The sequence below is a fragment of the Thunnus thynnus genome, chromosome 4 (genome assembly GCF_963924715.1).
Source record: "Thunnus thynnus chromosome 4, fThuThy2.1, whole genome shotgun sequence".
Classification (NCBI taxonomy): domain Eukaryota; kingdom Metazoa; phylum Chordata; class Actinopteri; order Scombriformes; family Scombridae; genus Thunnus; species Thunnus thynnus.
The window spans coordinates 22,408,566-22,536,063 of record NC_089520.1 but is presented as its reverse complement, the minus strand read 5'-3'; the positions used below and the strand labels follow the sequence as shown (position 1 = coordinate 22,536,063).

Genomic DNA, 127,498 nt, shown 5'->3' with positions numbered 1-127,498 from the left:
ACATTTTAAATGAAGATGCTAAACATTTGCACAAATTTATAAAGTAATTGAAAAAACAAAGCATGCAGCTCATTCAGGTAATTAAACTTACAGTTCAGTCATTTAAAAAGTAAATACTTAAACAAGTAGTGAAGTCTGTCTGAACATTGTACACAAATAAAGAAATAAAACATTATAAATATATTAACAGGCTCCTCTAATGCAAGCTGTAACTGTCCAAGTTGAGTGTGTATTTATAAGGGTTTGTGGTGAGTGAATGACTGAGAAAGTAAATGAGTGAATGACAGCCACTATGAGTTGTTCAGTGAATATCAGTGAGTGGGTGAGTGAGAATGACTCAGTGAGTAAATGAAAAGTGTGACTAAGAGACCGATTGTGTGGGTGGGTGAGAGGGTTCACTGACTTATACGAAGTCCCACTCAAAGGTTCATTAGTTTCTTTAGTAGACTCAATACACAAAGGTTGAATGATGTCATCTTTTTCTGGGTGACTTTCTCTGTCGTCCGTGTCATCCTGCCAGAGTGCCTTTCTCAGTGTTGCATCCCTGTATGGATGCAACACTGAGAGACAACAACAAATATAATATGTTTTTCTTTCTAAGTTATAAGTTTATAAAAGTTTATATAATTTTTTTTTCTAAGTTAAGGATATTGCTGTATATTGCTGATGTGATTCATATAGGCCACTATAGTACTAAATCCACTAGTACTGAGGCATGAAAGAAAACAATTTACAAGTCCAGCTCCACTCTCTGAACTGTTGACTTGCCACTGAAATGATTTTATTTTAGCAGCAGTACAGATGTCACTCGTTAGCAAGACTCTTATCTCAAAACTTAATTCAAGTCCAGTGCTGGACTGGAATAAAATTTGGAATAAAATTCACTTCAAGAAAACAATTTGAGCAAAAACTGACTGAAGAAGTCGGAAAGAATCTCAAAGAATAGATCTCAGGCTTAATGAAAAAATATATACTAGTAAAATTGTATTGACAAATATGTAATAATAATAATAATAATTTAATACCAATAAAGCTCATTGAACTGGTAATTGGTAATTATTTTGTTGTATGTTGTAATCAGATGGTAAAATACCAAATCATTATCATGACAGTAGTAAGGGTAAATAGCGCAATTCAGATGAACTGGACATGTAGCAAATGTATTTTGCCTGTGATACCAAGCAAAGCAAAAAGAGTGAACAATCATCCTCCACTGTCCAGGCAGACATGTGCTAACTCTCTACTGTTGTTTGTGTTCCCAAAATGCAATTTCAAAGTACTGTTTTCTTTCCTCCAAGCAATCAATACTGTAAAATACTGTTATCTTTCGTCTGAGCCATTTCATCAACCCAAATGAACAGTAATGTACTGCATTTAAAGATAACAAGATTATACTGTTGACATTTTGATGAAAAATAACAGCAGTTTCTAACAGCGTGGGTTGGGTGGGATTATCTAGACTCTCTGTTCCCTTTTCTCCTTTTTTCCTTTCTTATTCCTTCTCAGTTTATTTTACTGTTTTGGCTTTTTTGTTTTTCATTTAGTCATTTTTTATTATGTACTGACTGAATGTCAAGTACCTGTATAACACAGCCTTTGGCTTTATAATTGTTATTAAGAGCAACAACTGAGTCATTGTCATCTGTATATGAACCAAACTTCTCCATAAAAATATCTTTGAAAATAAATGCTGAGCAAATACTGATCTGAAACATTGGTTGATTGATCTAATTGGTCTACAGTATATGTTTAAAGCACAGTGAGACTATGGTGGGTGGTACACAGTAAATAATAACTTAATATACAGTATATCCTACCTTCCTCTGTACAAACACTTGATCAGTGTCTCATGCAGAAACACCTGTGTTAACATTTCTTACAGTGCTATAAAGGATCTCATTAAAATAGTTCAGCCTAAAGGTGGGAAATGCTTTTATAAGTGCACAGGAAGATATCATGTCCTATTAGAAGAGGCCGATGTATGGCAGTAATCAGAGAGTTATATATAGTAGTAAGAGGAGATATCAGTCAGAGTGAAGTCACCAGAGCTGCAGGAGAAGACACTGTGCTGGCTGGAAAAATTGGCTCAATGATAGTAATCTCAGGTTTGTCACAGCTGAATACAGATTGTAGAGCCGGAGCGGGTGGTGTACGATGTCATCATCTGTATGATAAGGGAGGGTCCAAGGCTATCAGCGGGTTGTGGTAAACAATACAGAGCTACAGGCATTTTCTATGTTCAAAGAACTGATGAAGATGTCATGTAATTTATCATTTAGGCATCATGAGTCAATTTAAAGGAGGATATAAATAAACACACTGTAGTTATTATACAAAGATTATTTAAATCAGAGATGTAGTTATGTACGTTGATCATTATTTGACCTATGGCCACCTGCACTGTATCAACATGTAAAACCTCCTGTACTTATAATGAAAAGAATGAAAAGAAATGCCAGCAGGAAGATTTTCAGCCAATAATATTTAGTCCTAAAACTATAAACTAGTCAACACATCTGCAGTCATCAAACAGCTGAAACAAATTTTTAGCCGAATTATTTGATATTCTGTAGAAGAGAAAATATGATTTCTAGGAAGTTTCAGCTGAAAATGTGGTTAAAATATGAAACAATATGATATTTTTAAGAATATTATGTTTTCTTTTTATTGTTGCTCTGCATCCTTCTAAATGTTCTCATTAACTTTGTAATTTTAACTCTTTTTCAGGGTGATTTGTAACATCTGTACAGAGACTACAGATGAAAAATAGCCTCTTGGCTAACTCTGGCGAATTTATAGCAATGAATGTATAGCAATGAATGTGCACTGTCCATGTTAAATAAACCAGTAAATAAATAAATGATGCAATAAAATAAACAAACTATAAATCGAAAACAAAAACATTCTCAACATGATATGAAAATTAAATTAATCACAATGTTTGCTTTTAGCCCAAACTGCAACATGTTCACTGTCTTGATTTCACACATGATTATGCACATGTATAATATGTGATGTGGGTGGTTTGAGGATTTGTTTGTACAAGTATATACAGTATTGAATTTACATGAGTAAAAATGTATGTAAATGTGCTTTTAATTGTTTTGTTTTTTCATTTTAAATGTATTATGTCCTTTACAATTATTGTAATTTTTTGTGATCAAATTCTTCTATTTCTTCATCACTGATCACATTTTATTGTTTTATATTTTCAGTTTCTTTTATACATGATAATTCCTGTAAAAACAAAACACATTGTCATGTTCAGCGTACACTCTACTGCAAAAACAAAAGTACTTCAAATGCCTGGAAATCTTTCCCTCAGAATCATTGTACGTGTTTCAGTTCTTCTTGTAGGGCAGAAAGTCCCGCAGCAACTTAAAATGTTTAGAGAAGTAATGCCTTGTTTTAGACTTTTGTCCCATGCAGTCACTGTACTGCACCCTCAGATACTGACAGCGTCTATTCTCTTCCCCTCTGACATCCAGCAAGAACACAAATGTAGGAGCAGTGGCTGGAAGGAATACTGTAAAAGCTCTGAAAGACTGTATCCAAAATGCATCTGTTTCAACATATAAGTAACCAACTGGAGTTTTATTTATAGACAAACACAACTCAACCATGAATGTTTTTCTTGTGATCACACGCTGTTTTCCAAGCAGCCAAACATTGAGCAGTTTGTTTGTAACCAATGAACATCCATGAAGGAACAGAAATTAACCTTTAATGAGTCATTGACTTTAAGGTGCAGCCTTATTGCACATTATTAGTGCTGTGTCACAAATGCCGAATCCCATTCAGTCCATTTGTACGTTCTGTTCCTCTTTACCGGTAAACAATTAAGTGTGTTTATTATCAGCAAACAACTGAGTTTAAACATTCTTGCTGCAGATCAGGAGCCTCTACTGCAGAACTGCCTGAACGTACGGCTGGATGTTTTAAGGTGGACTGACTATTCAGATTATTGTGACTGACTTCAACACTTGTTTAAGTACTCACAAACAAATAATTACACTACAGCTTGTGTAGTATATCCAAGTAGCTAAATATTTTTTCTTTAAAATATCAGTTAATATCAGTTTATTATAAAGTTATAATACAGAAGGGCATTTTCTGTACTGTATTTATATTTTAAGATTAATCCCAGCAGCCATCAGTGTAGCCATCATACTGATGACTGAACACCGTTTTTATTTCAATAACTGATTCCCACATGCAAAATAAATCATTTCATCATCGAAACACGCTGTGTAGCTATTACATTATTATACATATATTTACATTTTTTTTTATTGCAGCATGTCCCTGATAACAAGTAAAGTTAGTGAAGTCTAACTGGCTTCAGACACTTTCACCAACAAAAACATATATGAGCTCAGGGAAAACGAGTCTTTGTGTTCTTTACATATTCTTTCATCCAAATTACTTTTAAAAAAGTATTTCATGTTTTTCACTATAAATGTCAACAGCAGCTATGTGAAATGATGTCAAGTTTGAAATATGATTATATTATTAGATATTTATTTTATTTAACCTTTATTTAACCAAAAAGTCTCGCTGAGATTAAAAATCTCTTTTACAAGAGTGTCCCGGCCAAGATAGGCAGCAGCACAATTAAAAGGGCTGCAGACATGAAAAAAACATAAAAATGTACAATGAAAATAAAGAATAAATTACAGAATCATAAAATATTAAAAATACTCATCAGTATTCGTTCCAAGTCATCAACAGGGATCATCAGGGATCAAACAGGGGCAATATGAGTCAGTCAAAACATCAACAGCCAGATGTTTCTGACTTCAAGTCATTTAGAAATACTTTAAATGCATCCAGTGAGACTCCTGAAGATTCGGGTAATTTTGCAACTGATTCCAAGCAGAGGAAGCAGCAAAGGCCCTTTTTTCAGTTCATTATGGGCTTTAGGGACATAGTGGAGATATAATGGGAACTCTGCAAATTCTGTGTTTTTCATTCAGTTCAATGTGCAAAGGTAGCTGTAGATGGATGTATGTGTGTATATGTATTGTATGAGCATGGGTAGTACATCTGTTCAAGTATAAGTACAAGTACACATATTTCTCCTGATGTATTAACTAATAATTACTGAGTCTTTTCTCTATTCAGGAAACATTTCCCCCCATTTCCTGTCTTTCAATAGTCTTCACTTCACTTGTTTCATTTTATTACAATTATTATGATATTTTGTAATTAGAGTTTGCTTTGTTACACCCACAACTGTAAAATAAATATGATGAATTTGTTATGAGCAGAACAATCACAGGATTGATGTAGTAAACTGATGTCAAAAAAATAAATTATATTAAAAATCTGTCACAGATGTAATTTTTACTCAGGTGCACAAAATTCAGACTTGATTCAACCTTTACCAAGAAATTTAAAATACATACTTAAAGCTTATTTGATGAATCAAACCTTTATCTCCTACTGCAGCATCTTTCCCAGCAGTCATGCCTACAATATCTTATTTATGATTAATTATTTTATTATCAGCACATGTAATCGAGTTGTCTTCTTTCCTTCTGTTTTTTCTTTCTTCATCGATAAACTTTAATTGTAGATATTATTGTTGTTGTTGTTTTAAATCTCATCAGCACAATCATTTTTACTCCTGAGCGTTTTATGTTTTTTGTGTCTGTTTTATTCCTTAAGAAAACAAATAAACTTTACTAAACTAAGAAAACATCTTCGTGGCATGCTGAAATAACAAGTGTGGTTTAAATTTTTAGCATCTGAAATAAACAAACTCTCTCCAGAAAACATTTTTACAACCGCAGACTAAAATCCTCCTGCATGTCAGGATTAAAACTGTCACTTAAAAGTTTGGATGCCACATAACATGATGTGCAGCTGAAGATTGAAGCTCCGCCTCCGACTAGAGTTGCTTGAAGCAACAGGAAGCGACAACCCTAAAAGAGTGTAGACTGGAAGAAAAAGGCCGAAATCATATCGGTCGATTGGCTTCTTGTCCTCATCAGACCCGGTGTCAGGGCTGGAAAACCTCAGCTCAAACCCGACCTGCCACTTCTGACCCATTTCTGCAGGAGTTATACGTGGCAGATCAATTAGCATGTCCTCCTCATAAAGCTAAAGCCAAAGCTTACCTGCCACAGCAAAGAGCAGCCGAGGTGAGTGGGCTTACATGTCTTTTACATGCTTGTGATCCATGTGTGTGAGTGTGTTGATGTGTGTGTATGTGTGTGTGTGACACTTGGGCAGCGGACATGAGACGTTTATGTAATGTGGCACAGATAATGTGGAAATGGAAGTTATTGCAGGCGGAGATCATCAAGCTCCAGCTATGTCTGTGTTTGTGTGTGTGTGTGTTTTTTTTTTGTTTGTTTTTTTTTTTTACTGTTTTTCCTTCTCCGCCACGTCAGTGAACATGTAGGTGAGGAGAGAAAGTCTGTGTGGCCTGTTTGTTGCTGCACTTTTCTTTGCCTGTTTAATTAACAAAGGAGCGCCATGGAGGAGCACCACGTGTCGGGCCTGTTTCTCTCTGCCTCCGCCCACAAGCTGGCCTTCAATGTCCGGCTTAATGTGAGTTTTTATCAAGCCAGATCGATGGATTAAATGAGACAGAGAAATGGCAACTTCCGTTTGTCTGGTAATCAATAATGACAGGCTTTCCTCCTGGTAATCAATAGCTGCCATTACAGGCGGTCAGATGAATGACCTCCACTGTTGGGAGACACATGTGAAACTTCCAGATGTTGTGTGCAAAGTCTTCTCCCTCTATCCCCTGCTGGTGTTGTTACTAAACAAGGAAATAAGGGGAGGGATGGGGGGGGGGAAGAGCAGATGTTTCTAGGGTGACAAGTCATGTACAGCCTGACCACTTCCTGCCCACAGGAGGTTTGACAAATGATCAAACGCCTGATGATTCATTGTGAGACAGTAAGTACTTCTAACAAGATAGATCAGTAATCCAGTAATCAATCAATTAGTTGTGTTTTACCCTGCAGTGAAACTCAGGTGAGGACACCGCAGGGATCGGACAGATAAAAGTGGCCCGGAAGGTATTATCCGCCAGTATTAGCTTATCCCAGATTGATCAGTATCGGTGCGTGTATAAGTAACAAGAAAAGATGTTTGAGGTAGTATAGAAGCAGTGATGGTCTCATATAGTTTGTTTTAGAGGTGATTAGAATACATGTAGGAACAAATCTTTTACCCCTGAACTGACTGCAATGAAAAACCATCATCACTGACCGAATCAGCTGCTTTGGAGTCGCAGTTGAGCTCCTCACTGGTGACTTGAGCGAGCTGTGTCAACTCAGCTGTCAATACTTGCTACTTAAAAGTTTTCTGAAAGGCAGCAAAAGCCACAAACTATCACAATGAGATAACTGTGTCGCAAACACGTGGCTGCTTGGCTATTAAACTTATAAACTGTGCTTCTACGGATCTAGTTTTGTGCTGAACTGAATGTAACTGCGACTACGTACTGACGTGTGTACCAAAGTGTATTTTGAATGTTGGTGTGATCACTTAGTTCAGGGAAAAAGTGGACGAACTATGTAACAATTAACTGAGATTATTTGAATTGGCAAAGTGGTTCATGATTTCCACTGTTATTTTGTTCTCCACAGATGGAGCACTGAAATGTTTCTTCTCATGAAAAATATTTAAGTTTTGTGTTTTAACTAAAAAAGAATGAGAAGAAAATCATCCTATATATCGTTACCAGAATTTCAAACTATAAAAAATCACTCGGACTCTCACTTTACTGTTTTTTCAGATATGTTCTCTGTTTCTTGGCCTTTCTGTGACAGTCTGCCTACTGGCATCAGTGGTGGATGATAAAAATCAGCTTAATGGCTTTTATAATACAACCAACATCTGGACAACCTGTGCACTCATATGTTCCAAACATCAGAGGAGCTTTTTGTTGGTGCACCGTCAGGTCACTTTTAGCACGCGATATACAAAATATGTTGGCATTATGTTTTACATTGATTGCATTGTCATACTAAGAAGTTTTGTGAATTTTTATTGTCAAACTAAGACAAAATGCACCCGTGTAGCCTTTCAAATGGAAAAAAAAAATTTGATTGTTTAAAATATTAATTCTTAGTTGTTAGTTGCCTGAAAATTGTTACACATTTGATTCTATATAAATGTATCATAAATAATAATTGAAAGCATTCTGTATTATTGTGTTTGTAATATTTATATATTTTTAATATAAAAAGATACATATTCCTCATTATGAGTGTTGTAATAACTTTATTAGAAAATAGATGAATGAGGCCAGAATTTTGGAAATATAGATGATTTATCATTTTGTTTATGCGCTTAAAAAACGTATTTAATTATTTAAACAAGTTCAATAATTAAAAACTATGAGTAATGAATTTTGATTTCTGCAAGATTGTAACAAAAAAACACTAAACAAAAACTAAAAACAATCTTTATGTGATTAATTTATGTGATTAGTTTCATTAGTTAAGTGATTGTTTACTGGTTGTCTGTAGATGTATGTAGCAATACAAATAATGTTTAACCCGTGTAGTTGAGTTTTTTGCTTTTTGATTATGTAGTTATGCAAATCTTTATAAATTAAGATTGACAGTTTTAGAGAAGAGTCATTAAGTTACAGTTTGTTCATGAGGGGGGAAAAAAAAATCAACACAAGTTTCTTTGGTTTTATTGGTGATATAATTTTTCCTGTATTGCTGAATGGAGTCAGCAGAAAAGAAAATGTTGTTGACAGTCTAATCCTCATCTCAGTGATGACATGGATAACAGGAATTTGGATTTTTTTGCAGACACACGGCATGCAGGCAGAGTCTTATCCGCAGACACTGACTCAACATTTTGTTTGCATAATCGGAAGAAATGTGGTGTGTTCGACATGAATAATGCAACATCACTTCCTTCTTATTAACTACGGTGCACTTTGAATTATACTGACCACTTCATTAATTGTGGTTTGGCAGCTTATGTGAATATTCAAATCTTTGGCTACAAACGTTCAAGCCCGATGTTGGCTAAGGTCATGTTTATTTTTAGCAGTGTTTTAACCCGATCGATTATCACTTCACTGAATACCCTAAGATATAATGAACCCTTATTATAGGTACATCTTAGGTTGAAAATCATGTGTACAAAATTGCATTTCAAAAAAAGCTGTCTCATGCTGTAAACAAAAATTTTGACAGCTATTTAGAGCATTCGATTTTGGAGTACTAACCTTGGAAAATTAAAGTGGTGTACAACAAAAGAGTGAATTCCTTTTTGAAGTGTTTGGCTTTCAGCAGAGTGTGTTTCTGGTCTTTTTTTGTTGCTGTACTTTTTTTTTTTTTTTCACTCCCCTACGCAGAAACATTTTTCTGCCTTTTAACAAGTCCAAGGTGTTCAGAGCTTATACACAGTCTGACACAGCAGCAGGGCTCTAAAGAAGTTTAGCTTTTTACTCTTAACGTCAAAGTCACACACACTTCTCTGAGTACAGCATTAGTTGACTGAATCCAAACTATCAAATTAGTTATATATATATTTACATAATCCTGGATTTAAGATGGACTCTCTAAAATGTATAAAATCACACAAAAAACAGTGTAATATGTATTAGATTATGAAAATTGTGGTAAAATTAAGTCAAGACTCAGCTTTCCAAGAAAAGATGCAAATTTACTATTTAACCTGTAACATTTATACACAAGAACTGAATAAAATATAGGAGAATAATATTTTTTTTCACTGGCAGGAGGTGATCTAGATAGTGACAGTGCTTTGGTAGGTAATAAATAAATGGTGTTGAAACTGAACTACACATAGGAGTAGGTGAAAATAGCTGACCACTGAACTGCCACCAGTGAATAGGTGAGCCAAAACTGTACTGTAGGAAGAACAGGAGCAGCAGAGAGATGTGTGCTGGGTGTAAAGGTGACAGGTATGATTATGGAGTTGGTGGAGGTGGGGGAAAGCACAGATGGAAACGGAGTAGGTGAGGCTTCCTCCCACTCCAGGGGAATAGTATCATACTGGTTTGACAGATTAAAGGCTTTGACTTGGAACAAAAGGAGGGGAAGAAGTGAGACGAGGCTGTTTACTGTTTGTATGCCTGCTGCCTGGCAGGAGGCCACAGGGGTGGAGTTGATGGAAAAGCCGGAGGAACATGTGGAGCAGTGGGACAGAAAAGCAGTTTGGTTAGAGGTGCTTCCTGTGCTGGCAGAGCGGTGACCAAAAGTCCTGCGTTAAGTGTATTTGCTTTAAAATGGCATTCCATTCAGTGAGTCATTTGACTTCTCTCAGGTCAGGTACTTTGTCCTGCGTTCATGGATTGTAAAACATTTGGTGATTGTAGAAGCAGGGTTCTCATGGTCATGGAAAACCTGGAAAAATCATGGAATTTTAAAATCTCATTTTCCTAGCCTGGAAAAGTCATGAAATTCAGTAAAATCATCAAAAGTTTTGGAAAAGTCATGGAAATGAATTGTGCTGTCTGTAATGAAATTAATTACACTATGTTACAGTAATCTTCTGTGGATAATCTTCCACGTATAGTTTTGATGTGCAAGTCCAAATTTCTGTAGCTTTTGGCCTAATGTAACATTCTGTGACTATGTTATGACCCTTCAATTTCACACCACTGTCCGGTAGTTTATATTTCACGGCTCTCTAACGACTGATATAAACTTTGGTTAGAAGCAGAAAAAGATGCTGGAGTGCTACATGAAAGCTTTGCCTAAAGAGCTTTGATATTAGAAACATGGGGGAGGCAGTCCTCACAAGTCATGTTAAAGGAATGAAGCACATCCAACATGAGAAGACTTTGCGAGATGGCCCCCCAATCTTGACATTTTTCAACTTGGTGAAAAAGCACAGCAAAGCCAGCAAGTGGACCACGGTCTGCTTCCGACCAGAGTACGTTGGGTGCTACACCAATGAAGCAAAGCACTTAAACACCAGCACCAGTTGCTAACAGGACTTTGACTGTCCTGTTTGACTGTTACTGAAAGTAACAATCTTGAAGATCTTTTGTTTTGTTCTCTTTGGCGACACCTTTGGCAATAAGTGGTACATGCAATCACAACTGTAATTTGGCAATAGATAGCAACTTAACAAACATTTATTTAAATGAAAATCTTTGAGATCATTACTTTAAAGTGGCAGTTTCGCACTGTTCATACTATTCATGTAGTGATGTTTGGGCCCTGTTTTCGAAGATGTTCCCAGACACCAAGATCGCTGGACGGTTTACATGTGGGAGCACTAAAGCCGCCTACCTCAACACATTCGTTGCTGCATCTTACTTGTCTTTGCTGTAAGGGCTTATGGAGCAGTTTATAAAGGACAGCGTCCTGAAACAAGCCACTAACATGCAGAAGCTTCTCCTGATCAGCACTGACGATTGTTCCCTCCACAAGGATGCTGGCAAAATTGATGTTGGATTTGTGGCAGAAACATTCATCAAACAGCTCAGAGGCACAAGCAAAATCACAGAGAGGCAGGTGCTAGAAATAGGAATGGAGACCAGGGCCTTTCTTACAACTCTCTTAACTAAACTCCTGCTTTAGGCATCAGTGAACCACCTGCTGGTAAGAAATATGCAGTGTCTTGACCCCAGACTGATGGTTTCCAAGAAGGACCCGTGTGTGCGGAGAAGATGAAAGGAGTCCTTCATACACTGGTTGCTGCAAACCAAGTGGGTGCATAATAAACTGTGACCAAGTCTTAGAAGAATTCAGAGAATTCCTTGTTGCTGCGTCATCTTCTGCTTTTGCTCATTTTCATCCCAAGTTTGACGGTCTTGATGTGCTACTCCACAAGACCACTGCTGCACAGTCTGGCTGGAGAAGTTGTGATCCAAAATCTTTCCCATGGACAAGCCAGTGTGGAGTGAGGGGTTTTCGGTGAATAAGCAAGTCATGGTGGAGAATATGAAGGAAGATTGAATAGTTGATAGCATCTGGGCAGCTTGTGGCCTTGAGAAAGTCACCATCACCAAGAAGCTTCAGATATCTGCTTCAAGCGCTAGAAAAAAGGTGTGTGGCATACCTTGACAACAAGAGAAAAGAAAAAGAAAGCAAATTAAAAGCTGACAAAAGGAAGAGCATAGCAGATGAACTTCAGGAAATGAAGCTAAAAAAGAAAACAGCCCGAGTCAGGCATTCAACATTTTGAGCAGTCTGCTGATGAATTTGCAGAGAAGGCAGAGGCGACTCGAAATGACATTTATCATTAAGTCAGATAGCCTGCAGCACACAGCGAAAAACAAGAGAGCAAGCCTGTCAGATTTAGACAAGGACATTGAATAGAAATTACACAAAAAATGGGAGGAGTAGACCTGAATGTTGAATTCAAACTTAAAACACAAACCATGATGGATGAATGTTAGTTATTTGCTTGATGTAGCATCATACTGCTTTGTTTTCTTATGGCTGTCATATGAAGGGCATATCTGTAATTGTTCAAGAATACATTGTGTACATTTGTGTATGCAGTGTGCACAGGCTTGTTGTGCCAAACAGTTCATAATAACTTCAAAGGAAAGCCATGCTAGAGCAGCTAATAATTGAATATAGCATGTTTGAGTAGTTGTATCACATCTTGTGGGGCAAGAGGTGTTTTTTGTTAAAGCCTTTTTTTGAGTTGATAATACAATTTTAATCGTGTATTAGTCAGTTCAGTTTTCCCTGACGCTTGAATGCCAGTGCCAGGCTTTGTTATTCTAAGTGCCTGTAAAGCTATTTCTGTAATAAAGGGCAATGTAATGACAGTGCCTGTAGCCTGGAGTATTTGAAGTGGATGAAAATAACCGACTATTAGAGGAAAAAAAAGAAAAAGGTTGCTGTTTAATTTTAATACAATGATTAAGTAAAGTACCCTCCTGTTCATGTGTTTAAAGGTTGTGAATGGTCATGGAAATTATATTATGGGTCCTTGAAAAGTCATGAAAAAGTTTTGAAATTTTGTCTGTGGGTATGTGTGGGAAGCCTGTAGAAGCAGCATTGGTAAATTCCTCTTTAGATCTGACTAAAAATGTCACACATTTCAGCGCTTTGCACCCAAAGTACCTGGAGAGCTCTTATGAGGCATCACTTTAATAGATGTCGGCACTGAGAGCTGGATAGCAAAAAAAAAAAAAAAAAAAAGGCGTGCACAAGTTAGCTCCAAGCATAGTTCACACCTGCTGCCAGGATGATTGAAACATACTGAGAATTATTTATGAACTACTCTACTACTGCACTGAGAAGGGGAACCGTGTGGGTGAAGCCTTTATCACTTCTATCTATTGTTAAAGCTGCACCAATCAATATTTTAATATGATGGGTCAAACGACTACTTGTATTTTAAAGGGGGTCGTCTTTAGTGACAAACCCACAGAGAATCATCACCCAACTTTGTGGTTCCTCTCAACTCTACAGAGTGTTGTAGCTCATTGTCTCTCAGCTCATTGTTTTCCAGCCTACAACTTTACTGTTTCAGTTCACTCATCTGCGTCATTTCTAGTCACAGTGGGCGGCTGTTTTCCAGCAAACAAGCTCTAAAATCTACAGACAAACAAAGATAGACAGACAAGGTTAGAAACTAGCTAGTGAACAGTTGACAGGAGAGTGAATGTTGGACTTACATTTGTCCAGAATCACGACTCCAATGACTTAATGCAGTTTAATAAGGTGATAATGTGTCAGTGTTGTGTTTACAGCTTGTTCTACTCGCCACTCTAATAATGCATGTTTAGAGTTTGTATATATTTTAATGGTAGGTTGGTAATGTTCATAGCAGCCTGATTGTGTTTAAACTTTTTCACCTTTTTGGTGTTTAATAAATATAGCTGATTAGGGCTGCAATGATTAGTCAATTACAAAAATTAATCAGAAACTATTTTGATGATTGACTCCTCATTTTGAGTCATTTTTTTTCAAAGAAAAAATGATCTGGCTCCAACTTCTTGAATGGGAATATTTTCAGTTTCTTTACTCTTCTATGATTGAAAACTGAATATCTTTGGGTTGCTGTTGATCGGGACAAAACACGACATTTTAGGCTGCATCTTTGGCTTTGTGAAACAGTGATCAACATTTTTCACTATTTTCTGACAGACCAAAAAATTACTCAATAATGAAATAATCATAAAATTCATTAGTTGCAGGCCTCTAGCTGATTGTTTTGTATAATATGAGACAATAGAAATGTATCCAGTGTGAGATATTTAGCTTTAGCTTGTATACCAAGGTAACTGTACTTTAATATCTCCGGTTGTGTTAGGTCATTGTGAGTAATGTTGCAAATCAGTGACCATATCTTCTTTATGATGTAATTGAATTACAGAATATATCGGTATCATTGTAATGAAGTATCATAATGGGTTTTTTTTCTTTAGATATTTAATACAAAACACTCTTTCATTCAGATTTCCACTTATTCATTTATACGTTTTTTTTCAGTCGTGTTTTGTTTTTAAAAATGTGCTATTCAACTCATTAATGTTTATTTATATAGATAAAGGTTTTAGTCACATTGCTAACTCTCCTCTACTAGCTGATATTTTCACAGCCACACTACAGGTTCATACAGCGCAGAACCAGAAGAGCTCAGCTAACTCTTGGTGCTTCTTCTCATCAGGAGGTTGGGTTGTACAGCATCCTTCTCTTTGATGCTGCCGCCTCTGTATTCAGCTGCCCTCTCACCACACTACACTGGCAGACAGTGTGAAGCAGTCTGTTTTACAAGTGGAATAACATAAGCAGAAAAACAGCCCTTGTCCTGGTTTGTAGAGTGCGTTGTTACACCAGCTCAGTTTGTTGGGTTATACTGTCAGTGAGAACAGACAAGACTGCTCCACTTCCCCTGTCTGGACACTGATGATGAGGGCCGGTTGGTTTACTGCTTCATACGTTGCCAGCTGCTGTGACTTATTCCTAAATGAAGCTCTCCTCCACACCGCTGCGTTCCTCCTCCTCCTCCTCCTCCTCGCGCTGATGCATCCGGCAGCTGTGGAGTCACTGGAGAACGCCTGGAATAACAACTCTCTCCTAACAAGCTGAGGTCATCTGGCTGCAAAAGCTTGAATCACATTAAACAAGTAAAACAAAGGGTGGTGCTGCTACAGGTGAAATGAAACAGTATTTGAAGGAATTTTCAGAGCTCAAGAAAACACAAACACAGTAGACTTTCCTATAAAGAGAGGTCTGAACATGAAAGTGTCTTCTGTTGACACTTGAAAGTGGTTGAAAAGTTATTTCTGAGACAGACTGCTGGCAATGTGACTGAAAATATTGTACTCATTCAGAAATGGATATTCAAGCACAAGAGCTGTTGAGGAGCATCTGTTAATTTTGATTGTAAAAGGTTTGGTGGGAATTGAGTTTCAATTTCTGCAGTGTGTTATTTCTTAGCCTCAAGCACAGTTCTGTCTTTTATTGCTGGGGATTCACCAGCTTCTCACAGCCAGAATATGAGAGAGTTCATTACTTGTCCAGTACAGAGAGTTCATGGAGAGTTCATTAAACTGTTATGTTAATGTCAGATGTTCATTGTCGTTTTTAGCTACGCTAGTGGCGTCTCTATGGATCATAACGATGGTCGGTCCAACACTTTGGTTCAGACTGAAATACTTAACCAATATTGGATGGATAAATTTTCATCTATTATTTGGTTAAAATGTTAATTTGTTGAGTCTTTGGTTTTTAAAATAGACATTTTCATCAGTCTCAGTTGTACTTTATGCCAGTTAGCAGATGTTAGCATGCTAACTGGCTACTCCATGTTCGCTATTGGTGAAATAATGGTAAATAATTGTAAACAATAAATCTGCCAAGCATCCACCTGTTAATATTGTCATTCACTTTAGCATTTAGCTCAAAGCCCCACTGTGCCTAAGTTTAGTCTCACAGCTCTGCTAACTGTCTGTAGACTCATAGTCTTATTATAATTTACAACATTTAGAGATACAAACTTCTATTGTATTTGGATATAGACTATAATACTATAATAATAAGAAATGACAAATATGAAGAGACGTTTGAAGAAAAGGAAACAAAGAAGAAACTAAAATAAAGATAATAAATAATAATAATATCAATTAACAATTCATTACTTATCCCAGATCTGTGGGATTTATTTCAGGGATTGTTGGTTGTTGGATGTTTTTTTGTGTCTCGCCTTCGTCGGCATGCCTGTTTTCATTAAGTCTACAAGCTGTATCTCCTTCAAGTATCTTTATGGTATTACATCAGATTTCTGATGCAACCATACTTCCTATTTTCATTCATAAGCTGTGGACCGGATGGGGTTGGGTCGAGGGGTGTTTTGGTTGACAGTGAGACCCAAGAGGAAGGGTAATGGGGAGAGACTATGTTGTTTTCTATTATATAGTGATGTGTATAAAGTAAAGTTAAGATTTCCTAGTTTGTTCCTGTTCACTTTCAGGAGATCAGCTTCAGGCTGCATGTTGGCGCGATGTTACAAAATCTCTGTTTCCTACTTGTTTGGGGAGGAGTTCACACTTTCAGAACAGACTGTTGTGGTGGAATAAGTGATAAGTGAATAAGTGAATTGAAGTGATTGTTGTTGTTTTTTTCCAATGTTGTGCTTGTCAAAGTCCATAGAAGTAAGATGTCCCTCAATAGACGGCAATTGGGGTGATGGAGGCTACTGACAATAAGACATGTCTTATATTTTATTCAGATAAAACAGTGTACTCTCCATGTAACATTATCACCTTTCATCGTCTCATTAAGTAAAGATTTTGTCACTTTTGCATCTCTTATGTCTGTCATATTTTGTCTTTCAGTCTGTTTGAACCTGGTCATGGCCCACGGCTCCAGCATCCAGTATGAGCCAGTGGCAGAGATCGGAGGGGGCGCTTATGGGACAGTTTATAAGGCCCGGGACACGGAGAGCGGGCAGTTTGTGGCTCTGAAGAGCGTGCGTGTCCAGACAGACCAAAATGGCCTCCCAGTCTCCACAGTCAGAGAGGTGGCTCTGTTGAGAAGGCTGGAGCAGTTTGACCACCCCAATGTGGTCAGGTAAGACAGTTATCAAAGTGTTGTCTGTTTAGTCTGTGTTGTCTACAATTCACTGTGAACACCTCTCACAGAAGTCACTGTTTTTCTTGTACATGCCAGGCTTATGGATGTATGTGCCACCCAGAGGTCGGACCAGGAGACTAAAGTCACTCTAGTGTTTGAACACGTGGACCAAGACCTCAAGACATACCTAGAGAGAGCTCCAGCTCCAGGATTATCCCCTGACCGCATAAAAGTACGAACTGACTGAAACAACATCTAAACTATGAACTTTTCAGATAGGTCAGAAGGGAGAAAACTGTATTGAAAAGATGGAGCTTTTCGTTATTTAGTCTCTTTTTGAAGCATAATATCTGTTGAAATATTTAGTTTCACTTCAGATATGCTTGTTTTGAAGTGAGTGTGTGTTTTTCGCAGGACCTGATGAGGCAGTTGCTGTGCGGTGTTGCATTCCTTCACTCTAACCGTGTCATGCACAGAGACCTGAAACCAGAGAATATTCTGGTAACCAGCCAGGGCCAGGTGAAGCTGGCCGACTTCGGACTGGCCAGGATCTACAGCTGCCACATGGCCCTCACTCCTGTGGTAAGAACCCGGATGTTACCAGTTGTTTATTGTGTCATGTAAACCGTATTTTCTCACAGCATACCAGCATAAAATACCTCTTAAACAGCTCAAAAAGCATTGTTTTATCACCTTGTTATTTAATGGCTTTTCCTAATTCGATTAGAATTGCTTATAAACATGATGTTGAACTGATGACATGTTTCAGAGGTCCGCTACAGAAAAAGACACATTAGTTCTGGTCAGAAGGAAAAACAAAAAATATATTTTTGAAGGAAAGAAATTGGTTGCTTTCTCAATTAATATTATTTTTACACACACAGCACAGCAGTGCAGGAAGTAATACCAAAGTCAGTACATCACAATAGTTATTTTTTAAGGATTTTAATCATTCAGTCCGCCGGTTTCAGTGACCTTCAGAGATTATTCATGGTAGGTGTGTTCAGTGTCTTGACACACTTGACAGTCTGCTGCCAAACATTAACCTTGTGAATGTAAAACGCTGCTAACTTCACATTACACTTTTGTCAATGTTCATGTTTGCCTATTATTTGACTTCTGAGTTTAATTTCCTGACAAGCATGAACGACTAGCATGAATTTGATGTTTTGACAGTAGCTGTCCTTGAATTCATATTTAAGGGACAGTTTTAAGCTATAGACACACACAAGTACAAATCAGCAAGGCAAAACATGCAAACCCACCAGTATAGTTAACTCCTTAATTTACTATAAATGTTACTGTTTGTTTGTAACACTTATTTATTTTTTTAACTTATATGTATCTCTCAGGTGGTGACACTGTGGTATCGACCCCCTGAGGTTTTGCTACAGTCGAGTTATGCCACACCTGTGGATATCTGGAGCACCGGCTGCATCTTTGCTGAGATGTTCAGACGCAAGTAAGTCAGCAGAATAATGATCAATACTGAAAAAGACACGTCACATTGTTCCTGTGTTATGATGACATGATAAGTCAATACAGCATATGTGTATGTCTGTGTCAGTGTGTTAAGTCCAGGTTGAAATAACTGTGATTGCCTTTCGAAAAGGTAACATGAACGGATTTTGATGTAGTTTGGTGAAAAGAGAGAGTAGCACAACAGTTCATTGGATTTTGCTGGTGATCTGATTCATTTGATTTGATTACATATCCTGAATGTATCTTTGCAAGGCGGAGGTTTATGCTTATAAAGTTAGTTCTAGTTTCTCGTGTATATCCTCAGGCCAGCTCAGAGAAAACATAATTGCTGCCTGGAGTATGTTCACTTGTAGCATTTTTTTCCAGCCTACAGTAACAAACACACTAAAACAGATCTTCAGACACTACACAGTTTTCTCCAACTTTTAGGCTCGTATTTCATTGACTGACGCAGGTACACTCGTTACCTTGTGATGTTGGTATCAGGCTTTTAACTCAAAGCAGTGATGACTTTACCAGCAGTTCAGCAGGGTTCAGATTTTATCTGTAAATGGCTCACATTATGAGGTTATCTGTGGCCTTAGGGAAATCTGGTCTGCAGCTTCAGACTGTCGGGAGGTGAACTGGTGAGAAACAGCTGGGCTTTAGTGTTACACCTTATATTACAGCACATCCAAGTGTTTTATTTCAACCAGATGTACGATAAATTTACTCCAAACATACAAAAATACAGTTTGGGCGCTGACATATAATGCAACTGTTCTTCTTGAACCCAGTTGTCATCAGCATCATGTCTGCTGATACAAACCCACTGACAGATCACACACTCTGACCCGCTTCAACACACCCAAAAATTGACCGGTGTTAACATGTGCACAAACATTTTCTGCAATCAAATGCTATAATCTGTTAGGTCAAGTCATTCTGCTTGGAGACCATATTAAGTATTTTGTGACTGGGTTGTCTATGTATGGCAGAAAGCTTTCCAGTCACTCCAGTGCAGAGACATACACCACAGCTACATCTAGTGGTAAAAATGACACGTTGCATGGAGACAGTCGGCGGCCAACTTTTTTTATAGAGATTCATGCCTTGAATAATTGCTTTGTCAACAGTTAATATAATGATGTTGACAATGTAATGATACATGGACACAGCAGAGATATTGTGTGTTATAATGTTATAACTCATGAACATTAATTAGACACAAATTAGTTGATTTGGGTGAGATGTTGCAAAAAGTTGATCATTTAACTAATCTTTCATAATTCACATGCAAAACTGGTAATCTGTGTCTTAATCTGTTTGCTACTTTGCTGATTCACATGTGAAGGCGAAGTAATGATCAGCAGGCAATAAATCAGCTTCAATCTATTAACTTTTGTGTAAACTTTCTGTTTTAGACCTTTGTTCTGTGGAGACTCAGAAGTGGACCAACTTGGGAAAATTTTTCAGTGAGTATCAAACATTTTCCCTCACTTTTACCAGACTAGGAGATGCACTGGCTGATAATTCATTAAAACTGATGTTTGTTTTCAGAGTTTTTGGCTTGCCACCAGAGGAGGAGTGGCCGACTGATGTTACACTTTCAAGAAAAAACTTCCCCCCTCTCTTCCCTCGACCAATCACTGACTTTGTTCCAGAGATAAATGAGCAGGGGGCGCAACTATTGCTGGTAAGATTTTGCCATGAATTAAACATTAAAGTGGCAGCCCATCCTGCCTGGTAATTGATCAATTTTTCATCTGTATACAGAGTTTAAATCAGGACTAACAGATAAGCAACCTCAGAGGAATTTTCTTTGCTCCAAGTTTGGTGAACAAGCCACAAGAATTTCAATGATGCAAACTTCAAGTTCTTGAAAGTGATGTTACTTATCCAGCTGGTGAAACGAGGGGCGAGATTACACAGTGCTGGTAAAATTGAAAATAAAACTTAACTCAAAACTGATTGGTGTAACGTTTATCAGCAAACCTAAAGAAGGAAACATTGTGATTGAACCAGTGACTAAAACATATCTTAAATAATACTCAAATATGACAGTATATTTTATTCTGCTTCATACATATATTTTATTCTGTTTCTCTCCATATGATTTAGAAAATATAGGTTTAAGTGCAGAATTATAGAAAAAACATTTTAAGCAAGAGTTAGACTATCACTAAATCACTAAATTAAATATCTAAATCCTAATGACCAACGGAAGCTAAAGAGTTCTGTAAGCTAAATTTTTATTGATCTATTTCTTGACTTTTTTTTTTACCAGTAATGTCCTGGAGTCTCTGCTCGTTGCCTAGCAACTGGTCCCGGCCAAGAAATAGTCCAGGACATTACATCCTGCAAAATGGCCAATTGTCATTTTTGCAATATGGATTTTGTACAGATAAACAAGTTATAACATGTTAATTAATAAGCTTTAGAGGTGGTGGTAGGCAGATTTTGTTATTTCTGAACAGTCAGATTAGCTGTTCTCCCCTTGTTTCCATTATAATGCTAAGCTAACCAGCTTCATAATTACCACACAGACATGGAAGTAGCATCAATCTTCTCACCTTACTCTCTCAGCAAGAAAGCAAATAAGTATATTTCTAAAAATGTAGAACTGATACTTTAAGACTTAAAATTTGACGGTGACACAGCTCTAATATTCTGCTATTCTTTCCTCCACAGAAAATGCTAACCTTTGACCCCTTCAAACGAATATCTGCCCTGAATGCACTAGAACATCCATATTTCCGGGACGAGGAGACATTGACTCAGACAAAAAGCTGAAATGATGCAATGAAACATGCAAGGAGAGGTAACCGTGTCTAAGTTTAGACCTGGCCTAACCGTAAAAGATTTCAATTTCAGTCAGTGCCATGCCTTTTCGAGACGTCTGGGTTATGCTTTGGGATATATTTTGTTACTCCTGCATCACAAAGGATTAAAAGAAGCCTGAGAAATGAAGAGGAACGAACCTCCAATGTGTAAATGTCACAATTAATGATGTTAACATGTCATGACTTCAAGGACAGTACCAGTGTTTTTGATGTTGGCTTTCTGTATCAGTCTTGTCAGCAGGGACTCGTACAGAAACATCTGTCATCTACTCTGAAATGTTACTCTTGTTAATTTTGTACAGTGTTTAGACAGAAGGAAGCAGGGATGTCATCTTTTCTTGTTATGGGCTCAAGAAAGTCTGACAGAAGTGACGCCTCAGAGGGTTAGAACAGCTAGTCGTTAGTGATTTTACTGTATTTGTGTTCATATTTATCATACAAAAGGAACAAAAACACCACAAGCCTGTGTCAGAAATAAATCTGTATTATAATTATTAAACATAATTGTATTTAAATCATGATGAGAGGAAACGAGTAGTATAAGAAGAAGAAAAACGCACAAGAAAGACACACATGACACAAAAAAATACTGGTATTGCCCTCAAATACTTTCATGAAGTGAAAGAAATTGTTTTTGTTATTGGAAGATTGAAGGGGTGGACTTCATTCTTATGTTTAACATTTTTTTGTCTGTTGCCAAAACCATCTGAAATCAATCAGCACTGCAACTACAAATAAATTAAAAAAACAGTTTTAATCACATTCAGGCTTCATTTGTGTATTATTACATAGATGGCAGTCCATATAAAATCAATAAATGTGATTCTACGAAACTGAAATGGACTAACAATGTTTTGTTGAAAATATGATGAACTATATTAAATACAAGCAAAAATAAAAAGACCAAGTAGCCTTACCACACCTGCTGTTTGTCCTGTAAAATTGACCAAATAAATGGTTAAGCACTGTTTCCTTTTTTGTTTTTTTGCAGGTGAATTGTTTAAGGGAAGTGTTTCACATAGGAATTAAGGAATATTTTTTTTAAAGGAGTATTCTTTGGGGGACTCACTAAAAGTAAAAAATAATTATCAAAATCGATGCAGCAGAGATACTAATATGCTGCAGGTCAAGCTCCAGAAACACCTCCCACAATGCAACTTAATATTGTCTTTTTGTTTGACTTTTCCTGTTTGGTAAACACACTTGTCTTTCCACAAGTTTCTAACAAAGAGTTTCAATGTGTCCATGATGACATCACAAGGGGTTATTTTCTTGTTTTTCTCAAGTTCCCTCCAGAGCCACAGAAAATATTTATGCAGCTTTCAAACTCAATGTATGCAACTGTTTTTACAGGCTGATTTGTACTCCCCATGACAAGTAAAGATGATGGGAAAATAAGCAGAGTTCCCCTTTAAATTGTTTCAATTTGTCACTGTTGTCTCAAATGAACAATCTGACGAGTTCACTAAGACAAAAAATCTGCAATACTACGCAGTATATGAGAATGTCAAGCTTAACTTCAATAAATTGCCCACTTATTGGCAAATGTTCACACACAGATCAACTTATGACCTTTTCTCAACTTTAAGGTATTAAGTTAAATTGCTCTGAATGGCAAAATATTTCTTTAAGCATTGAAATTATCCATCCAGCAGTACTTCAGCAATTCGCTGGCTCGATTTCATCACAATAACTAAATCCAATAAATTGATATGAAATGTAATAAAAGAAAAATGCAGAGTGCAAAAAGTCTTTGCACTCCTGAACTACACATATGAAACATTATTAGCCACATGTGTTTTGACAGTATTTGCCTAAAGATCAACACCAAACATGTTTTAAGATATATGTAAAAATACTCATGTACTCAATCAATGTATCTGATATGGATTTCCACTAAAAAGTTCAGTTACCTCATTAAAATACTTCAAATTACATCTCCTCCTTCTCCCTCATTGAAAAATCCAGAATCTATGAATATGCAAATCATTTTCATTTCAAAGGTTTAACTGTATGGGCGCCGGAGGTTTCAAGTTTCTACATCACACTTTTGTAAGCTGTGTACTGGACCACGATTGGCTTGAAACCATTTGTGATGTCACAAATCCTGCTCATAGGAAAACGCCTTAAACTAAGATTCAAAGTGAGTACAGAGAAAGTTTCCACTTTCAGCGGATGAATGTGAAAACAGCCTTCGAGTGTCAAGTAAAGTAACAATAAAACACATTTTTGAGTGGAAGGGGACTTTTAACATTGACAGTGTATATTCCAAAGAAAATATTTATGGCAGCAACTTTGCAACATTCAAGCTTGTTTATTTGTAACTGATGGGTTATTGACTGATCCACTTATTCTGTAAGGTTGACAAAATGCTGATTAACTTGATATTTGTGCCATTCTAACCATTTTCTAGATGCCATTGTTAGACTAATGGCTTCCCCCTGAGGAGAGATTGTGTAGTGAACAGAAAAATATTTTTAAGAGCTGTTCTGTGCCATTTTTATTTCCAAGAAACTACTTTTTATGTTTTCCTTCCCTGCTTTCTACATTCCTTCACTGTCCTGCTTCATCCGGGGTTTATTATTCAAACTCTTCAGTCTCATCACTTCCTTCAGGTTCTTCTCCATTTTATCTTCTGTAGTTTAATTAGGTGTTCAGCATTTCATTTTCTTTATTTTTAAGATCTGCCTATTTTCTTTCTATTTTATTTCCTACTGCAATTATCCATCGACTAACATCCTGATTTTTCTCGTGTGCATCATCACTTTCTCCCTCAGAGGGGACAGACTGTGAGGCAGGGAGAGAAAACAGGAGCTGCCCATAAATTGCTTTGGAAAGGAGAGGGGAGAGAAAGAGCTGGAGACAGAGCAGATGCATTGGCAGGAGCAGAGCTGGAGGTTTTTTTTTTTTGTCTCTCTCTCTCTCCCTCCTGTCTCTTTTGTTGTGTCGGCACAGATAAAAATCTGATGAACGTGGGCAAGGACCACCACCTCCACCACCACATCTCTGCAAGCTTGTCATTCCCAGCCTGTTTGCCAGAGCTGAATCTAGTGTGGAGCTGCTTGTGCGGCAAGCTAACGGCGGGCTAGCGGGGGGGCTGCAAGGCAAAGGAGGCGAGGAAAAAAAGAGGAGGAGGGGCTGTGGTGAGCTGGTGGGCTTCCTCTGCCTCACAGACACATTTTATTGACTTGCTAATTGGATGAGGCACTCGGAGGAGAGGATGCGGTGACCGAGAGGAGCTGCTCTCCAGAGGAGGGATACAGGCACAAGGAAGCATCGCTTGGGTTGCTTAAATCTGGCTACTTTATCTCCTTTTTTTAAATGTTCTGGAGACATAACAACAGATGTTTTTCAGCATCTCTCAGTGACCCTCACACCGTGCATACATAATTTTATGCGTGACATTGTCGAATGGAGGCTCCAGCTGCCAGACGCTTCGTGACAAGTGAATGATTTCCATTTTGATGTTTTTTCACCCTGTTCCCTTTCACCTGTTTTTTCTCTTGGGCTGATCATCTGAAGCTCCTTTTTTTTGTCAGCCTTGTTTGATGTGCCATTTGATGTGAATGATAAGCTGATGGCAAGAGAACATCTTCATTTGTGCACAAATAAAATGTACAATGGATATTCTTCAGGGAAAATGAAGGTATGACATGAGCGAAAGCCAAGACACATACTGTATTAAGGTGGCATTATTCAGTCAGCGCTCATTTTAGTCCGAGTCAAGAAATGGATAAACCGAATGTATTGGCTGTTGCATAATTCCAGGCTGAAATCAGAGGCTATAAGTCATCAACACTGTAGAAAGAAATGTCTTCTTATATCTATCCATTTGTCTACATGTCAGATTTGTGCAGAATAAATGAGTTTAAGAGGGAATGCAAAGGAAAGAGAGGAGAGGATTATGAATGAATCAGTGGTAGAGACCAGTAGTAGCTGTGTGCATTGAAGAGGATTAATGGAGGCATTAAAAAATAGTCTAGACTTGTTTTACCGCTGGGTCAGGCTTTTAAATATATTCTGAATTTGCAATTTGCAGAATTCCTCTTTTTTTCTTCCAGACTCTTCATGTCTTTATTAAGGCTGTAAAAGGAAAGGAAGGCAGGATTCCTGTCAACTCCATCTGCCAGATAGATCAGACTGAGACATCATCAGCTACACAAGGTTTGAGCAGGTGTCTGATCCATATTTGATCGTAGATTTTCTTTTTCTTCTGCCTCAGTCTTGTCCTGGTTGCCATGACTGAGGTTTGCAGGTCTGGCTAGGTCAGAGAGCAGGTGCCACTGTGCTCAGGTCTGCTGTCCCAATGAGCAAAGCAGGCAACCCACAGAAACGCACCACCTACCTCATTTCCCTCACTCTGGTGAAGGTTGAGGCTGTGCCAGAGGATGTAGCAGGGAACCAAGTGGAGAAGGAGCCCCTTCCAGAGGGGGAAGGGAGCCCTAAGAGGGAGGAGGAAGAGGAGGTAGGCGATGCCCCTAAAAGGGAAGAAGAACCTGCATGTGTGCAAGTGGTGGAAAAAGAAAGCACACAGGTGGAAGAAGAATTGGAACAGGTGCCGGTCAAGTATGGCAGCCCCAATAAGAACTGGGGAAAACCTGAGAGGAGAGAAACTCATGGACACCAAAAAGACTTTGTATCGGTCGGTAAAAGCAAAGACACTTCTTTTGTGCATCCACCTGTGAAGCAAATGGTGAAAGTGTACGGAGGAACCAGCTTTGAGGGAACTGTGCGCAGAGAGGGGCCTCGCTCAGATGCCATGCGTCCTAAGACGGAGCTCTACAGGGAGCCCCCCATGCTTTTCCTAAAGGGTGAAAATGGAGCCGACCTGAACAGTCGTTCACGTTGCAGCCTCCCTTTTTCCGTCCCGCCGCAGGTCAGCCAGCGCCCTGAAGTCCTGATGAGGTCTCATGCAGGAGGCAACTCTGCATGCTGGAGGGAGCTCAGAGAGGCCAACGCAAGCTTGTATCACTCTGCTAAGACTTTGGACCGGAGGGATAACCGCATCGGGGACCAGTCCCCCTTAATGGCAGCTTCAACTCTGGGGCCTTACAGGGCGTCCTGGGCCGACAGCGATGGTAGGGGCACGCTCATTCGCCCTGGAGCTCCCATCAGTGGAGGATTCACAGGCGTGATGACCAGGGACAGCCCTCAGGGGGAGAGATTTAAGACAGTTTCAGTTTCCTTGCCTGCACCTCCTTCCACTGATGTGCCCAGGCCTCAAAGAAAAGGTACAAGTCGTACCCTGGACAACAGCGACCTACATTCCCTCTCTGAGGACCTGAAGAAGGGGAAGGACGGCCAGGGAGGAACAATCCAGAGAGCTCCCGCCCGTGATCGAAAGATGCTCAAGTTCATTAGTGGGATTTTCACCAAAAGTACAGCTGTGCCACCCAGCGTCAACACTGCACCGCCCCTCTATCCAGCTGTGGAGAGGGGCTCTAGTGAGGAGGAAGGTAGGTTCACCTCATGCATCTACTTCACACACAGAGAACGTTACTGTATGACAGAGAATTATGGCAGCTTATCTGGACTTTTAACATACATTTTAGTTATAATGGGCCCACTATATCAAACCAGCTCACCATTTCATACATTTGGACTCTCCACAGTGCTGCACATGCATAACAAAACAATATTAAAGAGGGCTGTTGGTGACATGAACCAGCTGAATCATTCACACAACTCTATAGACGAGATGAGAAACTACTCTTCCATGAGAAAACCCGTCACATCTGCTGTTTCTACTTCAATCATCAGGGCTCACTTGGGCTGAGATTAAGTGACTAAGAAGACTATTTTGTTTAATGTGATTATACAGGATCATATATTTATTGCCATTTACACTGCCCTCTCTGGAGCTATGTGGACCTAAACCAAAAACCTGCTCCCACTTACAGTCCATGTAATGCTCTAATACGCTTACAGTTCATTAATTTACCTAAACATTTCATTTATTTTGGCACCTGGTAATTGAATGGATTTGAATTTGGCTTTACAGTGTTTACTGTGTTTATTTCAACAAGAATAAGCAGTTTTTCTTTTCCTTTTAAGAAGATCAAAGATTGCTTTGCTTTAAGAAGAATGGATAAGTTAGCATGAACGTGTTAGCTGAAAGCTTAACAGATTAACTGTGTTAGTGTTAGTGACATGCTACTGTAAGTAATGGGTTAATAATATAAAGGGCCAAGAAACAGGTTTAAACCCCAGCTGCTAACCTTTACTGTCTTTGAGGGATTTGATAACACGATTCTGCTGTTTCATTACTGCCCCGAGCTCTCATTGTATCTGAAACTACTTGTAAGAGCTACACAATTGCTTGAAATAACTTTGGTGAAAATACAATCACAATCAGATCTAATGAAATGGGGCTCCTTTGAGATGAAACACAGGTCTAAAGAGAAGAAAAACATACACTGCGCTTCCATTTGGAGCTACAGAAGAGCACAACAGAGCAAACATTTTGCCTGGAAGATATGTACGGGTTTGAAATATGAGTTTTTTAGGTTAATTATGGATGCATTTTTAAATAAACCGCATGTGTGAAACAGTTACATGACATCTATCTTGTTAATTGTCAGGTTTCACTCTGTAATATAATGATCACTAGGTTTACTAAGGCTGCAACTATTATTTTCATTATCGATTAATCTGTCGATTATTTTCTTGATTTATCGATTAGATGTTTGGTCCGTAAAATATCAGAAAATGGTGAAAAATGTCGATCACTGTCTCCCAAAGCCCAAGATGACGTCTTCAAATGTCTTCTTCAGTCCCAAACAGTCCACAATCCAAGACTAAATAAACCAGAAAATATTCATATTTGAGAAGCTTGAATCAGAGAATTTGGATTCTTTTTTTTTTAAGAAAAACAAAATATCAAAATAGTTGGTGATGAATTTAATAGTTGACAACTAATCAATTAATTGACTCATTGTTGCTGCTCTAAGATTTTCTATAAATATGTATCTACATATTAAGAAAAAATCAAAAACAAAAGCTGGGATATGATGCTAGAAATATGTCAATTATAGACTCGTTATATACAGTCTATGGTTAAGATAATTGAATATTAGTTAGCTATGAATAAATAAACTATTTTCCAAACTACAGTGTCTACAAATGTGACTGCATAAATAAAAACAGCTTGAAATAGGAATTTATTTTCATTAATGTTTGAGACAAAGTTTTCAGATTTCCATCAAAGTACATCTTACATGTGTGAGAAGTGCATCCCTTCCTTACAGATTCACTTTATCAGTATGTCACTAGACGGTTTCACTGTAGGCGTTTGAACAGTGGAAAGGGTTAAAAATCTTTAACAGCCTGGTTAAAATGTGATGATCTGACTCTGTAGTGTCACTAATGTGCTCAATGTTTTGGATATCTGTTTTGAGGAATTCCCCACACCCCGGAAAATCAAACAAATAGAAATAACTTCAGTCTTGTCAAAAACTAAGAAAAACACCTCATGAAATATTCAGACTTGTCTATTTGAAATAAAGGAAATGATGCAACTTTATCTATCTTTAATCTTTATTAATATATTCAAAAGAAAATCATCTATGACAGAGAATGTAGGATCGGCGTAAGCTCTGAATAATTTGTCAGGAGTAAGTGGGACATGAATAATTAAGGTTGGGGATACACAGAGCTGTGTTCATCGGACAAGAGAGAAGAGGGGGAATGTAGGAGGAGTGAGGAGAGAGGGAACCTGCTACTTCCTGCTCTGTGCACAGAGTTAATCAGCCTCCAAATGGAGCCTATTCATTCGTCAACGCTATATTTTGTTAGTGTTGTGAGCAGCGTAATCCAAACGGTGTCATGATGAACCTATAATTTCAGCATATTATGTCAGTATTCAGATGAGAGATTAACATTATTTATGAAATTCACTTCAGAAAATATTATTCAGCAATGTCAGAATGTGAGAGACACACTTTCATATGTGTGCAGGTGGACATCATGTTTCTATGCCTCTCACACACGTCGCTGTAGCCATGAGAGACCATTTATTGTATAGAGACCCGGGCTGGAGGCTTCTGGAAAATGGAGTTGCCATGGCAACAGTAAAGCCGTGAGAGATGCTATTTGGTCTGTGGTGTGACGCTGTTGATGGAGGGGAGTGTGGGTGTGGGGATTGCCCAAAGATGGGGATGAGGGAGTGTCACGGGGGTTTAAAGTTAGAATCTGTGTCCCCAGAGAGCTGGCCGACGCCGAGGCTCCGCCCGGTACAACGTGACCCAACAGCTTCAGTGTGTTTGTGTGTGTGTGTGTGTGTGTGTGTGTGTGCAAACTGTATCTGTGTAGTCGTCTGTGACGATGATGATTTCCACATTAATCTTCATCAGTGTTACGCTGAGTGTGTGTTTGTGAATTTGGATGCATGTGTTCACTCTTGCAGGCATTTATCTCTCTCTGTTCAGCCTCACGTCTGCAGATGTGTACGTTGTCCTTCATGGCTGTGTGTGTTTGTTTTATTGAATTTCCTTTCACTAATGCAAGTTTGCTGTCATCCTTCAGAGGATAGAGCTATTGCACTCAAACCAGACTACAAAATATCCTTAAGTCATGTCATGTTGAACTTAAAGAATCCCTCCAGACATATTTTAAGATGGATATAAAATACTCTACTTTAAAGAATAATTGTGTTTAATATAGTATTTCCACAAAAAAGTTCAATGATCTCGTTAAAATCCTTAAAATTACATCTTCCTCTTCTCCCTCATTAAAAATTCTATCAATATGCAAATATATTTCATTTCAGAAGTTTAACCGCTGGACACAGGATGTCTCCTACTTCACTGTAAAGTCAATTCTCATTTCCACATCTTACTTGTGTCAGTTGAATTCTGGACCACAATTGGCTCTGAACTAGTTGTGATATCACAAATCCTGCTCGCAGGTACTCCCCTTAAACTCAGATTTTTAGTGAGCCCAGCGAAACTTTCCCCCTTCAATAGATGAATGTGAAAACATCCTTCCAGTGTCAAACTCTGCACATACATCAATTTGCACAGTATAGCTCAAATATCTACTAACTTAAGTAACAATAAGAAAAACACATTTTTGAATGGATGGGGACTTTAAAAATGTAATTAATAAAATATTGTTCATCTGTTTTATTCCCCCTTTCAAAATATTGACACTTGTTTTTTTACAGCCCTGAAACTAGTGGAGTTATTTCTTTTTAGAAAAACTTTACCACTGAATATGAGAGAGTAAGTGACTCATGATCGATATTTCCTGCAGTGTGAAACAAATATAACAGTAACTGAGAATTAAAGAATGAGCTATGGAGTAATAAAAAGAAATTCTAACAGTTCCTGTAGTGCTGTAACACTTTGACTCCAGTAAGAACTAAAAAAAATGTAACTTACCTTGCTGTCTGTACCTCCGTAATGAGTGTTTATTCTTATCAGTATTAAACCTGATAAAGCATGTGCAAATGTACCAGCACAGCTGCAGGAACATTTCACCAATGAACTAGATATATTTCGCTACAATACAGCTATTATTTATAATCATGAGTTCTGTCATCATGTTGTCACTGCCAAGTGAATGTCCTCATCACTAAAAACAAAGCCTGAAAACAATAAATGGTAATAAATCATTTTTGTACTTCAAGTTATATTGCAATGACAGAAGGTTCACTGGGTTTTCAATGTGTTCATTTACTTTAGAAACGTTACACATCTCTATTTAAATAAAATCATTTTTACAGAATTATTTTATACCCTGTATGAGCTTAGATTTATTATATTTCTGATGCAATTCAAAGATCTCTGGAAATGCTGACGTCTGCCTCAACCTAACACCTCACTTAACAGCAGTTATCTTCTATCATTTCTTAAAGAGCCATTTTGTTTTTGTTTGATTTTAATACATTTCACACAGAACTAACCAAAGTCTCACTATTGGTCATTCAGTATGAAAAACATCCACCTTGACAAGTGATTTGGTCTCATTTTCATCCCTCAAAATGTATTTTTCTTACAAGGAAAAGTCACAATTGCAATAATTCTACTCATTTCCTCTCAGTGCAGTTTCTCCTTTTCATGGAATATTTAATACATGTAGTATAGTACCAAAACAATGATAATTCTCAAGAAATGATCAAAACAAGTCAACTTATACTGCAAATGATCTTAATCCACGTGCTGACTCAATAATAGATAATAACAACTTAAAGCATTTTTGATAAAACTGTACATTTTTATTTCCTGTTATTTGACTCCTCTGTTATTTGAGTCTTTTTGTATCAGGTTTCCTCTTCTCAGTACCACAGAGCACCAACTGGCATATTATGTCTTGTTTCACTGACTTCTATAAATTCATGAAATGAGGGAAACTGCACTGGGAATAAGATGAGTTATCTCACCGTGTTATAAGATGAATAAGTCTTCAAGGCTGAATAAAAGAATAAATGACTTGTTAGGAGGAGTTTTTGCAGAATAACTACAGTACGAGGCAAAAGAGTGATGTGTTTTACAGTGTTGGGATGAACTAAAGATATCTGGCATGCTCCCTAACTCATGCAGACCTGCATGGTTGTACACTTGATTGGATTTTCTGGGTACCTCGCTGGGAGCTGCAGCCTCTCTGCACCCAGATGGGAGGCTTGGACACCCTGACACTCCTCACTGTGCTGTGCCTGCAGGCAGTCAGGCAAAACCTGGCCAGCAGTCAGCCAGGACTTTTTTTTACAGGAATTCACCCCAACATCTTAGGAAGAAGGCGTTTTTATTAACTTTGCCAGAGTTAGATGAGAGGATCAATATCAATTTCTTTGTTTGGTCAGTATAGAAATAGGCCTGGGGAGTGTTTAGCTTAGCTTAGCACAATGACTGGAAAGCAGGGTGTTACGCTCCTACACATTTTCCTGATTCTGGACAAACCACAGGTAACTCATGGATTTGTTGGTGACGAGTTTGGATGTTTACAACGTGTTAATATGACAGTTTGGAGTTGTTAAGAGCTCTTTTCAATGTCAATTGAGGCTAATCTCCTCTTTTTCTTGTTTGCCAGAGGCGTTATGTTTTCAGGTTGTCCGTCTGTCCGTCCATATGTATGTCCATCCCATTCTTGTGAACGCGATATCTCAGGAACACCTTGAGGGAATTTCTTCAAATTTGGCACAAACGTCCACTTGGACTCAAGGATTAAGTGATTAGGTTTTGGTGGTCAAAGGTCAAAGGTCAAGGTCACGGTAACCTCAAAAAACACATTTTTGGCCATAACTCAAGAATTCATACGCTAATTATGACAAAGTTTCACACAAATGTCTAATAGGATAAAATGATGAAGTGATGACATTTTATATCCAAAAGGTCAAAGGTCACCTTCACTGTGACATCACAAGGTTCTGCAAAAACACCTTGATTGAAGGGGAGATTATGACTATATTTCACATTTGGTTGGATACTGAATTGGTGACACTAATCTTGGGTGTCCACCTTGAAACTCTGGTGACTGTGTAGATCTTCTGTGCTGCCGGATTGAAGATATGTGTGAAGCATCCACTTTATAGAATTTATAGCTTCATCCATATCTGAAGCATCGTCTACTGTCATGGCATACTGTCATCTCATGGCATAGAACATATACAAGGAAAATACAGTTAATACTTTTTATTACATTCCTTCGCTACAAATATTATATGAGTCTGGACAGACATGGACGTAAACTACAACTTGACTGGTTGGTGGAGGCGTACAACTGCGAGGCAGTATTTCTAGTCAGAAATTGTTTTCTGTTTTTGAAATTGAGGATGATTTCATATTTGTGGGTATAGAGCAGAGATGGGATTAGCTTCACTTTGTGCCTCCCGTGTTTTACCATTACAGCGAGTCACAGTGCGAGGCATCTTAATCCAAACTAAGATGGTAGCCAGAAATGACATATCTCCTTGCTCAATTTGTGCAATGTGAACCAAAATCAAAAATGTAATTATCAGTCTGTTAGCTCCATAAAAAGTGAAAACACACCTTCCAGCAACTACATCTTTGCCTTTTCTACCCTTTGTAACTGCATCTTCTAACCAAACCACCAGTTAGCAGTACATCAAATCATTGCAGCACTGAGCTTACTTTATACTTTTTTATTAATTACTCCATTTACTTCTTTTGTACTCAGCTGGATGCACCAGCAGTCAAGAATGGACCATCAGCCAAACTGTACAAGAACTTCACCTGGTAAGCATTAAGACACTTCTTTTACAAACCGGTGATCAGGATGAAATACTAAATTAATATCTACCCTCTTTTCATCTGTGTGTTTGTTCATCAGGGTGTTTTGGGAGGTCTGTGCAGCGGGAAGTCTGCTCTGGTCCATAGACACTTGACAGGAAGTTACCTGCCACTGGAGAACGCTGAGGGTTGGTTTCACATGTCCTCATCTACAACATTTCTGTGTGTCTTTCTGTGTCAACGGACAACAGACCTTTTTACCTCTCATACACAGGTGTAACATTTCACTGGGAGTCTTACAGTAAATTACTTGTTTCCTCCTATATTTTTTCTAGGGCGCCAGTACATTAAAGACGTCCTGGTTGACGGACAGAGCCACCTGTTGATAATCAGAGAGGAGACAGAACTCCCTGGTGCTCAGGTGGGTTAGGAACTGACCTGAACTTGGATAATCTGGACAACTAATTAAACTTTGTGGAAGTTAGTCCTTACTATCAGCCTGCTCTTACGTTTTTTTGAGTACCATTCTTTTTCTGCCTTCTCTTCAGTTTGCAAGTTGGGTGGATGCAGTTATCTTGGTCTTCAGTTTGGAAAATGAGGCCAGCTTCCTGGAAGTTTACAAAATCTACCACCAGCTCGCTATCCACCGGCCGGTCACTGAGATACCGTTCGTAGTAGTCGGCACACAGGGTAAGACACTCGCACACAACATGTGCTTTGATTCAGATCTCTGCAGAGGTGAACTCTTGTTGTATTTGTGCTTTCTCCAGATAAGATCAGCAGCAGCAACCCCAGAGTAATAGATGATGCCAGGGCCAGACAGCTTTGCTCAGATGTGCGGCGCTGCACTTACTATGAAACCTGTGCTACGTACGGCCTCAATGTGAACAGAGTCTTCACTGATGGTATGTGTCCCTGTCACACCAAATCATAATGAAGAATGCTGCAGAGTAAACAGATATATGAAGGATATGGCTTTTTTACTGCTTATGTTAAGTTTTTTTGTTCCACAGCTGCTCAGAAGATTATGGCAGCCAAGAAGCAAGCTGCTCTACTGGCTTCCTGTAAATCTCTCCCTAACTCTCCCAGTCACTCTGGAGGCTCCACCCCAGTGTCTGGCATCTTTCCAGGACAGGTAAAACTGTTACGGACCATCTGTCAGAAAACTGGTACAAAGTCATACCATCTAACTGCACCTTTTCTTGCTGAGTCTGTTGCATATTTTAGATTTGCTGTGAGATTTATTTTTAAAGTCAAACTGAAATTTAAATCATTATTGTACAAGGAAATATGATCTAAAATGATAAGGCAACTATTGTGCATCATTTTCCATTTTTTTCAAACTGAGATAAAACTGTTTTTGGACATATTTGTAGAAACAATGTCCAGGTGTCTGGGTGGACATTTGAGGGACAGTGTTGCAAAGAGATTTTCTGTCAGTTACCGTTGTGCACTACCAACTACAGCACGTTATAGCCTTATATAGCCTACCGACATTGATAGAAGACAGTTCACCCTTTTTCAACAAGCTCACATACTGTAGCTCTGATTAGGTACCGTTAGTCTGTCCCTATACAACATGAAACATTTGGGAGGACCCGTCGTGCAATTAAGTTAGCACTTTCTTACGAACATTCCGAGTGAAACGTTAGCACTTATTATTATATGTTATCTTTGCTGTATGTTATTTCAACACCTGCTGGGTCATTGTTTGTCCTGCATTATGCAAAGAAGAGGCTCTTGCTGGCCTTAGCTTTCTGTCTTTAATGGGTCCATTTGTATTAAGCCCATATCACAAATCACAAATTTGCCTCAAGGGCCTTTACAATCTGTACACTGTGTATCAGATTGTGGTGATGGCAAATAACTGTGAAAACTTACAGCAACAGGTAGGCCTGTAACATCAGTACTTCATATGTTACTACGTGATTGGATATAGAGTCCAAGAGTAACGTGAGGAGTGCTCAAATCACAGGTGAGACTAACAGCATAAAGCAACGGCAAACAGATATTGGACCGATCCAATTACAGTACCGACATAATCAGTCACAACAAAAAATTCAGTCCCCCTGGAGAACACTAATGTAGGGGGCACCATCACTGCAGGAAAATAAAAACTTGATTTTTTTTTTTTTTTTGGTAATTACAATTTTACCCAAACTAGTTCACAAGTCAAAACAAACACCAAGGATGTTCTCAGAAAAAAATTTAATTCAAGTTCCACTCATAATAAACTCAATTATCACCCTCTATCTCCCCTCACTCAGGCCAGTAATGGTGGTCAGAGCAGTGACTACTCCTCATCACTTCCCTCCACTCCTGTGATTAGTCATAAAGAGATCGGCAGGACAGTGAGAGGGGAGAAACAGGACAGTGCCACCCCAGGGTCGGTCCGCAGTGCCACCCGAAGACGCACATCCCGATTTGCGGTAAATATACAGACACAAACATCAGCATTTAATTTGGAGTCATGTTTCTGGCCACATGGTGAATGCAAGTCCAATATATATATATATATATATATATATATATATATATATATATATATATATATATATTCACTCTCATTTTATCTCTGTTTTGGTTCTCCATTAACTCCTAAGAGAAATATTTGACTGTTAAGCTGCTAAATTTTCCACTATGTTCACCAGCTAGCTGCTAACTTTGTCTGCCATTTAATGGTGGGCAGGTAGCATACAGTTATTTTTTTATAGGCTTTTTGCTTAAAAACAGTTTCCTGCTGTGTCTGGTATTGAGGTTGATGAGAGTGGTGAGACTGAACCAAAACAGTAAAGGTGCAGGAAGTTAAACCAAAACAATGAGCGGAAAGACGCTAAAATACTTAGTAGAAAAGAGAGGAACTGCAGAGTCTGTTGGTTTGCCACTATGAGTGACCCCCTTTCACATAACACTTAATCATTCGATCCATTGTTAATAGAAAAATATTGATTAGAGCAGCTTTAATTTAAGTCCAAATGGCACCAATAAATCAACAGAAAACCCCATTCACAATTCCAAATACTTTTTTGGCAAGGAGAGATTCCGTATTTATTTTCCAAAATAAAGTTAGAGACATAAATGATATTTATAATCCTAACCAATCACCCCATTCTTGCCTCTGATGCAGTTATTGCTCCTCTTGTCCTTCGTCTAGGGCCGGAGAGGCAGTGACTCAAACAGACGGAGTGCAGACTGTAAGGGAGATCTGGGCAGTGGACGCTCAATTCCCATCAAACAGGTAGGACACAGATTTGCACTTGATGCAGAAACAAATCTGATATATCTAATGACCCTCTGCAGAGGACATCACACCAGCAGTCACTTGAAATTAAATGTGTGACAGCAGTTTCATCGTTTGGAGTGATGTGTGTTGTGATCTTCCATATTGGCCTGATGAATAGATTGTGGGTGTTTTTGGCAGCCAGCAGGCATCATGCTGCCGAAATGTGTGAGATTAACACACGAGACATTAGCAATAAATTCTCACTCTTCTGTTTTGTCACCTCCATCAGGGCATCTTGCTGAAGCGCAGCGGGAACTCGCTCAACAAAGAGTGGAAGAAGAAGTATGTCACGCTGTCCAACGATGGCATACTCTCCTATCACTCCAGTGTCAATGTGAGTCAGAGTGCTGACAGAGCGCTTTAAAGGCTTTTTGCTGCTGAAAGCACCACCAACAGCTGGTGGTTGATGGTAATGGCTGATGTTTGGTTTGGCAGGACTACATGCTAAATTCCCCGGGGAAAGAGATGGATCTGCTGCGGGTGACGGTGAAGGTGCCGGGAAAGCGGCCACCACGCGCTGTACCAACCTGCGGCCCTCCAGTCGGGCTCAATGGGCGAGTCAAAGATGTGCAGGGACCCGAGGGACTCAGCCCAGGTCAAAGAATAAACACATTTTCTGCATTGTACACCATGAGAGGATGTGGAGAATTTCAAAAAGTAAACACAGCTAAACCAATTCTTCTTCCTGACTATCAGAGGAATTATAACAATAAACCTAACTTATATAAAATACCAGGTTCATAGCCTGTTACTGTGGTGTGATGCAGCATTTTGCTGAGGTGTAGCTTCATCAGTTGTTGGTGATTTGGAATCTCCACCCTGGTCCTTTTCTTTGTGGATACTGTGTCTATGTCCTCCACAGTTCAAAAACACGTAAGTTAGATGGAACGGAGAGCCTTGTGACACTGAATGGGAATAAGTAGGTATGGTCATAATTAAAATAAAAAACATGATAAATAGGTGGAGATGGGAGAAAGCAGAAGGCCGACCTTCAGTAAATTCACTGTTCCTTGGATCTTAAAAGACTTTTTTGTGAGGAGGGGGTCAAGCCTTTGTGCCAGGAAGGAAAAAAATTGCAAGAGGATGCAAAGCCTTTGTAAAAGAACAAAAGAGCATCATAAGGGATTTCAAAAGTTTTGCAAGGATGCGTGAAAGATAAAAGTAACCCCCCTCAGTGTCTTTTTGAGGACTTCTTCAGTAATTCTTGTGTATCTTTAACTTTTAACTTTTTCCTGTATTCATACAGAATCATTAATGTATTTTTTAAAATCCCAGTAGTTCAGTTTTACATTACATGTTTGGCTAAATTACTCTATTATTAAGTACATGTTTGCCATCATGTTTTTAGTTCCTGTAAGTACCAGTGGCCTCCTGCAAGTGGAGGAAATGGAAGGGCTGGGTGGTGCACTGTTCCTGAGGAGTAACAGAGGCGTGCAGCGATGTCCTTCCACGTTATCTAACCACGCTCAAAGTGTTGGTGAGAAAAAGAACGTCATTTGTGCATACAGTATTTATCATCACTTATAATCATGCTTGTCTTTGTACCAGATTCATATAATTTGGTACAATTTCCTCTTGCTAGACTCTGCAGTGGAGGGCGTGTCCAGCTCCTCCTCCACCAAAGATGTAGGCTCCGCCTCCCCAGTGACAGACAGGAAGAAGCATCGCAGAAAGAAGAGCATGAACCAGAAGGGAGATGCAACCATCGGCCAAGCAGATGGTAAACATAAAGAACTCCAACTGTGTTTTTACATTCAGCGTTAAGCAAGGCAATAATAATATTCTGACAATTTTGATATGTTGTGAATTATTGAAAAAGTAATAATAATAATTGATAACTAAACATTAAATTGGATAAAGTGTCATTTGTATTATTTCTCTCTTTCTCTCTTCGGTTTTTCTGTGACATTTTCGATTTTCTCATGCAGCCAAGCGCAAAATGTGGAAACTTAAAAGCTTTGGTAGCTTAAGGAACGTAAGCAAGACAGGTAATGCTGATCTGTTGCTTTGCATCTTCTAAACTCTGTCTGGCCCTCTGTACGTCAAGCTCCTGTTGCAGCATGGATAAATTCCTAATATTCGATTGATATTCTTTCATGTACATGTACTGTATGTACATTTTAGCATCTAGGTAAAAGTTTTAGTTTTAATTGGCTAGTGCACTAACATAAAAAAAACTTATTTGTTTCTAATTGTGGTAAAACATGAATGTTTAACACACTGATGCATGCAAACTCAAACAGTCTTTTTCTTTATGTTAATAAATGTTTCTGGATGAAATGTTTTTTTTCTGCATGAAATAACCACAGATTAAAAATCTCTTCGGCCTGTTCATGTTTTCCTGTCAGATGAGGATAATTTTGACTTCCTCATTGTGTCGAGCACTGGTCAGACATGGCACTTTGAAGCCCAGAGTGTGGAGGAGAGGGACTCCTGGGTTCAAGCCATCGAGAGCCAGATCCTGGCTAGCCTACAGCTGTGTGAGAGCAGCAAGAACAAGGTAAAGCACACCAGAAGGCAAAGGCATATAATGCACTCTTGGAGACATATATGCACACTGAGATTTACAGTGAGAAAACATAAGCACATTTGTTTGTATCTTATTCTCAGAAAACATTACATGCATACTATTTTATACAAACGCAAAACTGGCAGAGGAACACAACCACAATGCCCTTTATGCAAGTTGTGCCTTCTTGATGACTTTGTGCTCCCAAATGCACCTGCTTTCATGGAGATGGCCAGAAACGTGTTTATGCAGCTCAATTAGCGCAGTGCTATATTGATGCCCATATTGGTATGAAATTGTGTTTGTGTTTCCAGAGTTATTCTCAAGGCTGCAGTTGGTCGAGTCACACACACTAGAAGACTGTTTTCACATTCATCTGTTGAAGGGGGAAAGTTTCTCTCCACTCATCTGAGTTTAAAGCGTGTATCTAGGAGCATGATTTGTGAAATCACAACTAGTTGTGTCCTGGCCCTCAATTAGGCCAATGTATTAGACCGTTTTATACTGTAGTAGTGGCATCACAGTTTTTACATTCATGGGCGGCTGTGGCTCAGGAGGTAGAGCAGGTCGGTGGTTTGATCTCCAGCTCCTCCAGTCTGCATGTCGAAGTGTCCTTGGGCAAGATAATGAACCCCAAATTGCGCCCAATGGCTGCGCCGGCGGTGTGTGAGTGAGTGAGTGTGTGTGTGAATTAGATTAGATCCCGATGAGAAGGTTGAACCTTGCATGGCAGCCTCTGCCATCAGCGTATGAATGTGTGTGTGAATCGGTGAATGTTGACATGTACTGTAGAGCGCTTTGAATGGTCAGAAGACCAGAAAGGTGCTATATAAATGCAGCCCATTAACCATTTACCATAGTGCACGGGTACAGAAAATGTATCTAAGTAAAGTAAGAAAAATATTGGCCACAGATTGTTATAATGGACACACACTAATGGTACCACAAGGTATAATTTTTATTCTAGGAGAACTTATGTGGGTCATTATGTACAGACAGCATGCAGCGAATTCAGTATCTCCTGACTTGTAAATTCAAATTTGTAAGTTGCATTATCGGCCCCAGGAAGTACATTGGAGTGCCTTATAATCATATTTGTTCGCTGTATATTTGCACCATGGGATTCCAGAAGAAGAGCAGTTTTCTCTCAGGAGAATCTGACATCGACCCATTAGGACACTGTTACTGCTGCTACTTTTAAAAGGGATGAGGGCAGTTAATTTGATTGGCCATTAATGGGTTAACACTAATGGGTTGGGCTGGTTTCTGTTCTTGAGTGGGGAACACATCCTGGTTTGGATTTAGATAGATGATCTCTAAAAATGATAATTGCCACTAATATAATGATAACCACAATCCCATGATGCATTTCCTTTTTAGTGTTATGGCATTGTATTTCCTAGGAGGCCCAAACCCTTAATTTTACAGCTTTAAATGGTTAGTACATAATGATGATTATAGCCATCTTCCACAGCGTTTCCAAAGGGAGATTTGGAAATTATAATCATTAGTAAGGAGAGTAGCTACAACAGGGCTAATATCACAGAGGGAAGTTTGCTGGTGTTTCTTTCATTTTGATCATATACTGCATTTTTCACAGGCTCGCAAGAACAGCCAGAGTGAAGCAGTGGCTCTTCAGGCGATTCGCAATGCAAAGGGCAACAACTTCTGTGTTGACTGTGATGCTCCAAGTTAGTGACTTTATATGACTCATTTACATTTTATATATTTATCCTCTTTGTACCTGTCCATGCATGTCTAGGTTTGGTACTTTACCCATTTCCTCCCAATTCAACCGTATGCATGTGTTATCGTCGCAAAACTCCCCTGATCCTTTGCCCTTATTTTGTCTATTTGAAAGACTGCAACGTTTTTATCAACATGGAAAGTTTACACAAAAACAAAGTATTAGCAATATTGGAACTATCATTGATAGGGCCATGAAACAATTTTTTTTGTTTTTGCGTTTCTTGAATTTTTACCATAGCTCTTGCATGCACAAATTTTGTAAACAAGGAATGAAGTCTTATTGTTTTCATCTCATGTTATTGTGAGTTGACATTTTGCAGGCAAAAAAAACAAACTTGCTAACTTGTTCATTAGAAGATGAGGCTTTAACCTAAACGCTTTACTGAATTAAGTTGTCATCCAGGCTTTGAAATAACTTACTTACTTCAGTAAGGAAAAATACCTGCCAAAACAATGTTAATTGCAAGGTAAACAAGTCAATTAGGAAGGGACATGCAGACATTTTGACATGTGGGGTTTAAGTTCAGCACAGCAGGAGTGAGCTGTAAAGCATAATTTTCAATAAAAATACATTTTATTAATATACCCTATAATTAAAATCTGCGTCGTAGATATTACCAAATACAAACAAAAATAGATCAAATGTTGAATATTCCTCTGATGTTGGAACACTTTTAAAAGTCCATCAGGGGAGTATATAGTCTGGCACACTGGCTGCAGAGTTCATAGCTCTGCTTTAAAATTTGTCCAAACAGGATTTCACACGACTTCAGACACTTGTGGTATGGCATAGCCAAACTGGCACATTTTTCACATGTGAATGCTGCTTGTGGAACAGATTAATATCGGAGAAATCTGTCAACCATATGCATGCAGATCAATTTCAAATGAAGTGGAAGCCTAATTTGTTTGTGTGTACTCTTTCTCTCCAAGATCCAACCTGGGCCAGTCTGAATCTGGGCGCTCTCATTTGCATCGAGTGCTCTGGGATCCACAGAAACTTGGGGACCCACCTATCGCGTGTTCGCTCCCTGGACCTCGATGATCTGCCACGAGAGCTCACGCTGGTTCTCAGCGCCATCGGCAACCACATGGTCAACAGTATATGGGAGGCGCGCACCCTGGGACATCGTAAACCAATGCCTGATGCTACCCGGTAAGCACAGTAGGTCCAAAATCCCAATAATGTTAGATACAATAGGCTGACACTGTTTTACATTATGTAGGTGCAGTATATGCTGCATACTAAGATATTATGTGTCTGAGTTTAGTGGAAAGATATTTTTAACAATGTTTAGCAGCAGAACGACAAAAATCTGTAAATGTATTCCACTGGTAATTCACCCTCTCCTCATCATCTCCCTTTGCTTGTCCAGAGAGGAACGTGAGTCATGGATCAGGGCCAAATATGAGCAGAAACTGTTTGTGGCGCCGTTGCCACCTCCCACCCCTAGCGAGGGCCCAGACATCACACTATCTGGCCGTCTTCTGTTGGCAGTGATGGAGCACAACCTCCCCAAGCTGCTGCTCTTTTTGGCCCACTGCACTAAGGAGGACATTAATGCCCCTCTCAGCCTGGCGCTCTCCTCCAGGTCGCTCTTGGCGCTGCGGCTTCCTGGCTCTGCCCTACATGCTGCCTGTCAGCAGGCCGATGTGGTGATGACGCAGCTTCTGGTTTGGGTGTGTTTCCCTCCTCCTCATTTGCCAGTTGTGATATAGGAGTCGATAAAACCTTTGTACTGAAATTTCATATTACCCCCCCAAAAAAGGCAATGTTGACAAGGTGTGAAATCATTTTAAATGTCTTCTCGGTGTAAAATATATGATCACAGCAAACCATCACTTTGAGTTATGCAAAAATGGCAAATTAATAAATGTTACCCTTCAACAACCTCTAAGTAATACACTCAGCAAGAAACAAAAACTGTTAAAACAGATGACTCAGCAGACCACTCAAGGTGATCTACGTATGTGTGTGAAAAGCACTAAAGCTTACTGAGTCACACCCTGTTGGGATAATTTAAGATAGTCCTGTCAGCTTTTAGTCCCAAGAAGCCATAAAAATGTGGAATAGGGTATAATTACATAACCTAATCCTGTTTTTTTTTTTAAATTTCTTCTCCCTCTCATTGACTTCAGTATGGCTGTGATGTTCGGTATCGGGATGCTCAGGGGCAGACAGCGCTGGCTCTGGCTCGCAGTGCTGGCAGCCAAGAGTGTGTCGACATCTTGCTCCAGTACGGATGCCCAAATGAACCAGCCCCCTCCATTGCCGCGACAGTCGGCTTCGCAGCGGCCGCAACCTCCAGCTTCCCTGTTGCCATGACGCCGAGCCTGACGGTTGCCACGACACTCAAGATCTCGCACAAGAGCGGCGGCGGCACCAGCTTGAGTTACAGCACCTCCAGACGAGCAGTGTCATAATTGAAATGTGGTGTGGTGAAAGTGTGTGTGTGTCAGCTTGTCGCTTTGCCCTCATAGTGTCCTGTACATTCACGCAGGTCAGTGGGATTGATGAACACGTCGCCAGATGTTGCACTCCTGAAGCCAGACGAGGTTTAATAGGGTGTGTTTGTGTTTGTCAGGGATGAAAACACTCACTGGTAATCAACACAGGCACATTCAGTCTGCTAGAATGGTTTAACCAAAACAAAAAGATAAATTTTCCTGACTACACTTTGTACGTAGGCAGTTAGATAAAAAAAAAGACATTTGGATGCCTCTGCATTCAGATTTAATAGGGATGTATTGCACTGTATACCAGCTGGTATGATTCATATGTCACCATCCGGTCAATATTCAACTTTATTCTTCACTCAGTTAAGAATGGAAATTTGCCTTTGGCCTAAAATAGCTTATCATATAAAAAACTGCAATAAGTTTACTGTTTGATAGATGGACGTCTCGGTCTGTCTTTACCCGCTTGAAATACCAATGTTAAACACATCAAGAGTTTTTAACTTTATTGACAACGAATGTTACAAAATCAGATCAGAGAGAGTGCATATGTTATGTTCAACAGAGCCGGGCATTGAGCTGTGCATAAATAATGTTGTGTAAGTTGATTATAAAAAAAACTTTACAGTGGCTGAAAAGTGAGGCTGTTTTAAAGATAATCAAAATAACTGTATAGAGATGAATTGATAAAAATATTATAATTCTAAAAAAAGTGCTTCATTTTCAAGATTGTTATTGTACGATTTGTACAGTTGGTTCTGTGTATAAAACTCAAAGGGTTACTCATAGCTGTTCAGAGATTTACAGCCTCTTGGTTTCCTTTGATAACCACCTGATTAACTCTTTGACACCCAAGACTGAGATTTCTATGTTATGTTTGTATCACTGTGTGTGACATGAACACTGTACATGATGTGTGCATTAATACCTGCAGAGCAAGTGACTCCAGCAGCAGGTCATTGTCAAGGCGAGTGTAATACTGGATGTGTATATGAACAAGTGAAAATGAAATGCCTTGATTTTGATTGAATGTACAAAAACAGATGATTTGAGGTCGTTATTTTAAACACTTAACATGCGTTATCCAGATGATACAGCTGTGGTTCCATCCATGTTTTGGTGGACTGTCGGGGCGTTTTATGTTTTGATTAACTAATATTATTCCTGCTGTGACTAATAGAAATTAAAAGTATGGTTTAATAGATTAAAACTGCTAAGTCTTGACACTTAAAGGTTCTGATCTATAAAACGGGGCCTTCGAATGAACGTGTTTGTAAGTGGCTGAAAATCAACATGAAATAGAGGAATGTTTCCCAAATTGATATTTTAAAAAATGACATAAAAAACAATCCTCCTGCAGTACTGTATGTATTTTTGTGTTGATCTGAAGACTCTTCGCTGAGTGTACATGTCTGTGATGTAAGCATCTCTTTCCATTTGTATTTTTTTACTCATGCAATGATTCATAGAGCATTCATTATCAATACACTAAGGCTACTGCCCAACCTGTGGTGTTTTGTTTAGAGTTGTGTGTGTGTGTGCGTTTGTGTGTGTGTGTGTGTGTGTGTGTGTGTGTGTGTGTGTGTGTGTTTTCTGCTCATAGCAGACCATTTTTCAAAAAGCTGAGTTGATGGATAAGGCTACCAATTTTCTATATTTTTCTTATTGTCAACAAATCTATTGTGTAGAGTTAAACCAACAATGAACTCATCCTACAAGTATTGTGTGTGTATCCAAAGTCTGATATATTGTATTCCTCTGTGCCGTAGACCTCCATTGTTATTCAAAAACTATTAAAAACACTCCAGTGAGCCACACCACTGCATTGGGTCACATGTTCCTTCACCACAAAGGCAATGGTTACTGTAGTTTGTTTAGAAATGTCTCCAAAGACTAGTAAAAGTGATAACATTTTCATTCTCAGGAGAGTAGTTCTTTGTATCGCAGACACCATTGTGCATGTGCTAGCTTGTGCTGCATATCTCAACCTCTTGACTTTGTGCTACATTGTAAAGTTCTCGATGAAATTCAGTACAAAGTCAAGAGGTTGTGATATGTAGCACAACAAGCTAACGCATGCACAGTGGTGTCTGTCATACAAGGAACTACACTCCTGAGACTGAACATGTGATCGCTGTTATTAGTCTTTGGAGGTGTTTCTAAACAAAATACAGTAGCCATTGCCTCCGGGATGAAGGAATATGTAACCCACTACAGCGGTGTGGCTTCATGCTGTGTTTTTCATATTTTTTGGACAACAACAGAGGTTTATGGCACAGACGAATATGATATATCACACTTTGGATACACAGACAATACTCTTAAGTAGGATGAGTTAATTGTTTTGTCTCTGCACGAGATTTGTTGAGAATAAGAAAAATGTAGAAAATCACCAGCCGTATCCTTTAATGTTTATTATGCACAAGAAGTCTGTTCAGATGTGTCTCATTTTTTGGCTGATCTAGACCCAGTAAGATGGATACTACTCCTAGGAGGCTGACGGAGGCCAGTAGATGGGAACATTGCGAAGTACAGTTGCATCACACATGATGGTGTGCAGAGCAGTTCATATTTCAAACCAAGTAGAGAGCAGTTTTCTGGACAGGTGGAGTCCTCCAGCAACCAACGGCCATCACTTAACACTCATCTAGCATTTGAACATGAGATCTTTTAGATCAAACCAGCCCTTGTTAAAGGCCCCTGATGGCTTTGACCTACTTCTTTCTAGGTCGAAGTCCTGGACTCAGTTTTATAGTGTAATACCACCACGCACCGAGCAATCTCATTTCTGTTCTATTGATTTACAGTTGTTTGAATACTTTTGGGAACACATATAAAAATAAAAGTACTGTAACATAGCAAACACAATAACTATAAGGCAGCCTGATAATTTATACCATAAAGGGAACAACTGAGACTTTTGAGATGCCAGTGTCTGAGAACTAAAATGAAACATCAAAAATACTATATGAGGTTAGTCTTCCAAAAACATATAAAGCTTCTTTTTCTCAACGCTATTGGTCCAAACAGAACTCACTGGAATTTACAGAAAAAAGAGAAAAGCAGCAACAAGGTTCCCCCTAACAGGAGATAGACCTCATTATAAACAGTTACCTTGAAAACTCCAGAGGACTGGTGGATTATACTAAGTTACTGAATCATTGTACATGAAGATGTTGCTGTTGAGTTTTCAAATTGTATCTTTTAGATGTAACAGAAGTAAAATGTTTTACAACACTTTAACCTTGATAGGTTTTTTCAAGTTTAGTTGTAGCACTATTTTATCAATCATTTTCAAATGTTGCCACTATAAAACTCTTAACCAAGACTCAGTACATGAATTTCAACAAAATGTTTAACTCCCAGTTTCTCTTCAACATACTGTGAGAAAATAATCTAAAATGGTAAGTAACAGATAATTTTCTTCCCCAAATGGAACAAAATGCCCTCTCAGCTACAGTAAGCTGCATAGTTTCAATATGAATTGACTTGTCATAAAACCAAACAGAGCCATATCTCCATTTGCTTCCTATGCCTGATAGTATTTATGTAGTGTCATATAAATTAATAAACTGCTTCTACAGTTAATCTCACATGCTGCTTGGGCTGTTTCTGTCCCTTCTCTGCCTGTTTGTCCACTCAGCTAAACCTACAAATTAGTCCAAAGTGACGACATCCTCATGACAGTCTCATCAGGAGTTTTAGGAATGTGTGCCAGGAGGCCTGGGACAAGGGAGAGAACTAAATAAGACCAAAAATGAATGTTTTGCCACTGAGAATACAAGTTAAAGGAACCTATACTGTATGTACTGTGTGAGCCTGGATACTACACATCCCTTTCATTTCTACTCATATCGACTTACAACCAGCTGAAATGTGATGAAAGTGAAATAAAAATGATGTTATATGAGACTGGATCCAAGCTGCAACATTTGACTTAAAAACTCTTTGATTAATTTATAATTTAGTATTTGGTGTGCTATAGGGCCTCTCAGATGATGCAAGCTTGTGTGTAACGTAGCTGACACAGCATTGCACTGCAAGCAAAATATGGAGCGATAAATACTGAATGCTGAGCTGAGAGAGTGTTGACCTTCATTTAAAGCTTTTCAGTTTTTCAGCTTTTAAGACACAAACAAAATGAGATTATTTGTACTTAAAGAATAAGTTAACAATAGGCTGAAAAGCAGTATTTTACTGTCTGCTCTGTTGAATGTTTCAAGTCTCTTTCACCTCTGAAAACACCCTGCAGCAGTGATGTCACAAGGTCCTGGAGTATACCTGTCCATCACTGCAGAAAGATGAGAAGTTAAACCACTAGAGGTCAGCAAAAGTTTCAGGGGGTGTTAAGTTACTCTTAAAATCTGCAGCAGCCTAATTTAGTGATGTACAAATGGAGGTAAAATTACAGTACAGTCTTTACTGTGAAGGAAAACTAAATGGTGAAACTTTCATTAGCCATGATAACAGCACACTCAGTGTATGGGTTAGTGTTCAATCTCTGATGAAATCTGATATTTTTGTTTTTGTGAAAATACTTTTAATAGCACATAATCAATATCATTATTCATAATACATTCATCAATAAAGAATGTTTCTAATGGTTTCAACTATTTGTGTTATAATTACATGGTAGTTTTTAAATAGAATTCTATTAATCTTCATTTTAAAATATGTGCTCAGAAATGGAGCCAGTATTTACCAGCTGGTACTTCTTCACACAGTTATGTCTGTGCCGTTTATTTTAAATCTGCACAACATATTAATGTAAAATTATGCATCTTATCAGGTTAAAGTCACATATTGGAGCTGACAAATAGAATTTTATTATCCCTAATTGAAAACCTGCAGATTTGCCCAATTTTGCCAAATTATTATGGTAAGTGTTGTCAACCAACATTTCTAGCAGCAATGACTGAGACTTTGATTGAGAGCAATGATCAATGTGTTGAGAAAACCTTTTTTTCCTCACCATATCCACCCCCACTGGCCACTAAAAAAGAATACATTAATATCTGAGGCATTTACTTTCATCACATTACATGATTTCTTTAAAAAAAAAAACTGTATTCGTGGCTATCACTTTAAAAAACAAAAGACACCCATTCATAACCACAAATTGCCAAGAGCACTTTTCCTCCTGTGTGCAAATTCCAGTTCTTCACTCAGATATAAATGCATCATGTTGCAGTCTGGGATAATATGGAGGGTAAATACTCAAAAACCACATGAATCATTTAGAAATTAATGCAAATTAAATTTTCAGTGCATCTTGATGTTGATTTGGCATGGCTTGCAAGCATTGCATAGTGAAACTCCTCTTGTATTAAATGATTACGGTAGTAGCCTGGACTGAATCCTTGAACTAGGCAAAGATCTTAGTGATGAACTCTCGGAAACGTTTAGCGTACTGCTCTGGATGAACTGTTGAGATTTCTGCTCCTGCCTGCAAAACACACACACACACACACACACACACACAGAGGCAGCATTGATTAAAAATAATAACTGAATGGAAAATGAAAGCAACCCTTTACACTTTACAGGCCAGAGAGAGCCATGCTGATTTTGCTAAACAATCTCTTTAAAGGACCCTGATCTCTCACCCCGTGTTTGACAGCCTTGGCAGCGTGAGCAGCTTTCTTCTTGGTGTCGTACTGCGTCAGCACGTCAATCAGACCCATGAAATACACCTCCCTCTGGGGTGCACCTACATGCGAGTGGCAGCGTTCACAGCATTTGGTGAGTGATATTGATCTGCAGGTATGATCTCCAGCGTGTGATGGGGTTTAGGTGCATTACAGCTCCTATATCTTACATAAATTCTCGGCTGTCAGGACTCACCTACAGTACTTTGAATAGCGTACACATCCACATAAGGGTCGAACTCCCCAGGACCCATGGGTTTGAAGGAGTTCATGTAGCCAGCGATACCCTCCGGTGAGGTGGAGCCTGGAGCAGGAGCAAGGCCGTTTTCATCCTCCTCTTCCTCCTCATAGGACGACTCCATCATCTCCTCCTCCTCTTCCCTCTCAGCCCGCTCGACATCATGGATACCCAGCAGCAGGCTGTAGTCCATGATCCTCATACGAACCAAAAACTGCACAAAGACGACACACATGCTTAAATCATATCCGAGAAAATAATGTCTGCATGCATTTCTTCATTTCTTACCTCAATATCTCTGTTCAGCTTGTCCATGATTTTCTCTTTCTCCTCGTCGCTCACATAAACCTTTTGCATGTTATTCCTGAAGTCTACATCCTTATAAGTGGGCAGTTCTTTTACCTAGAAATACAGATTGAAAATAAACTACATTACGTTTAGCCTAAAAATGCAGAGAAAACACAATATTCATTAGCATTTTTCTCATTAAAATATAATAATTTTCTGCAACATAAAAGTCAAATAATGTTGCCCCAAATATTGTTTTTCAAATCAACACAGTTGGAAAGATCAAAGGTTTCCACAGCTCTGCAGTTATTTTAACTCCATCTATTCAACCAGCTATTTTTCGGTCTTTATATCTAGGTCACAGTCGCTCTAGTTCAACCAGAGGGGTTCTGATGTTATCTAAACAGTCTATTGCTAACTGACTGAATGCAAATCTAATCTTTAAATCACATTTGTCTCACTGCACAAACAAAAAAGACTTGTCACTCATTTCAAAAAGTATATTTCCCATATTTGCAGTTAGAGCTACAACATGTCAGATTGGAGAAAACAGCCTGCTTTCACGCCTCCAGACAGACTGTGACACAGCTGCAACCAGTTCAAGCTTGTTACAGACGTTATGTTGTCCTTGTTAAGCATAAAACAGAGAGTTATAGACTCAATTTTACTTTTCACAACATTCTTACAGTTGTAAGTATATTCATGAATGTGAATCAAAAGCATTCAAATTTCAGCTCGATGTTAAAGGGGCATTCCACCAATTTTAAACATAAAGGCTCGTTTACTCGTCTGGTCGAAAACTAATCAGCCCGTGAAAACAGCTGTACAATGTCTTCTATAGTTTTGGAGGGAGCTTTGTCAAGTCTGAGAGAATAACTCTTGTGATGTCATCAAGGGTTATTTCAGGTTAGGTTTAACGTAGTCTGACTCACTGGACGTAGACTGTAGGTAGAAGCCTGCCATTGGCCGACTATTTCAGTCAGCATTCTCTTCCCCTTCGCTATCTGCGTGTTACCGTTTTCAAAATCCCTGTTGCTACATGAAACAACAACAACAACAGTTATGCTTGTTTTTTTATCAGAAAAAGTTGTATCACATAGACCACATACAGCTTTTACAGGAATTTGGCCATTTTAATGCCAGGGCTCAAACAAGTTTCAGCCTGACACTATTTTGCAAGGACACAGTTGCTGCATCCTTGGCTTAGCACTGCCCAAGACAATTGTGATTGGTTTAAAGAAATACAAAGCGTTTTTTCCCCTATAGCAGAATCGATAGCGGGTGCAGCCAGACCTCCTCCAGCGTTGGCAAAGTGCTGTGGAGATACAACTGGCTATTCCAGACTGCATTGTGGGAAAATGTAGGATTCAGCATGTTTGGAGCTTGACCAACACTAGGAAACATGTTAAGATATTTCAGCCTCTGCTGCCTCAAATTTCTTTTGTTAACCTGTCTCTTGCAAGTCCCAAAACTTTGTACTTGCAGTACTGCATAACTGGAGTCCCCCTTTAAAAAATGTAAACCTAAAACATTTTTACCAGTACAGTATAAAAAATATTAAACCTATCTTTCAGGTTACATAAACCTTTTTTTCCTTTTACAAGTAAGACTATATACAGCACCTGTGCCAAACCTTTTTTACATCCTCCACATATATAATTAAAGGTAAGCAGATCAAAAGATATTCAGCAGCCCTTGCAGGATCTAATTAATCATCTTTGAGTCTGAAACAAATTACATCAAATGGTTCTTACTCTTTCAAGTTTCTTATTAATTGACTATTTCAGAGACTCTCAAACACAACTTTTATGTTTCTTCCTGATAACAAATCTAACCTCATCTCATCAATAAGTTGCCAATAATTAACGCATTTGAAAAACTACCCTTCCCTCCAAAAAATAGTGCATATTTTCATTTGGTATTTTTAAAAATGTTAAAAGACTGAGGTTTAAAAACACCCACACTTCAGGCTGTATTCATTGAATAAAATATCAGGATCTCATTTAGTAATGCTGCAAGCGTTAAATAATGTTGAGTTACAAACACATGCATAAATGTCATGGGTAAAGCAATAAATTCATCATAAAACTGACATATCCCTTAATCTGATCTCACCTTCTCTTTAAAACTTGCTTCACGAGACACCAGGGAACCCTGAGGAAAGAAAACACCCCACAGTATTTCGCTGATATTATTCGTACTTGATATAGCAATTAACTGTTATCCTGGGTTATGTAGGCTTTATTAATTCATGAGCATTAAAGTCCCAACCAGTAGAATGTTTAAGTGGATGTATCATCTTTTAAATTAGGCGGATTAAATTGACATTAAATGTTCTCACATGGCTACCTTCCTTTTGTAAATTTCTGTGAACAATTAGCTATTTAACAAGGCTTAAGAAATTAAATTGGTGAGAAAGCACTGAATGCTATAAAAGTTTGTGACATAAAAGAGTTCTCATAGTTTTTACATCTGTGATAAAATCAGTAAAGCGGGACGCAAAATGAGCTGAGATAAAACTACAAACACAAAGGATGTTTCAACACATTACACATCTGACTGTGTGTGCAGCATTAACAGTATGTTATCTGTACTGATTACACTCTCTGGAACCTCATCTAGCTACATGACTCCGGCAGAATTTACCTTGAGGTCGTACTTCCTGTGTACATGCAGTCTGTGGCTGAACATGTTCCTCATCACTAACAGGTAGGTGTCCTCACTCTCCACAGTGACTCTGTACATCGCCAGGAACTGAGGGAGCAGTGTACTGCCATGGCAGGTGACAATATGCTGGAAGAGAACAGCAGTAAATGGACAATGAATGATGAGGAACAATGAAAGCATCTACTGTACCCAGCAGCATGTGCATAAATGAAAATGCTTCTGTCTCTGTGAACACTCCTCCTGAGGATCCTCCACTGGCCTGTGATCATAACTTGACAGGTTGTATGTCTCTGCTCAAGTCGGCCTGTCTCACTCAAGTTTGCTGCTTTGGTGAAATAATGACACAACAGGAGTGAGTGGACTGCTTGTTCTAGTTAAACAAGAGTCACACTTGCGACTGTGTGAGACTGTATTTAGGCACAGTGGTGCTTTGAGCTAAATGCTATCATGCTTACACTGACAACATGCTGGTGTTTTAGCAGGTATAATGTTTACCATCTTAACTACTCTAGTTTAACGTGTAATGTTCGCTAAAGAGTTCTAAATACAAAGTACAGCTAGGGCTGAATGTCCAACCGCCTAGAGCTGCAATGGTTGATCAATTAATCATTAGTTGCCAACTATTACATTAATCATCAACTTTTTTGATAATCATTTAGTCATTTTGAGTGATTTTTTAAGAAGAACATTTCCAAATTCTCTGATTCCAGCTTCTCAAATGTGTTTACTGTCCTCTATGATAGTAAACTAAATAAAGAATCTTTGGGTTGTGGACTGTTGGTCGGGACAAACGAAGACATTTGAGGACGTCACCTTAGGCTTTGGGGAACAGAGATGAACATTTTTCACCATTTTCTGACATTTAATGGACAAAACGACTAACTGATTAATCGAGAAAATAATCAATGAGATTAATCACTAATGGAAATAATCATTAGTTGCAGCCCTACAATGGTCAGACGTTGCCATCCCTAAAGCCGCGCTGCTAGAACGGCTGACAAGAACATTTCAAAAACAGAATTTGAGAATGAAAGTTCATTCTTAACCATTGTAATAGTAGTTTGAAAAAAATACCCCAAAACTCAAGGTCCACTCACCATCTATTTCCAGAGCTTTGAAAGAGGCAGTGACAGTAAGAAAACTCCCTCCTCTGATGAAGACAGTGAGATGCAGTTGAAAGCTCAGGAAAAAGCTAATAAGTGGATCTCAAGTTAAGATTTTTTGGGGAAATAACAGCTCTTATTCAAAGAATATTATTATTATCTATGAGGTAGGGTTTGTCTTCAAACATTTTTACTTGGCCATAAGGTCCAAACAAATACAAAATTCCAAAATGATGTGTTTATTTTGCCAACAAATTGTTTTCTCTATTTAGTTAAATGTCTTTAAAGAGAGCATTTTGTCCTTAAAGTCTTTTCTTTATAATTTTCTTTAGAGGCAGAAAAAAATATAACATGCTTGCTATTAAGCATTTTTATCAACTCAAATTTAAATGTAGAGCCCTGGTCACGAATCATTACATGTGGGAGAAAAACTCTCATTGAAACACACTCATCTGTCTCTGTCAGCTTTGCTGTGGTAAAACCTTTGCCATGGCAACCAGGGTTATCACCCTTTGTCCTGTGTACAAAAGCTACAGGACAAAATGAGTGGAAAATATGACTAATATAATTAATCTTCAGATTTCCCTCAACGCAAACTAGAAAAACTCACTAAAATGCTGGTTAAAAAAATAATGTTTCTGACTTCCAGCCTGTGTCAGTCCTACCTGGTGATACTCAGAGAGGATGTTGTGCATCTCCTCCACCTCCTCACTAGAGATTTCTTTGACTACCAAAGTGCGGTCGTATGATGTCAGCAGCAGCCTCACGCATTGCCCCTCCTCGTCTTTGAGCGGAGGACTGCGGGCCAGAGACACCTGTTGGTGAGCACCAGTAACACGTGACATCAGCTGCACAATACATCTGTCCAACTGTATGAAGCCTTTTACATCCCTGTATTCCCTTTTGAAATGCAAACCATTTTCACAGAAGCACTGAAAATTTAAGAAATGCAAATCTCTACCATAAACAGGAAATGTACAAAAGATAAGGCCTGTTTGTAGACTCAGCCTACTGCTAGTGTTATGGATCATGCTGGAACAAAAAGCTGTATTTTGCATTGATGTCCACTGTGCATCTCTTGTAATTTGGCTTTAATCAGCACATGCTTTAAAGCACACGTACAGAATGCCTCACATAATTGTAAGCAAATGTGTGCTGAGCAGAGCGGAGGATGACTCTGTGTGCCACCTGCCGCATGCAAATATCACAAAGAAATGCAAATTTAGTAGGGAGAAGATCAACAGATACAAAAAAGTGTCTGTTTTTTTTATAAAAGACAAGAAACACTGAAAAATCTTTTTATGGTCTACATTTGTTCAAATCTATGTCTCTGTCTTCCAAACTTCTTATAATCTGCCTCACACTCTAAAATTATTGTTTTTGGCCCCTTTATTTCTGTTGATTGTACCTGGTAATCTTGATCCTCGATGCCAAAGCGCTCTCGCAGGTTTCTGAACACCTGTGGACAGTACTCTTTGAATTTAAATTGTCCAGGAAGATTCTCTCTGAGGAACAAAGAAGTTTTAATAAATGAAACAAGACTAATGCAGGTTGATTTACAGTGTTGTCACATGACTTTACATACTCTGCATCTAACAAAGCTTCATTAAACAATATTAAAGAATGTCAGAGATAATAACCCTAAATTTAACATGAGGTAGCCCTCACTAAATGATTGTTTTCACTTTCTCTCTTCTTCTTTAAATACAGCACAAATATAATATTTCACTGCACAATAGTAACATGTTCAAATCATGTGATTAACAAGATTAAACGTCCACACTTTTGTGCTGATGTTTCTGTACAGATATCCTCATTCAAAATGTTGAAAATCTTTGCAGAAATAAATGTGTTTGAATCAGAACTATATCTATTCCTGTGTATTTAAGAATGCTACTGAAACATGAACTCCATAAAAGCATCAAGTCTGTTGTTTTTATATATATGTATCACTTATGTTTAATCTACTTTCTACTACTACATCCTGCTAATTCACTTAAACAGTTTCCACATCAAGCAACATGAAAACCATTTGAGTAAAATCTTGTCAAAGTAACAACACTTCTACTTGAGAAAAACATGTTTTATTGTTCCCTCCTAACCTCTGTTTAGAAGTCTTTATGCGACCTGGATTCCTGAATGGATTAAAGGATTATTGAAAGCCACTCAGTTTTGGAGACTTCAGCCGTATAGAAAGTGAACTTCACAGCAGACATAGTTTACAGCACAGTTTTTCATAAATAATTAAAAACTGTGAGCCCCTGAACACCTTCAGATGAATTCATCAACTTGGCTCTTTTCTTGTTTGTGTGACACTGGTGTGACGAAGCCTCTGGCTACTACTCACTTAGTGGAAATTATGATGCATTTCTAACTTTAGAATACATTATTGTTGTTTTACATAATTGCATACTGTAGACTATAGTCCAAACGAGATCAATTATTATTTCTGTCCTCTTTTTGACTGCTTTATTGTTATTATAGCTGTAGCTGTGGTTCTGTTAATAGCACTGTTGTTCTCATGAGGGGGTCTGCAATTTGTGATAAGCGCAGGCAGACAAATAAATCATAAGAGCAACAAAAATCTGTGCAAATCACAGGAAACACCAGGATGAAGGTAACAATCAGGCAAAGTTGAGTGGAGCACTGTACTTGTTGAAGAGATGGTTGTTGACTTTGATCTTGGTGCTGGCTTTAAAGTCGTCTGGGAGCAGCATGACAGGTACAGGCACCTGGCTCAGGTCATTGATCTGCGCATGATCCATATACAGACAGTTGGTCAACATACATATTTACACTTGTGCTGATATAAACACATATTAGACACATTAGGCAGCGCACATACCCACCGAATGATTGACTCCCCACATCAATACGCTCAACACGGGGTCACTGGCTCGGAAAACCTCCACTTTCTGCTGCACAAAGTGCTTCTTCTTCGTCTTCCTCTTGGGCGCCAGAGCGGTCAGAGGGCTGGAGGAGGCAGCGGGAGAAGACATCTCACTTTCGCAGGTAAGAGAGGCGTGTGTGAGGTTTTGTCTTTGGAAGAGAGATGCTCAGTCTCCGGCTCTGAACAGGCTTTTAGTTGTCATCTGTGGCGTCCTGTCTATGTAAAGCAGCCGTGTGCAGGCTCTGCAGCAGCTGCTGGGAAACAGCTCCTCCTGGTCTGGAGACGTCTGGTCGTTTTGCGTCGATTCAGTCCAACAACAATGAAGCCAAACAGGTGCAGAGCATCATATACTGTAAATCTGTTAGCTCACCCCTAACTTTAGATAATAGGATTCGTTTAACAAAAGTTTGTATTATAATAACAACACTTTTCTAGTAGCTTAAAATGCAATCTACAACATGCATGTAATAAATTATAACTGTGAAACATAACTTTTGTTGTTGACACTGAGGTTCATTCAAAACTACTATAACTGTTTAAGCTGTTGGTTTGTGTTAAATTGCATCATAATGAAGTTTGCTTTATTTTGGAGTTTTATTAGACATTTGGAGAGGTGAAAAAATATATTTCACAAGAAGAAAAGAAAAAGAATAAATGAGAGAAAACAAAGAAAAATACAATTTTGAAGTGTTTTTTTCTTTCCTCCGTAACTTTGATCATCACGTGACCCCTTAGATTTTAGGTAAGGATCCACTGTTGATGAATGAGGTGGACAAAATATTACAAACACCTTTCAATGTAATGCAGTCCAATACAAGTAGCAGTCTCAACAAAAACTGAATGTTTAGTTATTACTGGGTTAATATATTGAATTGTATTGCAGAATACAGTAACTATAACTCAGTGTAGTCAATGCCTTAACCCTTACATACTGTACAGCTCAGGTCAAATTTGACCCATATTTACATTTTGGGAGCCTGAACACCATTCCTCTAGCCTGAGATTGTATGACTCTTCCTAAAGTGATATTCAAAAAGATTTCAACTTTTTTGTGTTTGTGCAGCTGATAAACATTCATGTATATACTGCAGAGGGTGCCCTGGGTTCAATTTGACCCATACTTATTCAAAAATTCAAAAATCAGCATTCAAATGTTATTGTATTCTTCACATTAAATAATACTCATTGAAATCGTGATGGCTGTGATGTTCTCCTGTTTCAGTTAACATAGGACCATAATACAGGTTGATTGTTTTTTCTTCATAAATTAATAGCGTAAAACATAAACAGTACATTCTCTCTGGTCTCTGAAAGCTTTGTTAAAGATTAACCACCCATTTATTAATGACTGGTGAGGTATTTATGAATGAATGAGTGATGGATTCATGGTTCAGAAGTTTGGTATAGAGACTACTGTAATTATGAGGCGATACTGTGATGGGTCAGAATACTGTAAGGGTTCATGACAAACATCTTGGTGCTTTCTGTAACCACAATAATCCATCCAGCATGCTACAGGAGGCACCAAAATGTTCAGACGTTATAACCTTTCATGTAAAATGGATACAGAAGCAGGTGTAATACTTGAGCTTATTGAGCTTGATCTAAAAAAAACTGTTGATCTCCTTTCATATTTTATGAAAAGAAATCATGAGACCTTAAAAAAGGAAACACATGTTTATATGTATTGTTACTACTATGCTGTAATCATAATTGTAGACTAATGTTACATTAAATCTGTTACTCTCTAACTCTGCTCCTTAGTTCATGATGTTGGATTAAGGGACCAGATAGATTTACTTCCTGAGAAAATGTATTTTATTTCCAAAACAGGTAACCAAACATTTTTCATGCACAGAATCCAAAAAGAATTGATGAAGTCTCTTGTGTATATCTGTGTAATGTCGTCCATCAGTGTCAGTCTGAATCACCCCCTCTTATTGTTCAAGAGGCAAAATTTCTAGTGGCAAAAAAGAAAATCATAATAATAATGCACCCATGTAATTCTGTATTAGAAATGTAGGTTCTTAAAATGATACGCCTGTCTGCACTTATGGGCAAGAACTGGTACATTTCTTATTCAAAGAAAAAGCAATATTTACATAAATAATATTATACTTAAAGGGACATAAATAGGGTGACATAGAGAGATTATATACAGCAATTACAGTAATAATACAATTACAGTGGTTTAAAAGTTTAAAAAAATACTGAAAAAATATAAATATGATATATTGAATGCATACAAAATACGGGATTAGAGTTAATTGGCCAAGAGACTGCAGATTACTGCCGATGTAATAAATTGACAGAGTGTCTTGTTACAATGTTACACTTGGTTGGATAATTTTTCTATGCTCGTATAAATATAATATGATATACTTCTGCATCTGATAAATTCAGTGAGTAGATGGTGAAGGACGTCAGATCAATACAGTTGTGATATGTTCAGCAGAGGGCGCAAAGAGACAAAGTTACACCTGACTATTGAAACAGCTTCTCGTTGGTAAAGCTGCTTCCAGCTGATGGAGAATGAAATGTGTTGAGTTCCTTCAGACTCTGTGTGGTGTTCCTTCATCTTCATCTCATATTGGTCGTGAAGCTCCAGCCTCCTCTGCTTAAGTCCAAGCTTCATGCATTTTAACAAGTCAGGCCGCCCCTCTGTTTAGGTTGTGAAGTCACCGGCATGCCGTTCTCATCCACACACCAGCACCTGCCACGCTGCTTACCTCGAGACGACCAACACTGCACACAAACACAACACACAATCACACGATGAAGCCTGAAGCTGCAAATACATCCAGTAGTAAACCATCATTTAATATTTTTCATCCTGAATAAAAACTCACCTGCTTCTTATTGAAGTAGCCTCGCTTGTCACAGTTGGGCATGTAGATATCATGATGTGATTTAATTAAATGGGCATCAAGGCCTCTGATGAGTGTAGTTAGCAGTTTTCGACATGGAGCCTGAAAGAAGGGACGATTTCGACAGATAAGTGAAAAATCTAAATGTCAGATTATTATGTACTGTTTCTCTGAAGCATTAGGATTGATATGAAGGTGATTCTTACCTCCTCTGGATCCCCAGTAGGTGCTGGATCTGGATTCAGATAAAGACAAAACATTTAACATTGATCACTAATGACTCTGTGTTAATACCTGTTAAATCAAACAGCTTTAATTTCATTCTGTTGCAAGCTCAGTTGCAATTTTTCTTTTTAACCGACTCTTTAAAACCTCCTTTAGGGTTTTTTTTGTAATAAACTTCACTCTTAAATAACTGATCACACTAATAGAAGCACTAACAGCCGGAACGTAAAACCTGTCTTGAACAAAAGAAAAATCAATGCTTATATTGATTTTCGTTGTGCTGACCAAGCCATTAAAACATTTTTCACCTAACTCATTGTGATGTTTCACTACCTCGCCCTAAAGCTGTTATTTATATGTAACTGCTTGTCCACCACTTAGTGGTTGAGCTATGATAAAAGAAAATCAAGTGTGTAAAAACAGGTGTGTCTCTCTGTTTTTCTTTTCTTGACTATCACAAACTTAGAATCATGTTTCAGGAAGATTCATCGATTTGTTGATTAAATGTGAAATGTAAGGTTGTAATGCTGACAAATAAATCATTAAATGGTGAGTTTTGGTGTTGAAAATCACCGTGAACCTCACCTATAGACTTACCTACAGAGTGGCTCTTTTCAGTTGAGTTGATGCCGGTGGTGTTACTGCAGACGCCTCTGCCCTCCAGCAGGGTGCGGAGGGGCTTTGGGTCATCTTCTGGAGGGGCACAACGCAGACCAACGGCACAGCTCTGAGTGTAGACCCCACATGGTTCTCCAACGGCCAGAGAGGAGGCATTTAAATCTACAGTTGGCTGACTTTGTGCAGGCTTTCCTTTACAGGTGGGACATCTGGATGGTGTAGTCAGCGGCCTTGGGCTTGACAGAACCGGCTGCAGGAGGAGCAGCACCAGGATGTTTAAATATAGCATCTCACACTGAAAGTTGTCCTCTAGTAAATGGGTCTAGTCACCGACTTGTTGATTGTTGTTTCCTATGAGGACTTCTGATCCCTCTTTAGCACAGAGTCAGCGTTGCTCCACCGACTGCAGTCTGTCGAAAGGTGGATAGTAATTCCCTCAAGCCAAGACAAAGTGATAATGAGGCTGACAGACGCCACTGGCAGCAGCTTTTAAATAGCCAAAACCAGTGAAAGGTATGGGAGGGTACGTGATGGAGAATGTTAGTTTTCTCTCTCATTTCTACACAGCTGAGCACACCCCGTTTCACTGACACACACACAAGCACGCACACACACGCATGCTCATACCATTTGTTGTCTGTCATCTTGCAGGGTAGTAATGTTTTCTACACCAACATTGTGTACGCTACTCCATTGCTCTGCCTTTTCCGCACTGACCACTCGTGACATGTGACCAAACACGGCTCAGCAGACAAGAAATTAACCATTTGTGTTTTAAAACGATCGCTGTTCAACACAAAGAAGGAACTTCACTCTAAATATTGTCATCTGTCTACACAGAATTTTTGTCTTACGATCAGTTACTATTACTTGAAGTTGAGAGCCAAAATGACCAACTACAAAATGAAATGCAATGGTAAAGGCATCAGCAGTCGTGGAATCTAACTGAGTATGTTCATTTACTTAAGTACTGTATTTACTGTAAGTATAATTTTACAGTAGTTGTAATTTACTTGAGTAAATTAGGTTGAGATTAGGTGAGAATATGGTGCAAATAGATCAACGTAGCAGCATCTCAACTAAGCACAACATTGAAATGTTTCTTATACAGTAACAATCAGTCATTTTGCAACAGTATTGTGCAGTTTATGGTGATTATAGGGAGTCGACAGTATTGTATTCTGAGGATGATTCTAAATATAGTTAAGCACATAATTTTAGTAGAAAAAACGTAAATGTTATAATATAATTTTACACTATACTCCAAATAATACAAGCACAATGAAAGAAATACCCAGTTACAGAAACAGAAGTAAAAGTACTCAGTTACTTCCACCCTTTCGTCCTTACGTTTGACATTGCCGTGACTTTTCTTTAAATAGCAACCACAAAACAAACACTTTGCTAGCAGAGTGTGTTTACAGACTCTGTTACTGCAGGGCTAAAGATTTACATGAGAGACTGAAGGAGTGCCACTCAAGGTTGCATGACTAAGACATTAATAGCCACCAGCAAAAAGTCCCACCCTGCAAATTCCACTGTGTGTGAGTCACAAACACATTAAATTAGAAAACAAGGTCTCATAAATTTAATAGCATGTCTTCTAACTTAATGTATCATTAAAACCCCGTCTGTGACCACATTGCAGTTAACAATAAGAGTATTTATCTATCTATAATAGAATATAGTGAAAATGTAGTGTAACACTTAGGGACTGAAATAGTATGAGTATCCTAATTACTTATTTATTTTAGTTGGATGTTACTTAAGTAGAAGTAAGACTACTTGAACTGAAAAAGGAAGCTTTTTGGAAGACTGAGAGTAAAATACATACTGTAAAATTACCAACATTTGTCAACCATCAGATATTTCACTATACTGTTTATACTGAGGTAGTTATTTGGATGTATTAGGCCTTTATGGACAGTTCTGTATTCATAGGACTTTTAGTGTCAGTGTGATGAGATATCTTGATTTTTATCCAAAACAATTCTTCTTTGATATATAAACACTTTCTAATTCAATTTAAAGACAATTTTCTACAGTATCAGTTATTAATAGTCATTATAGTCACCATGGAAGAGCCACACTGTATCACATTAGGACTGCAACTAACAATTATTTTCATTATGGATTAATCGGACGATTATTTTCTCGGTTAATAATTTTGTCTGTAAAGTGTCGGAAAATAGTGAAAAATGCCGGTGGTGATTTCTTAGAGCTCATGGTTGTTTGGGTTTGAACAATTCCCCTGTAATTCAGTAATACTCTTCAAAATAGTAACAAGTTTTTATTTTCTTTATGCTTTTCACTGATTCCTTCCCAAGATATAAGAGGTTCAAAGTGAACTAAAAAGAGACATATCCTGTTTTTGAGCCTTAAAAGCAAAACATTTGGCCACTCTGTGAATCCTGTCTTTGTAGAAGTTAAACCACAGTTTTTCACTCAAGTGAAAGTAAGTCTTACTGCTTTTAGGATACAGTTGAAAAAGTACAAATTGAAGTCTCCCAAAGGGCTAAACTTGGCCTTTTTATTGCTGTATAAAATACAAAAGTTATCATAAAAATAACTGTTTACTTAGGTCACTTTTGGGGTATTTACATAGACTAACATTAATTTCCTGGAGACTTACTCTAACTCTAACCATCACCACTACTTGCCTAACCCTAAATCTAACCTTAACCACTGACCACAAAAATAAGCTTTTTCCCAGCTGGGGACACAGCTTTTGTCCTCCCCAATTAACTGGTCTCCTAATTGTGTCCCTAAAAGAAGGCTAAGTCAGGGAAGAAAGAAAGTATGCAATAGTCGATAGTAAGCATACTGTGTGACTGAGGGTGATAGAGATCGATTATCTAGCAAACTGTTCATATGCAGTTTCGATTTGTCCCAACTGTTAAATTAAGTAGTTATGTGCCATTCACCAGTGTGCTGTTATTTGCAACATGAACTTCTGACTTTTCATCTTTTTATAGTTGACATCCTGATATCTGTAACCCTAACCCTAATGACCAACCCTAAGTTCTGACTTAATTATATCATCATTACACCTAAAAGCTTAGCTTACAGGCTATGTGATCATACCAAAAGATAACTTGGGGTCTGTATAAGTGTGTTTTTATGCTCTTACAATATAAAATAAGCAAGTATAACACAGGTAATAGATACATATTGTATAGTACAGTTGTAGTGACATTAGTAGCTCCTCTATGTTGTGCCTGACTGCTGGAAACTGAACCATACTGTCAGGCTATTTGAACTAATAAAATAAAAAGTGAAGGAGAAAGAGAGAGAAGGAAAGAAAACTCTTCCACCAGGACACAAAGAGAGATAACAGACAGAAACACAGATACAGAGCTTGTACAGTAATTAGTACAGTTATATGTTGTATGGATGTAATTACCACTTCAAACCGTTTCTGAGTAGGTCTCATTTTAAGCATCAAGATCATACAACCAGTCTGTTGCTGCTGGTGATGTGAACATGTCCTCACATCTGATTCACACACATACACAAACACACGCGGCACTGCACAGGTTAATTAAAGACGTCACACTTTATTTATCCTCTGTTGTGATTGGTTGAAGGGGCGGGACTTCCGGCAGAGCAGGTTGGACACAAAGTGACAGACTTCACCTCCTTAAAATTGGAAGAAAACCAGCAGGACGACGCGTTACAAGTTATTAAACAGTAAGGAACCAACGTAAAACAAAGGGGCTTTGAGTAGCTTGATGATAACATGAGGTATATTTGTGTTTACAGTATTTTTTTAGACATACAGCGCGATAATGTTGTAACGCTGAAGGCAGCTAGCCGGCCAACCGAGTCCTGCCTGTAGTTTGGGAAATTTGATGCTGCGTTTGCGGAAGGCTCGTAAATTGCTAAACTGAAGGAATTAACACGCATCAAACAATAACATAAAATGACACCTCACATATTTGTTTACCTCATTAACTTATAGTACTAGTCTGATTGTCACCTATTTTAATCAGTCGTATTTGGGCTGGTTACTCGGTTTTTGTCATCAGTCCATAATTTCCTTACACTGTTCATGTTTTGAGGAAAACAGATACATTTTTCAGGCTTTTTGTGACAAAAGTATATTCCCCCTCACCTCGAGAATGTAAATGAACCTCCACTAATCCAATAAAATTAAAAATGCACACAGTCAGATACTTTTGTTCCGAGATATGAATATGAATGATCAACAAGACCTAAAACTGCGTTCACCTGAGTCATCCTGGCTCTGATGACATAACCTGACAGAAAAAAAGTGTCAAAGATTACTCATGTAGTGCACTAATGATCAGTCAGTCGTCAAAACAATAGTGGCAACTATTTTCATAACTGATTCATTGTTAAACTTATGTACCAGCAAAACATGCCAAACATCCTCTATTTCCAGCTTCTAAGTTTTGTGGATTTGCAGTTTTTCTTTGGCTTAGTTTATAGTAAACTGAATGTTTTTAGGCTTTAAAGTGTTGTTTGGGGAAAACAAGCAATTTAGTGACATCATCTTGAGTGTTTGGAAGTTGTATTTTTCACTAGACACTACACAAAATGATTCACAATGAAAATAATCATCAGTCGCTGGCCGACATTAGTGAGGTATTGAATTCAAATGTTGGCATTTAGGTCGGCAGTATTTAAGGAAAAGAAAGACCAGACCAGAAAGGCACCACTGTGCCTGGGTGTCGCCTATATAACAGATGTTAATGCTTGTGTCAGTCCCAGTTCACATTGGGTGGAAAACACACAAGGGAGACACCTGACCATCACAGGACTGACATAAACAGCGGACTCACAGTCATGCCTGTTGGCAGTGTAGAGTCCCCGTCCAGGCCTTTGCTTGTCTCTGGAATGTGGGATGAAACGTGAATGGAAAAACACACAAACTCTTCACAGGAAGGGTTTGGCCTGAGGATCAAACCCAGGTCCTTCTTGTTGTCAGGCAACAGTGGTAATCTTGTTGTGGTCAAATATTTTTGCTGTCTTTTAAGGAGGTCTCGTGCCGTTGTAACTAATTGCTCATCTGTTGTTCATCATTATTGCTTTGCTCATAGTCTGCGTCACGGATGGAAGCATCACTGAAGATTACAAAAAAAATATTTTTTTTACCCTATGACTGTTATCACATCGGTGGTGCAAAAAAGCACCAGGGTTTAATTACTGAGTTTCCCTGAGCTTTAAATGATGCTGCATGAAGAAACATTTGGATGAGTGTAAAAAATTTCCAGTCAAAGCACACATTACACACAAATAGATAAAAAAATATATGTACTATACTTACCAAAAAAGTAATATTAATGTTTTAAAATTGGTTATTTTGTCTCAGATTCTCAAAACTTTTTTAGGCAGGTCTTAGATTTTAGCGTTTATAGTTGATCTAGTTTTTATGATGACATCCTCCAGAACAGTATTAAAGCTGTTTGATTTGTTTCCCCCTGTCCTAGATTGTAATGGTTTTCCGACATGGACGACATCAACCTTCATTATCGCTTTCTGAACTGGAGAAGGCGAATACGAGAAATTCGTGAAGTGCGAGCAGTGCGATACCGGGAGCGGCTGAAACGGATGCTGAGAGACGGAGACATACTCAGGTAACAGTGATGAGAAGTGCCACCGTGAGATTCATAATGTTTTATTCATAATTTTATGCTACGGCTGTAACTTTGCTGAATCATTTTTTCACTTGCTTTTGGCCTCATTATATTTCATAGAATTTATATAATATCGAGTCCTTAGTAATATCTTTTGTTTTTTTGTATCTTTGTAGGTATCACGGCAATTCAGATGAAGTTGGTTGTTTTGTGGCAGCCAGGCCGTTGTCGAAAAGAAATCGCTATTTTGAAGTAAGAGTTGATGGTTTCCTCTCAATTCATGACTGTTCATTTTATACATGACAGCAAATAAACAACACTTGGTCAAGAAAAGGTTACAGCTACACAGGTTATTTACTGTCCTGATTTGACATGAACATTTCTCCTTTTTCTTTGAACTAAGCCTACACATCTGTTGAAATTAGGACTAAAACCCAAACTGTGCTCATTTGACCAGCCGGGATTCTTATGTACCAAAGGTGGCAGCAGCTGGATTTATTCACTCATGGTTCATTAACTGCCAGTGTAATATTCTTCAGTACATACCCAAGCATTATCAACACAAGTCTAGAGCTGCAACAATTAGTCCATTAATCGATTGACAGAAAATTAATTGGCAACTATCTTTTAATTAATTGGCAACTTTTGGCAACTATCATTTTTCATGCAAAAATACCAAAAAGTTGATGGAGAATTTACTGCTTTTACATTATAGTAAATTTGATATTTTGTTAGTTGCAGCCCTGCACAGTCAAACAAGTTAACAATTCTCAATTATCTTAATTATGACCTCTTATTAAATATAAGCTTTAATTGAAAAATGTGATGTGTGTGTGTGTGTGATAAAACAACCCAGTTGCTCAGCATTGTTTTAACATAGTCCACTTCAGACTAAATTAAGACAAAAGCGAAAAGTCCTGGGGATTAATCAAGAGGGGTTAAGCTTTACATACACACTATGTGTAAATATATGTATGTACTGGGGTTTACAGTGTAGTTCTTTCTGACAAATGACGGTAATGCGAAAACCTGCCCCCATTTCCACACTATATACTCATTTTAACAGGGGTTTGACTGTAAAATGTGTTCACGTTGGAAGTTTGACAACTTGTAATATAATCAAGAACACTAACATGCATACAAATCACTTATTTTGTGTGGTATTAATGGACACTCATTGTCCCACAATGCAGTGCACAACAGAAATGGAGGAACTGCTCAGAGCTGTAAATAACACAGTTTTGGACAACTAGACGGCCCAGATATAGAAAACTAAAATAAAGTGTCAGTATTTGGTAAGAACGTTATGCAATCGGTGTCCTTTGGCGCGTATCTTGTGTCATTTCCTGTGAGTAAAGTAAACTTAGAAAGTACATTCATTTCTTGTACTAAGTGTCAAAACAATACACTACCAAGATGAGTGTATAGTGTTAACATTACAGCGTGATACAGGGCTCCTTTGTTGATGAGAGGAGTCTTGGCAGGCCATCATGTCTGACTGCCTGCCTTCACCTTTTTTTAGTCATAATGAAAAAGAAATCATGACACCTTCTGGGAACAGAACTCATTTGAGGAGCAAAGATCTCTCCGCTTGGAAACAGATATGCCAAATTACTTGGCAGTGCTTTTTACATTGTGTGCTGAGTTTTGGCATACAGTAATTGCTGAAGCTAATGCTGATTCTTCAAGTCATGAATGCCAAAATCATTAACACCAAAGTCAGAGTTAGTGTCAGCAGTAAATCAAATCTCGGCAACAAAAATAGCAACTATCATGTTTGAGATTTAAATAGATTCACCTCTGCATGCTGAGCAGGTTTTCCAAACAAATTAATACATCTTTTCTTGCATAGCTTTGTTGAGACTATTCAGTCAGTTTAACAGGTTCAGTAAGGGTAAAGAAAATATACAGTATGATGATGACTTTTGATCACATCTGGGGTTTTTTTTAAATTGTAAAGCCTTTTGATTAGTGAAAAGAGAGAGACACCAGTATACTGTATTTTTGCATCAGAGTAAATAGCCACTGGAAATTTAGTCACTGGGAACACACACATTTCTTCCACTTTCTGCGCAGAACATTCCTGCTATAAACTTTGATTTACTCCATACGAAAGCTATTTTAAGAGATGTGATAACTGTGCAGGCCAGCAACAATTCTTAGTTGCTGCTAAGAGCTAAAATATACCAGACTGCTGTCGACACCAGATTGGGACCCTTCCTCAAACAGCAGCCAGTGAGGCAGTCAGGATGGGGTTAATATAGTATTACAAAAAACGAAGAAATGCTGCATTTACAGCTGCTGCTTCAGTTTCAGTGGGTACTTTTCCCTTGATGGGTTTACAGGCTTTTTCTAATGCAGGGGCTTTCTTAACTCAACCTTGACTGATTGGGTTCACAGAGCCAAACAAGTCACAGCTTATTACAAATCCTGTGCTGGTTTGTTTCCTTCACCGTTCTTGGTAATCTAGATGCTGTAAACATCCCAGGACAGTGACTGTTTCTCAGAGTAAACCATGTTTAAACTTGCCTAATACACACATCCTGCCTCGGTCTGACGTGTAGTGATACAGTAACTAACCCTCTTAACCTTTAAACTTCTGTGTGTTTCATCCTTGTGACTCACTTCGTGGGAGTCACGTAGGAGGAGACAGGAAGCCATTTGCGTAAACAGGGGTATGGGCTAATCAATGCTAGTTAAGTGGATTCTGATTGTAGATCTGACGTTAGATTTTAGGGGTCACCTACATGTTTCACTCTTGACACAGAAAAAAAGAGACATACTTTTTCTCAGCCTCAGGAGACCAGTGTTGAGGTCATGGGAAAGAACTTAAAGTTTCCTCATGTCTTTGCCCTGAATTTGCCAGCAGCACTCAGATTGCACTATGTGTAGGGCTCCCGAGGGATGATGTCATATGGTCACTATTCAGTTAAGATAACAATGGTGCTCTTTACTTCAGGGGTTTCACCATCATGTGGTGTTGTGCAAAGAGATACTATGTGGTTTCAGGTTGGTTTGGAAATTCCATGAAGTGAAAAGAGAAACAGTGCCAACCCAAAAGCAAAATGTAATGGCATGTTATAATCTGGTGTGGAGTCTAAGAGAGCGGAAACAATGAGCTTTTCTGCCATATAAACCTGCAGCGGTCAAGAGGCCATTTTGAAACTTTTATGTTACCGTGTATGATTTTCGTTCTATAAAATGACTGTCAGTGGTTTAAGCCTTGCTAGCAGTGGCTCTAGGGATGTAAGTTGATCCACTGCTTTGGTCCAGACTGAAATATCTAACAACTATTGGATGGATTGATATGATATTTTGTACAGATGTTCATGGTCTGCAGAGGATGAATCCAGCAACATAATTTTAATTCATCCAATACTTTGGTTTAATACTACAAATACTTGCAAAACTAATGACATTCCTATCAGCCTCAGCTGTACTTTTTGTTTAGTGTTAATAAGCAGATATTAGCATAGCATGCTAACATGTTAAACTGGAACAGTTAACACAATAAACATTATACCTGCTACACATCAGCATGTTATCATTGTCAGCATGTTCGCATGTTAGCATGCTCATGTCAGCATTTAGCTCAAAGTACTGCTGTGTTCAAATACAGTTTCACATGGCCGCTAGCTTGGCTGTAGACTCTTAGTCTTGTTCATTGAAATATAAAGTAGTTGCAGCTGTGTAAACATGATTACTTTGCTGGCTTAGAACCTGTTTATTAGTCAGCAAAACACACAATACTGTATATTCTTTCATTTATCTTAGTGGCCGAACTACCCTGGTCTAGCTACATGCACCACAAGAAAGTAGAATAATTTCAGATAAAAAGATATTTATCTGTGTCCTTCTCCCCCACTGTACCCCTCTCATACTTCTCTTCCTCTGACTCAACGAACTTTGTTCTGCTTGTGCTGTCTCACAATACAACAGCGTCCCACACAAGATGTTCAATGAGAAGTTCAAGACTTATTGGTTTCATTATTAAAACAGCATCTTTTCAAAGTCTAGGTTGGCATCCAAAGATGTTAAGAATAAAACACATATTTAGAGGAAATTGATATCTAAAATATCTAAAGCCACTGACTGTTTTGATGCTTAAGTCTGTGAAATGTAATTGTTAAAATATAATTGTTTAAAGAATGAAGGGAGACCCTTCTAGATAAAACAATGCACACTACTTAATACATCCCAAAGAGTCTATAAAAAAGACAAAAATGATCATTCCTGTCCTGTGTCTTGGTGTTAATCTGGCTTTTGGTCCTTGCAGGTGACCATCATCGATACTGGAGTGAGGGGGATGATTGCTGTTGGTTTGGTGCCTCAGTTGTACAAGTTGGACCATCAGCCGGGCTGGCTCCCACATTCTGTGGCCTTTCATGCTGATGATGGCAAGTATGTGACAATGATGATTTTCTTCAGACTGAACATGTTCTTAAATGATACATGACATTGAGATGGAGCAGAATAATACACTTCTGATACAATGTAATGTTATACATCTTGCACAAACTCACAGAACACTTTTGCTCATGTACTTCAGTCTTTACTCATGTTACAGACTGAGGAACTGAGAACACAGCAGTTTTTTCTGTTTATGAAGAGTTCACTCAAGATGAATTTGTGAAGGTCCCTATTGAGCACACTTGCATATTTAAAGTGGACATAGACTACTTTTTTTACTTTAACTTATCATTATGAAGTAAATGTCGATTGAACAGTATAATGGCTCTAGAATAGAGACACCATCAGCATATAGATTGGTTCCCTGTAAGCGTCGCTTTCACTATGTAGTTCTGTCTGTCACCAGGTATGATCTGCTTGGAAAATAAGAGCACTATTTACACTACAAAGGAAGTGTGTCAACCATTGCACAACCAAAAGAGGAAGGAGATAGCGCTTTTCCCGTTAACTACGGTAGTCAACGGGAAGAAAGTCATCTAGAAATCAGTTAGCTAAGCTAGCAGACCTGCAGCCAAAGAATACTGGCTCAGTATCCAGTTGTTCTACTTGTTCATATGAAAATCAACGGACAGAAAATATGTCATCACTGTCTCTGTTGTTTTTCATTTTGTAAAAACATAAACATGCTACTAACCCAGTTCACTTTTCTCAACACATGCTAAAGAATTTCTATCTGCTTTCATGTCTCCATTATAGACTAAATTAATGAACAAGCTCCCACTTCTTCTCCTCATGTTTTCTTCTTACATTACTCCCCCCTCCACCCTGACGCCAACGCCTGCTGTAGATACTTGTTTGTGCTTGTTTATTACTATGCAATACACATCATTACAATAGCTTTTGCCTCTTCCCAAATTCAAAAATTCAATAAAATTGTGACCATTTCAATTTCCCATTTCAGTGAACATGCTTCTTTGTTTTCTCTTATTTCTAAAATGGTCATTTCTTCATAGAGCTATGCTCTGAGGACAACAGAAAGCGATGCGGTTGTGTTTGCAACAGCGGAGAAAACAATAATAGCACTTACAAACACAGGGGGGGGCGGGGGAGGGGAGTTGAAATATTGTCTGTTTCCACTTTAATGTTCGATTTGCGGTAACTGTTACTACTTTTAGAAAGAGCTTTGTCAGTGAGTGTGAGAGTACAATACTGACATTTTAGGAACTGGATGAAGGTTAGCGTAGCTACACATTACTGTCAGACTCTTTAGAGTAGCTGCAATGATACTGTGGTGATTGACTGTGCAACATCTTCTTCAACATTAGTGTTTTTTGTACAAGTTTAGTTTAGAGTTCTACACACCACTGTAACACTTAAGGTCGCACAAGCATTGCTGGCTCCATCACAGGGAAATTGGCAAGTTAAAATGGAGTTATGCAAGTAATATTTACCAAACACTGAGTAATGTTAGGGCTTTTTTTATCAGGGAATTTATCAGTGGTTACTATGAATATTATAAAATGATGAAATCTGATTTAAATACAATACAGTTTGCTGTCAAAACACTTGGTATTATAAGTTAATTAACACTGGTGATGACTCGTTATTTTATGTTTTATTACTCAGAGGGACTAAAATCAAATGAGCTCTGATTCTGTACCATTTTTCTCTTTCTGTTAGTGTAAATATTTTCTGACAGCCAAATCTGAAAATGATTATATCACCTGCTGTAGCGACATCTGAGAGATCCAAAATATCTTCAGGTTCAGCTGTTGAACTTCTCCTACTTGTATTTGTGTAGGCTGTATAATGGCAACACTGTAGGACAGCAGTTTGGTCCAAAATGCTGCAGAGGTGACAGAATCGGATGTGGGATATCCCTGGACTCTGATGATGGACAGTTAACAGTGTTTTTTACCAAGAATGGTAAAGAAGTAAGTGGTCCCTTACTATCATATCAATCTTCAGACATAATTAATTCAACCTGTGAATTGTCTTGTTTTTGTTCAGTTCATAGTTTCCAGCTTCTTTACCCTGAAGAATACTGTATCTGAATGTGTGCGCAGGTTGGCAGTGTGGAAATCCCAGCATCTCCTGATGCTCTCTACCCTGCTGTGGGAATGCACTCTTTGGGGGAGGAAGTGCTGCTGGACCTGCACGCTGAATGGGGGATGGAGGAGGATGATGGACAGATGATAGTGGATAGCCATGAAGAGGACTGGGCCCGACTCCACGATGTTAAGGTGACTGGCACGGTAAGTCCTAAAGCAGAGAGAGAGACGAAAACATAACATTAAATTAAAAAAACGGACTTCCAGTTCTACTGTGAGCAGGTCAGCCAGTCAGAGACATTAAAGGTAACGTGACACATTGATTAAGGTTCATGCTGTGTAATAATATGTTAGATCAGTGGGAGGTAAAATCAGAGGCAGAGACCACACACACACACCCGATTACTGGTCTGGAATACTTTAGAAAGCTTTATAAAGCTTTATTCTAGGTTGGCTGCTGCCTTAAGTCTGAAGTTTGACTCTTTTACCACATTTCAACAGCGATACACCACTTGTTTGCCACTCCATCACTCATACTTCATTCATGTTCTGCTCATTATTTCCAGGAGTCCTCATTGCACCTTAAAAAAATAATCATTTACATCAGCATTGGATCTTAAATCTTTGTCTGTTTTCCGTCTCCTCCCCTCCCTGAGATGGCACAGCTGCAGTGTTTGTGTCTGACTCAGGCGTTGATACGCACAAAACTTGAATTGAAAGGGAGGGGATCACAGCTGAATAGCCCTCAGACAGGAACCTGCATGCCACCCGCACATTCAATAACCCTTTCTACAGATGTGGCTCTGTCCTGTATGAATACAGGGCCTACAAACCACAGTCTGAACCCCCTGCTAGTCATCAATTACACATGTGCACGTTTTCATAAAACATGCAAGAAGTGGTTCTTTACTCTGGGATCAGGAGGGTTTTGAGGGATAAAAGACTTACATGAAATTTCTTTTGATATTGAAGTTTTAGTGTGGTATTAAAAATTATGGATTACAATGTTGTAATCCATAAACCAAGTTGCAACTTGGCAGGCAGCTTGGTTTCTGGGTGTATTAATCTACTTGAGCCACATTTATAGTATATTTATAGTCATATATATAGTAAAAAATGTGTCCAAAACAATAACACTAAGTGTTGTTTGTGTTTAAGTTTGCTGACAGTTGTGTCATGTGAGGTCAGATATTTATGGAACAAAGGACATGCAGGTGTCTTTAACACTCATGTTATTAAGACACACAAAATCCAATATTGCCTACAAATAAACTGAAACTCGCACAGCCAGCTGTTTACGGATCAGTGAGTGATTCACTATCAGCTTTCATCCAGATGAGGTCAGCCACAGTTACAAAAACCGGAGTGTCTGTTTACCTCTTGAGGTTGTGCTTACGCACCGATACTGTCAGAGAAGACAGAGGAGGAGAAAATGAATCAGTATATAAATACTCAATATTTTATTTATTAAAAGTAGGTGTGCACGTGTGCACTTGTTCACGTGTAGGTTATGCATGTGTGATTAAAAGTAAACCAGCATCATCATACTATTGTTTCTGAAGGGACAGTAGTTGTATTTTCAACAGTATTGGCTTGTTTTTCAAAATGCAAACAGACACGTGCAACCTGCTTACAGTTATCAAAGGAAAAGTGAATTGAACTGTGCAAACTGGGCAGAGCAGCAGATGGTCATGTTATAGTCAAATGTGTTCATCTGTAGCTCTGATGATGTTTGGGAATCTCTTCTCTAGAAAAGGATTCAGCTTTGGTGTTGATTTCCTCTGCTGCATGTAGTAAACAGTTATGTTTTCCCTGTTGCCCCAGCATTGCTGCCAGTATACAAACAGTAAGGTGGATGATGAGTCTAAATGCTACCCCATTTTTCCAGGAAAGAAAGAACTGCCTGACGTTGCAACCTATTTTTTCATCTCTTCTTCTAACATCCCTAATAAGCTAACGTGTGAATAAAACATGGTCTCCTATTTTGTTCGACTCTTGTCTTGTCCCGACCTGAGAAGAAAGCAGAAGCCATGCCAGTGCAACATTAGACATGCTTTACCAGTGAAACAAAGTGCATAGTTTTAGGTTGAACACAGGGGGTTTTGAGTCATTATGATCATTTGAGTGAACTCTTCCTCTGGGTGTGCGCTGTCCAGCTGACACACCTAAAAGGTGAAGAGGTTAAATGAAAATTTAGATTTAAAAAATTCATAGATTTGAAAGAATTTGCACAGAATGGTAAATCCAGCAAGTAAATTTTAATGCTTAACCCCAGCACTGTTTGAGCAATTCAGAAAAAAAACAATAGAAGTAGCACATAATGGGGTTGGGGGTTAGTGGAACAGAAGGTACCTTGGAAATGGGGCACGACTTGGGCTCTCTATATGGGACAGGCTGCTTAAAGTGACCTTCTGTAACTTTTTCTGCTCACAAGTGACAATTACAGGATAATGTTGTGTGTTAATATGTAGTATAACAGTAACACAAGTAGAGAAGAGTCAGTTAAGTACTTAAGTAATATTAGCCGCGTAGCCCTAGTAGCCTAAGTGAGTCATCATTGCCACCAAAAGCTACCAGTCACACCCAGATCAAGCAATTCTGCAGCAGCAAAATACTTTTCATTTCTAAGACTTAAATGGTGCTATTTCTTTATTCAAAAGTCACATATTCTCGCTTAAAACACATCATTGATCATGTCTGGAAAATGCGAACACAGTAGCAGCACTTTTAGCAAGCAATTATTATGTCCAGCAGACACAGAGCAACATTAGCATTCATTTTGGAGTTGTGTTTTTTACCACAACTTTGTTTTGCTCTGTACCAACTCTTAAGAAAAATATCTGTTAGCTGTTAGCTAAATGCTCCATTATGTTCACCAGGTAGTCGCTAATTTTTTTCTGTCTGCAGCTTGAAGCTAGACAGGGGGCGTACATCAGCTTCATCAGAGCTTTTTCAATGAAAGCAGCTGCCTGCTGCACCTGGAAACGAGGTTGATTAGAGTTTACGGGCCGGAAAATCAAAACAATGAGTAAAAGACACTAAAAGGCTCTGCATAGCTGCAGGGTGCTGCAGAGTTGGGTGATAATTATCTGTGGGTTCGTCACTATGAGCTTTCACACGACTCAAGTGTTTTGATACCTTGTTACATATAAAAAAAAGATTGATTAGTGCAGCTTTAAAAATACTTAAAATTAGGTGGTTGAACCCTTTAATCATTAATATAAGCGCACACTGAGTGGCAGAATTAACCTTTATGTTTTATTGGTTTCACCCCTTAAAGTGACTCAATCAATCCACATTTTTTAAAGTATAAAATAAATATAAAAGATAGTAACCATAACAGAAAATTGCAAAACTAATCTCAGACTCCACATGGTTCAGCCTGTCTTAAATGAATGTTTTGGTATAAGTTCTGCATTGTTCTCATACTTGCAAATGTTTGGGGATATTAATACAGTTCCTGTTTACAGTCTTAACCTGTACGTGTTGGTGTTACTTCATCAGCTGCTGGAGTACGTGGGGAAAGGGAAGAGCATTGTGGATGTGGGCTTGGCTCAGGCCCGTCGGCCTCTCAACACACGCTTCCACTACTATGAGCTGGAGATCACGGATGCTGGAGAAAAGTGTTACATTGCCCTGGGGCTGGCACGCAGGGTAAGAGCCTGCTCATTTTAGTCGCATGTCATGTGGCATGTCGTGTTACTGTGCTGTGGTTATCTGTCGGTAACGGAAACTCCCCCCCCCCCCCCCCCTCCCCTACTTGCACCTCGTCATCCCTCTTTCTCATACACACCACTGCTCTCACTGTTTCCAGTCTGAGTGATGGATGACCGAAAGAGGAAAAGCTAACAACAGAATAAATATTGTCTCATTTTACCCCCACATCTGGTTTTCCGTAGAAAGCAGGTTGTTCCATTTACATGTTAATCTACCATGTTAAATTGAATACTGCAGTCAAGTAAAGGGACAGTTAGTCAGTAGATAAGATCAGAACATCTGATTGTACTATTTGTCTCAGTTTCTTGCAGTTTTTGTTGTTGCCTTTTTTTTTTTACTTCCTCTTTACATACACCTGGTCACCATACACAAGAAGAAGAAAACACAGAAGAATTAAAAGTATGCAAGTAGTTCCTCGGGCTAAGCAATTTGAGGTGAATATCCTAATTAGTTTGGCTCATTTAGGAGGTATTTAATCACAAATGATGACAGCAACTGATTATCGATATTTTGGAAATACGTTGGGTCTGAGAGAAGACTTGTTGAATGTTTACACATCAGAGATGCAATCAGCTGCTTTTGGCCACATGTGAAACCGTCACAAACTATGCGCACATCCTGTTTAATATAAATAAATCTATGTAATAATTGCTGAAGATGCAGTCATTGTGTCATTTGAATAACAGATATGAAAGGAAGTGCGGCTCAGATATCGCTGCTCTCGTTGTTCTCAGTTCTCCGCCGTTAATTGGCCGAACGTCAGTCTTCCTGATCACGCTGCTGTTTTGCCAGCTGCGATGGTGCTCACAGCTTGGGAGGTGGTGGATCATTGCTGCGCTCACCATCGACGTCAGGCTCTCTCCGACTCCTCTGCCGTACCTATGTGTGGGCATGTCATGCCCTGGGGTCAGACGGCACGGAGAATAGAGCTCTGTGATTTTGCTGATTGTTTTCCAGGAATTGTTTTTCTCTTATGTGTCTGCGGTTTTGGTGGAGCATTATAAATCCATCAAAAGGTCATTCCTGAGGTTGAGTTCCAACCCCCGTCATCTCCTGCAAGACACATCAATCTCCTGATGGGAACCATTACCTTTCACTGCAAAAATCAAAACACAGGTCTCTCTCTCTCCCTCTCTCTCTCTCTCTCTCTCTCTCTCTCTCTCTCTCTCGCTCTCTCTTGCTCTCTCTCTCTCTGTCAGGGTAACACATGCTTAACAGTGTCAAGTTGCTCAAAAGTTGCTTACGTTGGATGAAGGTGCAGTTGTTTGTGGTGCATTCCTTATCTCTTTTGTTTCTTCTTATCGTTTTTTTGTTATCTATGCACCAGTCATTACAGACAACCCTTCACTCTAATCTTCTCATGCTTTTTTCCTCCAGCGCCTGGTTTTTCCTACTTTTTGCCATCGTACCACTCTGCTGTCACATCAGTGATCTGCTTACAGATCACAGACACAACTTCCCTTAGAATTAGACTAAACACGTTGACTGGAAAGTTAATATTTGATCCATTTTGTTACAGAAAATCTAGCAGACGCCTTATGCCACTTCCTGGTTTTGTTTTGTGTCGCAATACAGGTTTCATGTTCGAGATTATCCATCAGATCATACTTGAAGTGGTGATGTTGGCTTTAAATATCTCAGCCTGTCACTCAAGATGTCAAACATCATTGTCAAACAAAATTAACAAGGATGAAGCAACATTTTGCTACTTTAACAATTTAATACAAAAAAATTTATGAAAGGGAAAGAAATGTTGTTTGGAGTGATTTTTTTTTCTTAATTCTGTCAACCTCCACTGCATAAAATGTGTACATAAACATTACAATAAAATTATCAACTTGATAAACAAGTCCCATAAATGAAATCAAATGAAATGGAGACATAGTTTAGACTAACTGATGTGCTAATGAGTCTCTCTTTTGTTTCACAGGACTATCCTAAAAACAGACATCCAGGGTGGAGCAGAGGGTCCATAGCTTATCATGCAGGTGAGTGTCGGTAGATCACCTGCATGACGGTTTGTCACTGAGTTGTCTCTACACATGTTGTGTCTCAAACATTGAGAGTAGAGCTGCAACAACTACTCAATCATCAGAAAATGAATCTTAAATGTGAAGATTTGCTGTTTTTCCTTTTCATATATGACAGTTAATTGACTATCTTAACACATTAGACTGTTTGTCAGAGAAAGCCAGAAAACTGAAAACATCAAAGTGGCCTCTGAGAAATTGTGTCACTATTTTTTTAACATTTTATAGACTAAATGATTAATAGACTAATTAATCGATAATGAAAATAATCATCAGTTGCAGCTCTAATTGGGAGTGGCACCAAATTGGCATTCATATTTCTGGTAAGAAAGAACAGAATTTCTTTTATTAATCTGAATAGTCATAGCAATAATAATGAAATATTCTATAATTAACTTTCTTTTGCTCTTCCATCAGCTAGAAACAGCCAGAACAGTGCATTGCTAAAAATAGTTCCCAATAAACATATCAGTATTATTGTTACAACATAATAGTTGATACATGTTTAGGCTGTCTGTTTGCTCCGGTTGCTCTGGTTTCCTCCCACAGTCCAGATCATGCAGCTCAGGTGAACTGGAAACTGTAAATTGCCAGTTGGAGTGAGTTTGTCTGTCTCTATGTGTGGGCTGAACAGGATCAGTGGTTTAGAAAATAAATGGATGGATAGATTACTCTGCTCAAGCAAACAAAAAAGATTTATGACATTTATTGAAATGGTATTACAGGTGTCGTCATGCGTATTATTATGTTTTGTGATACAAAAAAAGCACTAATCAGCTTCCCTGTCGTTCTTTATAGATGATGGGAAGCTGTTCCAGGGCAGTGGGGTTGGGGACGCCTTCGGACCACGCTGCTTTGAAGGAGATATTATGGGATGTGGGATCATGTTTCCACGTGACTACAGCCTCGATGGTGGAGGTGAACATTGTGTTCTCAAAACTAAAGGTTTTTGCGCCTCATCATGTACATCCTAATTGTCTTTCTATCTCCTCCTGGGTTCTTTCAGATGATGTAGATGACTGGGACCTCGATGTGTTACCCAAGCCCAGCGAGGTTCAGAACGACTTGTATGCAAGCAATGAAGATGAGGAGGATGAGGGAGAAGATATGGAGGGTACGAAGGTGACGGTGAGTTGCTGTGTAAAAAATGTAAGAATGGAAACTCTTAAACCTTCAGTGCAAACATTCATACAATCTCTTTGCTGTCCTCTTGTGTTTGAGCAGGTGTTCTTCACCCGAAATGGAAAGGTAGTGGGCCGGAGGGAAGTGGTCTTACCAGCAGGAGGCTTCTACCCCACAATCGGTATGATGAGCACCGGGGAGAAGGTCAGAGTGGACCTGCACCCCCTCAGTGGCTGAGGAGGAGGGGGGAAATCAGAGTGAGAGCTAGGACGAATGATTGAGCTCGGAGACCGACAACTTTAAATAACAACTCCACATCAACAGGCTCCAACGTGTTACTTGAAAAGTCACTCCGGCGTAGGAGGTTACTGTGGCTCCCTCATGCTGTAAGAATGGTTTAACATGCTGACAATTTTTGTTTTTAAAATAATGATCAAATTAATTTATGTTAATATTATCTGTGCCTCAAAAAAGTGCTTTATAATGAAATGGTTTTATAAGAAAACTTTAAGGGTAAAACACTATTTTTTTTTTTGACAATTTAACCACAAAGTTAATAGAAGAACGTAAAATGCCAAAATAGGGTCTCAACAGAATATTGAATGTAGGTTCCAGCCAACAAACGGACCCCATTTATCCTCATAAGCGGAACATTATCAGCAGTAATATGTCAGCAGATACTTTCACAGCCTGCAGCCACACCGTGCTCATTAACAGAGGTCTGCTGTGCGCTGCTGTACTTCCTCCTGTTGGTGGTGTATTACTGACACTCAGTGGCGAGACTGATAGCGTGGGTGCTTGTTCTGACACGGAGTCATTCCATGGAGTCATTACAGCTTGTTTTGTGGCAACCGTGCAAGCAGTGAGCATTAGGAATTATGGGATAATTAAATGTAATAACAATTAGTTGAAATTAAATCCAAACCATCACTATGACCTTTAACTGTTCTGAAGGTGTAAGCAGTTTCAGAAGCAAAATTCCAAATTGATGTTCGTTTGAAGATCGTGCAGCGGGTGTTGTCCTTCTTTATCAGGTATTAACCTGAATAATTGTTGGACTGTAATTAAAAAGATGTGCAGGTACAGGTTATAATCACTCCAAAATGTTCAGCATAAACATGGCTGAAAAAAAAAAAGGTCTTTTGAGCCTTTTGATAAACTGAGCTTTACAGGAAAAAGACAGATTGGAGGTCTTGGTATTGAATGTATTTTCTGTGGATCATGAGGTATTCTGGATGAAATGGATACAAAATGTCTCAAAAAGGGAAAAACCGTGAAGAGCAATTCTCCTGATCCTTAAACCCTTTCAGGCCAAAAAAAAAAAAAATGAATGACTAAACATGGCGTAGTAGTAAATTTCTTACTAGTTCAACATTTGAATATTTTGTTAAAGATATGAATGTTGAAAATGAAGCCATAACTAAGATTTGCTGCTCTCAGGTATATTTGAAAATCAAAATTAATTACCTTGTTTTTTCTAACATTAGTTGAAGTCAGTCATTGTTTGCCACAAACTGTTCTTTACTTGTAATTCTTTTGTTTGTGTGTTTGTTTGTTTGTTTGTTTGTTTGTTTGGTAGGTTGGTTGGTTGGTTGGTTGGTTGGTTGATTGGTGATTGTTTTTCTAAGACATATTTCTCTTTGAAATAGAAGACAGTGAAAGTAGAGGACTCTGACAATCCCCCGTTATAGTTAAATAGTAAAGGGTTGTTTTCCTTTTTGTGACACAAATTTTAAACACACCACGATTTTAGGGATAAAGACACTGCTTCTGGTATCAGTTCATACTACACTATAACAGGTTTCTCTGCAGATTTCTATAAGCTGTGAGTTGTTCATAAAAATATGACAATAGGCTATGTATCGCTGGCGACAACTGCAATTTTTAAATTGTACCTGCAATACTGTATTTTAATGTTACTTTTTATTTTCTTCAACAACAAAAAAAAAGCAATCTGCCATAAACAGATATCATAAGAGCTTTATGGATGTAGTAAGAGGGCTTTATGGTAGAATATTGATTATTTGAACTTTAGTTGTGTAAAAAATAAAAAAAACAAAACATGACTGTTTCTAAACATTTTACCTAAAGACCAAAGTGCCTGCATGAATTAGTCCAGTCTGGGCCCTTTATTAGATAACACGCCTGGTAGAAGGATCCGTGTAGGTGGTGGAAAATTTCCATCTGGATGTTGAATCGTAGTGACTCATATTTGTGGAACCACATTCACATTGTTGCATGTCTGGAGGCCGTGTAGGTCACCGGAAATAAGTAAAGACACCTTATTGGATCCTTGTTGTCGTGAAGGCAGCAGACTCTAGATCCTGCTGAAATTAATTTTAAAAATGATTAACTGTGGCCATGAAGGCTACATCTGGCCAACAATGTTTAAAGACTCTGGTGTTCATATGATACTCAAACTGCTGCTAACTGTGTGCTGAGAAAACTCCACACATCTTCACATCAGCCTGTACTGTAACCGAGTGTGTTTATGTTTATGCCATTGTTTATGTTTTGGCCCTGTCATGGGCATAACAGGCTGTGGCTTTTCTTTTTCTTTTTCCCCCCTTTCCTATCATTGTTCAGTTTTGGTGATCACATTGTTTGTGAATCATTAGTTTACATGAACTAAGAATGGTCTTCTGCTGCTGTTGTCCATCTGCTACACGCTTATCACATTCAGCCCTACTTTAATCTCATTAATCATGAAACAAGTTTAAAACAATCAGGGTATGTTTCAGTCTCTCCTGATCCCTGTCATGTATGTTTTCATTTCATCTGGACTTTTCTCTCTTCCTCTTGTCTTTTTTCACTTAAAGAAATCAGATAAACATGCCAAAAATAAAAAAAAAATTAAAAAAAGAGTATTTCCTTTTTATTGCTTCAATAACTCTGCTTCTGCCTGTTTTTTTTCTTCAAGTTTATTGTTACAGTTTCTTCACTCTGTTGGCTTTAAATGCAAATGAGAACATCTTAGATTTTTGTTTTTAATGTAGATCAAATCTTTTTATCCCCAAGCAATTTTATGTACATATTTTCCTCAAACTCTGTAGTTATGTGTTGTAGTTACTGGGGTCAAAGTGCTTTTTCACAGGTTTAAGCCCTTCTTTAATTGGTCTTCTACTTAGCATGTCAAAAATGGTGATCATCTTAAGATGATGTGCTGAGAAGTATTTGAATTACAACATCATTTGGGTTTATCAATGTTGGAGACATTTTATTTTAGTGTCTTAGAAATCTTTAGTCAAGTATGTACATTATTTAACTTGTAGCTCAACAGTAAGCATAATATCAACAGCACTGCAAGTCGTATCTATATGGAAAAATCTATTTAACCAATTTCTCTTCCAAGGAGATAATATCTATCATCCAGTTAAAGTAAGCGCTTGGCTCTTTGGCTTAACTGGTAGCATGACAAGATGTTCCTCAAAATGAAATTAATGCCCTTGCCAGCATAAACAACATTCCTAACAAGACACAGATTAAAAAAAGGCAAAGTTAAGAAATCTCAGTTAATTTAAAGCAATAGTCTCCTGTGAAATGTGGACCACAATGTCCCTGTTTAGTTAATCTCATTGTATGTGATATATAAAATTGTTGCTCCTCACCAAAGAGGACACAGCAAGTCTCAGCAAGTGAAGATGTGATGTGAAAAAGACTCTTGATTGTCCTTATTGAAACATTTTAATGTGTTTCAACAACAACTTACACTGCAGTGGGCAACGTGTCAGTATACAAATTATTTAAAAAATCTTCTGCAGTGCAAACATATATTCCTCGGCACTTTTCACAATACAAATTGTTTTACATACAATACAAACTGGAAACCACATTTTACAATGTTAAATAGAAATCCAGAAGGCCCAAAACGATGATATATACTGAGATGTCAGACTGGAAACATAGCTGTCAGTAGAAACTTTGGTTAATTATATCTTCTCAATTGTTGAGGTAACAGTGGCAAGAACATTTCCAGAGCATCTTGACGACGACTCTTTCAGTTTCAGAGGTTTCAGATCAATTCACAAAGGTAAAACATTTTGAAATGTTTTAAACATATCTCCCTGATACAACCACAGTAGGGGAAATTTGACTTCCATCAGACACTACATGACTTCACATAGCCCCACCTATGATTTTGAGATTCCCTTTGCAATATGTCTTTACAGCTCCAGTTGTATTTTTTTACACCACAGAGCCCCCTGCAGGATGGTGTTATTATAGCTCACTGACTGATCTGAATGTAAATTTACAGATCTCCATTTACTTGTAATTATGATTATTCAGGTGTTCCGAAAAGGTAAAAGCTTAATAACAGTCAAAGCGGTAAACTGCATATCATCTGCTTTATAGTATTTTAACTGTAATGCCTCTGATAGCGACAGAGTCCCATGAGAGGAGATACAGTACAAAGGCAGCTGGACACGAGTGAGCACAGATGCTGATGCCGTCTTCATCCCTGAGCGAAGACGAAACCTGTGTGCTTGCTAAAATCTAACCCAGAGCATACTTACTTGGGTTATATTTTATTTTGTTTTCCCTCTAATTCACAATTTAAATTGAGGTAATGCATAAAAAATACATTAGCTTTCCAGCAATATCTTAAAAAGAACGTGTTTGTGTGGACTTTTTGGTAAAATAAGATACTTAAGTCTTTAATGCATTCTAGTTCGGGTAAAAATAAACTAATGGCTGTTTTGGTTGCTGCAGGCTGGCGCTGTAATTTAAAAGTGCCACATTAAGTATTGTGTTGGTTTAAGTTTTTGAACACACCAACTACAAATAATTTGCCATGTAGGATGCATATAATTATCAAAATATGAGGTCCAGAGATGCAATGATTCAATTTAAGAGAGGCCCACCTTCCAGTATAATCAGGAGTCATATAAAAGCTGTATTAGATATTTTTACAGTATTGAATTAAAATGTAAAAAAAATCAAACATTTGTATTTAAGAAATTAAAGGCAGTTATTGTAACATATATGAACATACACGCATCTATTACACATTTTTGCATCTTTCCTTTAAGACTATAAAATCTGGCAAAGCTATATTAATAATCTACCATTAAACTGAGATGACGAAACTAACTGAAAGTGTTAAGTGGTGGACTGATGTGCCAACATGACCATGAGATGTTCCTATGAGTCAGAGTCCTCCTCCTCATAGTAGCGGTTCCTCTTGATTATATCCTCTGCGCTCAGCTCCTCAGCATCACTTCCTTCTTTGTCTTCCTCCCAGAAGCCCACATCCTGGGAAGTGCGGTTCTGTTTCGGCTGCAACGGTGGTGAGGGGGACGCCGAGATATCTGGGGAGATGCTTCTGAGAGAGCCCTCTTCAACGGCCATCTTGTCTGCCGCTGCATTTCCTCTCTGCTCATCTTTTTCTTCCCGTTGCTCGGGCACAGTCTGCACATCCTCCTCTGAGATGGTCTCACTTAGACTTGCCGTGTCTTCGCTCACTGTCTGAGGTGTCACCTGCTCTTTCTTTTCTTGCTGTTTCACCTGCTGCAGCTCTGGTTTGTTTTCTTTGGGTTGTTCTTCAAAGGAGCTTTTTTCATCCAGCGATTTTCTCCATTCCAGCAGGGACTTGAGAGGGCGACGAGGCTCCCTGGGCCCCGGACCGGTTGTGGGGACAGGTTTAGCTGCGATTGTAAAAGGCCGACTGCGCTCCTTCAGAGAAGAGCTCCTCCTCAGGCTCTTCAGTTCAGCTCGCTCAGAGCTCTGGAAGGATGACGGTAAATCGTCCTCTGGGGGCCACTTGGCTCTCCAGGGTCGGCCTGAAGCAGCTCCCTCTGTGACGGGACTAAGTGCTCCTGTTCCAGAGTGGCCCTCACCAGCTGGAGGAGGCCAGGCGATCCTCAGCCTGCGTGTCTCAGCTGGCTTCTCCGCAGACTGATGTTTCTCACCGGAGCTAACATGTGTCTGCACACGTGTCTCCAGTAAGGCAGTCAGGTCTGTAACTTTGACTGGCGGGGATGTTTCCGCAGTTGGGGTTGGCTCTTTGTCTGAGATACTCTCAGCTGAACGTGTCATTGCTGCTGGAGCCTCTGGTTCTTTTGGCTTCACCGTTTCCTCACCTTCATCTCCCTCAGCTCGGGGTTCCCATATCTCCTTGTGAGGCCGATAGCCGAAGCCCTCGTCATAGTTGCCCTTCGCTTTAAACAGCTGGCTGAAATGGGGCTTGCAGTACACGTTACCGTGCAGAGAGGCATAGTTCCCAAGACTGGAAACAGAGAGAAGCAAATAGATTATTATGTTTTGGATTGTAGATTCTGTGACAAATTTCTGTGATGAATGAAGAAGAGCTACTATTTACCAGAAAAAACATAATGCAAAATAAGAATCTGTGAAATATGCAACAATGAGAGACCTTAGCTTTGTGCTGCAGTGAACGCAGCGGAAGCAGCTTTTGTGGTAAACATGCTGATGAGCCACCAGTCTCTCCAGCGGGTACACAGTTTTCAGACAAGCAATGCACGTCTCCTTCACCGGTGGGCAGAACTTCTAAACAGACAAATAAAGTCATTTAGATCCATAATCAATAAGGGCTGAAAAGCGATTCATGGTTTACGCATGTCTACTGTTGCTCTGACTCACCTTGGTCGCTTTGACTGGCTCGCTGCTCTTCCCTGAAACACACAAAACACTCAAAACTTTTGTCTCTCTTGTACAAGTATTATACTACATGTATTATATTACATTACAAGTAAGACTGTATCAATAAAATTAACGTAGGAATATTTTCTTGGAGTATCCACTAAGACTTACCATTGCACTCAGGCGCAGGTACAGGTTTCTGATTTGATGTTTTTGGGGTAGGAACCTCTGGAGCCAGACTCTGGAGGAGCCACAAAGTGAAAGACAAGAGGACAACAAACACATGTGTTAACTGGCTGTTACATAATCAACTATTATGATTTTTCCCATGTCTGTTATTTGTAGGAAGAAAGAAATTTAAGTAGAAGGAAAGGAGAAAACAATGGATATACAGTAACATTAGTGGATAAACCTGCAGAGAAAGAACCATAAATCACCAACACTCAGTGTTGCCTCAATCACTGTGTAAACTTTGGTTTGTTATCTTAAAACCTGGTGCATGAGAATCCACTGATTCTGGACCATTTGTATTATTCTAAAAGCCATCAACAATGCTTATTTTTAAATGGTTCACAAAGTATTTTCATGTTTGGTAAGACTACAAAAATGTATAATATGTTTTGTGAATGATTTATTAAATTTATATGTGATTTCTTTTAGGAGATCACTTATGAATTTGTTTACTGATCAACAGTATGAAGAGTTTAGTTTCTTAAATTGACATTTTTAAATGGTTAGATTATTTTAAAACTTTTAAAATAATTTAGAAAATAAAGAGGTCTTAATACACAATATAATACATTCTGAACACTGAAATATTTAATCTCTATCTTTTTGTGGGTTTGAAGATTTTTCCTAAAAAAGTAATAGAAAATCAAACTGTAATCAAACAACATTTCAAATCATATTTTAGGGAGACTATATTTTTGTAGTTTTATGTTTTAAACATGATTTTAATTCGGCTGCATTCGCATGAACTCACAGCTTGTGTGGGGCCTTGTTTGGAAACAGCAGCCTGGTACTTTGCCATCTTCTCCCTCAGTGATGTCTTCTCCAAGACCCTGTCAGACACCGACAGACCTGAAGCAGAAGAGAGGATCAAAGTAAATGTTTTGATTGTTGTTATTCTGCAGTAAATTGGCTGAATTTAATTAAGACTGCTTACCACTTGGTTGGTCCATATCCTCTGATGAAGTACTGCGTAGTGTTGTTCTGCCACTCTGGAAGAGTAAAATGATTGGTGGGATCAGAGAGCCAGTTTATAAAATTGGTTCTATAAACTCATTTTATGCTTCAACGCAGTTTTCCTCTCCTCTACTAACTTTAGTTTATAGCATAAATCAATCACGACATCTGTTCATCTGGAACATTATCATCACTCACAGACCACGTCCACAAAGCTTTACTGCCTTCCTGCCTTTCAGCCATACAAATACTACAATAAATCTTACATTCTCATAAAATGCAGACCATAATATTTACGTTTCTTTATCTGATTTTTGTGATCACGTTTTAGTCAAGATTTGTGCACAAGAAACTATAAATAAGTGAGAAAAACCTTTTAAAGACAATTATAAAGATCATTATAATGCTGTGATGTGAATGCTATTAGAGATTTTACTGTAATATGGAGGATCTGTGCAGATAATCTATTTTTATGTCATATTGTTTACTTCCATTACTTGTAATTTTCCAGCAATGCACAGAATCATTTTTTACAGACAAATTGTTTAAGTGGTTCAATGTGTGTGTGAGTTAATGTTATAAGCTACCATTTAAGCCTCTGTCAATTAGTGTGAAGGGGGGAAGAAAGAGACTGAAATTCAAATTATTACAAAAATGAACAGTATTCATTTAAAAGTACACACTGCACAACCTGTAAGTGTAGATCAAATTTAGACAGAGACTGGCCGTGTATGTTAGGTACTTCCTGTCCTGTTTCCCATGCCTGCATGACACAGGGATATCCCCAACGGCTCATACAGGTCAACACTGTGACGAAGATCCTGGTCAGAATGTGAGTTCTCAGTGTAAAATGGGTACAAGCTATGAAATGGTTGTATTTTCATGAATAGACACAGAACTAAAAACCCAGATCTCCAAATTCAAACTTCAAATATCTTTTGTGTTTTCAGGTATTTTCCAAAATTATTTTTCACAGATGTACAATTTTACATTGAAATGTTTAAGGGAGCCATGACTGAAACCTGGCCCCATATTCAACCTAAAGGCCTTTGAACACAGTGTCATGACATTGTCTTTGGAACATACTTCCTTTACTTCAAACTACTGACTCATCTCAGCAAAACTGCACTGAACATGAATCAGGTTAAGGACAATGAGTCACCAGCCATTACCACTGGTCACTTAACCTCGGTTCTTTTGCAGCAGAAATGACACTCTGCAATAAAACAGCATCTTTAAAAAGGAAGAGTAAACCAGAACTGGAGTTACAGAAAAAAAATGGAAGCAAAGTAAAGGGGATGTCCTTTCCAGTCTTCCATTTAACATCTGGTGATAACCAGAATACCAGGGATCTGCATGGAGAGCCACCAACATGCCTTTGGCCAGTCCAGAGAACCAAAACTATTCCATTGCGTTTAACTGCAAAGAATGAGTGTGTGTGTGTGTGTGTGTGTGTGTGTGTGTATGTGTGTGTGTGAATGCCCACGTGTCACCAACACTAATGAGTAAACCAGACAGTTTGGCTCAGCAGTTATCCTGTATATACACGGGTGGAAAAGAGTTGTGGCCAATTAAAACAGGCCGTTACTTCGTGTTTCATTTAAACTGTGGATTCCTGTTGTGCCGCCATCTTATTCTGCCACATAAACCCAAATACCAACTGGATTACAACACATTCAAGGATTCAGTAAAGCAAAGGCTTGATTACATTCACCAACCATTTAACAGTAGTCAGTCTAACCTGTAAATGTACACCACTGGTTTTACTTCTTCTTTCCACTCAGCTGAATCTTACTTCCTAGTAGTGATGTAATGATGTTGAAATCATACTACTAAGTATTTTTTAAAAGACTACAACTCAGAGAACTGGAGAACCACGACACTATGGAAAAGATGAGAGGGTGAGGGTTCAGTAAAATGACAGGCCTGCAGGACAAAAATGCACAACACACACTGTAGCTAATGAAAAGTGAGATAGAGGTGACTCTCTGAAGAGTCAAACAGCCCTAAGTCAGGAATGTTCCTACATTCCTCTGTTATGGGAGGTGAAGAGAAGATTGCTTGTTGTTTTGGACTGAGAGGGAGACAGAGAAAGGGTAGAAGTGGGTGGTGGGGAAGCGAGGACGAATCCAGGTAGAACAAAACTACTTCACTAAATACATTAAGTTTGAACAAAGGGAATGAGTTTGAAAGGAATAGGGTCACAGAGATGATGAGAAAGTTGTTATTATGGTCATGTAATATATATCTTCTTATCTTTCTTTTATATGTGTAAATAGTCCCATATTCACAATAGAACTTATATTTCTAATTGTTGTGCTTGGTTTAGTTTATCAGGTAGTTGTGATTTTCTGTTAAGTAGGATAATCAGTGGTAAAACCTTGTGTGATGCAACAACAAGCCTTATAAATTAAAGTTAAGATTTCGACTTTAAGACTTCACCACATGTTAAAAACTTTATGCTTTTCCTCAAGGGGGTTCAAAAAATATAAGAATGTTTTACAAAGCTGAGCAACATCAGCACAGTAAATCCCCCCATAAACACTGTGATTTACTGTTAAATCCTGAGAAACATAGCCAATAGATGCACAGCTGTAAAAGCTGGCAAACGCCTCATTCATGAAACACTCATGCAGAGAAATATGATCATAACTTATGCTTATGCACAAACTAAGAACTTTTGTAGCAGTACAGCTAAAATGATTAGTTGATTAATTGATCAGCAAGCAACTTCTCAAATGTGAGAGTTTGCAGATTTTTGTCATATATGATAATACACTTTATATCTTTGGGTTTTTGAGTGGTGGTTGGATAAAACAAGGATTTTGAAGATGTCAACTTGTGCTTGATGAAACTTTTTTTGAGATGTGTGAAAGACAAATGAGTAATTGATCAATTGAGAAAATAATCAACAAATCATTTGATAATGAAAATTATTCAGTTTTGTAGATATTTTACTGACTTAATAAGAGGATGTCGTGGTGCTTGCTCATTACACTGTCTGAAATGTACCAGGAGAGCAGGAAGTGATGTTTTTCTAAACTGAATCTGTCTTTAACTGCCTTTTAATGTTATTTATTTACTGAACATGATCAGCGATAAAAGGATTACCGAGAGCTACACTTTTTTTACCTTTCCTGTATTGTCCTCTCCCTTCTCGAACCTCATCTTCAGGTTGTTTAGTGGCACTCTGGGTTTTTCATAGGAGGCACGGGGGCTAGTTGGAAGTTGTTCTTCAAGCTTTTCAGGTCTTTCGTTGTGTGTCAGCTCATCCCTGTCCATCCCTCTCTGTTCTTCACCTGCTGGAGTTGATTCTGGGGGCTGCTTGGCACAGCTGGCTGTACGTTGACTTTCCTGAGCGGTCAGCAGGTCAGGGCTCTTCAGTGGAGGCGGGTGTTCGCTGATAGGAGTCGGCCTGGTCTGGGCGAGAGGTGTGCAGCGTGAGCTGGGCTGGATAAGAGATGGGTTGGAAGAAGGCTTCTTGTGATCAGTGTTCCCGGCCTGCTCCCAGCGCTTCTTCAGAGCACTCAGGTTGCTTGACCGCAGGGAGGGTGACGCACTCTCAAAAGACTGTGTGGAAAAAGAGAGGAGATAAAAAGCAGTTAAATGGTGTTCATGCCAAACTTCAAATGAAAATGAATCCACAAACACTACCAATCAGCAATATACAGTCTATTCATACTGAGATGATGTCATTCTGTGAACAGGCTAAAATATATAAGTATTTCTATTGTGCAATCAAGCATACACAGTCATAAACATACAGCTCAAAGCTCAACTGCACAATGGTATAAAGGAAATGCTGGAATCTGCACTTGGCTTCACTGGCAGATGAGGTGAACAGCTGTTCAAAGTTGGTCCAGGAAATAGATGTTTCGCTGCGGCTGCTTGCTGAAGGCAACAGACTGAGTCAAGATGGAGATAGCAGGGCTAAGCATGCAGGCGGATTTTTCAGCTGCATTCCATTCCACAAGACAACTTCACCTTGCCCAAAAACACTGAGGACAGCTCTGTTTGTCACTCAGCCATTCATGACGACAAAACATGCTGAGCAGCAAACAGCACAACAGAGCAACAGGAGGCACACTAATGCTGTGTGACCTGCAGAAACTTCCTTAATTATAAAGGAGGAATGGCACGTTGAAGAAAGAGAATTTGGCCATGAGGGTAAATCACCCTCATATAAGTAAACCAATCAACTAATAAATCTTGGTGAACAATATGAGCTTTTGTAGGGAAGCTTCCCTGCCGGGTTCAGGTCAGTCGGGAACATTTAAACACTATTGTATTAAACCACAACTCCTTAAAATACTAACTGCAAATCAGTTTTTTTTAGACATCTGTTCTAATAATCAATCCTTTAAAAACACACAATCATTCACCTAAATCTACCAGAGCACATTAATACATCGACTAGTAAATCTTGTACATGTGCAAACAAGTTACATTAACATGCACACAGACAGACAGAGAAACAATGGGGGAAAAGAAAAGAAAAAGAAAAAAGAACATAAAGGACTGAACAAAAGGGACTGAAACCCCAAAGTGGACAAAAAACAGAGACACAATTACTGCCTTTGTGAGGCAAGTCCTGGGTGAATGGAAAGAGCTGGACAGTGACAAGATTGTTCCCCATTTTAAGCATAAAGAGAAAAAAAAAATAAACCTCTGTGAATGCGATCGAGTGGCTGAGCGAGATGTAACCGCAACTAGACAGCAAGAGAAGAGAGAGTCCTTTGGTCGGTCTTCCTCGACAGGTCAGTGTGCTGACAGACAGTGAGAGGTAGAGCTCTCCCAGATGTTAGCCGCTAGACAAAATCTGCTCGTAAGAGTTAGTCCAACCCCTTTAACACCAGGAAAGTGAAAAGGAGAGAGAGTCAGAATACCCAGGAAACCAGAGCAGGAAATGATACATTCAGGGAAAAGTTAACTCTTTGTTCACTGTGTCGGCTTTGACATTTTTCCACTGGCATGTCATTTCTGAAGATAAAACTACTAAAAACCATATTTTCATGGCACTCATCTCCGAGGTCTTTGAATAGGCTATGGACAAGGCAAAAAGGCAAAATATGAAATAAAAGTTTTTAAAAAATAACATAATGGAAGGAAAAATAATGGAACAAAAGGCTTTAAAACATCATGTGAAAGTCTGTAAAAAAAAGAGTTGTACATTTTAAACATTGCACTGATTTATCTAAACTCAGATACTCTGGGAGGTCTTCCACAAAATATATTCTCGCAAAATGTTTGCAATATAGCTTTATATAACTTTACAAGTAATAAGTAAATGTCTTACATTAATTATGACTAGAACTGGGCTGTTCTCTCTGTTTAACAACATTTAAAATTCAAGCAACTTTATTCTGTACAAGCTGACGATGAGATTGACTTGATTGACACACGAGTAAAGGTAAAAGTAAAAGTAGAGTCATGTTAGGCTTGATACACTGTGAAAGCATCTATGTTTTTCTCTAATTCACTCCTTAAGTCCTTAAGTTTCAAATGGTTCTAAGACCAGCTGGATGCACAGATACCATGAATACCAGTTTTGAAAGTCTGTCAAGTCTGTTGGCAGATTATACTGTTGAAGAGTGGGAATGCACCATGGATAAATGATTGCATCGATGTGCTGACTGTTCACAAATCTATGTATATATAAAGTGCTGTAACACCGATTTACAACATTAAATGAAAATAGGGATATGAACAAACCTTGAAACCTTACATTGAAATACAGAGGACAATCTCTTTGGAACAATCTACATCATTACAGTCAACATCTACATTATCATTATTCTAAAAACATCTGCAAAGGACTCTTATTAGCAAAGATTTATCACGCTTCATCGATTTCATTGTAATGTATCAGAACTTGTGAATAAACTTCTATGTTAATTTTAAATTTCTATCAATTTCATATCATTTCTTAGCCTTGAAACTTTGATGATGACATAATTATTGTTTTTTATCTTTTTTTATTTTTTAAATATGAATAATGACATTTATATAGGGGAGTTATCTTCACAAGCCATTTTTGGCTTCCAACCTCTCCTTAACGATGTTCAAACTTTTTTTAAAAAAGAATAATGTTTTATTAATTAATTATTAATTAATGTCTTTTTTTATATATATGTGCAAATAGACTTAACTAAACTAACCTGATTTCTCATGTTTTTATCACAATTGTTATCATTATCAATTAATCTTTTGATTATATTTTCCTTACTATAAGAATTTAATCTTAAAAACTGCAAATCAATCAAAGATGTCCATTACAATTAAATGTGAATGACATGAAACAGAGAAAAGGAGCAAATTTGAGGAGCTGTCATCAACATATTGTGATGGTTTGTTATTTTTAATGATAAATGAGTAATATGATTCATTTTCTATCATTTATATAATCTAGTAACGGACTAATTGCCTCTTTGTAATGTTTGAAAAGACCCCCCCCCCCCTTTCCCACCCCACCCCCTCAAACACACACACGCTAGACAGATGGTCTTTTACGCTGATCGCTCAAATTAAGCTCAGATACATCAGGACACGTGTTATTTTCTAATATTTTAACTACAGTTCTGTATCTCTGTAATAGTGGCATCAGCTCATACATGCACACTATCTATTGGCTTCTGAAAATTATTGCAAACTATGATGAATGAATCACACTAAAATGTAAATTTGTATTTCAAAAAATGAACCTGACAACTTTGACAGAAGTTTGCCTTCCAAGCATCTCTTAAGTTTTGTTCTTTAAACACAACATTTAAGTGAGTGATGCGGGAAAGTTACTTTCACATACTACATCCATATAACACATCACCTGGTGTGAAAACAATAGGGCCTTGTTATCATTGTCATTATCAGCCAGATCATTAAACAAAGCCTAAAGAAACTAACAAGCTTTTCACACAGCTGGCTCACACACGCTGCTGAACACTCACCACATTAAACACAGTACATCCTCAGCGGCATTACCTTGAATTTCTTCATGATATTAGCTGGGCAGTTATCCATTTAATCTCAGCGCGGGCTCGTTTATCAGTCTTTCACACAGACAAAGCAGCTAACCAACAGTTGGAACTACAAAGCATTGCAAGGGGATTACACTGAAGTAGGATTATGGGTTTGATAGCCTGCCCATCACAACAAGTGGCCAATGAGAGGTCAGCTAGGACAAGACATTTTGGCGCAGACAGTGTGTGCTGCTGGCATGGTGAGTGTCAGTGTGTGTGTACTGTTCATCTCAACATGCAACAATTAGCTCAGCGCTAACAGCAGTGAAGGGCCTCTTGAGAGCTAATGATATGGTGTGTATACATTTCATTTAATAAGATCATTTGATAGTAGAGGCTCATCAAAATGCATTTAAACAAAATGTATACAAGATTTAACTCTATGAATTATTATTTACCTACTGAACTGTTTAATCATTTTGTGAGAAAGCTCAAACTCAATTTGTCTTTCATGTATCAAATTCAGGAATATCTGAACAGTATTAATAATGCATAAACACATATTTGTAGATGTCTCTAAACTGATAAACTAATAAAATGTCACTAGCATCTTGTTCAAAAATGTTAATACTTAAATAGATAAATACTTACTCCTTTTTTCTTCTCTGCACTTGACTCCTCAGCAGCTCTCTGGTACCTGAAAAAGACAGAAACAACACTGACCTCTGGTGACATAAATCAAGTCATTGCATTTCTTTATATAATAACCTTCCAAGTTGCTCAATAACTGCAGGGTGTGAATTACAGGGGAGTAAGACATGAGCTCCCCTGAACACATGATTTGTGAAATTTTTTGGGGGGTCTCTAAAATATTCATATAATCATGCATTTCTATTTTTCTGTATCTTCATCATCATGGATCATGTGTAAAATTAGGCTATTATTGATGTATGATTCATGAATGAGGATGATTCATCACTCCTTCACTTTAATAAAGATACCAGCATGCGTGCTATTCTTGCCATCACCATTGAAGTGTGGTGGTGCAATATCATAAACTTCACTCACTTTAACTCAAAGATCAGAAAAAAAACAAACTTTCTTAGTCCCACTCAAACAGACATACAGATATGTCAAGAAAACATATCCTCGATAAAAAAAAAAAAAAAGGTGAGCTCCCCTGAGAGCCCCCATGGCATAGTTCGCATCCTGAGAAACTGTACACTGTGAAATTTTTAAAACATTTTATTTGATCTTAATTTGGTTCAGTTAATCTTTCACATTTTTAAGAAGTAATAATTTATATAAAATATTATTTATGCATCTTGTCATAAATAAAATGTCAATTAGTGCATGATGTATTTTTTTTTTTTACGAATTACGATTTTTAAATACTTTCTGCCCAAATTTAAGTTTTTGACCCTGCATATAAGGTATGTTAATTTAAAATATTTTCTTGAAATACAGATTTTTTCTTGTATAACAGGAAGTTATACACATAGAAGTTAACAAGTATTACTGAAAACCAGGTTTTACTCACTTGGAGAAGCGTTCAGCAATGGCATTGCTTTTCCCTCGACCACTGACCAGTGACAGCTCCTTCGCAGTGACACGCAAGGACTGCGATGCCCAGGACCTTCGACTGAATGGACCACTTTCCATTTCCGGCAACTACCTGAGTACCTGAAACACAAACACACCCTCTATAGACACAGTGTATTATGAGACCTTCACTTATACACAGAAAAAGAAAACTAAACTTGAATCATACTATTAACCATCCTTATGCTGAATCCTTACGTTACAGTCAACGCCAGGCAAAGAGGCTCCATCCCAAGAATTCTTGCTTCTTATGACAAGAGAATAAAATGGTCCTCTGCCTCCTTTGTTTACATTTGTTTGCAGTCAGTCCACTTTTCATTTGCATAACTTCCAATGTACAAGCTCGTGTTTTAGGCAGTAGAGGCAACCATGGTGACATTACTACAGGATTAGAGCAACAAAAATCCCTTTTTTAAATGGATAAACAAAGTCTGAAATCTATCTCGACACACACAGACTCTCCAGAAGGTTGGACTGCAGGTTTGTGCATGTAGAGGAACTGTCTGTTCTAAGATCACTGATGTGTTTATAACACGCTCTCCATCAGTTTACGTCTTGTCAGATCCCCTCTACCTGACATAGCCTACATACCAAAGAGTGCATGCACTTGTACTGTATGTACTTACGCAGTTAGGCATGCAAACACACACACAAACACACTGTCATTTACACACTCAAGCCTATAGTCAACATGTTCAAACTTGCACTCCAGCTCGTGCTGCTTGATTGCAAGATAGAAACACAGACTGCAAACAGCTAAGCTGTTATTTTCTACATGTAAGCACATTATCATTCTGAGCGGATAACTCACCTAGGGCTAAATTCATAGAAGACTAGAGTAAAGAGCCACAACCACACTGCATATCTCTCTCTCTCTCTCTCTCTCACACACACACACACACACACACGCACACATATTCTGACAAACCCATATTTAAAGAAGAGCTGCAGACAGGTGATGAGCCTCTGATGCAGTTTCTGTGTCTAGTGACACAAACCAAGTGTGGGGGTATGAATCCCTCCTTTAGTGCTCAGCTTTTATAAACCATGTGTTTAATCACTGCAGTGCACAGCTGGTAGACAATCATTTCTCGCACTATCTGGGCCTTTTCACTCAGGTGCACCTATTACATCATCACTCTATGCAAAGCGATACTGGCGACAAGCAGTTTGAGGACTTTGGACTGACATTTCAACACAGTATTGCTTAGTAAAACTCAATTGCAACTACACATCAGACTATACTACCAACATTCTTAACATTATAATAATAATATATTATTATAAATGTTATATATTTACTTAATCGTATGTAATTACTTTTAATTTGCTGTCAGGCCTTCAGATGAGGTAATAGGCAAAGATTCAAAAAAGAAAAACCTAAGTTAGACACAGTATGATCCAGTATGATCCAGATCCAGTGCTCAAGTTCTTTTATTAGGTGTCTTATGTCTGAATAGCTTGAGGCTGTTTGCTGCTGTTACAGGTTTTGAAGCTTGATGGGCAAGTTAGTTTACACTGGTTATTGATTAAAGGTATGTTGTGTTGTGTAAAATAACTATTGTGTGGGTACCTTGAAGCACAAAAACAATGTAAATTGAGGGTCATGCAGAAAAGGTGCTTTAACTTCTTTTTTCTACCCTGTTAGTCCTGTTGCAGAATATCAAGGGAGTAGAATTTATCTGATCATGCGTAAATGAAAGGCAGGGACACACCCTGGACAGGTCGCCAGTCTGTCACTGGTATAATACATGTAGCATGAGCAAACCCACCTCTTTTGCATATTCTTAGACTGTTGAAGGAAGCCAGAGCAACTAAAGAAAACAGGGAAAACATATGAAAATACCCCAAAAAATATTCTTTTTAGGGGGATTTTTTCTTGCTACAATGCACAAAGAAGAGCTGAGAGATGTCATCTGAAAATCAATAGACAGGAGGAAATGTTACTGATTTAAATAAAGAACAGGGTGTGACCATAGAATGATTTCCTTGTATGTGAAAACAATTTTAATGCTTTTGATTCTGACTTTCTTCAGCATGATCTGGTTTGGAAACATGAGGGCAAAGAAACTGTCATAGTGTAAGAAGCTAATATTACCAGTTAAACTCGGCGTTCTGCCCTCACTGATTATAACCTGTACACAAATTAAAATGGTGCAAACCACTATTTGAATGTTCAACACAATTGAGTTCCCATAAACCTCATGTACAAATACCCCCCAACAGATAAAAAGTCCAAAAATAGATACATATTTGTATAACAGGTAATCTATGTTCTCCAGAACAAAGTCAGGAAAAAAGGCAGCACTCCATAGTTTAAAAAACAGAAGGAAAAAAATCACCTCGTGTATTGGTCTTTTAGATTAATTTATTCACAATCAATGGGCTTTTACAAACGGATAATGTAATCTTTTATCTTTTTATTGAAGTTATCACACTATCAGCTTCACGTTGCATTAATGATTGCTTTCATTTCACCTCCACGCCTCCTGGCATGATATCATTACTTCTCTGACTGGAGGAGAGGACATTGACTAAATTGTCATTAATCAGAAGTAACAAAAGGTAATAAAATGCAAACAAAGCCTATTCAATGGAGGCACAGTTTCGGCAGGCGGTGAGGTAAACTGGACAAGGAGCCTTTAAACCTTTACAGGCTATCTGTTATATGATCTTTTGAAATCTGATAACCTCAACACCTACATTTAGTATCGTCTCCATCACTTGTTATCAGTGAAAGGTGGATATCTGACCTTTAACCCTCACTTTAAGCCAAGTCCTCCTTAACAACAAGTAACCACAACACAGTCAGATAGCCTACAGTATGATTCCTAAGTAAGGAGGAGCCCGCATTGCTTCACACATGATTGATCTCACAGGCAATTATAAAGAGGCAATTATTAATAAGAAGAAAGGCACAAAATCAGCTGTTTAAATGGAAATAATTTAGTTTGAAAGGAAGAATCAATAGCCTACTGGGGTAATGCAATAAAGAGACTTATGTTGATGATTGGCAGCTCTAACATATTATTTGAAAAACTTTACCCGACAGGTGTATATTACTGATGATACAGATGATAAACAGACATTTGTGACTTCTGGTAAAAAGCCAAAATATAACCTAAGTCAAAATTGAGTTTATTTTGTTGTGCCTGCACTTACTTTGAGGTGCATAAGCCAAGAACACAAACTCAGCAGCTGGACTGGTTTGGCATCGACTACTTGGAAAGACAGCGAGCTCTTTGAGAGCTCTCAGGACTGAGTATTCGCACGTGCGTAATTATAAAAATCAACACCTAAATCTGTACACACACATGCTAATTCTACTATTCAAAATACCAACTTTTGACATATTTGCTAACCCTACAGCCAGAGTTATTGCAAGTTTTCACGTCCTTGCTTTGAGTTCTGTCTTACCTGTGCGAACTTCCGTTGAGTCACTCTTTTTGTGAAACCTTGAGACACTTGACACTGACTCCGACGCTGCGTCACCGCCCGGTGTGCGGACAGACAGACGGAGGTGGGTGGAGTCAACAGAAAGGTGTCATGGGAGTGGAAGAGCCAGGTCATGTGGTTTTATGCACCAATGACCTTAAGTATTACATTACCCCTACCTGATGCATTTGCCTGTGTGTGCAAGCTTGCGTACCACTATCCACAACCTCTGAGATCAGCGGCCAGGACTCCGTACAGGTCACTTTTCATGCGGAGAGGAAGAAAACCAAAGACAGTAAACGACCAACTCCTGGAGCTCTGCATGTGATGTGGGCAGAGTGTGTTGAACACTGTCCCTAGGTCAAAGGAACAGATTATTTTAAGTACATTTAATTAACAATTATACTCAATTATTTTTTGTCTATTATTTATTTTTTCCCTAACAATGATGTTAATGGGAAAAACAAAATCATTCACAAGGCAACTGTGAAGCAAATGTTTTGTTGTCAGTCGCCTAGCAACAGTGCTCCCACTATTTAAACCAATGGGATGTCTCTTTGTTGAAACGCTCACAGTATTATATAAGGTATCCTAAGAGAGTATTGAACCCATAATCTGAATTTACTTATTTTTTCCATAAAAAAAGTTAAATTACCTTCTTAGAAATTCTTACACTTACATCTACTTCTCCTCCACCACTGAAAAATGAATAATCTGTGAATATCACGAATATTTTTAATCTCACTTTTAATCTTTTACTGCTGGATGCAAGATGTCTCCTAATTCACTGAAAAGTCCATCCTTGCTGTATGTTAGCTGGAGGCTTCAAGTTTCACTTGCGTAAGTTGCATACTGGACCACTATTGGCTCCAAACTAGTAGTGATGACACAAATTCTGCTGGTATGGTCACATGTTAAACTCAGATTTATTAGGTAAGCACAGTGAAACTTGCTGCCTTCAGCAGATTAATGTGAACACAGCCTTTTAGTGTTAAACTTTACACACATATCACAGTGAAGTCCAGCGAAGTAACAATAAGTTAAGCACATTTTGAGTGGAGGGGGGCTTTAAAAATCCCCTCCAGACATGTATTAAGACATATAAAAAATACTCTGCTTGGGACAAAAATGTGTGTCTGACATGGCTTTTCCACACAAAAAAAGTATAATTACCACATTAAAATCCTTGAAATGACATCTACTCACTCTCCCTCATTAAAAATTCCAGTCTATAAATATGAAAATATATTTCATTTCAGAAGTTTAACTGCTGGACACAAGATGTCTCCTACTTCACTGTAAAGTCAGTTCTCAGTGTTTGTTCACTGGAAGCTTCAAGTTTCCACCTCACACTTGTGTATGTTGCATACTGCACCAGGACTGCTCCGAAATAGGTGTGATGTTTTTCAATAAGCACTCTCCTTCCTCAGCAGATGAATGTGAAAACAGCCTTCTAGTGCCAAACTCTGCACATACATCATTCTGCACAGTGAAGCTCAAACATCCAACTGTAGGAACAAGAAGAAAAACACATTTTTTAGTGGAGGGAGGGGGGACTTTAAGGATTTGAGTTACACCATATCAATGCTATGTTTCCATAAAAGAGCTGACTACTAAAGACATTATATAAGCAATCAGTAGTCACACAAATAAATAATTCCCTAAATGTAATACATTTCACAAGGCCAAGTCAACAGTGCGCAGTTTTAACACTGAAAAAACAAACAAAATACCTGATTAATGACAACTGATTAAGAAAGCCTGTCATTTTAGTTTCAAGTAAACATGCAAACCGACCATGCAACCATAAAGCACTAAAGGGAACTGTGCAAACTGCAGAGTAAAACTCACTAGAAGAAATCAATGCTGACTATTGACGATTACGTCATTCCCCGTTAAACGGGAGCTTGGTAGGAGCAGCAATCTCATAATATTAATTAATTGAATAGAAGATGGGGCGACGGTAATAATAACACCAGTGATTTAATAATAATGAAGAGAATTGTTATTGATTTGGACCAGATGGGCATTAGAGGAAATAAAACAGGGCAAAGGGGGTGGGGGAGCGGTTTGAGCCACTGTATAAACCACTGTATGTCTGCTTTCTGTCATTTTCAGTGTTCACTCCTTCCTTCTTCATCTGCGTCTCTTCAGTCGTCGCCTGAATCTGCTGCAAACTGAGAAGAGGCCACCTCCATCATAACAACACACATATCGATATAACGCAGAGTACGCCTCAGATGTCCACCATGAAATAAAAAAAATGGATAAAAAGTAGGTTTAGTGTGCTCTTTCAGGTAGAACTGTGTGTGCACGGTGAGCTAGTTGAAGAAGATGAGCCTTTTTTCTTCGCTGGAGGAGGCTGTGCTGCTGTGTGGGGGAGTGGGTTACATCCTGTGGCGTTTCCTGTGTTTGTAAACTAGACGGTCTCGAAAACGTCGGGCGAGTGAAGCTGAAAGGTAGATACACATATCTTTTCATTTCTTCTTTCGATGCTTGGTGGATTTTGATGGTGCACTCAGTTGTTTACTATGTCGTTTTTCTTAAAATGCACGCAAGGCTGCAGAAGGATTTACTTGATATTACAGCGTCAATGTTAGCCACTGCTAGCTGGCTAACGGGAGGGGGGAGGCTCTCGCAACGACGGCCATCACGAATGTCTTTATCGCTCAATCTCGTCTTGAACGACTTCAGCTTTTGTGTGTTCACATGGTTATCACAGTGAAAAGATTCATGTGTCCATTGCTCATTATTGAGAGTTTCATGTGTCTACTGTTTCAAACCAATGACCAAGTGGAGTGAAAAAATGTTCCAATTTTTAACATTACGGTGGGCGCCAGCGAGCAGCTAGCTGCTAGCTGCTGTTAGCTTGTTCAACATCAGCAAAACTAACGTTAGGTTGGGGTGGTAGTGCGAAGGCCAGCCCATTCAACGCTGAGAAATTAAATATTTATCTTCCAAACAACATCGTGTTAGTGTAGTGACTTTTCTTCTGCTGGCAACTATATCGACGATATCCAATAAAAAAAGCCTTGTAGTCTTGTAATTTGCGTTAGCCAGCGTTAGCGTTTTCCTAGCAGTGTTAGCCAGCTAACCAACGCTAATGGCGAAACCACTTTAAGCGTTTATTTCTGCCTCCATCTGGTCACCGTTAACTTTTATGGTGGTATAAAAGCAGTTAACCTGTACCATAGTGAGGGGAACATAACAAACGATGCCCAAACGGACGTAAATAATGGAAAAACCACCTTGGTTTTTGCATCGACAGTGCTTCTCAAAATTGAGCAATGTTTCTTTCAGCATATTAACGGCCTCCTCGTAATAACCCAACAAACCGGTCAAAAGGCCAAACGTAACGTTACGTTTTAATGTGCCAGATTATAAAGGGTCCAGGTCAAGAGCCCGTCTGCATTGTTACACAATATGTACATAATGCATGTATAATCTACAGTCGAAATATTAAATGTTAGCCTTTAGAGCTGCAACAATTAGTCGATTAATTGTCAAGCTATTAAATTAATCGCCAACTATTTTGATAATCGATCAATCTCTTGGAGCCATTTTCTAAAGAAAATGTCCAAAATCTTGATTCCAGCTTCCTAAATTTAAATATTTTCTGGTTTCTTTCATCTTCTACTACAATAAACTGAATATCTGGGTTGTGGATAATTTGAGGATTTAGCTTTGGGAAACTGTGATTGACATTTTTCCCGCATTTTCTAACATTTTTTGGACCAAACAACTAATCAATTAATCAAGAAAATAACAGATTAGTCAATAATGAAAATAATTGTTAGTTGCAGCCCTGTTAGCTTTTGCATTAACCTTTAACAGTAACTGTATAATTACATCTCTCACTCAGAGATATTCTACTTACATTTTCAACAGGTTTAGCATAAGAGTAAGAAATAGGAGATTTAACCTTTTCTTAAAGTTTTGCTTCTAAAGTTGAGCAGCACAATGTGAACGCAGTAATCATTTGTAACTTACCAGAAAGGAGGGCTTTTCTTCAGCATCCATGAAAACATAAGAAAGAGACTTCCTTAACATATAACTGCTCCCTCCATATTGCTTAATTTTCACACTTTGTTATATATTCCGGTATTCTCGTACTCTGAAAGTGGAAAGCTGATGATTTGCCAAAGCTGTTTTATTATTATTATTATTACAACCTAAATGTTATCATAGCTAAATGTCTTTGTCCCACTTAAACCTCAACCTTAATAACTTGTAATTTAATACAATGAAAACCGTTCTAGACATTTGAATAATAATTGACAGCAGCATGCATACCAGTGTCTACTGTATTTTGAGTTTTTGTTCTGACTGACTGGTCAGTATTAAGTTTACATAAAGAAAACATGTCAGGCTTTGAATACAGTTCTTGTCTGTGTTATGTATTGTATGTATATGTGTTGAATTTGTTCTGTTTTTAACAGAGCTGCAGTTATATTAGTGGATATTTTGAAACTCACTTTTGCTAATTTTCTATGCAATTTCTTCATACAAAACACTTATGCAAAACACTATTGGCAAAGTTTCTCATATGGAGTATGAATGGGCTTAGCCTACTGCAATGCAAGCACTAAAAGAGTTGTTATTTAAACTTACTACATGTAGACCTGGTAAAAATACCCTTTAATGGTTTGGGTTTGGTTTTCTTAAATTCTAATTGTTTCCAGATTTTTTTTTTAATGCTTTTCAATTCCACTTATTGAGTTCTGCAGAATTTAGTTTGTGCTTCCATCTACTTCAATGGTTATGCACAAAGCATTATACATGTATAATATTTACAACAGCGGGCAATACAGCAAGGAAGTCTGACTAAACGATTATGTATTCAGATTTCTCTTGGTATGATATTTGAACCCTTGATAATGACGAGACAAGTTGACTTCAAATTTATCTGCAGTCCACTGTGATTAACAGTTAAAATCTCCTGATAAACTAGACAGTTAACGGAAGATTTTCCATCTAACAAGATAATGTGATTATATGTATATTGGAAGAAGATCCTAAAGTCACTGTGATTTTTATTTGATTTTGATTAGTGTGTGTTGCCTGGCCTTAGTATGAATTGCACTCATACTGGTACCTTGATGTTTAGGTTTTATGGATAGGGATTATGCAGAAGAAAGAATAATAATAGTGGAAGTCCATTAATTGCTGTCTTAGTGAACTATGGTAACCCCAAAAGAGAAAAACCGTGCTAAGCTTCAAGATAGATGTACAGTATGAATGAGTGTTATCCATAGTCAGTCAACTTTATGGTCAGTTGTTATTATGGTGAGTATACTGACATATCTATGAACAAAATGCATGTGAGTTTCATATTTTGTGATGTGGAAAAACAACAACTAACTGGAGTTAATGGAATATGTGCCATTAAAGGCAGCCATTGATGCTGATGTAATTTAATGTTTGTCTGTTTCATCCACATCCTCCTCTTCCTCAGTTTTAATGCTAGATGAGTGAGGTGGGTGTGGCTTCCCACCAGCCCGACCATCCTGACTGACGGATCTCTGGATGACCTTGTCCCCACCCCTGTCCCTGCGCTCACATACACCGTTACCACAGCAATGTCACATCTGCCCAGCAGCTCAGTCCGCGACCATATGAAATGGGTTTGTTTTAAGAACACCAAAGTGGTTACAAATAACTTTATTTGGAGTCTTGTGTCACTCAGGATGTTGTCGTTGATGACTAGCTTGGCAATTGCCATGTCTTAGATGCAAATCATTTCAAATTCCAGCCTATTTGTTTTAGAAGTACGTTGTTGTTAGTTAATTATTCTTAAATTTAAATGTTCTATCTTCCCAGGCGGGTCTGCTTGGCTGCGAGGCTGTCCTCTCCAGTATGGCCCTGATGCAGGCCAGCTCCATGGCCGCTCCACCCAAAAAAATGATGGCTCCACTTGGCCATGGACCACAGCAGAGAGAGGGACCTGACCGTGCTCCCCAGAGCCATATGATCCTCCCGTCTGGAATGAGCTGTCCACCTCTGGTTAGGACCCCCTTGGGAAATATGGAATGGAAATTTGTCTGTTTTTATATGTTTCAATATTGTCAAAGGTGTAAACCCTTTGTCTTTTACGAAATTGAAAATTTGATAGCGGAAGGACAACACAACCCTCCGCTTCTTGTTTTTGTGGCGTTTTAACTTGGAATTGGATAATGAGTTCACCTCATAATTGACATTGAAAACATGTTGACATAATCACTACCAGGTTTTACATTAGATCATATAGTTACAGTTTCAGGAGCATTGTTCTTACACCGCCACAAACAACAGTTGTATTTTTTTTTAATTAAAAAATAGGTGGTCAAAACCTTTCCCTCTTCAGTGATCAGAAACTGTCCCAATTGTTTTAAATTATATGCTGATTTTACTAAAACCAAGACACAAAATCTACAAACCCACTATTAAACACTGGCTTTGGTATCAAAGTGCAGTGGCAAAAAAATTTACTTAAGAGAGGTTTACATTTATCGCTTTGTTTTAGACATATCTTGTTCAGATATTTTATTTTTATTTTTTAGAGGAATCTAATCTGAAATACTTGTCTTTTTTTGTCTTGCTCTTAAGCTTATCCGGAAGGAAGGTGAATTCCAAGCTCCCCGCCTGCTGGACGAGAAGGAGATGAGGGCCAACGAGGACATGCAGCAGAAAAAAAAGAACAGGAAATCAGTAACGCCCTGTAAAGTGAGAGATCAAGAGGGAAGGGGAGGGAAGGTCAGTGGCTGTGGTTGCTAAATGGGGAATGGTCTGTGCATGGTCCTTTTCTGCTTTACAGAAAATGTGTCTTTAGCAGCTTGCACATGTTTCTGTAAAAGCATTTAACTTTATTTAAGTGTGCCTCACTTGGAGCTTTCATGTCTGCACATTTTGTTTGTGTGGGGGTGGGGGGAGGAGCTCAGGGAAGATGTGGAGGGGGTGGAGGATCTCTAGAGAGGAAAGAGGGGGAGGGGAGCAGAGCAAAGCAGAGCGGAGCACAATAACTGCAGTTGTGTGCATACAGGGGAGCAGTAACATGAGGGCATTAGGCCATAGTAAGGGATTGTGGGGTATTTCTCAATTCAAATGTTAATTACATTCAGTAAAAAACAAACTGTTATACCCTGCATTTACATACCCAAGATAATTTGGTTTTATACATTATAAACAATTAAAAATATACATGAAACTGTTGGATTTGGTGTAATAGAAATCAAATACTTTGCATTTACTGAAATTTAAGAGGAATTATTTACTTTTATTCAATTCAGAGCCATTGTGGGTGGGTATGTGTGACAGATTGTGCCATTGTTTTAGTGGTACAGTTCACTGGTATCTTAGTCTATGTCACTGGTACACCATTAAGGTGTTATTTGAACAAATGTTGAACGCTTATTCTTTACTGTCCACCTTAGGGCACAGGTGGAGATGAAAATGGTCCATCATCCAAAGTGCAGAAAAATTTTATTTGTGATCACTGTTACGGCGCATTTAGGAGTGGATACCACCTGAAGAGACATATCCTCATTCATACAGGTATGGGTCACGCTTGGAATAACCGAAGTTCACAGTAAAGCCAAAAAAAACAGCTTTTAATGCCTGATTACATAAATCATTTGTTGAAGGAGGCTCTGAAAGCTTGAGTTGGATGGAATTTAGGAGTGTGCAGCAACTGTAAGGTTTTGCAATGGCCTGCTTAAAAATCTTGTTTGGTAATAGCTTTTGCCTCACAGCTAATTGGTGGTATCTGTGGGGACTTGAACTAAAACTGGTGCTCTTCGGTTTAGGGGAGAAGCCGTATGCTTGTGCCGTATGTGACATGAGGTTTATTCAGCGTTACCACCTGGAGAGACACAGCCTCATTCACACGGGTATGCGTCCTCTAACCGTACCCATATTACATAAATCTGACTACCTCTGTAGTCTTGACACTTGAATCAATGGACAGATGCTTAGGGTTCATTTTGTCTGTGGACAGTAATTTCCAACAAAGCCACCCCCCAAAATCTGTTCAGCCCAAAATATAAAGCACAGTATTTGTCTTTATAAATATTGGTCCCCCAACACCAAGAAAAAGTTACTGAAGGTGATATAATACAGTGCGGTCCAGTAGTCCCAAGTCCACTATTAAAAACTCTTGTTTTACCATGTGTGATTACCATATACCACATTATTTCAGCTATTTAAGAAGATCCCAAAGATGTTGAAGTCACAGTCCTCCTTTTCTTAATGATCTCTGTTCAATGAGGTTGAGTTCTGGTGACTGTGAAGGGAGTAATTAGCCTCTCTAGTGACTGTCATCAACCTTCTTATTGCAAATTCAAACTCTGATGAATTTGTAAAAGCAGCTTTCTTTCTGTCTTCAGCTGTGTTGTTGAGATTGTTTAGCTCATGCCTGTTCTTGGACCATTGTTTTGACTTGTTTTGTTCTTAAATTGATTGTATTGATAAGTGAAATAGGAGTTTTTTTTGTTCATTTAGATTTGTGTTGTTGGTGCAAATGCTGTTGGGTCCTGTAAAGATGTAAGCTTGATACACTTGTCTTCACATAGTGTGACTGCTTTTAAGACTAACAACAACCAGGCTGATCCTGCGTGTGCTGCCATGTAGAAGTTGGTGCATTGCTCTCTGCACACCGTGTGCAGTACGCTTCATCACTGTGCACTATAGTTTAACGCTGTATCACATCTGGTTGTGGTTGCAAGTACAACAGACAACACCTGACCACCAAATATGATGATGGGTGCAGTCAGAAGTGCAACAGATTTGAATCTCATAACTTGTAGATGTCAGAGTAGCAATGCTTTTTCACTCTCCAAGATTCAATGTTTTAAAGTCTGCCTGATCTTGGTTTGGATTTGACCTCTGAGAAATGTTTGTAGCCTGCCAGTCCTTCAGAACTTCAGTTTTGCTACAGTTAGATGGGATACTGATTACTACATCAGAGAATATTTTGGCATCACGTTATTTGGCTCCTCAATTTTTGGCGGCTCCTCAACAGAAAATATGCGTAAATTGAAACCCAAAGTTTAAACACAAGCAGTAGTGACACATGAGTGACCATATTCATTTTGTCAACATGTGGTTTTCTCTGGAAAACAGTTCTCACTTTGTTTTAAAGAGAATCCTTGTGTTAAAATATGCATGAACGGTATGGTGTGACTGCAGTAAGAAAAACCTTACAAAATGTAATTTTCTGTTGTATTTCTAAGGATCATAAGCTATTAATCTGTGTCAGCACTAAGTAATGTATCCAGGAAACAGCTGGTTTAAAATAAGATTTTCTTGATGATGAAGAAGCAAGAATTCTTGATAGTGGACTTGAAAAGGACTCAAAACTTTTGGACCCCAGTGTATCTATTTGAAAGCCTCAATGCACAGGCCGCACAAAACATGAGATTTCTTTTTTTGAATCATTTTGTATGTAATTATTAATTTATCAGTGGAAAATAACTGCATGGACATCAAAGGACTATGTTTATATAAAATGGATATAAGGTCCTTATCGAAAAACATTTCCATAGTGTCCATATTTGCGTTGCACCTTTTCACATAAACTTCTTTGTTTTTCATTGTTTAAGAAGTATGCACTGTGGGTAAGTCAACCTCTAACCTAATAGTTTTTCTAAGTGACTACTGCTTTCAGTATTCACAAAAAGAAACGCATCAATAGTAATGTTGACCAATTTTACCCAGCTCTTTTTATTTATACATATGTGTACGTGTATACTTTTTTTAATTCTGATATCCCAGTAGCTTAAGTAAGCAGTTGCTCTTTGTGGCCACACTGCATCTGTTCTGTCTGTTTTTCACATAGTACATTTTTAAAATATATATAAATATATATTTTTGTCTCTAATTCAACTTATCTGATAGACTGAATAGCTAATAATTTTATGCTCTGTGTGTGTAGGGGTGAAGCCGTACGCTTGTTCCATGTGTGACATGAGGTTTTTCCAGCGTTACCACCTGGAGAGACACAGACTCACTCATACGGGTATGCGTCCATTTACCGTACCCAGGTCAGGTTAAGAAACTTTATTTGATCAGGTTGTCTCATTGAGATCAGGATTTCTCTTAAAAAGAGGCCAGAGAAGAACAACAAAAAAAACCATTTACAGTAAGACCTCTCATACAACAGCACACAAGCGAACATGCATGCACAAACAAGTCCTTCAGGAGTTGATTTGGAATTACTCTTGTGGACACCTCAAAGTGTATTATCCCTCTTGTACCATTGCTGCTCAACAAAATTTACACTTATTTTTCCTTTTTTGTATTTTATTTTCCCATCAAACTGTTACTTCTGCTTCAACATACAAGCAGAGCTTAAGAGTTAAAGCCAACTGCCAGCTATCATACACTGTGTACATAAGTCCTGCACATTTTGCTTATCCTTTCATGTATTAATCGAAATATCCTATTAATAATGGATTTACGTGGTGGTTGGGGACCTTTTTAGTAGGATTTTTTTCAAGGAAGTGTTACACAGCCACGGTTAAGAGATGGGGGAGATTGGTCACCATATAAGGGCAAAATAATGTAATTTTGTAGTAGACCTGCTAACTTTGGTGTTTGTAAAACCTGATTGTGCATGACTTTAATAGAAATAAATAGAAATAACTGGCTAATTATTTCAAGTTTTAACACCAGTTTGTGTTAATTCCCTCCTGTCTGATCTAGTCATAGTCGTAGCTGATTCCCTAAGGCCATGGTATATTATGGGAATAGTCCTTTGATGTCCACACCTATTTTACATGCAGATTAATGGCTGCACAACTCTGTAATTGTCTGGCTTTTTAATTTAAGAAGTTGCACAGCTGCTTTTACAGATGTTTCTGCTGTAAGCCTATGGCGGCGATTGGATTGGAAGCTTTTAAATTCTGAGACAGATCATCACTTTGGAGAGCTTGAAAGCAACGCACACTTGCATGCCACCATAAATTGAATGAGTGCGTTGCATAGAAGTTTACCCAAGTTCAATTTAACAGTAAGCTGCAACCAATATGCTAAAAAATGATGACATCCATCAAATAAACGGTGGAGAAGCGTGCTAATGTGTTTGCTTCAGCTGGCCCGTGTGATCACCATCTCAGACGTTTCTTTGCTCTCTTGCTGCTGACTTGTATGTCTTGTTTTCAACATGCTTGGCTTGTATCCTGTTGCTGTTTTTGTTTCATGATGTATTCCAGAATATTTGAAAACGAATGCTCCCCATAACAGAAGACACTTTTACCAATTAGAAGTAAAAACAAACACCTTCGCATGAAGCTTTGATTGGAATGTGAACTGTCTGCCAGGTCCTAGTGATTTAATGACTGTGAATGATGCTTCCCTTTGATGCTAAAGCAACGTCTTAGCTAATATGTTGATATTTGTGTATGTAGGGGTGAAGCCGTACGCTTGCTCCATGTGTGACATGAGGTTCTTCCAACGTTACCATCTGGCAAGACACAGCCTCACTCATACTGGTATGCGTCTGCTTACCCTGGTTCATTAGGTTGTGGTTTTATTAGAAGTGCCTTAACTTTGAACTCATAGCTGTATAAACAGAGGTTTGAGGTATCTAAATTGGCAACCAGCTTCAAATATGTAGACTTGACATATTAGCAAACATTAAGATGTATCCAGACATGTGTTAGTACAGTAAAATATTAAACTCTTGATGTGAATACATGCTTATATAACGGGAAACCAAAATTTACATAACTTCAGCTTTTCCCCTGCTGAACGCTCTACTTCGTTCTGCGCAATTATCTCTTTAGTTGGTCTTGATTTTACAAGATACATTTTTTAATGTGACTGAAATGACCCAGTCGTGGTCACAATACACATAATCGTGTACTGCAAAACAAGCATTTGTTTCTCAAGCTCATGGGATTACGTGTAGAAGCATAAGAAGAGCTGTTGTAAGGGAAGAGTTGATGGTTATGTGTTGAAACGTATTTTCTTTTCTGTTTCTAGCTAATGTTTACATACTTTTTATGTGTGTAGGGGTGAAGCCATACGCTTGCTCCATGTGTGACATGAGATTTTTCCAACGCTACCACTTGGCAAGACACAGCCTCACTCACACGGGTACGGGTTCACCCTTCTTTGTTACTTGAGAGCCCAAATACCCGGTTTAGTGGAGTTTAAATTTTCCTTGTTTGTAGAATGAGTCTGGCTTTTAACATATGAATAATTGTTGGAGCACAATGGAGGAGTGCCTTTCTGTTTTTGTCTTAACCCTTTATGGTACTATGTTTAGCCAGCATTTCCCAGATTGCCTCCATTAGGTTATTTTACCTTGACTTGGGTCTGAAGACTTTTTCAGCCTTTGTAATGTTTTCATTGAGGTCCCTTCTTAACGTATGTTGACAGTCAAAATGATAGCTTAATGCATTTAGTGTGACATCATACTAGTGCCACCTCTTTTGGCATGTCTGGATACATGATATAAGTGAGTGTGTCCTGTTCAGTTCATTGTGTTGTTTTTACAAAATATTTTGCTCTGTGTGTGCAGGGGTGAAGCCATATGCTTGCTCCATGTGTGACATGAGATTTTTCCAGAGATACCACCTGGCAAGACACACTCTCACCCATACGGGTATAAGTTTTACTTAAATCCCTCTCAACTGACACTACCAGGGATTGTAGAGATTTGGTGTATAAGCACTGCCTACTTATGGGTGTATTTTGACATCAAGATAAATGTGTAATACTTAATCCATGTGTTGGATTATGTAAGTTTAAAGTTAAAGTACTAGTAGTTTCTATTTTATTTTCTGGTGTCATTTGTTTCATTGTATCTGCTAATTGTTTAAAGGCTTGACATGACACATTTTATGTATTTATGTATAGAGACTAGTAAGTAGGGCTGGGCAATATATCGATATTATATCGATATCGTCTTAGATTTTGTCGTAATATCATGATATAGCATAAGTGTTGTCTTTTCCTGGTTTTAAAGGCTGCATTACAGTAAAATGATGTAATTTTCTGAACTTACCAGACTGTTCTAGCTGTTCTATTATTTGCCTTGTTACCCACTTAGTCATTATATCCACATTACTGATGATTATTTATCAAAAATACTCATTGTGTAAATATTTTGTGAAAGCACCAATAGTCATCCCTACAATACTGTTACAATACCAATATTGAGGTATTTGGTCAAAAATGTCGTGATATTTGGTTTTGTCCATATCGCCCAGCCCTACTAGTAAGGCATGAAAATATAAGGGGTTTTATAATGACATAACACTGACTAGTTTATGTAAAATGACATATGCTGTGTACATAGTTCATGAGAACACTTTTCTAAAGTTTGGTACTGTATGCGTTTAGGGGTGAAGCCATACGCTTGCTCCATGTGTGACATGAGGTTCTTCCAGCGTTACCATTTGGCAAGACACAGCCTCACTCATACTGGTATGCTTGAATTAATTGTTCCCCTTTCACTATAAAACCTTTTCTATAAACAACCTATTCATGATCTTTTTTTTTATTGATAAGTCCCTCTATATTCAATATATGCCATTGATGATAAATTCCCCCTTCTAAATAAAACATGTTTAATATAATTTTTAGGCTTTGTTGGAAAACTGTCCACTGAAAAAGTGACTCTTCCTGTCAATTACCTTGTTTTGTGATTAACACTGTAATGGTACTATTGCATGTGTATTGTTCAGTACTATATTACATATTGAATGAACGCACATTACACCAAAAAGGGTTTAAATGCAGGCATCAATAGTCTAAAATGTGAAGAAAAAGAGGCTACATTTCTCAAGAAACAGTGCATCTTGAACGTAGTGTAACTTAAAAAGCTTCAGCATGAACCTGAAATGGGGTTTTTATCACCAACAGTTTGCAGGATGACTGAATATTACTAAATCTGATCCAAACTGCATTCTGTCAGCGCGTTCTTTCCCCTTAATTAATGATGCACTTTAACTATTGATGTCTGCAGGTCCTTAAACTCTTTTGTGTTTCTGTCTGTAATAAAGCATGCTATTATAAACAACCTGAAAGCTTTTCATAATGTTTTTATTTAAATCGTGGTGTTCATGAACTTCATCAGTGTTGAAATACACCTAACTTTCTTGTGCTCTGTTTAGGGGTGAAGCCGTATGCTTGTACCATGTGTGACATGAGGTTTATACAACGTTACCAACTGGAGAGACACAGTCTTACTCATACGGGTACGTCCTCATTATTTGACCATTTCTCTCTTTGACTGTGGTCATGCATGCGCCCCACATTAATGTTTACATGGCTGCTTCAAACTCGAGTTTGTATTGCTTTCTGTCACTATATTGACAAGAGATAATGTTTCATGTAGCATCTACAGGGAGCTTCATAATAACTTGCATAATGATACTTCCCCTCATACTTTGCATATGAAATGACATAATGAATTTGAAGCAAAGATGCCAACAGCTTGTTTTGGTTTGTAGTTTTATTTATGTGTTTACCTTTAAACTAAATGTTTTAGCTTTTAGATGTCTGCAAAACAAAAACATAATTCTGACAAGTTTTCTTATCAGACTTTTTTTGCGTATTTGAACTAGCTCAGCTTCAAAAAGAAATTCTACTTCAGTCCAGTAGCTGCATATATGGAAGAAATGTGCTTCTAAAATAATAAAACCATGACATATTGGTTGACTTTTGTAATGCACATTGCTGCAGAAATATAAATCCTAATTCTTTTGCTAACATATTTCCAAAAATCAAATGCAAATGATTCTCAAATATATGAAATACATATATGAAATGTCTAAATTCCAAAACTGCTGGTGTCTGTAGCTCGCAGACTCAGACATAACTATACATTAAGATCTCTTTTCTCTTTTATGATATATATGAAAAACTATTGCTGTGATCCAAGTCAAACTTAGTAGAACAGATCATTCCCCTGTCCAGGAATATCACGTTATAATTCAACATAAAAGCTGTGTGTGTGAGTTTGCACAGCGTCAGCTCCAAAGCTTATCACATAAAATTTAAAAAATGCAAGAAATTTAAAAACTTCGTCAATGAAGGCGTTTGCTGTGAAGCAGCTGCACGCATGCGGCTGCCTACAGTAGATCAGTTCAAGGCTTTCTGTTCATTATGGAACAGCTATGGAAGTTGTAATCAAATTCTGAATTAATGTGTTGGTGATGCGGCCTATATCGGGTCTCAGCTGATGTGAATGTCTAACTGTAGAGCTGACTGTCCACACAACTCAGTCATTGTCATTTCACATTCAAAGTAATGGTGAGGAAATAAATATAATCCTCTTTCATGAATTGTTTAGTTGCATCGACTGACATTGTTAAGAACAGGCTTTGTGTAAGCATAGGTCTTTTTAGTACAGCTTTTAAATTTGAATCAGCAGAGTTCATGTTATATTTTGAACTTTTATACAAGCTAGGCTTTCTAAGATGCTTTCCATAATATTTTCAGCTACTATAAATAAGAATTTATCTGCAAACCAATGTCAACATTTTAATATATTGTGTATAGTTGTTTACCAACTGCCTAAAATTGTCTAACCTCTGCGATCAGCGTGACAAAAATTCATGTTCAGAAAATTTGTATGTAGAAATTCTGCAAACACAAACTTGTATTTGCATAGTGTGAGAAACTTGTGCTAGTTTGAATGTGTCCATTAAGGACCTCAATTTTGGCTCAATTGTCTGCTCATTTTGGTAAGTTTTTAGGTTTGAAGATACGTTTTGCTTTCAACTCGGGATGTTTTCATTGTCCGTCAATTTCCAATTTGAACATTGGCCATAGATGTCTAGTAATTAGAGTTTAGCTTCATTCAGATGTGAATCTCCAATTGGAATAGCAGATGTATTTTGAAGGCAAACAAAGCGCTGATAAGTGCAACCAAACTTTACTAAGCAATTAGTAAAGTTTAACGTCGATCATTTTTGGCAGTTGAGTTTTTTTTTTTTTTATGCTAAAGTTGGTACTTTGTGTGTATAGGGGTGAAGCCGTACGCTTGCACCATGTGTGACAAGAGGTTTTTTCAGCGCTACCACCTGGCGAGACACAGCCTCACTCATATGGGTATGCGTCTGCCAATCTTAACCCAGTCAAAAGATTAGGGTGCTGCAACATCTGTATGCTTGATCTAGTGCTAAATATCTGTATTCATTACACAATTCTGATGGATGATTTTAAGTGTGATAGCCATTAGATGACATCATCAGCTCATGTGTTGTTTTAAGTGGATTTTAAAGACCCTCTGAGAATTTTGTAATTTGAAACAAGCTTCTTATTAAATCATATTGTAATGTTAGGGTATGACATTGGTTATTAACCACAGATATCAATTTAGCCCAGATTAGTATTCTTCAGTTATGAAATAGGAGTATATATATATCTATTTTTTTTTTTCTTTTGTGGCAGAGACACAAAAATAACGCTCTTGATGCTCTGCGTTTAGGTGTGAAACCTTTTGCTTGCACCATGTGTGACATGAAGTTTTTTCAGCGTTACCACCTGGCGAGACACAGCCTCACTCATACGGGTATGGGTCCGTGCACCGAGCCCATTACATTCAGTGTTAGAAATCAGTGTGCACATTTAATCTTGTTAGTTCACTTCAGACATGCCTTTTTTTTATATTTAAGGGAAATGTCAATATGAAGTTTTGGTTTTCCTCGTCTGTATTATGAGTTGAGCAGCATAACCGTGAATCATTCTTTTGTTGTTTTTTTTTTTTATATTTGTTGGTAACCACAACACTGCGAAATGGATAGTCATTACGAAGGAAATATCTGAAACAAAAGTTTTGTTTTTGCATGAATTGGTAAATGTGTGGTTAATAACCAATAGCTGAGATTTTTTTTTTTCTTTCCTAAACAAAATTGGAAAGTGAGGCAAAGTGATATAATATTGCTACTTTGCATTTAGGTGTGAAACCTTATGCTTGCACCATGTGTGACAAGAGGTTTTTTCAGCGCTACCACCTGGCAAGACACAGCCTCACTCATATGGGTATGCGTCCGCCCACCTTACCCATGTCACTGACATCAGACTGTACTTACATTGTATCAGATACAGGGTCATTATCATGTTAGGCAGTTATCAAGCCTATCCTGTATTATTTGTGTACATGCAACATTAAAGCAGGTCTATATGTAAAGAAATTCAGGACTGCAACATCATCAGCTCATGTGATGTGTTTAGTTGTGGATTTGAGAATTGGTTAAAACAGTTTGATGTATTATTTGATTTGGAAAATAACAACCTTAAAAAAACAAGCATTCATGTCTTAAAAGGAAATTCCAAAACAATAAAAAAAACAAGTGGTTAACAACCCATCAATTCTGAACAAATGTTTGAACTATATTGCTTATTGATGGATTGTGAACACAAAAAAAGACTGAAAATAATACCATAATGCTCTGCGTTTAGGTGTGAAACCTTTTGCTTGTACCATGTGTGACATGAGGTTTGTTCAGCGTTACCACCTGGCGAGACACAGCCTCACTCATACGGGTATGCGTCAGTGCACCTGCCCTTCTCACATATTTGTAGGTCATCATCATATAGTCTCTTATTGTGCTAAGATCAGCAGCAAAGACCGTTTCAACACAGATGTCTTGAGAGAGCCAATTTAGTTTATTTGTGTAAAACGTTTAAGTAAAATAATTACTATTCCGTAATGTCTCTGTAACATTTACAATAAGGAGTTTAAGGCAGTTTGCTTATAATATTTGATGCCCTCTAGAACATTTAGTACCTTTTTTTTTAATGACGTTTAACTAAAAAAAAACACTGAAAAAAAACAGCAATACAGATGCATTTGGTCTCATCCTGTGATTTTAAAACTCTATAATTAGTGCACTTTTAATCTCTGCAGTTCATAAGGATAACTTTTCATTAAATAAATGGCTCCCTTTATTAATAATAATAATAACATAATCACTAGTGGTAAAATCCACAGGTACATAAACTGTACATGTATTTTGTCTTCATGTCATTCATAAAAAAAACAGATAAAGCTCAATACTTTGTTAATCAATAACATAATGTAAATCATACTCAAACTATTGACACTAGGTACATAATAAAGTTGTTTAGTATTCCCTCACTGTAATGGTCACTCTTCATCATAATTATTACTCTGTGATATTAATGGTCAGTTGATCAGCATAATCTCAGATTATCTTTTTGGTTTTTTTGTCTGTTAGTAACTATAACAGTTACAAAAGGGATATTTTTAGACAGTGTATCTTTTTATTTTGTTATTGCATGAACTGGCGACTATGCCTGATATATTTAGGGGAAACGTCAATATGAAGTAAACATGATTTCCTAGTTAGTATTATCAGTTGAGCAGGATAACTGTAAATCACTCTTCTGTTTTAATATTGCAAAATGGATAAAGGCATTACAAAGAAAATATTTGAAACAAAAGTTTGTTTGTTTTTTTGCATGAATTGGCAAATGTGTGGTTAATAACCAATAGCTTAGGGATGTACTCATAAAGAATGGAAACTGAGGTACAGTAATGTAATATTGCTACTTTGCATTTAGGTGTGAAACCTTATGCTTGCACCATGTGTGACAAGAGGTTTTTTCAGCGCTACCACCTGGCAAGACACAGCCTCACTCATATGGGTATGCGTCCGCCCACCTTACCCATGTCACTGACATCAGACTGTACTTACAATATGTTAGAGATGCAGGGTTTAAGGCAGTCATTACTATTCTCTAAAAGAAACTAGCATTACGTCTTTTCTGATGTATATCCTGCATAATATGTGTAAATGCAACATTAAAGCAAGTCTTAAAATGTAAAATATAGGACTGTGACATCATCAGCTCATGTCATGTGTTTAGTTGTGGATCTGAAAATTGGTCAACACAGTTTGATGTATTCTTCATTGGATTTGGATTTTTAAAAAAAACAACAAAAATTGAGCATGACAACTGCATTCTTTTAGAGAGAAAATGAAAAGTGGTTAACAACCCATCAATTGTAAATACCGTAGATGTAAAAAGTACATAATTGATTGATGGATTGTGAAACAAAAATATGAAAGTCCTGAAAATAATGTATTGATGCTCTGCGTTTAGGTGTGAAACCTTTTGCTTGCACCATGTGTGACATGAGGTTTGTTCAGCGCTACCACCTGGCGAGACACAGCCTCACTCATACGGGTATGGGTCCGTGCACCTGCCCTTCTCACATTTCATAGATCACCATTTACTCTTTATTGTGCAAAGATGAATTTTAAAGATTAATTAAGACTGGATCTGTTTGGTTAGATGCAGTTTGTTGTTGAGCAGACTTGCAGGACAGAAGTTCCTGTAGTTTTTTAGTTTACAGCCTTTTAAGTTCATTTTTACTGTATACCAGTAATACTGGAGGGCAGTTTATGTGTTATAATGTGGAGTTGCAGGATTCAGTATGTTGCCTTTTAGTCAGGGTTTAATAATTAACTTTTTTAGCTCCAATTCGGATTATGAATCTTAATCATTTCTTGGCACAGTTTAAGCAAAAAAATGAGAAAATTATCAAAAACACATTCACAGTGAACAACCGCCTTTCGAGCGCATAAATGATTTTGTGATTTTTTTTAATTATTTTTTTTCGTTAAAAGGTAAAAAATTAATTGTGTTTTGTAATCCACATGGAAGTCCTATTGCTCTAAACCTCGCTTTCTGAAATCCGACAAGCTGAATTGAAAAGCATGAATCTAAACAAATCCACAGTTCCTATACATTTTTTATGCGCGTGGGTTCTTGAAACCTGACCCTACTTAAAGCTCAAAACAGTCATTTGTGGCCAATTCATGCTTTTTGCGTCCACGGACAGCTGTGGTCTTGCAGATGCGCACACAGTTCCATTCATACTTTACAGGTAACATATGTGCCTGCTAGTAAACAGGGTTTCACCATGACAACTTCCTGGAGTTGTGAGTATTACTAACCGCGGTTCAGTGTTTTTCTGCTAATACAATAATCTGTTACTCCAACCGGACTTACTGGATCATATTTCATTGTCTTACCAGCACTTTAAAGAACACGCCTGCACCAACACGGCCCCTTGAATTGTTTTACACAGGGCTGTTTTCAGTCTGAATGCTGCGGAGGAGTTCCTTTATTTTGCTGAACAACAAGAAAATGTCAAAAAAAGAAAAGCATCCGCTCAATGAGACTAGGAATACAGCACATACATACAGTAGACAAGACAGGTATTCCCGTTTGCTTTTCCAGCACATGTGCAGCTGATGTATTTGCTATGCGTATAGTCAGACCAATGTTAGGCCGTGCGGACACAGGCAGATGGCGACATTTACATCACACGGACTAATGCGGACCCTTGCGACCGTTGAAAGTATGAATTGGCCTTTAGTTTGAGTGGACCGTTGAACTGTTTTGACTGAACACAGAACTTCCAAACAACATCAAATTCTACAATAACCCCCCTCCCTGCACTTTGCATTTTTTATGGCATTCAATTGCATAATAATGAAAGTCTCATATAGTATCATTGTTTTACAGCATTTTAGAGAAAAAAAATAGTTAGTAGAAAACTAAATAACCAGTGAAAGTTCGTCCAAACTCAAACTCAAAGCCTTGTTTGAAAGAAATGTCACAATTACCATTGACTATTTTACTGTTTTTGCAGTGTAAATGTAGGCATAATGTAACCATTACCACCAAAGGTGAGAGGATGCAACAGTCTTGTTGCAGTGTTAAGTAACAATGTTACTGATGTTTGTTCAGACAAAACATACAGTGATTAAATGATAATCTGACACGTGTTTTTTGTTTTTGTTTTTTTGCTTTGAAACTAGACATATTTAGCTCCATATTGTTATAAAAACCTGACTCAGCTATATTCTCAGTTTAACTTATTGACTTAGTTGCATGTCTGAATATTTCAATATTATTTTCTGACAAAAGAAATGCACATTACATACATAGAATGTATTAGTTATTATTTCTGCCAGTATTTTAGTCCTAGTGCTAGCTTGAGCTTGAAAGATGTATTTCTTGCACTTGTGGCAGGTAGGGCTAATATATTGCTCTGTGTGTGTAGGGGTGAAGCCGTATGCTTGTTCCATGTGTGACATGAGGTTTATTCAGCGTAACCACCTGGAGAGACACAGCCTCACTCATACGGGTATGCGTTCCTTTACCGTACCCTTACCAATGAGAAAGGCTCTGGCGCTTTCAACACATCGGGGTCACAACAAACTCGAGTTTGGATTGTCAAGTCATTTGATGGGATGTTGAACCAGCCTCAAAAAAATACCCCCAGTTTTTGGGGCCACTATGTTGCGTAGATCTGGGCCATGAAAATGAGAAATTCCACTCTGATCTACACATAATGAGTTGATGACGAGGCCTTTTAGAATATCAATATTCAGATGCTGAAACTACCATTGGAAATAGTTAAAAATGTACTAATAGGGCAGTTTTTTTTTTCCAACTTTTTGTAAGTGTTGGAAATGTAGTCCTCAAAGAAAGAGTAGTAAGTAAAAATTACACACTGTTTATTGGTACAAATGGCTAAAATTGATGCATTGACTGTGTATTTGTGTGCTTTTTTAGGAGAGAAGCCATTTGCTTGTGACATGTGTGATATGAGGTTTATCCAGCGCTACCACCTTGAGAGACACAAGCGTGTCCATAGTGGGGAGAAGCCATACCAGTGTGAACGGTGCCAGCAGGTATGTACGAAGTTTGAACAAAGCAAAGTGACCTTAATGTGAAACTTAAGGTATTCATTCATTGTTTAAATTCAATCTTCATAACACTTACTACTGTTGTTTTTTTTAAACTATTTAAACAGATCCTCCCCCCCCAGATAAGTTATTAACTGTGTCCAATTTGTGTCTTTAAAAGAACTTTTCACGGACAGACCGGCTCTTGCGGCATCGGCGGTTGTGCCAGGGTCGCAGCGTAGCGAAAGTAGAGAACCAGCCATGCTGCGAACCGCGCCCATATCCCCAAGAACCCCCGCCCGCACCCCCAACCTGGAGTCCCATGCATCCCCCTCCAGGTCGGCTGGCGGTCTGACATTCCACCTTACCTACATCCACAACACCGCCAGAGACGGGACAAGCCACAGGGTTTCTTCTTCTCAGCTCTGTGCTGAGTGGCACCACACTCTAACACAGACTGATCTTGCAGCTCCAGTCTTGGGATTACTAATGACAGAGGGACATTTGTGTTTTCGTTTTGTTGACTTCTTACTGTGTTCCCCCCCCCACCTTTTTTTTTTTAAAGACGAGACTTTTCTGTGATGAACAGTGGTCCAGTGGTTTTGTACTTAATCTGTTTGATTTTTTTGCAAAAAAAAAAAAAGTTTTTATTGTTGTTCAAATATATCTGCATTTGGTGGTACTCGGGAAGGGCAGTGGGTATTGTTTATCCTGACATCTTGGCAACAAAATGGGATGCAGTGGTGAGGAAAAGCATTTGAGCCTCTTATTTGGCCCATTTTGTCTCAGAAGCATTGCCACTTAGGTCAAAATAAATAAAACTGAACTTTCCTTTCAGGTAAAGCAAGGAAACCACTCTTGATATCTCATTTGGACCAGATCTTGTTTGCCATTGCAGCTAAAATAATGTTTACCATGGAGGCACCAACCTGACATTAGGCCTGTGGTGGACTTTCCCATGATAATGACTTGTAGTCAGTAATCCAGACATTTCACTCTTTATTGGTAAGCTGCATCTGGTCTAAATATAATTTGAACAAGAGGAGTTTTCTGACTTTAACAGCACAGGAGGTTCAGTTTTAATGCTTACTCTGTGTAAATAATTCAAAATGTTTATTATTGTTTTACTATGGGGCTTTGAGAGGTAATTTTTTTAATCCACAAAATGGGCCAAAAAGAAAGCAAAAATTAGAATCGGGTTCAATTTGTTGCCACTGTTTAAGTGGAATCCTGAGTAACTGAGTGTGTTTATTAAAAAAAAAAAAAAAAAAAAGTAATATCAAACAGTGCTACATAATTGTAAACCAGGACTTCCAATAAGTGGATGATCAGAGAGAAGCCTGCAGCTGACTAGTTCTGTGTCAGACATGAAGGGGTCGGGTCACAGGAGTATCACCTGTGTATCTCGTGTTCTGTGTCGTATGTGTGACATGCTGATGATCACTCAGGAAATGGCACAGGATGACAGCCTGAGCAAGTCCTCCGCTAGAGTCCCTGCTATTGTAAGTGCAGCTGTATATATACAGTGTGTTATACGGTGATCTCCAGTACTACAGCAGACAACTCTCTCTCTCTCTCTCTCTTTCCAGCTCTGTCCATAGATCTTGGTCTAAAATAGTGCAGGTTGGCCACTTGAAGTCCCATTATGTTTGTACAGATTTCTCACATGGTGAGATCAGTGGGGGTATACAAAATCTTGTGGCCTTAGTGTGTTTATTTCTTTCTTTCTTTCTTTCTTTTTTTTTGCCTTTTTTCTCAACTGTTATTATTATTGTGGATCAGATGTATTTACTAAGACGAGACAGCTTTTCATCATCATGGTATTTCTTTCCCTCAAAGCTGTCATGGTTACAGAATGTTGACTGTTTCAGACTAATGTTTTCTCCTGTCAAAAGAGGTGGTATTTTGATGATGATGATGATGAATATTTTGGGTCATTGTTACTGATAACGGTGTAACACAATATATAATCCTTAAGGAGCCCCTGGGAGTTTGACGGTCCTCGTAAGAAGTCGGTAGTGCTGAATTGTTTCCCACTGCAGTGCTTTGGCCGGTCGCAGGCCACAGCAGACTCAACACTCGCTTGACTCTGCAACACACTAACAATTGCCTTTTTTATCCAAATATTATGTGGTTGGTGTGTATAATGGATGTCTGTCATGTCATTGGGTTTAGCCTTAAGTAAGTGCGGATACACAAATAATCATTGTAGTACTAAACAATATTGTAACGAACAATTTCTTTTACCTATGATGAACTCTGATCGTACTGTGGGAAAAGTCTTTTGACTGTCAGGCAGCAGAGAGCCGGTTAATCGTGGCCTCCTTGCTGCCCGTGGAATAATTTCTCAAACTTGATCCTTTCTGTGACTGGTGAGCGAGCAATTTGCCTATCCATAATGTTTAACTGAGAAATGTCAGTGATGTTGGGAGGTTTAGTCTGCAAGGCCAAACACATGTACATATTAAGACAACCATTTGATGCCACAGCTATGTAGGTGCATATGACTGACACCATCAGTGGTGGTTTTGGGGGACAACAGTCTCATTTGGATCAGAAAGATGGGTTTTTGTTGTTTTGTTTTGTTTTTTTTATTTAAAGGTTCACATCAGCCTTAGACTGAATGTGGAAATGTGTGAAATCCCAGAGTGTCTCTCATTTGTAGGATGTTCATGTTCAGATTGCTGAGTTAAGTGATATTTTACCAGTGTTAATGGGAAGCTTCCTTTAAATGATCCCTTGGTATTCAGACAGTTAAAGTGCGCACAGAGATGGGATTCAGTTTTAAGTGACTTGGTAGAACATAAGAAAACTCAGTGGCAGCAAAGGGACAAGTTTGAGAAATGTATGAATTTGCTCTGGAAACACTATTCCAAAATCTGCGGAAGGGAAACTGCTGGCACGAGCACATAACTAAAAATGGCTAAAGGGCAATACAGTATATAGTGGACGTCACTTGTTAATACCTTTTTGTCATTTATTGTTTTTAGTATTATCGATCTCATTGTTAAAATGCAATAGAATCCTTGAGCCTCAGATCATTTGTTTATAAGATTGAGGTTTAATTTTTAATTTTTTTTTCTTTTTTTCAGACAGATCAAATGATTTATTTGTCTGAGAATTTCTCATCGCATTTTTGATGATTGTTTCAAGGACCTTTTTTTATTCTGATAAAATTGTAAACACTGGAGTGAAAGGAAGAAAAAAAGATGGATTTTTTTTTTTTTCCTTCAGACTGTACTAGACAAAGCCTATTTCTCCTCAAACTGACAGAGAAGGCGGACAGAACAATTTGGATCAGTACAGTTGAGAGCCCAGTATGTTCGGTAATTTTGACATTAGAGGCAGTAGTACCACAAGAAAATGTTTTCTTTCTTATACAAAGTCCCTGGTATTTGTAGTAAATTATATTGATAATGGTATTAGATGAACAACAGCATAACAGTAGCTATCACAGATTAGTTGTTTTCTTTATTAGTCTTGCATGCAGAGTTATGGTCCTCAGTTAAAATAGGATCTTGATATTGATTATTTTGTGTAGGAAAATGAGTGCATAAGAATAACTTCCTAAAAAATGTTACAATGATTATTGTAAAATGGGCTAACTAATATGTACCCTTGTGATCCAATTAGTTTCAACTGTATGAAAATCAGAGGAGAGGCTTCTTACTATTATGCTGAAATAAAAGAATTTGTAAAGGACTATTGTATGTTTACTGGGTGACTTAATTGATGTTTTTTATTTCACACACAGGTAAAATGCAGAGAACAGCATGATAAAGTGAAAATGACTGTCATGTCTCATTTGTATAGGTTTTGGTACTATTATCAGCTAGTTTTATAGTACAAGTTATTCACTGTACTAGTGCTATTCCAGTTTAAAACAAATCTAATGTCCCTTGTATATTTTAGACACATGAACCATTCACAGATAAGTGGACTTCCATTTTTAAATCGATGCTAACCAGCTAAGCTAACGTTCCATCCATCCATTTTCTTTACAGTTTATCCTCTAGAGGGTGACAGGAGAGCTGGAGTCAATCTCAGTTGACATTTGGCGAGAGATGGGGTACACCCTGGAGAGCTCGCCAGTCAATCACAGGGCTCAATTATAACATATAGTATAGAGACAGACAACCATTCACACTCACACCTACAGGCAATTTAGAGTCACCAATTAACCTAACCTGCACGTTTCTGGTCTGTGGGAGGAAGCCAGATCACCTCAAGAGAACCCACATAGACACAGAGAGAACATGCAAACTCCACAGAGCTGATGTTCCCTTTTTTACATTACACAACAGTGCTGTTCCATATATAACAGGATAACACATTTGATGGATGAAAAGTATAACTTCCTCCAGCATCAGGGTGTTTGTGGACTCACAGAGGGATATGGGTGGATCATAATCATCATGTGAATGGGCACCACAGGTGGCCATAGATGTTACAACACACCCAACGAGCTGCTCAGTGACAGCTTGTAGAAGATGCTCAATGCTGGATTACCAGCCAAGTAAGAAATACCCCAGGACCCCACAGGCCCCAAAAGGCCCAGGTTCACTGCATGTCAATTGGTTGATTGATTCACCAAATTAATAAAAAAAAAATGTTAAGGAATTTACATCTCCAACATATGATATGAACTAAAGTGAGTCCTGCACTATTGGGTCAATCTTAATGTCTTGTAGAGGGGCTCTTTGTCAAATACTAGTTTAAAGACCTTCATCATTTTAGTTCATATTACAAAGTACATGATCCTAAATAAAGTTGTGGGCAACACTTTATCTTACAGGTCTGTTCATTTTATACAAGTTTCCTGGAAATTTGCATATATGTAACGGTTTATTTATAGGACATTTTACAGAGAGGACGGTGCAATTTGGTACAAGTGATAAGAAAAACGAAAAAGTGTTTGTACCCAGTCATGTTCGTGTTCATATGCAGTTGTTCATTTGCAAAAAATCTTAATGAATTACGTTCTTAACAATTCTTTAAGAGAGAAAAAAAATACTTTTCAGTGTATTTATAGATCCATTATTTTCTTACTAATTTCCAGGAATGTTTTACAATAATTTCCTAAAAGTAGCTGATGTGTAACTGTTAATTCTTATGACATTTCTTTGAAATTGTTATGTAATTTGGTATTATATAGGAAATGCACTCATTATCAAGTTTTAAAAAAAGAATCTAATATACTAGTATGTAGTTTGTCACATAAAACTACACAATAAAAGTATACCTGTTAAACAATTGTTAAGAATCTAATTTATTAAGGATTTTCACAAGTTAACAATTACATATGAACCCAAATATAATGAATGGGTAGAATACAACACCTTTTTCAGTGTTTCTTATAATTTAAATAGTACAATGCATCACCCTTTCTGTAAAATGTCCCAAAAGTTAACTGTTAAATACCTGCAAATTACACAGAACATTTCAAGGAAATTAATATAAAATTAAAGGACCTGTAAAATAAAGCGTTACAAAGTTGGGTTCAAAGTTATCACCCCATCATAGGAGGACTGGTTGCACTTCACTTAATAGGAACTCGGAGACAACTGGATACACATTGTATAGAGGGCAGGAGAGGTGAGTGGCTAGTCAGGGCCCAGCAGCATATTTTTGGCCCAGGGCCCTGGAACAGGTTAATTAAGCCATGAAGATACCCAACAGTTAAAAGGTGAAGCGACAGAGATAAAAAAAAAAAATACACCAGGAAACTGACTCAGATACTTCAATGCAATGGGGTCAGTACATGTCAGTGAAGAAAATAAAGGAAACACTGAATTGGGTGAGTAAGATTTATAGATTTAAGATGTTATGTATAGTTATAAGTGGTGTCTGGTGGGGAAAAAATAATCCTTCAACTTTGCAGGGAAGAGGTGACACTTACTCATGAATAATTAATTAAGGGGTCATAATCATCCAGATACCAATTAAGCATGAGGCTGATACTTTGGGACACTTTAATATGATTTAGAGGTGTTTATATCCATCATATCTGTTGTAAAGTATTGATAGTCATTGTTTTGAGCAGCTCATCAAATATTTGTGACTCATCATTCTAGAATGGAATGGAATGTTTATGACATCAAAGGGCTGGAATCTTGAAGAGATCAGGGGACAGTTCAGGAGAGCAGTCAGCACAGAAACACAGGATCAGACCAGACCATCAGGATGACCCCAACCAACATTCATCTTCTACACTCAGCTGGTCGAGACATTTCCTGTGTGTTTACAGGACAAAAAGGAAAGAAAAACAGGTAAGGACTCCTGAGGGATGTTTTAAAGTAGCACTGAGCAATAGTGTTTGGAATATTCAGTTTACTGTCCAATATTTCTGACACTATGTTTCTTTTTCACTTAAAGGAGATTTGAGGATGAAAGACCAAGCTTGCTGATAGATTTATTTGCGATGGAAGCAGGATTTATTTTGGTTTGAATTTTGGAGAACATTGAAGACGTGACACTTTTATGGAGTATTTATCAATATTTTTTATGCTTAGTTTTTTCACTTGAGGACATCTGAGGATAGAAGTCTGAGCTTGTTTTTGGATGTATGTACTATGGGACCTGGATTTTTTGGAGATATTTCTTTGGACAAGACAACATAAGAAAAATAGGGAAGTGAGTGGTAAAGACTCACTAATGAGAGTGATGTGCTGGTAACCTCTCCTCTCTAGTCATTCACGAGGGACATCTTGAAGGAGTACTGTGGAAGAGAACTTGGAATATTTTCAATGCTCACGACTTGACACCATTATGGAGTATTATTCACTCTTTGAGTGTAGGAAATATTACATTACAAGGGTGATTTGTTGGTAACCTTTCCTCTCTAGTTTAAGTCAACATATTACAGTCAGAAGCAAAAGCTACACTTGTTAAATTTCTTATTACTGATACAGATTTTCTTTGGCATTTAGCCTACTTGGCACCTGCCCTCTTGTGCGATCTTTAAACCAAGGTTCTTCCCTCTTTTTTCCCGTTAGAGGGTTTTTGGGAAGTTTTTCCTTTCCCACTAGAGGGAGGTGTCTGAATCAGAGGGGTTTGGCATTGATATTGCTTTTTTTCTTTGCAGTGGGCACCTT

General features: G+C 38.2%; 7 protein-coding genes across 42 annotated transcripts; 4 read left to right on the top strand and 3 right to left on the bottom strand.

The window, feature by feature from the left end:
* Positions 1 to 5,882: 5,882 nt before the first annotated feature.
* On the top strand, positions 5,883 to 22,277 carry cdk4 (cyclin dependent kinase 4). Of its 2 annotated transcripts, XM_067587635.1 has the most exons (9): positions 5,883 to 6,146; positions 6,399 to 6,558; positions 16,766 to 17,000; positions 17,100 to 17,235; positions 17,418 to 17,585; positions 18,356 to 18,465; positions 19,889 to 19,939; positions 20,025 to 20,160; positions 21,156 to 22,277. In XM_067587635.1, exons 3-9 carry the CDS (start codon positions 16,783 to 16,785, stop codon positions 21,255 to 21,257), a joined length of 921 nt encoding a protein of 306 aa, XP_067443736.1. In that variant the 5' UTR covers positions 5,883 to 6,146; positions 6,399 to 6,558; positions 16,766 to 16,782; the 3' UTR covers positions 21,258 to 22,277. The 2 variants fall into 2 exon arrangements, with proteins under 2 accessions (XP_067443736.1, XP_067443735.1); XM_067587634.1 differs by lacking the exon at positions 6,399 to 6,558 and having other exon boundaries at positions 5,884 to 6,146.
* A 3,100-nt stretch (positions 22,278 to 25,377) lies between these two features.
* LOC137181711 (arf-GAP with GTPase, ANK repeat and PH domain-containing protein 1-like) lies at positions 25,378 to 44,717 on the top strand. The gene is made up of 19 exons (XM_067587633.1): positions 25,378 to 26,763; positions 33,443 to 33,501; positions 33,596 to 33,683; positions 33,831 to 33,916; positions 34,044 to 34,185; positions 34,266 to 34,400; positions 34,509 to 34,630; positions 35,763 to 35,924; positions 36,650 to 36,733; positions 37,008 to 37,112; positions 37,214 to 37,373; positions 38,127 to 38,255; positions 38,361 to 38,498; positions 38,707 to 38,766; positions 39,127 to 39,278; positions 40,888 to 40,978; positions 41,970 to 42,192; positions 42,413 to 42,716; positions 43,176 to 44,717. Exons 1-19 carry the CDS (start codon positions 25,614 to 25,616, stop codon positions 43,458 to 43,460), a joined length of 3,675 nt encoding a protein of 1,224 aa, XP_067443734.1. The 5' UTR covers positions 25,378 to 25,613; the 3' UTR covers positions 43,461 to 44,717.
* Positions 44,718 to 48,202: 3,485 nt separating this feature from the next.
* LOC137181710 (phosphatidylinositol 5-phosphate 4-kinase type-2 gamma-like) lies at positions 48,203 to 56,786 on the bottom strand. Of its 2 annotated transcripts, none has more exons than XM_067587631.1 (10): positions 56,287 to 56,786; positions 56,090 to 56,187; positions 54,846 to 54,942; positions 54,103 to 54,252; positions 52,314 to 52,460; positions 51,783 to 51,821; positions 49,668 to 49,781; positions 49,338 to 49,593; positions 49,100 to 49,203; positions 48,203 to 48,939 (listed from the first exon to the last, which is right to left on the bottom strand). In XM_067587631.1, exons 1-10 carry the CDS (start codon positions 56,434 to 56,436, stop codon positions 48,859 to 48,861), a joined length of 1,236 nt encoding a protein of 411 aa, XP_067443732.1. In that variant the 5' UTR covers positions 56,437 to 56,786; the 3' UTR covers positions 48,203 to 48,858. The 2 variants fall into 2 exon arrangements, with proteins under 2 accessions (XP_067443732.1, XP_067443733.1); XM_067587632.1 differs by having other exon boundaries at positions 56,283 to 56,398.
* Positions 56,787 to 58,128: 1,342 nt separating this feature from the next.
* On the bottom strand, positions 58,129 to 60,769 carry LOC137181709 (insulin-like growth factor-binding protein 6). Of its 2 annotated transcripts, XM_067587630.1 has the most exons (5): positions 60,665 to 60,767; positions 60,017 to 60,447; positions 59,401 to 59,429; positions 59,177 to 59,296; positions 58,129 to 59,072 (listed from the first exon to the last, which is right to left on the bottom strand). In XM_067587630.1, the coding sequence occupies exons 2-5, from the start codon at positions 60,324 to 60,326 to the stop codon at positions 58,968 to 58,970; spliced, it is 564 nt and encodes a 187-aa protein (XP_067443731.1). In that variant the 5' UTR covers positions 60,327 to 60,447; positions 60,665 to 60,767; the 3' UTR covers positions 58,129 to 58,967. The 2 variants fall into 2 exon arrangements, with proteins under 2 accessions (XP_067443731.1, XP_067443730.1); XM_067587629.1 differs by having other exon boundaries at positions 60,017 to 60,769.
* A 2,855-nt stretch (positions 60,770 to 63,624) lies between these two features.
* On the top strand, positions 63,625 to 81,033 carry LOC137181708 (SPRY domain-containing protein 3-like). Its single transcript, XM_067587627.1, has 11 exons — positions 63,625 to 63,727; positions 65,491 to 65,637; positions 65,814 to 65,889; positions 69,914 to 70,038; positions 71,849 to 71,981; positions 72,114 to 72,302; positions 75,603 to 75,752; positions 77,746 to 77,803; positions 78,644 to 78,763; positions 78,852 to 78,973; positions 79,070 to 81,033. Exons 2-11 carry the CDS (start codon positions 65,510 to 65,512, stop codon positions 79,202 to 79,204), a joined length of 1,236 nt encoding a protein of 411 aa, XP_067443728.1. The 5' UTR covers positions 63,625 to 63,727; positions 65,491 to 65,509; the 3' UTR covers positions 79,205 to 81,033.
* Positions 81,034 to 82,640: 1,607 nt separating this feature from the next.
* LOC137181705 (LIM domain and actin-binding protein 1-like) lies at positions 82,641 to 99,156 on the bottom strand. Of its 5 annotated transcripts, XM_067587591.1 has the most exons (11): positions 98,925 to 99,156; positions 98,728 to 98,793; positions 95,249 to 95,391; positions 94,360 to 94,405; positions 89,885 to 90,322; positions 86,733 to 86,787; positions 86,550 to 86,647; positions 85,739 to 85,808; positions 85,568 to 85,599; positions 85,341 to 85,474; positions 82,641 to 85,193 (listed from the first exon to the last, which is right to left on the bottom strand). In XM_067587591.1, exons 3-11 carry the CDS (start codon positions 95,368 to 95,370, stop codon positions 84,110 to 84,112), a joined length of 2,079 nt encoding a protein of 692 aa, XP_067443692.1. In that variant the 5' UTR covers positions 95,371 to 95,391; positions 98,728 to 98,793; positions 98,925 to 99,156; the 3' UTR covers positions 82,641 to 84,109. The 5 variants fall into 5 exon arrangements, with proteins under 5 accessions (XP_067443692.1, XP_067443696.1, XP_067443691.1 ...); XM_067587595.1 differs by lacking the exon at positions 98,925 to 99,156 and having other exon boundaries at positions 85,341 to 85,471; positions 98,728 to 98,855; XM_067587590.1 differs by lacking the exon at positions 98,925 to 99,156 and having other exon boundaries at positions 98,728 to 98,853.
* Positions 99,157 to 100,865: 1,709 nt separating this feature from the next.
* On the top strand, positions 100,866 to 124,107 carry znf740a (zinc finger protein 740a). 29 transcript variants are annotated; one of them, XM_067587597.1, is made up of 21 exons: positions 100,866 to 101,204; positions 104,201 to 104,369; positions 104,566 to 104,748; positions 105,331 to 105,447; positions 106,155 to 106,275; positions 106,527 to 106,610; positions 108,653 to 108,736; positions 110,127 to 110,210; positions 110,734 to 110,817; positions 111,245 to 111,328; positions 112,069 to 112,152; positions 112,842 to 112,925; positions 114,700 to 114,783; positions 115,163 to 115,246; positions 115,633 to 115,716; positions 116,137 to 116,220; positions 117,262 to 117,345; positions 117,805 to 117,888; positions 119,777 to 119,860; positions 120,292 to 120,410; positions 120,586 to 124,107. In XM_067587597.1, exons 2-21 carry the CDS (start codon positions 104,325 to 104,327, stop codon positions 120,757 to 120,759), a joined length of 1,935 nt encoding a protein of 644 aa, XP_067443698.1. In that variant the 5' UTR covers positions 100,866 to 101,204; positions 104,201 to 104,324; the 3' UTR covers positions 120,760 to 124,107. The 29 variants fall into 29 exon arrangements, with proteins under 29 accessions (XP_067443698.1, XP_067443697.1, XP_067443720.1 ...); XM_067587596.1 differs by having other exon boundaries at positions 105,331 to 105,477; XM_067587609.1 differs by lacking the exon at positions 106,527 to 106,610 and having other exon boundaries at positions 100,867 to 101,204.
* Positions 124,108 to 127,498: the final 3,391 nt, after the last annotated feature.

Coding starts and splice junctions, on each gene's coding strand:
- LOC137181711 (XM_067587633.1), top strand. CDS start 25,614: ATGAGCAAAGCAGGCAACCCACAGAAACGCACCACCTACCTCATTTCC. Junction 38,499..38,706: donor AACCATCGGCCAAGCAGATG/GTAAACATAAAG, acceptor TTTCTCATGCAG/CCAAGCGCAAAATGTGGAAA. Junction 42,193..42,412: donor CCAATGCCTGATGCTACCCG/GTAAGCACAGTA, acceptor TTGCTTGTCCAG/AGAGGAACGTGAGTCATGGA.
- LOC137181705 (XM_067587591.1), bottom strand. CDS start 95,370: ATGGAAAGTGGTCCATTCAGTCGAAGGTCCTGGGCATCGCAGTCCTTG. Junction 86,788..89,884: donor GAGAGGACAATACAGGAAAG/GTAAAAAAAGTG, acceptor TTACTCTTCCAG/AGTGGCAGAACAACACTACG. Junction 85,475..85,567: donor AGCCAGTCAAAGCGACCAAG/GTGAGTCAGAGC, acceptor TTGTCTGTTTAG/AAGTTCTGCCCACCGGTGAA.
- cdk4 (XM_067587635.1), top strand. CDS start 16,783: ATGGCCCACGGCTCCAGCATCCAGTATGAGCCAGTGGCAGAGATCGGA. Junction 17,236..17,417: donor TATCCCCTGACCGCATAAAA/GTACGAACTGAC, acceptor TGTTTTTCGCAG/GACCTGATGAGGCAGTTGCT. Junction 18,466..19,888: donor GCTGAGATGTTCAGACGCAA/GTAAGTCAGCAG, acceptor TTTCTGTTTTAG/ACCTTTGTTCTGTGGAGACT.
- LOC137181709 (XM_067587629.1), bottom strand. CDS start 60,326: ATGCTATATTTAAACATCCTGGTGCTGCTCCTCCTGCAGCCGGTTCTG. Junction 59,430..60,016: donor TGAAAAGAGCCACTCTGTAG/GTAAGTCTATAG, acceptor ATCTGAATCCAG/ATCCAGCACCTACTGGGGAT. Junction 59,073..59,176: donor GCTACTTCAATAAGAAGCAG/GTGAGTTTTTAT, acceptor GTTTGTGTGCAG/TGTTGGTCGTCTCGAGGTAA.
- LOC137181710 (XM_067587631.1), bottom strand. CDS start 56,436: ATGTCTTCTCCCGCTGCCTCCTCCAGCCCTCTGACCGCTCTGGCGCCC. Junction 56,188..56,286: donor TGTGGGGAGTCAATCATTCG/GTGGGTATGTGC, acceptor GATCATGCGCAG/ATCAATGACCTGAGCCAGGT. Junction 54,253..54,845: donor TCGAGGATCAAGATTACCAG/GTACAATCAACA, acceptor GCTCACCAACAG/GTGTCTCTGGCCCGCAGTCC.
- LOC137181708 (XM_067587627.1), top strand. CDS start 65,510: ATGGACGACATCAACCTTCATTATCGCTTTCTGAACTGGAGAAGGCGA. Junction 65,890..69,913: donor AAAGAAATCGCTATTTTGAA/GTAAGAGTTGAT, acceptor TGGTCCTTGCAG/GTGACCATCATCGATACTGG. Junction 75,753..77,745: donor CCCTGGGGCTGGCACGCAGG/GTAAGAGCCTGC, acceptor TTTGTTTCACAG/GACTATCCTAAAAACAGACA.
- znf740a (XM_067587596.1), top strand. CDS start 104,325: ATGTCACATCTGCCCAGCAGCTCAGTCCGCGACCATATGAAATGG. Junction 110,211..110,733: donor ACACAGCCTCACTCATACTG/GTATGCGTCTGC, acceptor TTATGTGTGTAG/GGGTGAAGCCATACGCTTGC. Junction 111,329..112,068: donor ACACACTCTCACCCATACGG/GTATAAGTTTTA, acceptor GTATGCGTTTAG/GGGTGAAGCCATACGCTTGC.